Source organism: Anticarsia gemmatalis, chromosome 10 (genome assembly GCF_050436995.1).
Source record: "Anticarsia gemmatalis isolate Benzon Research Colony breed Stoneville strain chromosome 10, ilAntGemm2 primary, whole genome shotgun sequence".
Lineage (NCBI taxonomy): Eukaryota > Metazoa > Arthropoda > Insecta > Lepidoptera > Erebidae > Anticarsia > Anticarsia gemmatalis.
The window spans coordinates 6546709-6664496 of record NC_134754.1 but is presented as its reverse complement, the minus strand read 5'-3'; the positions used below and the strand labels follow the sequence as shown (position 1 = coordinate 6664496).

The following is a 117788-nucleotide window of genomic DNA, read 5'->3' as shown; positions in this document are numbered from 1 at the left end:
AGTACCTAGTTTTTAAATATGCTCATAACAAAAATCATTGGTGTGACTCATTAGTAGCGCCTTGTGTTAGAGTTACGCCTGATATGAAAATAATAAGATATTTCGTACCATTTTTCCTCTATATAGTGATATTTTGTACCGATATCGTGTTTCTTGCAGGTGTTTTATAACTAGCTGATTAAATACATTTATGTTTAAGTATTCATACAAACAAACATAGTATTATTATCACGCCTGTTTTTTGCGAAGGTTTAGACTTGCAGAGTATGAAATACACACCCACATTTCACTATTAACAATGTCAATCCCAAATAATAGGGGGCGAGCCTATTGCCATTTGCCGGGCTCGACACCAAACTCTGAGTTACTCTTGAGAAACATTCTAATAAATATTACAAAAGATTAATAAGTACTTTCGGCACGACCCGGGAATCGATCCCGAGACCTCTTCCCGATTAGCAGTCGGTTACACTACCGACTGCGCCACAGATCCAGTTTAATTACTCGTTATTGTAAAATAGGTTATTCGTAATTTAAGTTCGGACAGTAAATTTATCTTGTGTTGCATGAAAGTTTGCAGTGCAAATATTTAACACAGTGAAACCAAATCCCAAAACAACAATCTGAGGATTAGGTCTGTACATAAATGTTTGTTCCGAGTGAAAACCGAACCTCTTTGCAAATTAGCGGATTGAACTACAGAGAAGCAAACAAACTAAGTTTTAAACTACAATTTGTATTGTGTAGGTATTACATTTCTGTTTAAGATAGAATGTTGTTTACAAATGTGTTCTATAAAAGATTAATGAAAGCAAAAGAGTGAACTCATGAATGAGATTCACGTCACGCACGCAGAGAGCTCTATTCTTCAGGAGTGACGTGCTGTAACTGTCTACAATGTGTTATTTTTCCACACACTGCACAGCACTGACATGTAACATGTATGGGGCAAGACGTTGAGAAAAATAGCTGAAATACAATTTCAAACAGAAAGGAAAGGCAATATGTAGAAAACCATAGAAGAAAAAGAGACAAACGTATATAAATCAGCTCCTTTATAAATCCAAATTTTATCTTTAATTGCCACGGTCAAACTTACGGCTAAAAGTTTGGTAGAATGCCAACTATTTTGGTTGCAACGTCATCGGATTTACTCGATGCAAATTTTTAGTTCGCCCTCACTTCAAAAGGAAAGTAAAAAGATAGAAAAAGATGTACTGTCGGAAACATTGACTAAAACAAAATAGTAACTTTTTGTTACCAGGAAATTGTTTTTCTGACTTTAGACTGAGTTGTTAGTAACCTCAGAAATGATATCAGTTAACAAATAACTTAGATGGTCTTAATAAGAGATGAAAACCTTAATTCACTTCGACAACCTAATCTTATTATACGTTAACTTATCATAAAGGTACTTTACAGGTGCATATGTATTTCATTAAAATTATTTTGCCAAACCGCCATGGAAGGAAAAAGTTGCAGACTTATTGCAAATATAAAGCTTCGTCATTTTAATCCGGTGCATTCAACTGAAAATTGAACTCGCCTTATCTTATTGGTTCCCACATTGATGCAGCTAGCAGCAGAAAGACGAATAAAATGCATATTTTCACAGGAGAAATTCAATAAAGCCGCTTCTTTACTCTCAAAAATACGTACCATCGCTGAAAATATTGAATAAAATATGTATTTTGTGAAGCTACATCAATCTTCCCAGTATTCATTTTACGAAAAAGATTTTCTTTCTTATTAATTGGAAATGTTATGTATTATAATTTTAAAAATAATTCAGGCCTTTCTGCCAACTGGCGAGCGGTGCCATTCGCTCTTTAAAAAGCTAATATTTCGCCTGACCTGGTTAGACCCGTCCAGTAAATCCATCTAACATAATTAATATCATTCACATGTTTTTTTAGAAGCCTTCATATAATTTTGTGACAGTACTTTTTATTAATCAAAGAACTTGTTTAAAAAATGAAAAAAATCTACAAACGATTTCACCAGAAAGCGTTTTAAAAGGTTTCTTACTTTACTCCTTTGTGGGATCTAAAGTCCTTTGAAGAAACATAACAATTGTGAAAGCTCACAATCGTTAAAGCATTAGTAGTAAATGTACCAAATAAAATGAAGAACCACTCGATTTGAGTGTGCTAAAATAAATATTTTTAACAGAAAATTCACAAGTAGGAAGATAAATGGATGTTCATAACGTAAATAATTGTTAACGACATAACATTTAAACACGTCACCGCCATTTTCCCGAAAGACTACTTTAATATTTTTAAAACACTCGCCTCCGAGTCTTGTAATAAATTTCTGCGAAAATATCCCTCGGGGTGCTGTTTTCATGAATTTTTAGATCTCTCAGTTAGAAGTCAATGTGAAGACGTACGTGTGCGCAAACGACTTTAGAATTTCTCGATTCCCCACTAGGATTTGATATAACGAGTATAATGTGAAAATAAGCGTAACTAACTCATCTTCTGTGCTCTATTCCTACTTTATCGTATTTCTGTATCTTTCATATTGTTACATTTTTCGATTCGTCTTTACTCCTATGTGTTTTTCCGGATTGACAGTTACAGTAAGAGATAAATGATCGTTTCTTTGTTCTTGGTTCCTATCACGTTCTGATCTCGTGATATATGGTGGTAAATGATCGTAATAGAACGATTGGGGAGATGGTGCCATCTCCTGAGCTCACTTGAAGGTGTAAAATATATAGAATCGTTTACGCAAGATATATCAGACAGAAAGAAATAAACCACAGGCTTACGTGAAGGACCACTCGATAGATGAGTAAACGGGACTGCTAATATACTAGACAAAGATTCGGATTATTATTCATAAAACCTGGTTGGTATTATTTTGATGATATTTCGCCTTCGTTCCAATGCAATCCGTGCACACAAAAGCTTCCTAGTTCGCATGACGTATTAGGAAACCCCACGTGCATACGATAGCTATATCCTATACCAACACTCCGTATTCACAATTTGCTCCGCTGGATTTTGCCTGAAATTGAAATATTGCCTATATAGATATCGGATTTTAAAGCGATGCATTCATATTTTAAACCACCTCTGTTTTGACCAAAGTTACACACACACAGTTAACACGGTGTAAAAAAATTGTGGCACCGTGTAATTTCGAATTTAAGTTCCAATTTTTTTTTGCTGCGTACTGTTAAATAACTTATTTAATATTTGAGTATGCTGAAATCCTCTTAACATTATAAATGCGAAAGTTTGTAAGTATGTGTATAGATGTATGTTACTCTTTCACGCAAATACTACTGAGCCGAATACGATAAAATTTGGTATGTAGGTAGCTGGTAGCTGAAAACCCAGAATAACACAGGCTACTTTTTTATCCCAGAATTTTCGAAAGTTCGGGATTTACGCGGACGATGTCGCGGACGGCGTCTAGTCTCTTATAATTAAAGCATATGTTTTTTCGATTTTGTGTAGCTTAATGTGAACTGTATCTTTCCTTGGAGAATCATAACAAATAAATAAAATAAGAAATCGTTTATCATCGATTGGTTACATTGGACGAATCGAACAACGATGGATAACATTTCTTTAAGTATATCTCCTGATATACTTATAGAAATGTTATCCAAAACCGTTTAAAAACAGTACCTGGGCTTTCCCATAGCACTTTCACACACGGGGTATTCACGCATCCAAACAAGTTTGATACCCATGGGTACGATTTTCGCATACATAACAGTCGCACAAATCTGTTGCGGGGAAATATTGCTAATTGGGAATGCAGGACACGTCTCTCGGAAGTAAAGCCTCGTGGTAATAATACTATGACAGTGTAATACACTGAAATAAACGCTGTGATAAATTGATAAGGAAAATATTAGTAGTCCACGAAGATAGTGTATCGTTTTTCAATATACTATAGTATTTTTTGCGTCCTCATCTACTATTGCCTAAAGCAGGGTTTGGTATTTCTTGATAAAGGCCGTTTTATTTAAGTTTAGATTTCATTTACATTTACTTACCATTTAAGTTTTTTGCTAACAGGTTATCGTCATGCTTCTACTGTTCTATTGTTAGAGCTGACGTTTTAAACGTGTCTTTACGCTTTCATTAATTAATATTGAGTGGTGCATCTTGAAATATGATAAATTATAAGTAAATCGAAGTCGGTTACGTATGGCATATAAAAAAATATATGTATAAAAGTCGTATAATTATTTTCCATTACCATAGTTTTTTTATTTTGCACAATAGCATAGACACTCGTAATAGACCGATTAAAGAAGTACATATTTCTTTACCGTCGTACTTTTTAACTTAATTCTAATGTGAGCCAATCCCTACACTAAAACTACGAATTCCACATTCATAGAGCGTGTGTAATACGAAATATCAGAGGTGTAAGTGTTTCTGGTTCATTGGACTTCTTATCTGACTCATTAGGAATTCTGTACTACGAGTACCTACAACGTGCGACATTAGTGAGTTCGCTACACCTTCCAATTTAGCCGATGAAAATTGGATAAAATGTACAACAATTACCTTAGGTTTATGTTCCTATTTTATCTGATCGGATTAAAGATCGAAAAGGACAGGTAGAAAGCTTTTAATTTCGATGTATTTTATACTATAATTCCGATTATTTTAAAGTGCAAATGTACCATACATCTACACTACAAAATATATTCGGTGAAACAGATAAAAAAAATATATTTGTCATTGTTTAGTTTTGAGTGTACATTACCAACAAAGTATGAATAATAAAACATTTATTTTTTACATGTTTATTCAGATAAATAAAAATAAATATTGAATAAACACGTATTTCAAATAACCCTTCATAATTTCGATTTATCAGACCGTGATGCGTACATAAGCACATTTAGCGATTCTTAGTAAAATATAATAATGTGTAGCAAGCATGAATAGTTCAAAGAATATTATTGTAGCATTAAAAGGTAACCATGAATAATGATAATAAGAGTTCTTTCGCCAGCTGTCGAAGTTCGTAAGCAAGGGTGTCTCATTTTCCAATTAACTGAGCTAATTTAAAATAAATAGCAAGAGAGGATATATTTTATTTCCACGGGGACATTAAGGACATCTTTAGGGATGTTTTACAGTAAAAGGGTCCGGTTTTTACCATACATATTTTATTGAAGCTCTCAATTTGTTGCCGTAAAAGATATTGAAATAAAGAGTTCAGACATTTATGTGTCGTAAACAGTTTTATATTATTTGAGAGGAGACCAATTAAAATACAAATCAAAATTAAAATACTCTTAAATGTCACTATTTATACTATACAAATATATCGCAATACACTTAATTGTGGGTTTACATTATTATGTTCATGCACATATTTTATTGATGATGACCGATATACATATAATGATGATTGGAGTGGTAAAATTTCATTTCCATTATTGACAAACTTCACTAGTATTTGTATTTTCATTTTATATAGTTTACTACTATACTAGCTCATGATCGCGGCTATGCTTGCTTCTTTTCTTTGTTTTTCTTTATGATTATGGTGATGTAAATGAAGCAAAGGAAGTTTGTGAGGATAACACCGAGTGGCGTTCTTTGATCTCAGCCTACCCCTACGGGAAGAAGGCGTGAATTCATGCAGGTGAGTAGGTAGGTATAATTGCTTAATTTGAGAAATTGTTTGACAAAATGCAGGTATTGATGTGAATGAAGCAAAGGAAGTTTGTAAAGATCTTACCAAATGGTGTTCTCTGGTCTTTGCCTACCCCTATAGGATGAAGGCGTGATTTTATGTATGTATGTATATAGGTATCTAGGTATGAGTTATTGCTTCATTTGTGAAATATTTAAACTATCAACAGCAATAATACTCAAAGCTTTTACATCTCGAATAGCTACGTGTTCCGCATTTTCAATTTATTATTAAAGCTTCCCCGTTACAAATACGTGCCGCTGTCCGATTTGTATATGAACAAAATATTGATATAATGTATCTTCCAGTCGATTTAGTGATTATTTATTATCCATCCCCTGTATAGTTTTTCGTTAAGAACTGCTGTCAAATGCTTTAATTTCGTTTAATGTTTAACTTTAGTCCTTTAATAAGTGCAAATTCTTTTTTTTATACTTTAGGTAGATGGGAACTATTTTATACTAGGTATGAGTTACAATAAGTAGTTTTCATATACTTATTAATAAGTACATCGTTGCTATAAATCAATCATAGTAAAGTTAATAACAAATAGAATTGAATACAAAGTAAACTTAATATCCTTACGTACAGAAAAGTTTTTCACCCTTACAACCACCCTCGCTAACTGTGTTATAACAGGAAATAAAAACATTGTTACGAGCAAAATCAAAATGTAATAAATATGGAATATAATAAAAATGGCACACATAATATAAATTGATATATTCAATTTATCGCAAGAAATTGGTAATAACACGACCCCTGTTTGGGGGAAGATTGAGAAACAAGCAAGATAATTCAATAAATATATGCTTCGTAGGATGGCTTCTTTAGAAGGTTCGGATCAGGTTGTTTGGGGAAATAAGAAAAGCTGAAAAAGTAGTCGTAAGTAGGGACTTTACAGTGGTGCGATTTTCTGCAGTCAGTACTAACTAGAATCGGAAGGAGATCATCCATTTTGGGCCTTTTTTCAAAGTGCCGAGAGAGTGGTCGTTTGCTTTAGATAGTTAATTCTAGCAAAATCAATCATTATTTTATGTTTCACAGCACTTTCAGAAATGAATTAATGTTTGAATATTATGAATCTTCAAACCTGTATAACTCGGTTCAAAGCGATCCTACCGGTTTCGTGCCATACTAACTATTGCTTCAAATGGCTAGCTCTATCGATACATACCACTTTTTTTTGTTGGCCGGCACTTTGAAAAAAGGCCCAAAAATGTATTGAGCGTGGATGATCTCCTTTAATGTTTGAATATACTGCAAAAATAGTTACTACAGCGATCGCCTCTAGCGCTGATTAGATTTTCAACATTTCTTGATAGCTAGCCGGTTGTCGATAGTCGATAGTGGTAGAGAATTACGCGTCAGCTTTTTCAACTTTTCATTGTAAGTATATCAACGTATCCCTTGTCATATTTTTATAAAATATCATAATAAGAGTGTCAGTGACCCGTAAGTGGTAATTTAGAATATTCCAAGTAAATTATGATAAACTACACGTGTTTTGCCTTAAGAGGCACTTAAGAATAGATTGGCAACAGAACAATTTCCTCAAAATGTTTTACAGGTAAGAGTTGTCCGGTAAGTGGCAGTACCAATTAGTCCAATTGGATTCAGTGTCGTTTTTTTGATGATTCCTAAATGCTTTCTTTGGAATTGTGAGTTGGAAATCCGCATCGAATAACAACAGACTTATTTTGAACTTCAATCTTTAGGGTAATCATCCCTTAGTTTTAATATAAGAGTAAAATGTTTTGATAGATATTGTTATTTTTAAATCTCTCATAATACACATATTATCCTAAGTATAAATATCTCTGCTAAGATATTTCAAAATGTTAACTCGCTTCAGATTCTATTGTTATATCTCTTTATTCTGTTTTTAAACTTGAGAAAATACTTAGCAGTTTTAATCCTATTAAGAGAAAAGTTTTCACCCACGGGAGCTAATATAGGAATATTTACTTTGTTTAGGTATACGTTCGTTGTGCAATGGGTTAGCTTGTGCATAGAGTATTTTATAGAAAAACAATTCAGAAGGGCAATAAGATATTCAAATTTTTAACTTCTCAAGTTCCGACTTCAAAAATAAAACCAATTATTTTAATCTCTATCAAAGTTACCTATCGAATAACTAGCCGACCGCAACTTCGCTTGCGTCACATAATAGAGAATGGGTCATAATTTTCCCCATTTTTGTAACATTTTTGCTGTATTGGCTATATTGGTCGTAGCGTGATGTTATATATCCTTAAGCCTTCCTCGATAAATTGTCTATTCAACACGGAAATATTTTTTCAATTCGAACCAGTAGTTCCCGATATTAGCGCGTTCAAACAAACAAACTCTTCAGCTAAATAATATTAGTATATATAGATAATTTTATTCGTACTGTGAATATGAGATTTTGCCTCCATACGTAACAAATGTTGCTATATGGTTCGACAAAGTCTTCGTATTAATTTTCATTAAATATGGTTTAGCAATGAAAACATAATAGACAGGCGCGGTTTTCACATTAATATTATGTATTAGTATGGATTAAAGCTTAGCGATAAAATAAGGCAGATTTTCGCCCGCATACATTTTGAGAGCAAAAAATTAGGCGGGTGAAAATCTTTTTCATAATAAAGTTAATCTTAACAAAAAATACTTGTTTATTCTTTAGAAAATAAGGGATCGAAACAGCTGCTTCTGAAGAAAAAAAGGAATACTATTTTCACAATGAGAAGAGATAAATCAGATTTAAGATACGGATTGTTTTGATTTGTTTATTTACTATATTCTGACAACAAAAAGATTTTCGTAATAGTTTTTTTCAATTACTTATTTGAATGTGATTTTCGGCAAGTAGAAATATTTTTTTTGTATTTGAATGAAATATGGAGACCATAGCCAAATCCTTATATTATATTTATTCGAATAATTGCAATATACTGTACCTTTCGTTAACTAGCAATTTTTTAAACAAATTATATACTTAGTTGAAATTAGTAATAAGAAATGCGAATACGTCTTAGAAATCTAGAGAAATTCGTACAGTCGCAGATAGTCTCTAAGTACAATTAGAACTGTCGTACATCCGACTAGGAATACGAGTAGGAACAGTTCTGACTGCGGCCGTAATCCAATTTCCACGAGTGGGCTTCACAATCATTATGCCAATTACCTAGGAAGTTGATGCGACGCGAATGATTGGCCATCTCGTACACACTCGGTTGAGTGCCACTTGATATCTTGCAGATGTTTTATAGCACGGTATTTTGGGAAAAATCGGGTGAAAGGAATTGCGTTTGTGAGAATTTCTTTCTCTTTTATTAAGAATGAATAGTATTCTGGTATAATACTGTCAGTACTAGATAATATCTCTACGATATGAATATCAAGCAATGTATAATATCTACTTACGTTATACAGGTAGTATAAACTTAGTTGTCTTCAATTTTATAAGAAGTGTTTATGTGATATCGTAATATTTTATTCTTTAAATGTATACCAACAAGTAGGGGATTTACGCAAATCTACGGATTGTAATTGCCTTCAAACCGATTTGAACTAGCCAGAAGAGGCAATTGGTATTGACTTGTAGACTAGACGCAGGCAGGTTCCCCTTTGGTGACTGAAATTCAATCGCTTTACGTAAATAGCGCATTCGCTAACAAACCTACTCAATTGCATTCCCTCAAATAAGACTAGGAGTTAACTGAGCAGTGGGAACTAAGAGCTAACAAATTCAATAATAGGTAACATGTGCTTTTGGAGTTGCTCGGGAATCTAATGATATTTCTATTGATATTGGTTTGTTCAACTAACGGATTGTAAGAGAGATCGTACAATCGAAGTACCAACTTAAATGTGGTCCGTCCTTTCTTTCTGGTTTTGTTGGTAGATATTATTAATTTCAAGAACAGAACGGTTCCATGTTTATCAAAACCAGATTATAACAAAAACTGGGAGATTAAAAACCGATAATATAAATCATAGGATATAAATATGTCTACATTTAATTGGTTTCGTAGCAGCTCTGTATTGGTAACATTTCGGCGAATTCCGTATCTGTATCAAGTAAACGTTTCTCATTGAAAACACAGACACGAGTTGCTCAGGCCTACGGTTTTGAGAACTTTGCCTTATTAATACAGATGACTTTTGCGGAAAACGGAATATCACGGTAACAACAAAATGTCAGAGTATTCACAGTTTTTCAGAATTCGTTTGTGCAGCGCGCTCTCGCGAATGTTAACAACTCTGTTATACAAATAAAGCTATGGGCGATTTTTGTATGGAAACCTGCATAGAGGCTCAAACGTCAAAGGAACTAATTGAGTATGTACATACGTGCTGTTGTAAATGTTTAAACACTACCGAGTGTTGGCAATTTGCGCTGTAGAGACTCGATCTCAAAAGTTCGTGTTCACAATACAGTTTTTGAAAACGGCCAAAGCTACGGAAATATATTTGTAACAGTTTATAGATGGAAAGGGCGATGGAACATTATTCCGATGAATGTATAAAGAACTACATGAATGCGTGTTTTACGATTACCACAGTCTTGACTTGGTTTCCTTTGTACAGAGAATTTGAATAAAATAGTCTAACTTAGACGTAAGGGAAGAAAGGCACGTCAGTCTAGTGTCTACGCTATGTTGCCTTGTTGCTTCGTATTGTTACTGCATTGCTTTGTGGCCCAACAGCTCGGAATCAGGTCGTTGTGTGATTTGACTGGGGTTAGCACAAAAGCCTTCTCGGTGCAGTATTGTTCAGCTTGTTCGGTCATGATATGGCGCCTTTGTTAGAAGGGATTCCCCGAAGACACCGAAATAAGTTTATTTAACTATGTTGATTTCAGATAACAACAACTAAGCCACTATATCTGTTATCTTATCATATAGTCGTAATTCCAAAATAAACAAAGATTGAAAAATATTTTTTTAAACAAAATTTTCTCGTGATTTTACTATTTTCTGAAACGATCATTAAACCTCTCTATAGTATAGAGTGACTAAAACAGACTTGTCGTCCAAATAATGGCACTTATGGCCTCATAATGTAGTCATGAAATAAGTAACTCATATATTTTGTTTAACCCTTCATAAAGCAGGTAAAATCTAAAGTGTAAAAATAGAGCATAAATATAGTTTGCTAAAACAGTTTTACGGAGACTTACCTTGGTCACATGATAAAATATGCACAGTTCACGCTTTATGTTTGAAACGGGTTACCCTAGTTTCAAAGATAACTTTTACGGTCATCAGTCTGTACCTTTAATATATTTATAGAGTAGTTTAGAACTTTCAAAAAACCATCATAAATTACGCCCAGTAACTTGGTTCCGACGTAAAAATATAGGATGCCTTTATAATTGTAGTTCGGCATTAGGCAAGTATAATTTGCAAAGAGATTATATTGACGGCAAAAAAGAAATTATCTTCAAAGGTTGTAGGTACAAATTTTCACTGCTACATAGTATTTATATTGGAAATACTATATAAACATTTAAGAAACTTGGAGCCTGTACTAGGGTAGCCTTGTGTTACAAAATGTTTGAGGTATCGCAGAACTCCAGATTGTAAATTAAATTTTAAAAATCAAGACTACTAAACCTAGGGCCTGATGAAGACACTATGATACAATCTTTCTATCGCTGATTCAAATATTTCCACTGTCCGTTTCTAACAGTGGTTAAAAGACAGAGAATTGACTGCGGATAAATTCCTGTTGACAAAGTAGAATCTTTGAAATGATATCACACTCACGGATATGCCAATTATGGAGGAATTCGATGCGAATGATTGGCAACATCCCACTCAGCTAACACATGCATAACTTATTTATCCTTTCGTGTCTTGAAGCTGAATAATGATAAATATTGAAGAGGACAAACATTTTTTTTATATTTATATTTTTCTTACGCACTTTCCGATATAACCATAGACTAGTTTAAAATGTTTGAACCAAAACCATATTGAATTAAATACATAAATCAAAATGACTATATTACGTATACGTTCGTATACCTACACATTAGGCAAGGAAAATGTATCAATGATGAAAAAAAAACAATTTTCTATAGACTTATAAAAATAACTTCTGAAATCCAGTACGCTAAAAGATTTTTCTTCTTCAATACCTGGGGAAATCGAAAAGTTCTTTTATATAATTTCGCCAGTTTGTTTTCTTATCTATAAGCCTATTGTGTGATGAATTATTTATTTCTATTTTCCGTAGTTGTTAAGAGCTATTTTAGCAGCAGGTTGTAGTCAAAGTAAACGTTCAATTGAATTTCGGAGTTCACGATTCAGTTTGTAGTAGGTATGCAATCTCTAGTTAACTGATTGAAGCACTTAGCTTTATGCAATGATAGGTATAGAATTTATTGTACGAAATGCGAATTACTCAATCGTTCTATACACTGTAACCACCTGTTGCTTTATTTCAAACAGGCCATAGATAGATACGGTTCAATAATGCGGTTTGATATTTTAAATTAAATACGCTACCAACCTCTACTTGGGAAACACATTGGGATATTGGATTTTACACATTTTTACATAGATATTAATATGTAAGTATAAATAAGTAATCATAGGTATGACAAAATTTTACTATTGTTTTTTTAAGAAACCATCATAGCCCGTGGCTTATTATTATGAGACATAACTAAATAAATAAAATAAATAAATATCATTGGACAACTCACACACAGTCATTTGATTCCAAACTAAGCAGAGCTTGTACTATGGTAACCAAATTACTGATAAACATACTTATATACTTTTAAATACATACTTATATAGATAAATTGACAACCAGGCTCAGAACAAATACTCGTGCTCATCACACAAAGATTTGTCCCGGGTAGGATTCGAACCAACTGTGACATAAGTTTGTATGGATTTGTAAAATAAAACATAAAATAATTTGCTTGCTTATATTTCATACATATACATAGTTAAGATTAATAGGAACTCATGAATAGGAGGTAAGCACTAATCATAATAGAGTTTAGCCTTTGTGCACTTTGTCCTTGACTGCCTTATAACCATCGTGGACAGTTCCCGCCGCATTCACAGCGCTTATACCAGTCTTCTGTAAAGAGAACATAGGTTTAATATATTTACTCGTCTTGGGGTCGATGCCCAGGTTGTTCAAAGTGGTATTGGCCTATTGAATTTTTTTTTTTTTTTCATTGGACAACTCACACACGGTCATTTGATTCCAAACTAAGCAGAGCTTGTACTATGGTAACCAAATAACTGATAAACATACTTATATACTTCTAAATACATACTTATATAGATAAATTGACATCCAGGCTCAGAACAAATATTCGTGCTCATCACACAGAGATTTGTCCCGGGTGGGATTCGAACCCACCACACGCGGCGCTACGGTTATTGCGGCGAGGTGACCGCTTAAACCACTGCACCAAACGTGCAGTAATTGATATTTAATTACTCTCAATAGTATCCCGGAATTTGGTAGCGTGTTTTATGGAAATAGGCTCGCCCTCTATTATACTTGTAGGACTAAAATGGTTTGTTTATTTCATATAAACTACACCTTCCTTAAATCCACTTGTTTAGAAAGAACGGGACCTACTGCTAGAAATAACGTGGCAGAGTTAAGTTACTATAAATGTCACACATTTTTTTTACGCAACCACCTTAGAATTCAATGCATAGTTAACATAAAGTTTACGCTATTATTTTATTAGGTTTATTTTCCGAAATAAAGTGTTAAAATGCATTTTAATTTACTAAGTGGTTTTCGTGGTCCGTTTCGTACTAAGGCGGTGTACATTGGTAAAATGTAGCCGACTTTATATAGCGAGATCTGCCAGATATTTGTCAGCGTGTCCGATAGAAGAGCACGTTGGAAGACAAAGGCAAGATCAGTTCATTGTTGAAACACTAGATTAAATCACGACTGGCGGGCGGTACTGGCGTTATAGGAGGAGCTTATGGCTTGATTAGAGCTGCAGGAGACTTGAGATAAGACGGTAAATATTTACAGTCTTACCAATAAACGTTGTGTAAGTTATGATTATTTATGCAGTACTTTGTCTATTTAGCTTAGACAGACTTAAAATTAATTGGATATGACCAAAAAATGCATTACTAGTCAGAGCTTACGAGATTTTCATTAGTAAGATGGTAAAACTTAACAAATTAATATCACACTGCAGGGCTTGAGCCTTTTCTTATCATAAGAAAATGTAAGGCCTAAGTTGTTCGGGTTGAAGATTCTACATGCTTTAAAGAAATTTTAATAAAATGTTGATAAAATTTTGACTAACTGTTCTCAATATTTCTTTATTATTAAATACGTGGATAACGTTGTGAGCTACACATTTGCATAAAAAATATTGTAAATATTAATTATTAAGAAAAGCGTGTAACTGTTTGTTTTCCCTAATTAAATAAATAAAAATAAAGTAAAGATTTACTTACTGCGACTGTGCTTGGCTTAACTTTCGGCGCAGCTGCTGCTGTACCGATCATCATGAATACTGCAGCCAAGATTACCAGGAAGAAACTGAAGAATTTCATATTGAATTTATTTTATTTATTACTTTCAACGCGAATGAAACTATTTGGTAGAGACCAGTAGATCAAGTGATATTGTTGTTTCGAATCTGCTGCTATTTATTCAGATTCAATGTGATTATAGATTTTTAATCATAGGATTCAATATGCACAAATGATGCATTGATTATTGATAAGTAAGACAGAATACATTTTCCCCATTGTTTGTGGGGAAAATCTAAGGAAAATGTATTTCACAGTGTGTGATAAGGTCACATACCTAAATACCTACAGCGGGTTTATTACGTATCTCAGTTGACAACTGGTGTATGTCAAAATGATGATCACATATCAGTACATTGCTGCTTCGATGTAACGTGTTAATCACTATATTCTAAGGGAGAAAACAATGTACAGCAAAGTGGCCTTCAAATAGTTATCAACTGAGATACATGATAGCCCCTCAGGTTCGTGATTCATGTAAACTACACAGAGAACTAGTTGAATTAGCACAAAAGTCAATGGAGATAATAAAAAGTCTTTAGAATTGTAGCGCAATTCTATGCAGTTGGTACTGTCAACTACCGAAAATTTGATATTAAAAATGTACTAAAAATATTTCCTACGTCACCCGCTAGAGGTGTTGATCAGATTTTCATTTAAATTTTTCGATAGCTACCTGATTGCCGATAGTAAATAGTTACATAAAATCGCTGCACTGAAATATGCACATAGAGAGAATATTGCAATATTTATGAGATCCTTACATACAGCTTAGGTAAATAAACTTGAACTTCATCGGCAATTTTGTGGTTTACTTCATTATTTATTTCGTGACTAAACAAGTGGTCATTAACACCACATATTAACAATGCCTATTGTGGGTAATACCGATGCACCTATCCATACAAGTGGCTAATAACTTAATCATTAATTACAAGAATACGAACCATTCTAATACCTGCGATTGCGGTAGGCTGCATGTACGCCATGTACATTTATGGCGTTTTTACTTTTGTGGTAACGACTTCTTTATAACTATTACGCACACAAAATATAACATAATTGTTTGCTACATATATACATACATAATATCACGCCATTTTCCCGTAAGAGTAGGTAGACAATGAATAACATCACTTTCTACGATCCTTACAAACTTCCTTTGCCTTATTCGCATCATCTTTTCATACAGGACCGCCAGTTAAGAGTACTACCCACCTGATCTTTTTCAAGACATCGTTATGTGCTCTGTGTTTTCTAGGGTGCCCCCTCCCGACGTTTCTATTGACGTCCGCACAATAAATTTTATCCTTCTATCAACATATTTTATTCATTGTCTCTACATGCTGCTAAACATGAAAATACGTTTTGTGTGAAAACATGCGATTTGTAATGCTTTTTTATGTAGAATAATATGAAAAAGTTGTCTTGGAGCGGTTTCCATGAGCATGAAATGAGATCAAGTTTTACAAAAGATGCTATTTCGGTTTTGTGATCGTACTTTTGTGTAATCGTTTGTTAAGTTATCAGATGCACACAGTTTCTTACTGTGTCTTATGATTACAGATATCTTTATAACGCTTTCAATAAAAACAATTGGTTTTCTATCAACCTCCTTACGTGCGAATAAATTGACTGAGTAATTTAAACTAAGTTACTAATAATACAGTATTATAATGAATGAATATTTTTACTGCCGTACATGACTTAAGGTCATATATTTCGGATATATAAATAGCGAACGCTAATACACTTAAGAGCAAGCCTGTGTAAACTCTCCAAAAGATTCACATCAAAGGAGTAACTGTGGTCTCTTCTGCGTACAAACTATTTCAATACTTCCCACGGACGTTTGGAAGTAGCGAAGGTACGATGAGATGCATCCGGAATCCGGGCTCTTTCATTGATGTACTCTCTAGGGATTCATCGGTGCAGGTGCGCGGATGTAATAGAAGGAATCAAACACTCTGAAATAGCTTTCTAGCTCAATAACATTAATACTACATGGCCTTTTTATTGTAGATACGACTTTTCTCTTTTAAGGTAAACATATTGCATTTTGTCGGGTTTAAGATCTGTGTCCGTTGTAATAAAGGTATTTAACTAAAGGAAGGTACTTTTTGGTTTTATTTTAAACCACTGTATGAATCAACATGCGTGTAGTTTGAGAATTATAAATTTAGTATTACTTGTTGGATATGAGGTTTTTGCACATTATATTATTTTCGTAACGTTACGGTAAAGCAAGTTTCCTTAAGAGTGTTTCGAGGTTGAACGACGAGATCATTTAAATATTTACAAACGGCTAAATAAACGAAATCAATCCCTCATCGTATTGACTTCCTCAGTCCTACGTATACTGTAATCCTCATTTGTGAGCATATATATACCTACATACAGATGTAGGTATCCTTCGTACAGATACTCTCCTGTATAATTTATCTAAATGTGAAAGGTGACATCGTATCCATGGGGTATAATTTACTGTTGCTCTGAAATTTCACTTCGCTCTGCTGATCTGAAATTGACCATTAATTTTAACTCACAATTCGATGTAAAAATGATTTTAAAGTAGAAATCTTTTTATACAATTTATTGGTACATGTACCCATAAATTGAACAGGAATTCAAAATAAGTTCAGCATTTCCAAAAAAATCGGTTGTTACGATTCTCCATACGGTCATTCAAAATCTGTATCTCTTTATTTATCGTCGGAAAGTTTAATTGTTGGATAAAAAACAATACTGTATTTACAGTTAACATAAAATAACACAGATTTTTTTAAAGTAATAAAAAGTAGAACATTAAGAAAAAAAAGATTTGCTCTGAGTTAAAAAATATATTTAAAAAAAAGATTCAACATTTAACGTGTCTATTATATCTAAGACTGTCAAATGTTATACACAACCGGAACTTTCCGTATCTAAAGATTTATCGACTTTAGATATACATATATAGGACATAATTAACTAGAAAAATCTACCCATCGTATTTACTGGTACAAATGAATGGTATTACGAATACTGTATCACACTCATGTCTCCCGCACAAGACATAAATTATGGACGTGTGAAATACTAGTTTAAAAGGTTCTAGTGAATACAAACACGACGTGCGCTCGATTTGGTTGGCAAACTGCCGACCAGTAACATTGCATGTAATAACTTTGTGCACGAACACCATTCTACAGCATTCGTAGAAATACATTTTATTTATGAAAGTTCTGTTGTTCTGAAAACTCATTTATGCTAGGAGTAAAACTCCCACAGTTAACAAGTCATCATTATCAGCCTAGCTTTTCTTCCAACTATGTTGGAGTCGGCTTTCAGTCTCACTGGATGCAGCTAACAGTATTTTATATGGAGCGACTGCTTATCGGCATTCCACAACCTAGTTACCTGGGTTATAACACGATATCCTTCGGTGAGACTGGCTGTCAAAGATTTTAGAAAATGACAGCCGGACCCATAAGTTAACGTGCCTTCAGAAACGGAGGAATTCAATATGTATAAGATGATCACCCATCCACAGAACAACCTCAGCAAACGTAGCTTATATCTCTGAGATCGATCCGCCTTTTAAAGCCTCAAGCTCCTCTACTCATTAACAAGTATGTTTTGTAAAATAGGAAACTGTAGCGAGCTTCTCTATCTCTATCGACTATCGACTACCGGCCAGTAATCAGTCATATGGATGGATGGAATGGATCAGTGCCTTTTTTAAATGCTAAACTCTTGATACTCGATAGTACTGTAGAGGAACGCGCTACAGAATAGTACCCAATGGAAATACATCTGCCTCTTACGTTGTAAGTGACTACAATAAATTGCTACAATGCTCTTTATCTATAAGCTTTGATTTAATTAAGAAAGACACCAAAAGGGCTTGCTTTCACATTTTCTGTTAACGGTACTTCCATTTATAAGACAAAAATTTAACTTGAGACAAAAAATTACTAATTAAATACTGTTTTGGAATCTTCGATATGTGAAGAAGTTTCAGAAGAATAATTAACATATAGCTTTATAGCTGGCACTGCCGGATGCATACCAGGGAAAAGAGTGAGTGAAATGTGTCATTCTTGTCTTACAAAACACATAAAAAAGTCATTTGATTGACGTCAGCAATAAACCTATTAGAAGTTTAAGGTAAAATTCTAATAAACCACAAAAAACAATAATCCATAATGACAGTTACTTATTAAATGTTTTAGTCAAATATGTGTACTTATATCCAAATAAGGACTTGGCTTTTTCATATAAATACACACAATTAATACAGTATTCGTTAGTCAATTATTGTGTTTAGTGCAAGAAACATAATCAGTTTCAGCAATATGAAGTTTGTAACTTTGCTTCTGGCGACAACGATGATGGTGGTACTCATTACCAACGGTGTTAACTCCGAACCTAAACCCGTCATGAAAACAGTACAAAAAGTTGTCGAAGTTGTTGTTGTAAGTTATTATTATTTATTAGTATATGTATGTAAGTAACTGTTTAGTGTAGTAGTAGTACCTAAACCTATATTTTTTGAAAACTAAAAAGACAACGCTTGAAGGGTTGGAATACTTAGTTATTTGCTCCTCATGGCGCATTATTGGTGTAAGAGTTGTAAGAGTTCTCAAGTTTGAATCCTGAGTTGTGCTAAAAAGTCTTTGCTGTGGTTTTCTGCTTGTTTTTCTGTTATATGTATGTAAGAATTTCTCAGAGATTGTCCGGTGTTAGGGAGTTGAGGTCGTAGACTTCCCTACATCGAAAGCATGGAAAAAGTCGTACCGGTTATACGTACCCCCGAGCTGTGAGAAAGAAGGAATAGAGAAAGTAGTCACGCAACGCGCAGGGATGGACTCTATATAAACAAAGGCCTGCACAGTTGGCTGGTTTCAATGAAACTGGTCGCCGTAGTCGAACATCCACCAGGAGGACATAATTTTTCTACCATATGTTAAAAAAAACTTGCGCTATTTAACTTTAAACATAACTACGTAGTAGTGGCAATTGATCAGTGTTCTAACTTAAGATCGTTTGTTTCAGGATAAGTACACTAAAGTTGCGAGACCGATGATAATCATGTACAAATTATATGACAACGCTAAGAAAAATAAACTCCAGCAAATGATTGCCAATCCTTGTTATGTAAAAAATAATGCAACTCGCACAAAATGTTTCTAAACAAAAACCTTTTATTTGAGTGCTCATGGTGAAGTTGCGTCTTTGTCATATTATTGAATTATAATATTTTGATCAAAGTATATGGTTTTTAATTATTTCTTGCTCGTTTACTGTTTTTAATACTCCTTAATTATTATTCTGAAAATATCTTTATTCCGAAACGATTAACACTACACAACTAAAACTCAGTAGTTAGTTATAAGATGTATTTGATTAACCGTTTTGCGATTTTTATACAAAAATCATAATATTGGATAAGGACTGCATACATGGAGCTGATATCCATACATGTCTATAGATGTATAGATAGCTCTTTAAATATGGCATTTAGGTCCCTAAAACCATCTTCAAAGTCAAACGTTCTATCTACCAGAATAACATATATCTAAAAAAAAATGTGATATAAATTTCCATAAACTCTTTCAAAGAAGATTGGTTTAAACGAGATCTATCTCATTGTATCTAGACAGTCAGCTGTCTTTAAGATAGAGCACTATTTCGGAAACCGCTAATTTAAACATTCATACATTAAGAAAAATATCATAAAACACTAATTTTCATAGTGTTCTTAAATACTGCTACGAAATCTTTCGTGCGCGAGTCCAACTTGCATATGACCGATTTTTTTAATTTCACTTCATAAATTATAACTTTCTTAAATAAATCTTCAAGCTTCAATTTAATTTTTAAATTGAACTTTGACCATTGAAAATTGGACAAGTGACAACCCTACGATTTGGTGAACGTTGATACCTAGATATCGGAAGTTAGGGCAGACAGTGAGCAAATAATTTATTTTCCGGAAAATGTAAACGATCTACTCTGGGGAATAACATAATACACGTAACAAAATAAACATTCGTGGTTCATTAATCAAAGCGTGATTAATATTTACAAATAAATGAGATCATAATTGCAGAGCATGATAAACTGTGGTTTATCTGAAAAGTAATTTTAATAGCCGCCCGATCTACTAAACATGACGCGGTTGTAGAAAAGATACGAGTCTATTATCACGTTCCTATGTGTAGTTTAGACATTTGCAAACAAACGATTTCGGCGAACCTTGAAACAACTGAGGAACCAGTGAAGTCCCGGATAATGATGTCTTATGTCATTATGCTCGTATATAAAGCCAGGTTGAGAAAAAATGTGTTATTATAAAATTAGCATCAACGTGATTTGTGTGTAGAGTAAATTGTTTAAATTATGAAGTTCACAAATCTTTTCTTCGTCGTGATGGCGCTTTGCGCTCTCCTATTACCATCTTCTGAAGCAGCTCCCGGGAAAATTCCAATTAACGCAATTAAAAAAGCAGGAAAAGCAATTGTAAGTACAGGTATTGAATCATTTTAATAACGGGCAATTTAATCTTTTGTTGGTTACATTTTTATTTAAGGAAAATATGTGGAAATATATAAATTATACTTATTCGTGACTTCGCATATAATTTTGATATTCTAACACAAGGAACACAAGAATTTAATAATTTAAGGAAAATGTGAAGTGAATTGTAATATAAGGTTTTGTAAATGTATGTATTCTTGATTTACTTATTGTTTTAGGGCCAGGGTCTCCGAGCTGTGAACATAGCAAGTACAGCGCACGATATCGCCAGTTTATTCAAACCTAAGCGCAAGAGGAAGCACTAGAAAAGTGAAAACGCATTTGAATATTTCTTGCCATATTGAAGAGTAGCATTTAATTTTGTTCTACAAAGATAAACCGTTCCTATTTTAGAATCTATGGCAAAGCATATTAAGTTTCAAGAAACTCAGCATCCTTGATGTTTTATATTGCCTTTTGGTTTAAAATTGAATCATCGTTTCCCTATTGTAAAATAATCTCAACACTGTCTTATGAGTATTTTTGAACTTGTGCCAAACGTATTGTGGTATCCAGTGGGTGAGTTAATGACCCCAATCCTTCATGGCTGTTGAATGGCCAGACATCAATCACATTGTAACTGTGCTTGTACTACGTAATGTATTACTGGGCATAAAAATATGACTGTGCATTATGCATAATATAAATCTAGTTAATATATCGATACGACTGATTTCTATACTCTTTTATATATTATGCCAAACTTAATACTATTTTTGTTACCTATTTTAATTAAATGTACGAGTACCTTATTAGTTAAATGTTCTAGAAACACTGTAATTGTGAGTGCTTTCACCAATGGTTGAACACCAAATGTAAACAATAAAACTTTATCTTATGTAACGAACTATCTTATCTACATGTAAACTATTTGAATTAAAGTTCAGAACACCCTGTAGGTTCGCAATTAAAGTTAACGAGTTAGGTAATCATATGTTTATTTGTTGAAATGTTATTCAGAATTTGTATTGAACAATTCGTTTTGCGGTCAGAAATAAGGTAATTCGTGGTCTTTCATCGTGTTTAGGCACATGATAATATTATTCATAAGAATCTATTGCTTTTAATTTTAAATTGTACGACTGAAAAATATATCGATCTTAATATGCAATACGACTTTTATTTTCTATTAGCTATTTAATTGTAGTAATAAGTAGAGTTCAAGCACCTTGACGAATAAGTTAATTATTTCGTCAAACCATTAAGTGATATAAACAAGAATTAAAAATATTGGCCTACAGTAGCTCAATTCTCTACCACTATCGACTACCGACTGGCTACCTATCGAGAAATTCTTTATAAAAATTAGATCCGATTTTGATAAATTCGCCGAAGGTCCCCTAACCTCTAAGGAGATAAAATAGGGGATGAAAGTTTGTATAAATAATCTTAGATTTTCGATAGATTGAAATGAAATTAACCTAGATTCACACATAGGACACTTTTTACACTTTTTACTACGGGAAACCTTTTCACGCGGAGGCAGCCGCAGGCGGAAGCTAGTTATTTTATAAATGAGTTGGAACAGCCCATGATACATAGCATTTTAAAAATGACTGAGTGAATTATAATTTTCAGGTCTATTTTACCTACATGTTATGCAACTAATAACGCTTTTTTTTAGATGCACGATTTAATATCATTATTTCTTTAATCTGGAAACAATATCAAGATTCACTACAATATAAATATCTGCACTCTTTTCCTGTAAGGCTTTATAAATGTGAAGAAGGTCTTGTTATCAGTTTCATTTTCATTAAATTGTCTCTGTTACAATGAAGTTAGTATCAGTAGCAGTAATCTTTTCCCTAGTAGTGGTTTATTCGCTCGTATGTTTGGTTACGTGCGCCCCTTCTGATGTAGTAACACCCGCATCAGGCGTAACTACAACGACGCCCAAACCTTTGGCAACCAAACTAAAGGACGGATTGGTACGTCGCATTATTTATTTTTAGTATACAATCTACTTGTAAGCTGTAAGTGGTATTGCATATCACACCCATGTTTCATTGTGTATATGAGAGGCTTCCTGTTAAGTACCACGATGCGGTATATGTGTCAAATTTTGACCATCGTAATTGTTCCTATAACGTGCGTTCTCGAAGCTAATTAGTTCCTAGATGGAAAATCGTTATTTTACATTTAGTGCCAGATAGTAAATCTCAGTGTTATAAAACTCATGAATTATTAATTAACAACATATCAACCTGCTAATTCATTACCTTTGAATAATTAACTACCCAATTAACATGACAGCATAATAAGACCCTTGAAATAATATTACATATTAGACTTAATAATTACTCTTGTGTGAGGGATATAATTGCTATAATTTCTGCTAATATTTTCAGGGAAAAATCTTTCATGGGGCCGCAATAGCTGGTGCTGTACGCCATGGCTTACAAAACTCACGTAGCCACAGACATGAGCCTTCATCATTATTGCCTGCGAAACCTAATCAATGAGTTACCTACTACACAACGTATATTATGTTTTAAAACAATTGGAATCGATTTTACCTTGTTTATACGCTCATCACGTACTCAAACAAAATATTTAAACATGACAGAACTGTCAGCTAAGTGTTTACTATGGAAAGTTGACTAAAATAATTAACCGTAATGATGAAATTATCGAATGAAAAACAAAATTAGCACTTCTGATAATAAACAATAGCAGCCTGATTATTATTGTATTTACTTGAAATGTCCTCTTTTGAAACGTGTCCCTATTAAGTATTCTGTACCATTACTGTACAATTTCTACGGCCATTGTGTTTGTGAAGGTATCTTCTGTAGTTGAACAATGATATTGTATCAAGTTCAGACGACATATATCAAAAGTTGTGAAAGACGTGGCAAGCGTCCGGCGTCTGATGAAATAGGAGTCGGTCTACTAACAACTGGACTGTGGCCAACAATGGAACACGCTGGCGACACGAGGTACCGCCTACTGCACTTTGTTACATCTCAATCAATAACACTACTCTTTCTTGTTACAATACTAAGAAAACCTCAAGACATGTTTTTTAAAGGATCAATTTTTGATTTTCAAATACAGGCAAAATTACTTATTTACCGTGTTTTTTAAGTTCCAGACTTCTTAATAAAGTACGGTTGAATACAAATAAAGAGCAAAAGTAAGTCCCCGTGCGCACCAAGTATTAGTGAACAGAAGACATTAACTGTAAAAAACACGTAGGTACTTGCCTAACCTACCTAGTTGTGACGCGATGAACAATTGTGCCTGTTTTAATACCACTAAAACAAATAAAAAGCATAATTGGCAGTATTTTCGCTTGCCGATGTACTATTAAATAGATTAGTTGCCTTAAACAAAAGATTAAGCGTCATCTATACTAATATTATAAAGCTGAAGAGTTTGTTTGTTTGTTTGTTTGAACGCGCTAATCTCAGAAACTACTGGTCCGATTTGAAAAAATTTTTCAGTGTTAGATAGCCCATTTATCGAGGAAGGCTATAGGCTATATATCATCACGCTATGACCAATAGGAGCAGAGTGCCTGAAAAAAATGTTACAAAAACGGGGAACATTTTTGACCCATTCTCTCTTATGTGACGCAAGCGAAGTAGCGCGGGTCAGCTAGTCAAATATAAAAAAAATCTTTCAGAATTCTACTTATTGAGGAAACTAACATTTATTTAGAGGTAGAAAAGTCATAATATTCAACAGAATACCACAATGAATCAATCACAGTTTTGTTATTACGTATTGTCTGTCACAAAACAGATAAATGTGGCAAACTTTACAAATAACCCTCCTTTTGTACGGAAGATAGAAATACAAAAACCTACAAGGGCTTATCAAAATAACGGAACGGTATTTTTCACGATCTACGAGTTTTTGAAGGCTTACATGTATATGTATTGTGTTTGCGGTTTTCACGTTACGCTTGTGATGATTTCTTCCTTTAGATAAAGTTAAATGTACCAAACGTATGGAAAAACGTATATTTTTATACAAATATTTACCCGAAAGTCGTTGGTTTTGATGGGTCTTATCTCACTTACAATGCCGCAAACAATATGCTACAAAAAGTTTGAATCATATAAAATAATGTTTTTGTCCTCAAATGCTACAGTTGAAAATGTAGGATGAAATCGAATGAATCTGGAGAACTTTTCCGATTTCATTAGAAAACTCCGCTAAATAGAAATGAAAGACGAAAACATATTTTGAGTTTTTATTTAACTTAGATACTTTCTTTTGGAAACAATATTTTCTTTTTGAATAACCAAAGTTGGTGGAAAAAAGGCAAGTCTAATTTTTGTTCCGGATGTTTTAATTATATTTGAAGTAGATCGACGTATTCAACTTGGTCTTTTTGTTTAATATTGAATCGCGCTTTTTAATAAGTGCTTGGTATTTTTCGTTAAGTTCTTCTACTTTAGAATCTAAATCCGCTTTGCCCCTAAAAAAGATGGAAACCATTTAAAAATAGCAATTTCTTTCAGCAATGTTCGTGGTAAAATATTTTTTCTAGTAAATCATTATTAAAATCAATTTATGAAAATGTAAGCTTCTGACATTGATGTGAGGAGGTCTTCCGGTATCTCTGGTCGAAGCATGTCAAGTTGCCGTTTTAATTCATCAGCCATACTTTGACGCTTTCCTAATTCATCTTCGAGTCCCGTAATGATTGCGTTGACCTTTTCGGTTTCGATATTGATTTCGTCTTCATTCTGAACAAATAATGTATCGAATATAACGTCTCTCATTTGTGTGCGTAATGTATTGTGAAACTTATTTCTTATACAATACGTAAAAGTTTACGTACGTAAAAGCCTCGCGTTTTTCTAAACCTTTCCGATATTTCTTCTAATGTATCCTCGTATTGACGACTGTAATACAAAATATTATATTTAACGTATAGACATCAAAATATGTATCTTGAAATACGAAAATCTATTCTGGGTACGACGTGTAAAAGCTGTAAAGGGTATGCCTAGTTTGCGTATGTTGAGTAGAACATTGATGTAAACGAAAACCGTGCGTTTCGATACAAGCGAATAAACCATGAGATTGCGTCCAATCTCGATATAATCTAAAACATACGTGTGCTTGTCTCGACACATTGGATATTGTTGATTCAGTTCTGTTTGACATTCACCTCTGACCTATTTTGTCTCAACATAGACACGACTCACAATTGTAATATGTCGACGCAAGCATATCGAGGTACACCTCAATGTTTAAATTAAGAGTAAACAAGATTATGAAAATAAAAGACATGAGCACTAAACATTGGTCATGAGGTATTAAATATAATATTATTTAGAGGCAGTAATAACTACTTTCCATACTACTGATCAATGATACTAAAGATACTTTAAAAGTGATGATATAATGGCTGATAATGAATTCACGCAGCAACGTTAATGTTCGGTAATTAATAATGGGTCTATATGATGTTCAATGCGGCGAGATATCTACAGCTGTACCGTGTCTATATATATTACTAGCTGACCCGCGCAACTTCGTTTGCGTGTATCCCGCTACTTCGACAAATACAGTCAACGCACCAACACATATTGGATACTAATTTTCAATTCACAATAACTTCTCTTTCCCTTAACCGCGTTTAAAATATAAAATGTTTTTTGGTTTCTGTGGCTCTTCTTTGATCGCCCTATACCCTATCAGTTTTTGGAAAAAATATTTAAGAAATGTACAGATTTTTTTTTGTCTTATATGTATAGATCAAAGTCGTAGTACCTACTTTTTAATATTATTTATTTTTTATGTACCGTTTTTTTATATTTTTTGTTTTTTTTTTTTTATGTACTTACCTACTTTTGTTATATACATCTAACTATTATTTTCTTGTTTACTTTTTAAATTATTTACATTCTACATTTTATTACTTTTACTTATTTTTTATTTACATTTATTTTTAGAAGATTAACTTTGTCTACATTTTTTGAAATATAATATAAGGTATACATACATTTTCATTTTAACGATGAGAAAGGTTTCCCATATATTTAAGCTACGTACCGTGCCGCAATACTAATATCGTGATATCTCCTAAACTATATGTCTAAATAACACACTGTAAACTGCAAAAATAATCTAAATTAAATGCTCGTGATGATGAACTTACTTATTTTGATAAGGATATATGTATTATTGGTTATATCACCAGTTAAACATCACCCAACGAATTAAATGTTTTTTTAATACAGAAAAGTAGTTTTTGTGACTTAAATAAAAAAGCTGGATATATGTCATCGCGGACTTTTTTGTAGAACTAATAAAGACCAATGTTTTTGCTATACATTGTTCTTACTTGTATCCAACGGTATAAGCGGCGCTCGCACAAATGCAATCTTCAATTAGATTTTTTTTCTGACTTCTTGGACATAAATCGCTATAACTCAGCTAATATAGTTTCAATGTATTTCAATTATATATAAAAACCTGTCGGAGAAAATACTCTTTCTATTAGTGAAAACCGCATCAAAATCCGTTGCGTAGTTTTAAAGTTTTATGCATACGAAGGGACTACAGACAAAATGGGCGACTTTGTTTTATACTATGTAGTGATTCAAAATGGTACTTATTTCCAACTCAGTAAGTACCTACATAACATATATTTAATGGTTCTTTAATGTCTCTTTGTCAATTTATTCCTAAACTTTATAAACTCACACGAAAAACTTTTTGAATTGCTATTGAAAAGATATTGAAAACTTTTGTAAATAAGTTGTTATACAAATTATGTTATTTATCAAATATCGGTAGACTTGGGTGATAGCTGGAGCTGAAACTTAGTGATATTACTTGAACACGAGCGACAAAAAGGGAAGAACTCATGAAGATCGCGTATCAAAATATAGGCATATCTAATATTTAAATTACTGGCTCTCTACGTCAAATAGTTTTGTTGGAAAATATGTGAAATGTCGAATATGAACCTCCGTAATTTATTTTAATACAGTATACGACGGACATTGAACTAAAGTTTTGTTGCCATTTAATAAGAATAAACATAAGCTTGTGTGTATTTTTATATAATTATTTAATTTCAGTCCGAGCAGAACTGTGTTAAGTAATATCTTCTGCCCTTCCCATGGTCCTTACGATTGGGAAGGGACTGAAACATTATAGTAATTTATATAGTTAACTTTAACTATTAGCCGATGCTATGCACAAAATATAGTTCCAAGGGAAACATTTCTTCAATTAAGTTACAATCAAACTATATTTTGATGAGTAGGACACTAACTATTATGCGCTCTTCGTAAAGTTTTAGCTTATTGTTATGTCTATTAAGAACAGTAACGGGTCTTGTAAAGGGACTGCTATGTACCTATCACTATTAAAGGATCCCGTGTGGTATTTTTACAAGAAAAGGAGGAACAATCAATACATGCCGTTCAAAACCAATTTTGACCTACCTTTTGTTTTTGTATTCTTAGTTTAGATGATTTCTGCAGCGTAGGATACTATAATTTTTCCCTATATAGGACGAGGCCTCTTATATGTTTCGCGTTAATGTATGAGCAGATAAAATGCAACAATAATTATCAGAATATCCATGTCAACGGCTGTGATTTACACTGAACATGAATGAACGTGAACAACAAAAGAGAATTGAATGTAAAATCACTGAACCGGTTCTGGCTACTACACTTGCCATCGAGACTTTTGTTCCGATTTCAGAGAATAGTTCGGAATCAACGCGCACGTAAGTATTATAGCAATTTTCACCTCTTTTGTTAAAAAAGGCACAGACGTTGATATGAGGGGCTGTTACTTTTTATTTAATGTAACTCGGCAGCCCCTTTGATCTCATAATGTTGTTTCCGTACATTATGTTACTGTTGTCAACGTTTTATTTACGGAACAAAATGTTGGACTTGACAGTCGTGTACAGCCTTAGGCATATTATTTGGAGCTCGTATTTTTCCATAGAGGACCAGACGAATGTGTTGTGGGTGATGTGACATAAAAATACTCATATCAAGCCATTTTAGTTCTAAATAGCGTCAGTGAACATTATGATATGATTTTGAGACTTATAAACTAGTCCATAGCGAACGAACGCGCGTGGCTCGATCACGATTCCAAGGTGTCGTGATATATGTACACGTGATCTACAGTGATCTACACGCCAAACATCATGCGTGGCATTAATCTAGTGGCATTAATTGAGAATTTCAACACTTTATAACCAAATAATTTTATGAAAAGGTTACCAGCTAATAGGCCTAAAGCTATTTTGTCACGAGCACTGCTGTACTAGGTGCTACTAAATTATACCAAAACCTCTATAACAACTAAAACTATCTATTACTTGGTGCAACTGACTAAAACTTGTTAGTTTCCGTCGGCATCGAACGTACATTTGGAGCTCAGTTTCCTGTTCTTCTTGCTTCAATAATTCTGTTAGTTCGCTCCGATTCTCACGGGCCCTCTCCAGACTTTTGGTAATATCATCACTTTGCCGCTTTAATTGCATACGTTTTGCTGTTAGTCGCACTAAAACGTAGAATTTAGTTAGCATATAATGTATAATATTAAATTAAAGATTCGCTTTTGAAATATTTTGATAGTTTTAAGTGTAGACAGTGAATCGTCAGAAACGATTTTAATTGCCTGTTCATATGATGATAATAATTATTAGGGTGTAAAGGTAGCCCAAGTACGCACCTACATAATTATACTATATTATATTACATTTAATCTGTACATTTTTAAAAGCTGAATATCAACAATCTTACCCCTAAATAAACCTTTGCTAAAAAGGTACCATACTAGGTCAGGATAAAAATCAGAAATATTATGTACATAATATAATAAGTCATGAGACTCATGAGCCACTATTGAGGCATAGGGTCGCTATCAACGCCAGACAGGCTCATAAATTCTAGTTACTTATTTTATGAGTTATTGAGCATCTACTCATGCGGACATTGTCAAACCAATAATCAGTTTATTCGTCAACTACTTTTTATACTGACTGAAGGGTATCATAACAATGTAACACTTACCGAATATGATAGGTCGCTTGTAGGTACATATTTTTTTTATTGTATTCAATGTACCTAATCAACGCATTTTGAAGAAAGCTTTTTAAATAATCATTTAGAATCAAAATAATCGTAATTAAAATATAAGTACTTGCCTAAATATTTCTAAGGATAAAAAAAACTCATAAGACTACATAATTAAACGTCATATTGAAAGATGTTCATAAAACTCATTAATCCTCAATCAAAAATGAAAGAGATGACTTCGTAGTGATAAGATATCTGTTAATTAATCAAAGAAATTTAGGGCCCTCGTTTTCGAAGTCCAAAATTTACGCCCAAATACACTCAAAGTTATGAGTAAGGAAGTAAAAAAAAAATTGTGTAGGTATATCCTTAGCAAAAAGGTATTAAAAATAGTTCAATCGATTTGTCAGTGTCACATACATGAGTTTGTACGTGCGTAAATCGAATTCATAACCACAATACACGCATGAAGGCCTTACTTTCTATCTTCACCTTCACCCTAAAGTTCAAATAAGATTCAGCAATCTGTTCGTACGAAAATATGATAAAGTTTCATACCATTTTCAAGTTTGAGCCGTTCAATTTCAATGTTCAATGAACGGGTAACTCTCAACGCTGTCATCGTCTCTCTATATTTTTGCTCATTTTCTGCATCCAATGCCGGCAATGCGGACCGCTGAAGTAAATATTAATAAACATTAGATTTGTAATCATAAACTATTAAAATTTAGTGTTTGGTAATTCTTACAAAAATGTGTTGTTACATTCGACAGTAATCAAGTTGATGAATAATTTAAGTTAATTAATTATTTTGGACCTAGGTTTATTGTTTTTAATTATCGGAGCGATACTAAAAAAACATGTGTTCAAGTATCTATTAATTATTAGCAGAGTTATAAAATGTTTCTGTACCTAATAGAAAACAATACGTACTTGTAAAACCAAATCGTTCTCAATTTCTTCCAAATTTGATTTCAGTAAACATATTTCAACCTGCTGTTCCTCTGGCCTAAACATTTTGCTGTAATCACGTTAAAACAAATCTAGTAATGTCGACACAAGTTATCTAACAATACGAAAAGGAAAAATAATTAAAACGTCAGAATCAGAATATTTCCCGCCAATTTTTGTGTTCTTCAATTCTGTCTATGGTTGACCGTGTTCAGCTACATGTAGATTCCATTAAGCATAAAATTTAAAAAAAAGAGAAACTAATAATCGAATTATGAAATAGACGAATAAAAAATACGGAATTTTATTAAAAAAAAAACAATCATACGACAAAAAAAATGGTGACATTCATATTTGAAACATTGTCATTTTATCTATTTCAATTTTTCTAACATTTTATAGGTACGAGGATGAAATTGTTTAATTTTTTTTTATTTCTTTAGGCAAGCATTGTAGTCTTTTTTTATCGATAGTCAGGTATTTTTTTTGGGTAACTTTATTTATAGATTGAATATTGACATCTGAATGAGTAAAAAAATGTTTGTTGATTTTTATTTCATTGCTATAGTTTTGCACTATTTTCTCTAATTTTAATGAGCGTGTGATATGGAGACGCATTATTTTCAAACAATATGACGGTTACATAAATTGCTAACTTACAAACACGTTCATGAGAGATACATTTACAGAAGACTCAAGCAATTTACCTTTTATATAACTGAAAAAGACAGGGCAGAATGATCTCCTTTTGCGCGGTACTCTATTGTCTGGGTTGACATTAAATTATTAAAATACACGACAAGTGAGCTGCGGACCTCAGGTAAGCTCATTTAATCAAAAACCTTTTGTAACATTTCATAAAACGTGCACTTTTTTAATAAACTAAAGAAACGTATAAATACAGTTGCTTTAATAATAAAATTTTTAACTACCTTCAAAGTAATGAGGAACTTGTTACCATCGGTGTAGTTTTTGTATTTAAAACAGTCGCAGTTGTATAAACAACGGGTACTTAATTTAAGCGCATCCAACTACAAGCTTCCATTATGCAATTCAGATTTCACCGCGTCTTAGGAAAGACAATCTTAGCGTATATTTTAATATTCAAAATATTTTATGCGGCTTTTTCTTCTCCAGATGTTACTGCACTAGATCGTGAGGAATTTTAATCTTTTTAAAAAAGGTGTAATATGTTTTTAGTAAAAAGAACGTAGGTACCCTACTCAATTACTCAAATAATAAGTGAAAGTCTTTGTATGCATTTTTTGTTTCGTTTTATTTAAGGCACATTTTATTGAACGTAAATAATAAAGTACGACAGTAGAATTATAATGTTAAATAGCTATATTGTAGTACTTATTGCATATTAAAATTTAATATGCCTATCGCATGCAAAATAGGATGCGACTAAACTTGGCCGGTAAGACCACCGTCAATCGTGTACCGTATTTTAGGTACCTATGTGGAACAAATATTTTTATCTATCCAATCCTCCTTGTTTTGTAGTACCTAATGTAATACTTGGAATGGAAAACTAAACAAAACAATTATACAGTAACAAAATTAAAACCTTATATATAAATTATTCATCGTTCTTATAGTAACACAAATATTTGAAATTCGTTCAAATTCTCAAGAAAATGAAAGTTTCGATTTGGGCTCAAGAACAATTGGAACTGTTCTGACAAACGTTGTCATAACTTTGTTAGCAGTTAATTTAGGCGATTTTCATTTGATTTATGCAATTCACAAAGTTAATAACGAGCGATCAAAACTTTGACATCATCCAGTTGAATCTTAAAATGTTATTCGCAATTAATTTGACGTGAACGAAAATGGCTATTCCACGTTAATTGTGAGGAAATTTTACTAAAGCGAGATTTCAATTTTATTGATGAAAATGATACGGTTTTGGATAATTGGAAGTCTACTTTAACCGTCTTCATTTTTACAACCACCATAAATTGGATTGATTGACGCACAAAAGGATAATAATTGATTGAATTACTGGCAGCCGGCGTCGACATTTTTCAGGTAGTTATTGATGGAAAATAATTGGTAAAAATGGGTTGGGATAATGGACAATGCAGCCTTTTGTAAACATTCCACGATAGAATATCTAGCTGCCTACACAGTTACAATAACAGAACGTGCCAGAGAACACGTGTAGCTGTGAACTATACATGATACGTGTGTTACTTTGGGCTTAGTAACCCAACCCTTTCCTTTAGCCCTCACAGATAATATATAATGTATGTCTTTAACAAAAATCTTCCTTTATTCCAGTATTTTACAGAACACCGTAATTCCATTTAGACCGTTGCATTACGGAAATACGATTAAAAAGTATCGGGCCTAATGTACAAAAACAGAGAGGGAATAAAGAATTCAGAGTGTTTTGTAATTTTAAAATAATAATTGAATTCAATTTGATTTGAGTAGACTTAGAGCTTTAAGCATTGACATTGTATTATGAAGCCAAACGCAACATAGCAAAAAGTATAATTTTTATACCCGTCCAGGAAAAAAATATTCGGGTCTCGATTTTAGTATGTTAAGAGTATTAAAGTATTAACTGTAACGTATTCATTTTTTGGTATTACCGATGAAGTATGGTTATTGGTTATTACGGGCTGTAGGTACTATAAAAAAAATATAGGTATTTGTTACGAATATATCCTTCTTTCAAAAGTTTAATGAACTCGTATTTTCACTCAATAAATTCTTTCCTGCACTAGATTGCTCTTGTGTCGCGGGGACTTGCACAAACATACAAACAACGGACACAAACCACAACTAGACCAGAACAACTTTTTGTTGATAGCACAAATAGTTGTTCCGTGTGGGAATTGAATCCAAGACCTCTCGACGTGCTGGTAGTAGTGTGGCGACCATTTTAACCGCTGCGCCACGGAGGCTGTCGTATTGTTACGAATTACAAGAGACGGTAAATAATATCCTTTGAGAAAGGAAAACCTTTGGTTACTAGAATGTCGATTTGACAATATGGACTAAATCTCAATTCACAGTGAACACGTAGGTATAGATGCTATAGAAAATAATTTTACGACGAATAAAAAAGGCAGTGAGTAAAGCTTAACGGGTCTGGGATATTGTACACACAATCAATTGCTTTTATACAGATTTGTTCATACTCAGGTTTGGTTAGGTTGTAGTATGCCCGAATAAGTACTTAGATTTTGATGAAATAAACTGTTGAGAAGAATGTTCTGTTTAGCTTAGTTCTTTGGTATCTGTCTTCCCCTTGAGGGGAAAAGGCGTGATGCGCGATTACGTATGTATATAACAGTTCCAATTATATATAGTTGGCTCTTGGAACCAAAAAATGTTGGTAAAAAAATCTAAGTACCTACTTATTTTGAATAATTAATTTTAAGGCAATAAGGTTAATCGTAAACACTATAAACAAAGTAATTTCACGATGTTTGTAATTTCTTACTAAAGTAACCACATTGTCTGAACGAAATTGCGGGTTCAATAATTTTATGTGACATAATTTAGTTGAAGTTAATTTACTTACTCAGGCTTTTAGGCGCGAAGTGTTGTAAGACAAGACATATACGTACAGTAATGATTTCTCTCGGGCGCCATTTCACTGTGTAAAAAAGCTGTCAAAAACAAGTGTAATATTCGCAGACTAAATGACTAAAACCAATTTAGAATACGCTGTGAACTTATATTCATCACAAAGAAAGGGCGTGGTCTAGCTAGTCGACTTGTGGCAATAAGTAGACTTCATACTTTTAAATGTACATACATAGATATATGTAGTTGTACAGAGCTTTCAGCAACTAGTGCAATTTCCAACAATGTGTGCTCCAAGCAAGTAACAATTAATCTCAAAACATATTTAGCTTGGAATAGTACGATGTGCAGATTCAAGCTAGCGACAAATCAAATGCTTGTACAGTGGGGTGCTTCACAAATAGCTCAACATTTAACGGAGTAATGGACACAAATAACAATGATGGTAGACACAATTCCTCGAGGACGATCAATCTTCACTGGAGTTCGATCTCTGCACATCCTCTACAACTATCGAAAATCGCTTAGAATCGGAAAATTAGAAATGAAAATATCGTAAGCGCCTCTAGCGGGTGTCGTAGGAACTATGTATTTTGTACTTTTTGAAATGTCAAACTCTCGATACTTGACAGTCCCAACTGCAAGTTTGTAAAATGTATAACAGGTTTACCTTATTTCACCAATTGAAACAAAGAAAAAGCGTAACATGAACGTAAACCTGTCGTTTTATATGGCATTACTCCAAAATCGTGTGGTACTACGACATTTTTCGAACAAAACAATGCAATAACATTGTAAGCCGCATGAAAGGCGAAGGCAATTTCACAGATTATTAAACGATAAAAGGTTGCGCACCTCACTCTTCGGATATTAGCGTCCCTTCCGGCCGTATTAGTTGATAATGTGTACACACTAACAGAAAAATGGACAACAGTTTTCCTTATAAAATTTCGGTATCTACCTAAAGCTTTTTGACCTTCACTATTCCGGATGTTTTCTATTAAAACTACGCAGACTAATTTTAAAAAGAAAATAACTGTAATGATTTCTCGAATAAACAGACTGGAAATTTAAAAATTTCTCTCATGAATATCAATAAGAAGGTACATTTTCAATCGACAAGAATTTAATTCATAGGCTAAGTAGTTCTTTTTTCACACTATAATAATTCTTGGAACAAATCTAAAAGTTATATTTGAGCAGTTACTACGAATGAGCACGGTTTTGAGTAGTCACTTATTACAAATAAGTTAAGTCCTCAACTCACTTACCTCCAAAGTCTATTATGAACTTACTTACCTGAGTGGAGACTATGAAATGAAAACTTTAATAATTGAGTATAATTTTGAAAGCATATCAAAGTTACATTCATTCGAGCAGCAACGACACTTAAAATGGCGGTGAGAGAACGTGTGATTTATAAGATCCTAATCTTATTTGACTAGGTTTAATTTAATCAGGTAGGTATAATATAACATTATAGAGTATCTTAAAAATAAAAATAAAATGTGATAACGTGCGGGTCTCCATTATTATATAAAAAATTATAGGATGTTTTTTATTCTTTATTTTCCTGAGATTAAACGGAAGCAATTAAGTTCTAAGTCAATATTAATACATTGTCCTTAAACATGTAATTATTTTAGAAACAAACCAAAACTGACTGATGGCGAAACAAACTTCAATAAAAATGTAACAAATGGAATCAATGCGAATTGTATCTAAAGTTAAATCTTGAAAAGGGATTTGTTACGTATTATCTCGTGAATAACGAATAAGTGGGTGTCTACAACATAAAAGGATTTCAAAGTTTGAAACAAGCCACTGGAATGTGAGATAAAAGGGTCTATTTGCCTTACTTACATAGAAATATTTGGAAAAGGTGAACTTTACACATTTCATGTTAAAATGCCGTAAATTATTTGGAAATTATTAAGTCTATCGAAAATTATTCAGGGTCTTTATAAATTATAGAAGCCTGTTCATATTCGTTCAAGTGAATCAAGGTGATCTGAAAATGGCCGTAGTAGTAGGTACTCAACAACAATGATTTTCAGGAATAAGTTTACAATAGTTTAGCTGCTTATGATATTTAAAAAAAACGTTATGACTGAATTATGATTATTATATTATGACTATTTGAGAGAAAAAAAACACATCAATCGTTTTATCTTTACTAAGCACCGTATGATATATCGTTGATTTATAGTATCTCAGCCATGCTTAGATAATTATGTAGAATGTTATACATCAGTTAATTACAATTGTTTTTTCCCAATAATGTTATAAATACATACAGAGTAAGCAACACTCAGTTACGAAGTGCAAACCTTACTCAGTAATCGTAGACGATAATGGACGTATCACTGTAAATTCATTTGATTTTGATATGTACGCCCGCCATATCAAGTGTAAAATGAAATTTAATTATAAAGCTTTCTAGTTTTCTAGAGATATGGTTATTTATTTTTTGAGTTTTATGCTAAGAATTATGTTAGCTGAGAAAACAAACAGATTTGTTAAGCATCTATAAAAGTGATATACTTTTCAATATTATTATTATCAACCGAATAAAACTTATAATTGTTGCAAATGGCATAAACCAGTGTTAGATTGAAGCATTTATTTACACACAAATATTTACAATCGTCATAAATTAATATGAATTTCGTACATTTATAGGTACGGTTTGATAGATTGATACTGTTTAAAAATGTTTACTGATTTAGTTATGAATTCAAATAATTAGGTTGGTTATTTAGGAATGTGTTTGGTATTATTCTACTATGTGGTTTCAATAGTTTCATTGAATGGACGATTATTACACCCGGCTGTCCATATAACGTGTAAAAATGTGTTGCTAAGTTCAAAATAAGAAACAATTGACTTATTTGTCTTATTATATTATTTTGGTCATATTTTGTGTAAGGTACGGGGAAAGTTTTTACGAAGAGAAAAGCAATAAAATGAATTAAAAATAGTAAAAAAATACTTACACGAAGAGCGAGAGGCTAGTTGTAAACATAATCGGCAAAATTCATCATCCATTATTAAATTTCTATTGGAAAACAGTTCCGATTTTACACTAGCAGACTATTGAAATTTGCACCGTGACCGGCAGTCACAAACTGGCAGATTTTAATTTTAGATAACGAATACGTTAGTTTAACAAACTGAGCAATATTTTTTTACAAATACGACCCCTTTTTTACGCATTTGTATATTGGTTTTATAATAAATAATCCGTGTGAAGCAGTACCTAGCCCGAGTATTTCACACATTTAGATTTATAACAAAGAAATTATTTCATTTTTGATAATGATGCTATGGATCGGTTAGCGCACAAGTAACAAGTAAAGTGTATTCGATGATTGTACGTTAGGTTTAAGAAGACACTAGACTGACTAACGGCCAACTATTGCAAGGACACTCAATTTAAGTGATGCACAAAGTTATTTTATTTTTGGTCACAACACACAAAACTGACAGCAGAAATGTAAGTTTAAGTATCTATTTGACCATACGACATAGTGGTTGTGGTCTTTTAGAAAAAATAAAAAGTGACATTTTACTTACTAAATCAGGTTATAAAAAATCTTAATTCTAAGTAAGATTTGTACAGCGAAACAGTATTTCAATTCTCAACTACAATACACGAACATTTAATTAAAACTACACAATACGAGATGTTCAACAAAAACAGTTCAATTTATCTTTGTTATCTCTACGGGTTTTTGCTACATTAAAATTATTCTTACATGTACCCAAATATAATATTATATTTCGTTCTGTATATATAAACAATTTGTAAATTTATAAACCATTAAAACCTTTTCAATTTAATCGTTTAACTTGTTTGTGAAAATAAATAAAAAACCTTTTTTACAAAAATAAAAAATGAAGCCTGAAAATATGGATAAAAACTTTATTTAATATTAAAAGAAGTTAAAATATATCAATAAAGTGCCTAAATAATGGATACATGGTAACCAAGAGCGCCGAAGAGTAAGTAAGACACGAACAAAAGAAACTTTAACAAAGGGAAGTAATTATTTATTTTTAAACTTTCTTGTAGCGTATGAAGTTCAGTTATTTTTTTCTAAACTTTTTTTATTGTATCACGTTTTCTTAAAAATCACGTTGCTTTTATATTTTTTGGAAGACGTTGTATAAGAGACCCTAATTTAAAACTTTAATTCGTGGTTCTTTATGGGTAGTAAATTTTGTCAGCTAAACTTGGTCAGTTTGATAGACAAAGTATAACCAAACTCCTCCCAAATTGTAAAGAGTTCCGTACCCGTGCCTCGATTCTCTACTACTATCGGCTACCGACAACCGAACTGTGATCGAGAAATTTTGTACGAAAATCTGGATCAGCGCCTCTAACGGGTGTCGTAGGAAACATTTTGGCAGTACATTCTAAATGTCAAAATTCGATAGCTAGCCGGTTGTCGGTAGTCGACAGTGGTAGAGAATCGAGGTACCGTAGCAGCGTTTCAATGATAGATTCAATAATATTGTCACATTTGCAGGCTCTATCATCAATCCCGCTGCCATCCATGATGGTTATATCAATACTCTGATCGTTCATTGTCATAGTTTATGAGAGAGGCTCGTATTTGCGGATAGATGAATAATGGCTGTTTGGATATACGAGTAAACTAATATGTCGCCTAATGGTAGGACTATAATTAGATGCAGCATTTATTTATGTACATTTACAATTAGTAATGAGTATGTCAATGTTATTAAAAACTATAACGCATATTTTCTTGTTTGCCTTTACATTCAATTAGTACCGACAATACATTGATTGATTCAGTAAATGCCACACGATCACTTCGTTTTGTATCTATAGTTTATACAAAGTTTTGTCATTATTGCCCCAGTCCATAACTTTGCGTTTATCTAGGTCATCTTATATTTATTTGGAAAAGTGAAAATATGATACGTGTTAAATGTTCATGCATGTATAATGTTTTATTATTTTACGTACGGTTTAATTAGAACTTTTATATTACCCTGTCGCTTCTCATCATACCTTTTCTCTCTACTATGTGTCCGGTTTGTTTCTAAGAAGACACAGAGCACAATAACACAAAGTACACAGGCGTTGCTCGTAAAAAGTGTAATTTCCAACAGAATATGTTACGAGTTAGCTTAAGGACATATAAAAAATACGACTGCTCTGGTTGCCTTCGTAAAAAGAATAAAATAGTTTATTTAATTTTTTTGCAAGCAGTTTAGACGCTTAAATATTCATTTACATAGTAAACGAATATGTTACACTCGGTTTTCCATAAAATATGAATTGCAGTTTTAAATAAAAAAATAGTTTGCATTTGTGAAAGCAGTGTATAAAATTGTACGCGATTATTTAGCAATATTATGAAATTGTGTGATAGATTCATCACACGTTTTCAATTGAGTAATCAAGACGCTTGGCGGATTTTCTACACATTTACTGATCGTTTCAGACGGTAGATACAGAATTCATAATGAACGTGTATTTCTACAGTCACCAATAATGTTAGCTACTGGTAATTGTCTGAAAGAAAACAGTATATTTTTAGTTAAAATATTTTTATAGTATGTACGAAACCTCGTTTTAAATTACTTACTAATATTATAAATCTGAAGAGTTTGTTTCTTTGTTTGTTTGAACGCGCTAATCTCAGGAAGTACTGGTCCGATTTGAAAAATTCTTTCAATGTTAGATAGCTCATTTATCGAGAAAGGCTTTAGGCTATATATTATCACGCTACGACCAATAGGAGCAGAGTAGCAATAAAAAATGTTACAAAAACGGGGAAAATTTTGACCCATTCTCTCTTAAGTCACGCAAGCGAAGTTGCGCGGGTCAGCTAGTATTTATTATAAAACACAGTTTCGTACATTATTAGTGTACTCTAAATTCGGTATTAAGTAGATATTTCCACTTCAGTCAATGAAAAAGTTGAAGCATTTCGATCTCCAATCTAGATAGTTGCTTGGCACAAAGAAGTTAGTAAAATTACCAGACACTTTACTGAAAATAAGAAAAATCTGCATGCTTATTCTATGACAGTAATAATACATTTTTGTTACATTGTGCAGATTTTTAATAATGACTGTATATAGTATGAGGGATACTATAGTACATTGTAGGTAACATGCGTTTTAATTAATTTCACGATATACTTCATAAGTGAGTAGGTGGCTCTAATTTACGTTTTGTCAAGTGTAACAATAGAGGTTTCTGCTATGATTAAATGAGCTTTTCCCCGGAGCTCGGGGCGAACTTACTACATATTTTATTAATTTAATGTCAACCAAGGGTATAATGTAACATTCTAAAAGAACAATGAATCTAAATTACCTGGATCCGTTGTCAGCAACAAAGCCTTTTACTATGTTTCAGCGAAAATGCATTTAAGGCTATTTTACAGTTGAAACCGTGGCTGTTGTTTATTTTTCTATTTACGGAATAATTTTTAAGTTTTGTTTGGCTTGCTTAGTAAATACAAACTGAATAATCTTACAATATAAAAGAGTATTGAAATATGCTTGAGAAAACCAGTGAAGCGATTTCATACACTCAGTGTCATCAAGTAGCAAACGCTTGACTACTTGCCCTATTATTTATTCAATATTTTGACATTGAAATGTGAAATGACTTGAGAAAAATATTTTTTGGGAAAACCGCGAGAAGCGCTATACACTTTTCAAAGAAAATTTGTCAATACTTAGCTGATTGTCTGATAGTGGTACAGAATCGCGTTTGAGTATTTTAGCTAGTAGCGCGTTTCTCGACAATCGGTTTAAATGTGCTGCCAAAATAGTTCCTACGTCGCCCGTTAGAGGCGCAGATCACATTTTATGCAAAATTTCTCGATAGCTATACATCTATCGTTAGTTGATCGATAGAGAATCGAGCTGCAGATGTGCCTCCTTTATTCCGCAGGTGTAAACCGCAACAAATATAATATTTCACCACCTGTCATTGCGGGAATGAATTACATGTCGATGTGACACGAATTCGGATCGAAAACTAAGCGTTCATCACAATGTCTGACATTCGATTACGACTATCTAGTGGCTTCATCTAAAAACGAACAAACGCGCGGACTATTAACTTTTTCACCTGTTTTAAGGATCAATAATTCTTCGAAAGCCTTGATTCAGAGAATTCGTTTGAAAGAAGTCCAATTACATTATCATTTTATTTGTTTAAGGAAACTATTGTTTCGTAAATATTCTTGAAGGAAACGTTAGTATGTAAGAAATGGGTAAAGAAAAAATGGTAGGTACACCATCATTATCATGAAGCCTTTTTGAGCGGTTTCTTACAATAGTTTTCAGACAACAAGAGGCGATCGTTTTTACCTAGCTTTGTGTGTCTTTTAGGTTTCAGTCAGTAAATCCTCACATTTTTACTTCAACGTAGCCAGAAATTTCCATTTCGAGGTTGAGACGTAGTGTTTCTTTTCGACCACTTTCATAAGTCGTACTTACGTTATGCGTCTTATGTGTTTATGTTTCAAAGAAGTGTGTAGTTTTTGTTTGTGTGACCGTCTACATAAACACCAAGGCATAAAAAAACAATTGAAATACATACCAAAAATCATTATCCTTTTATTTCTTCTTTTAACGTTACATACATTTATTTTACGCATTTAAAAAACTTCATTAGATTTACATTCATCTATTCACTAATTAGAGACATCGGTATTGCGTTATTTATAATTTAAATCATATAACATCCATATACATTTTTGCTTATACTCTTGAAACATAACTTAAGCTTAGATCACTATACAGTTTGTAAACTTAACCTCTACTACATCTATAATTACATTCAATACTCAATTAGAATAAATTGGAATAGCATTAACTAATACAACTTTTGGACTGATACTTTGGTACTTTCGCTTTCCAAATAACTTTCGGAAACTACTTACAAAGTTTACCTTATGTTATTCGACTACCGAAGATTCTGATAGAATAAGACATCGTCGCTGTTTATTCAATAGCAAAATACATTACACATTCTAAGATGTTTTATTTATTTTCATTGTTTTATTTTAACTGCACGGAATGTATGTGATTCAAATACAGCTGTTGTTTTCCAATTCTACATTAGAACCTTTGATATATTCAAATAGATTCCAAAGAGAAGAAAATATCAACACGCTTGTGTTGTTTTTCGCGTGAACTAAAACAAACCATTGGCTTTTTGAATCCGTGATTTGTTTTATGAGAATTCCATTTCACGTTCCAGCGGGTTCAGTAAAACATAAAATTGATGTGGTAGTTGGAACTCGTGGAAGGTCCACTGTATCAATAGAATTGATGATTGATCGAACATTTATTGCTTTTTTATATACTATAGAGGAAATGGTTTACAAGCGTGGAGGGTAAAATAGAACGCCGTAAATCGCGGTGAGTAACGGAGCAGTGAGATGTGGTGGTGGTGCCGAGCAGTAGGCCCGTGGTTGCTGGTTGCAAGCTGCGACGTCTTGCGCCAGAACCCATGCCATGCGCCGGAGCAACGTGCTTGCAGCTATCGAACACGACCGCCCCGCATTCGCCACGCACGTTATAAAGTCGTCACGTGCACTGTAAATAAAATCTTAATTAAATTTTGCTTCATGAATAAATATTTAAAGTATCTATAACAATTATGCCTAAAACGTTACAATTATTTGAAATTTTGGCTCCACTCGACAAGAAAAATCGAATCATTGAATACTCTTTGATGGACAATAACATTTTATATCAGTTATTGAATCTAAAATGCCTCGGAAAGCTCAACAATAAGTTGCACGCTTTATCGTTATATTCGTTTAATAGCCACTCAATACTGGCGTATTCTTCGAAACTCGTAAAGGAGTTAGTAGTGCATCGTAAAATATCAAATAGCACCTAGAACGACTGCAACAATACATCCGCCCGCCAAAGAGAGCTATTTATTGAACACAAAAATTATATTTCTCTGCCACTTCAAACATTAAGATTTGAATAAAATGCTAAAGACTGAATAAAATTTGAAAGTACTAGCTTCTGCCGGGAACGTTGTCTACGTGAAATGATTTCGCAGGTTAACAGGATTAATCTAGAGTGTTAATCTAGACTATAAACTATCCTCGTCACCATCTCAATCCGTATATATCCGTATATTATTTATTTGTTTTGACGAGATTGAGTAACAAACAATTTATTCAAACTTTTACATAATAATATGATATTGCGGCTATAGTCAAATTTCCAAAGCATTGCCCCCGAATTTTAATATTCACTTATTCCAGTGGAAAACTATGTGATAAAACATTTCTTAAACATATGCAAAATGCCCAACCCGCACATGGCCAGCTGAGTGCTCTCAAGGCACACACTGATTGCGGAATTAACCCAGCAGCGTTACAGTGTAAGATTAAATTAAATTATTTAGAAGGTATTAAGATTATTAAGAATTTACACCCCTTCCTAAAATAAGCACAGGAAAATAAAGTTTCAAATTAACTGTATCAAAGAACTTAGCGAGAGACAAATGACACTTCGCAACATGTTTGGGAGTTTAACTAATTATTCAGACGAGATAAGACATGTCCCATACGGGACAGACGCGTCTGGATATGACACCCTTAGAATTTGAAACTGTAGATAAAGGCCTCACGTACCTAATATTTGAGTGTTAAGAAACGATGGAGGAAGTAAAATTACCCTCACGTATGTTATTAAACGGCAAATGGAATTTGTAACTGTTTTTAGCTTTATTTGACACGAATTGTTTTGTGTAACTGGGAGGGATATTTACAAATATTTGAACAACTTTTTGTAGGAAATATTATGTGTCGATTTACAAAGGAATTATGCTGAAACAAATATTTACAATACGATTGTCGGAATGCTACCTACAATGTTATTTTTTGCTGCGAATAATCTTATAAACGTAGTATTAATTCTTCAGGTACTGCCTTTTAGCCGCGCATGCCTTGGAGGCGGATGATAAGAGCAAGGCATTTATTATTGTTTCATTGATTAAATGTTTTGAAAAAAGGACAGGTGCGTAGTACTCGTAACCGCCGGTCCTGTATGACAAGATGTACGGTTGAGAATGAGGCAAGGAAAGTTTGTAAGGATCATACCAAGTTATTTGGTCTCTACTTTCCAATATAGGAAAAAAACGTGATATGTATCTATGATTAAATTGAAATTTTGAAACAGGTATATAATAGTCTCTTTACGAAGCTCTCCTGCTACTTCAGCTCTTAAGTATCAATGAATCACTTCAAGCGTCCTTTTATTAGGCGAGCTCCCTGTTAGAACACAATAATTACTCCACTGTCTTTGTTGTTTAAGGTTTAATATCACATCATAAATATGAGAACACTGCCATTGAAAACACGCAACAATGGTCCAGAACAATGCGACAACGCGCCTAAGGAATATTACGGGCCTTACAAAAGTGTGTTATGTCCACAGCTGAAGAGAAATCTAAAAGGAGGATTTTGTAGGAACAAATATATCAATCATCTGTAAATACGTCATATTCTAGGTATCAAGTCGAAGTCCCCTTAGATTGTAACGAAAATAAGATAGGATGCCCAATTTTCCTCAAAAAAGACAAATAAGTATAGATTTCAGAAAAGTGAGCAAGAATTTTTGTATAGAAAAAATATTGTATAAGTGCCTCCAGCGTGATTGAAAATAGTGTGTTATTTTCGATTCTTACGCTGGTCACGCAATATTATTCAAAGTTCGGCACTACAATATTTTCTATAAATATTGTAGCGGCGAACTATATTTTACAAAATGAGCTTTGATGTTCAGAAATATCTTATACTAGCTGACCCGCGCAACTTCGCTTGCGTCACATAAGAGGGAATGGGTAATAATTTTCCCCGTTTTTGTAACATTTTTCGTTGCTACTCTGCTCCTAATGGCCGTAGCGTTATGTTATATAGCCTAAAGCCTTCCTCGATAAATGGTCTATTCGACATAAAAATATTTTTTCAATTCGAACCAGTAGTTCCTGAGATTAGCGCGTTCAAACAAACAAACAAACAAACTCTTCAGCTTTATAATATTAAAGTATAGATTAGTATTGACACTAATTCCTTTCAAGATTGAAGTAAGTGGTTTACCGCTCAGACGTTCGTTTATGTGGGCAGGAGAAGTGGATTATTGCATACGTGCACTTGCGTTGACAGAGAAGATAATCAAGTGCAACGAGAATGTGGCGTAGTGACGTCATACCTCGCCGTAATCGACGCTCAAAGGGGATACATTATTATACTTTACTATAGTACAGAGTTTTGTTGTTCGAAGAATTTCTCCTTTAGCACGGTTGTTTTTCTTTAACGCAGCTCTTCCAACGAGTTATAGCGAATGATTCAAAATAATATAATTTCATGTGAATATAGAGAAAAAACCAGCCATATAATTCATTTTCGAGTAAAAGTTCCTTAAGAATGCATAGAGTAACTGCGTCGAAATTGTTAAAAGGCTTTGATAATCTTTCAATATTATCTTCTTGACGACTGTTCACACGTAAAAGACACGATTGCTATGCTGTCAATAACGTGTGCACTCAATTTTGAACAGTATTCCATGTTATTACTTGTTAGAGCGTCATAGATGTTGACTTACAAAGCGAATTGGCAATATGAAGTCTAGATTTCGATGAGAATCTGATATAGAACTGACACACAAGGGAGATCAGAAACATATATCGTTGGTGATTTACAATATACACTTTACATTTAGACCAGTGCCTTTTAAATTAAGGATATAATATTTATAACCAAATCTTATAAATTTCAAAGTCCCTAATTAAAACCAGATCTTTAAATTATTATATCCATATTCTAACTCTTAAGTACGAATTAGAATATCAAAGCACGAAATATAATATTAATTTAGGGTTTCAAATAACAAAGTAGAAATTATTAATTTCTGATTTACAACTCAGGTATCCTTTCAAATTAATGATAAATCTGTCACTAGTCAAAATATCAAATCTTGAAGAATTTGAATCAAAGTTAAGATTTATGATCGTAATTTATTATTTTGCGGAATTTACTAGATTTAATAAGAAAACAGCCGTGAAGTTTGCTTTTAATTATAGGCTTGTATGCTAAGAATTTAATTTTAAAGTTGAGGGAAAGTAATTACCAGCATAATTCGGCATTCTTGTTGAAGTACGTGAGTTGTTGAGCACGATCTGTGTTCTCTCTCACGGCGACTTGTAACTCGTCCACACAGCGCGTCCAGTCGGGCGACACTCGTCCCCAACACGTTGGCTCTTTCAAAAACTCTACACAAACAATTCCAGGTCATTACACACAAAAAGAAATAAAAGCTAAGTTGTAATCACGTTACGTTAGTTTTTATTCAATAGAAGACAAAACCTGTTCCTTTTTGGAAGTCTGATTCACAACATCGAAAATGTTCAAAGCAATAAGAGTAATGGGTGCAAAATCGTCGAATAAAAAGTATTTGTTCATTATAGCCTCGTCCATTAACGGTACAGTTTTTTTGTTTGATATGAGCTTCGGTTCCGAGGGCAAAGTTCAGGCAAAATATAGCCGCATTTATCCGAAACTAATGATGGATCTGCTTTAAATTGCCGGCGCATGTTGAACTTTGCACTCTGAGGTGTCAGTATTAGAGGATGATGGATAATATTTTTTTGTGTAACTAAATACGCCTATCGGTATCATAAATTTAATATCAAAATACAGTTTCCAGTTTGAACCCTCTAAATGATATTGTGGTATATTTCGGTGAGCGGATGGGATTATAATTAAAATTGAGTGTCTCCATCAACACCAGTAATCCCGGTTGATTGCTAATCAAATTATTTTCTTATCATTCAAACACCTGCTCCTTTCAACGACGAGGCCCGTCACTTACTTTACTTTAATAAATTTTCACTGGATTTTCGTAACACAAAATATTTTGAGCGGTTGTCAGAACCTATCAAAACGAAATTACAATTAGGTATCTAATTATTTAAGAAAACATAAACAAAGGATTTAATAACGTTCTATAATTATAATGAAGTATTTAATTAAAGGAATCCGATTCATAATATTTTCACGTCTTCTCAGTTCCCATGGGGATTGATACCCTTTCTGTATGTTTTATTCATGTTAACCTACCTACACAGACGTATAGCGTATTAACGTGAAAGGCACACGGCCACTACATGTGGATTAAACATAAAATATAGTTTCTAAGCGTTACCTCTTCGTAGTGCTGTATCGTTGGTGCATAGGAACCGCATGAGTGCCCGCGCCCCGCCAATCTGCTGTTGCAGCAACTTTTGTCCGTCCGTGGGTAAACACCGCTTGATCCACGCGTCCATACACACCATGCCAGTTTGATAAGCCCTACGACAAAACTACTGTTAACATACAAAGTGATAGATTGAAAATAGAGTAAGGAGCGATTGTTACCACTGACGAGTTTGACACATAGTTTATCAAAAACGTCGTAGTCAGCAGTCGTAAGTGTTACAATTAAATGACAACATAATAATATGTACATTTTACCGTTTTAATGCCGACCGAGACACCATTTAATATACAATATCTCTTGCACTAATCAGTGCTCGTGCAAGTGAAAACTTTACACAGATTTTATTAAATGCAGAAATTTTCCCTAAGAGAAAATATTCTCCGAAATAAATTATTTTCTCAGTGTTCAGCCATTTATGTTAATTATTAAAACAACGGTACGCTACTTGCAGTATATTCGATATTAATATCGAAACCAAAATTGGTTTACCGATATGTTATTTGGTATTTCTCTGAAGCCAATACCTACATAATAATCACAGTATGATACAATAACAGTCTCGTCGACGTAAAATGAAGAAACTTCGCCATTTATTGCCATCTGGGAGGGTTAGATATAATTGGCAAACTTTTTAAGTCTCAATTCGCAATGATATTTTCTGTAAACATTGTTTTGGGATTTTTTTTTTTTTTTTTTTTTTTTTTTTTTTTTTTTTTTTTTTTTTGTTTTGGGAATTTTGACTCGAAGCATATTATATTTCAGAGCAGTGAGATGTATCGTTCTACTTGAAACTACACGTGCGTACTTTCTTTGTTTTTATTACCTAGTCATCGAAACTTATTGTTTAACAAGTCTTAATAAGTTTTCCAAACCTTTTCGCTTTAATGAAACGAATAAAAATATTTACATTAGATTATTTTCTTTTAGAATTATGGTTTTATTTTAAGATTGTAGAGCTATCCTGAAAATAAAAGCAAAAGGACGATTGTTTTCTTGTAGCGATGGTGGTAACTTACACGTAATGTCTTATCAATCAACCAATCATAAGTTGTGATAACATTACAGTGGCGCCTCTAACTTTTTCAGAAAACGCATTGATCCATTGACATATTGAATTGGGTCGAGACCTTAGAAGTACTAACTACACATGTTTACGGCTCGTTACTCGCGACTTAATCCGTAATAGCCCTGCTTACGAGCACTCGTACAGGATTAAACACAGCCGGCTTGCGGCCCAGCCATTAGACACGTTACATGACATTACTCACGACGAATGCGAAACTTTTAACGCCATTCCACGAATCTCGTATTTTCATTTCACTTTGCTACACTTTCAAAATAGATTTAACACGTTACTGTCCTACTATCAAATTTCCTTCCAGAATGAGCGATGGATTAATCCTTGAGTCCATCACGTTGGCCAAATATGCGTTAGAGCAGGGGTTCCCAACCTTTTCTTAGTCAGGGACCACTTTTATATTATTCTTGTTAGTAGGGACCACAATGTAAGTATATTAAAAATACAGTGTATTAATCATCCTGAAAATTTTAAATTTTAAAATCATTCGCGGAGCATACTGTGACCCCGCGGACCACTGGTTGGGAACCACTGCGTTAGAGACTTTGCATGCCTTCAAGAATACAATTCTCAAAGTTATTTAATCTCTCACTGGCGTAGTCCGCGGTTCACCTAATTACATTGTTATTTGAAGGGATAAACAGTCTTTGTTATCTTATACTTGTAAAAACAATGTCTAATATCAAGACAACTACATTTACATTCTCGTTAACCTAAAATATATTTTGATTTGGAACTTTGTTTGGACTGAAATGTCTAACTTTAACCAAAAACTACGTAATGTTGTTAAAACAAAATATGAATGTACAGTCAGCTCCAAAATTCGCCAAGCATTTTAAATTTTTGGAACCTTTGGAAATTTTCTTCATTGAACAAATATGATGCTTCAGAATATATATTCTGAAGCATCATATTTGTTCAATGAAGAAAGAGGATCAGAAATTTGAAGGTGTTAAGCGAACTTTGTAGGTGCCTGTACAAACTCACTTTACGCATAAGTCCAGCGATAAGAAAACCCTTAGCGTACTAGGAACTGAATTTTCTTCGTTAGCAATGGATTGAATTTTATTTATGAAATAAGATGATGATATAAGTAGAAATTCGCTAATCCAGCGAGTTTTTATAATACGGAATGAGTATTTCTAAGAACTTAGTACTAATGACCACTCAACAAAAAGGTTTGACATTAGAAGTCAAACAATTATTGTTCGTGGACAATGGAAGTTGTTCCACGTGTCTAAAATAAGTTCCTTTGTATCTGCCTACTTGAAATATGCGGATCTATTCTCTGCCAAGCTTATTATTTATGTGACTGCCATAAAAATATTGTATTACAGCCGATAAAATTACGACCAAATTAAGTGTGTTGGGTAATAAATATCGAGACGTTTTATCCCACACATATCTGACTACATACATACATATAGTTCAAGACCTCACGAGAAAATTTTTTGACTTGAACTTAATGCTAGAACGTTACGCTTTGCGGAACTCATTGTGGATTTCATTGTTTAAGTTTCAATATGTACCTAGATACATTTTTTATAAGCCTTTTTTATTTATCTTCTTTACAACTATCTGTACAGGTTTGAACCCAATGCGACAGTGCGGCATATTAGGTGTATTACTGCTGAGTAAAAGCCTCCTATCTTTTCTCAGCGATGCTCCGATACGATAAACCCATAAATGCCGTTAAATTATTATGCCACCTGCATCGCAGCCGGCCTAGAGAACGATGTCCATTGTGTTCTAATTTTACTTAAATATATTACATATTAGAACAATCTGCAGCTTAAGTACATATAAATATACATCCGAATTTACGCTATCGTAGCTCGGAGAAAAGCAAAAGATTTCCGTCTTAAAACAAAATTGTAGAGAAGCTGAATCATCTAGTTTATATACTAACTGGCAGTGAGCGTCCAGTTCATGCTTGTTCCTCGGGAGTCCGACAGGTGTCCGTGGAATTAAATCTACACAAAGTTTGAGATCGCCAGCGTCGCAGTTCTCTTCGCCCAGTTGTGCCCCGCCACCACCTGCAAACAAATATTACGTGAGATTACATATATCAAGTAAGCATTTTTATAGAAAAATTATTGTTTATGTTTCAAAGATATAAGTGACTAGCTTAAACTCGGTTTCCTGGAGTAAAAAGTATCATATAATATGTCTTAATTAAAGCTACAAACTCTCGGTGTACCAAATTTCACCACAGTCCGTTCAGTAGTTTTGGCAAGATTGAGTAACCTATCTATCTAAGTTTATCGAAGTTTTGAAATTCAAACTTTTGCCTTATGATATTAGTAAATTTTTCAAAGACACTAGACGAACGTTGATTTGATGTTGCAGTACAGAGGTAAGATATTGTTTCCCTTTCGCAGTCGCTATATTTATCTGTTTCATAAACAATGGAGTTCGGTACCAACAACACAATGAGAGACTCGACTCGACTTGTTTACTTCATACTTGTTCATAAAAATATTACTTCAAGTATACTATAACCATTCAGTTCAACAACAACAACCTGAAGTCCATAAAATATAGATAGCTCTTGGAACAGTTATACAGAATTTTATACAAACTTCTGAGACTTGTACGACGCTCACTAAACTTTGTATGGAAGGTACATATCGTTATAAATATTTAAACGGAAACCTACAAATAACATACGTCGCATCGCAAAGCTATTCGTCACAGCGCGAAATGTGAGAAATCCTTTTTTACCAAACGATTTCACGAGGTAAGACTCGTGAAAACAGTAATACGGATTACTGCCACGGTATTTCCACAGTCTATGCAAAACAAAAGAGGCTTGACGTTGGCTTTGAAACAAGGAAAAAATGAGGCCGGAGTAATTCCTATCTCACGGACAATTTCTAAACAACTGACTACCACAATGTTACGGAAACTTTTTCATAACACTTTATACAAAAGAATTCTTTGATAATCTTCTACACCTGCAAAGTAAAGAAATAAGAGGAAAAATATGTTTTCCTTAATTCTAGCTTTTACGAAAAACCACTGTCCGTCATGATAATAATATAATACTAATGGAAATATTACGTGATACAAAAATAACACTAGAATTCTTCTCACGTATTGCTTGAAACCTCATCCGTCAAAACGTCTCCAGCCTTTCTAGGTTACCTAAAAGAAAGAGTAAGTACACATGTACCGACATATTTCCCTCTGGCTTTAGAGTTGGGTAGAAATAAAAAGATTCCAATGTCAATCTCGGTAACAAGACGAGCTATTACAGTAATTGTTAAGACCTGCGAGTAATGACTGTCTACGTCAACGGATAGCGTTCTTTTACCCTCATTCAGGTTTTTTCAGGTAAAAAATACATAACATTTTTTTATAAAAGCTTAAATATAATGTATCCAATATTTTCACCTCACTTTGAAAGTGAATAATACTGGAATACAACAGAGATGTTTATCCTAGATATTCCAAATATCTTTCAATTTGCTTTGATGTATTTGTAACCGAGAAAATATTTATACGTTTTCATTCATTTTTATATCTTCACTTTATAAAACACTAGATTAGCCCGCGACTTCGTCCGCGTGGTTTGTGACTTAAGGCGGAATTTTCTTACAAACTTTCATCCCCTATTTTATCCCCTTGGGGGAAGAATTGATCAAAGTCCTTTCTTACCGGATGCTTTCGTCATAACATCTACCTGCATGCCAAATATCAGCCTGATCCGTCCAATGGTTTGGGCTGTGCGTTGATAGATCACTATGTCAGTCAGTCAGTCACCTTTGAGTTATACATATTTAGGTTTGCAACTTGACCTTATTAAAGTCTTTTAAACTAATCTTTAACTCACATAATACTGAGCTTACGATAGAGAGCATTATAAAGGTTAACGTGGCTACTATTGTTAAAAGTTTAACTTATATCTACTTCTTGCCGGGAAAATAAGGTGAGAGCTTAAGTGAGAACATGAACACAAGTTTAGATTAATTCATTGCCGATCGTGGATTGGATGACTACACACTTTCAGAAAGAGGGTTACGCACAACGTAACTTACGCACAAGGTTCTATCAATAAGCAAGCGGTCCGATTATCGAAACATAATTTACGTTTACGTCGTTTCTCCTACCAAAGTTAGGCGCGATGTATGTATCACGTCTGTTGTACCCGAAAGTGTAGGCACTTACAATGTTAGTTTCACGTAGTAGGGGGAGAGACTATTGCCACATATAATGAACAAGCTGACCCGTGCAACTCCGCTTGCGTCACAAGAGAATGGGTCAAAATGTTACCCGTCTTTGTAACATTTTTTACTAGTACTCTACTCCTGTTGGTCGTAGCGTGATGATATATAGCCTATAGCCTTCCTCGATAAATGGGCTATTTAACACTGAAAGAATGTTTCAAATCGGACCAGTAGTTCCTGAGATTAGCGCGTTCAAACAAATAAACATACAAACGAACAAACTCTTCAGCTTTATAATATTAGTATAGAAGTATAGATACAAAAAGGAGTGTAACAAGCACAAGCCAAAAAAATCCTGTGTTTTATTTATGTTGTTTTATTCAGTTAATACCTGTAACACCATTAATTCAATAAAACTCACTAAACGATGTCTCCACTTAAATCCTAATAGTTGAAGTTCACGACACTAGATTAGTTTTAAGTGTCAACGAGGAAGAAGTTTTCGTTTTAGAGCTTAGTGTTTAGTCCGTAGCTTCCGATTATGGTCGAACTTAACCTAACTTCTAGTCTTGGATACTGTACCTGGTTAAAAGTTGAAATCTCCTGCGATGCTAATAGGTTATATTTATCAAGCCTTATTTGAATCCTTATACTTTCAATAAAATTTGTTTATTTTGTATATGCAAAACATACGCATATCTGAAGCCCTGATAAGAAACCGCAACATTATTGCTTCAAAATAAAAGTCTGTACGATAAATGTTTTTGCACAAAAGCTAGTTTTTTCTTTCATAAATCTGTAGGTAAATTAAATAGCAAACGTATAATGAGGAAAATTATTTTTCAGTACATATAAAACAAATTATACATACGTAGGTAAGTAGTTAACTAGTTACGTTAAACGTAATAACACTAAGTACCTCGATAATAACGCAGAATTAAATCGCCTCCAATGAGAATAATTTCATGTTAACTCGTTATCGAAATTGCAATAATATTAATGAAAGCGATACGAAAATAACTAGCGACTGATCGTTTTATGACGAACGTAAAATTGAAATCAAACAAAAGAGTATAATACGGAAAACGTTCAGCGAATTATGAGTGTTTGTACATGAAAGTGATTCAGAATGAAACTGCACTATACAAATACTCGTATTTTGTACTGTTTGCATGTTTGAGTTTACATACATTGACATTTATATGATCATTCCGGGCACATTATTCCGGGAATTGATATATGCGGCTTATTAATGTGGGTACAACATCACATTAGTTGGTAGTACTACCCATAAGTGACATTCCAACACATTATCTAAAATGTAGTTTTGTATGATCATCATAGCACCAGAATATCTTTACGTGTGGGTGTATGTGTTGCAAGTTTGTGAAGTCGCATGCATAACGAATAAATTCAGATTTATTACAGCACCGGCACAATGAATAAATCTTGTGACGTGTGGGACTTTACATCGTGAAAAAGTAACACTTTATCTCAAAATTAAAACATGCCATGGACTAGATATTCCTGTAGTTAAATGACTTTGTTTTCCTTCTTCGTATTGATATTATTATGAATGACTTTTTTTTTATTTTTGCTGAAACTTGTACAGCTTAAGAGTCTCTTTTTAAGTAAAATATATACCTGTGTTAGGAGGCTCTTCTCAAATTATTTTCCTAACGTTTGATGCGTTACATTTTTTCGTTTTGATAAAATATACGTAAGTGTGTGCTTGTCACGGGACGCGGCACATGTTTTATGCTCTTGGCTGGACCTATCTGCACATTTTAACGACCGTTGTATAAAGCCTGCATTAAAAAAGAACAAACGTGGATATAATTTGTAACCGGACCGCGCACATAGACCACGCCTAAGCGCGGGGTCAACATTTATTATAGGGTTTCATCTCGTTATTTTTTTAATACTCTCGTGTTGTGTGGCATATTCATCTTCAGGGCGCTTTTATTAGAACAATATCACAACCAAATATGGGTAGATAACAGCTTAAGTATACCTTTTGTTGTTATAAATAATTCATCTGTATCTATTTGAAACTTATAAGAATTTGAATGCTAGGGTGCAAATTAAAAAGATTCTTCTTTATATGTGCTTGAAATAATTACGAACTACACGACTACGACACACCTTACAAATATTGCTGCAGCTTTTTGCTTAAATCTTTACTAAAATGGAGCGACAAGAAACTGATAAATGGCCAGCCTAAATCCTAAAAATGCCGACGTTATTAGTTTATCCAGTCGTATGGTTGGGCAAGAACACGTATCCTCGGCCAATAGCTGGATATTTCCACACTAATTTTAGACGACTGCTCGTCGTTGCCGAAAAAGAGGAAAACCGATCAGTGTCAATAGCAACTGTATTGGTGAACTTTGTGGGGGATTTATAGCCGAGTTTCCCTCAGTTTGCCCAATTCACAGTGTGTTGTGAATGTACACAATTTGTCGGCGTGAAAAGATTGGGTAAGAAACACTCCGGTTACATTTGCCTGGCTTACTTTACTGTTTCTATGTTTTATAATAAAAACATGATAAAAATTCAAAAAAATCTATAATATAAAGGAATTTTATTTCAACCGATCGTTAAACATTTCATTGTAATTTGGTCAATAATTTCAAAAACAGTATAATTAATTTTCAGGTGATTGTTGAAGTGATTTTAATCGCGGATAAAATTTGTTAACGCTCAATGTGATGACAATTTTATTACTACAAAATCTGCGCTTTATAGTTTCAGTGCTCGCTTCAAAACGTTTGTGAGAGTAATAAAATAAACTTGGCGTATTCAAAAAAATATAGTTTATAATAATTTAGATTTTAACTAATAGCGTGTTTCATACACATTCCTGCTTCTAAGTTTGCTTATAGTCTTGATAGTTCGTAATCTGAGAGTCTAAAGAAAATAGCGCTAGAATATAGGCCAGGTACACTCAGGTACAAGCTTCTCATAAGTTGAAGAACATCGGCGATAAAGTTGTGGGATCAATTTTACATACTGGGAGGAATCTATTCAAAAGATTTACGTAATAATATGTTACAAGTGAAGTGGACCAATAGATTTAATTACTTTCTGAACTATGCTATAGTTTCCCATTGGTTCTTGGAACATTTATATTATGTGTAGGTATGTGTTACAAATTACACAAAACTTCGTAGACGTACTACATTTGCCAAGGTTAAACAAGCTTACTATCAACAGTCTATTTGAATATATTCCCAATGCTTTCAACCCTCTAATATGGTAAGGCGTAAGCCTTCGGTTTATCCCCCTGATCTGCCTAAGAGAAATATTGCCTTAGGATGAAGTCAAAAGAATGTTGTATCCGATTTAAGGTTGCGGAAAACATACAAGAGAAACTGTAAATTGAATATACACCTACATTATTTAAAGGTAATTTTCACGGCATTTTCTTTGTTTGTTTATTGTGTTTGCAAACACACGTGTTGGTATATGAAAAGCTATTTCATAGAATAACCTTCGAGTATGCAATTTCATAGAGAAAACTAATCAATCTTCGCGGGATTGAAATTCTCTCGCCCAGATTTGAAAATACTATGGCATGGTTTCAAACTCTGTTTTACGTTTAAAACATTCAGTGTAGTTCATTTCAAAAGAACATTCATTGCTATTGAATGCGGGTTCCCAGAATTTGCATTCTCCTTACAAAGATAAAATGGCAAAACGATGTTTGGTCAATGAAAAGCGTAAGCTTGGATATTTATCTGTTTGCAATTTTGTACACTATGCATACTTAATGCCTTGTGGCTTTGGGATCAGAGTTACAACTGTTTTATAGTTTCTCTAGAACACTCTTATAAATATAATATAAGGATAGAATAAATGGGAAAACTACTCGTATTCTCGTTCACTTTAAGATAGAACTAAAGTTTATATCATTAAACAAAGAGTAGACGGTAAAGTTGTTATGGGTCGTACTCGTTTTAATTAATTAGTGTTGTATACCTACTTATATATATGTGGTGTCAGTGTCAGGCGCCATAAACCACCGGGACATGACATGTAGCTCAGCTCATGAATAAAGACCCTCGTTGGACCCAAAACTAGCCATATTACCCGCGCTATGCGTATACGATTGTAATTAACTAATTAAATAGAACGTGACAAGTGTTGATCTTCCACATGTTCAGTAGTATGTAAATGTTTTAGTAACCCTCTATATGGAATAATATCGAGTAATAATGTTGATATTACAGAGTAATTGTCGTAATACGGATTGAATAAAAGTTTTTTTATATTGTTTCGTCCATTTCAAAGTGTTTCTTTGAAATGAATTGAAAAAGATTTCGATGGAAGCGAATGTTTTTCATCGTAAAAATTATAATTAGGAGAGATTAAATTTCCGTAACTAATTAGGTCACCTTTTCCTTTGATGTTGAAATCATAACAAAAACTCAATATCATATTTTAAAAGTAAAATTGCTTTGACATTGATAGATATTAAGTAGGCCGTTTTCTCCTGTAGGTATCTTCGAGTAATAAATAAAGATTTGGGGAGTTTGGGCCCTAGAGTAGCAATGTTCATTACCTGCCGACGTGACGGAGATAAAGTAATATAAATTACTTAATAATATTATACTTTTTTCTTAAATTATACTTGTAAAACCTAGCACTTAGGAGCAAGCTTCCACTGCCTAAAGACATTTTCGTTTTCTAAATTGCGCTTTTGGATTTTTGGCTGCTATTATGTAAATTTTTACGACTTAAAAGTCTCACCACAGTCTTACTGAAGTAATGAATATCTGTCTGATAAATTAAAGGAGCAATTTCTAAAATTACTAATCCTCTTCAGGCAATTTAGCAGAAATTACCGTCAAACATAATTATAATAATATAGGTACATTCTCTAACATGGTTGCGTTATTTAAAAGATTTATATAATAAGCTTTACATTACATAAATATCAAGGTGAATGAATAAGAAATCTGTTTTATCTGCGTACTGTTTAAGCCGTCGCGAAAACAATTCAACGTAAAAATGTTATTTCCTGTTGTTCATTTAGGATCGGAACAATATTTTAGTTTCAAATGAACTTATTAATGTCAAAACTTGTTGGGCAGTAGCAGTTTTGAAACTTGTCACAGCACATGTGTTTTAGATTCTTCTGAAAGATATTGGCTTTATATGACAAAGCGGTGTTGACTCAATATATACCTCTAGTATTGCCTTTAGTTCGCTCTTCTTTTTCATTTCAAACATTATCGAGCCATTATCGAAATAGCCGTAATACGTGTAATGTATCCAACACCTAACATCAATCAATTGTACCTTTACTCAACATAAAACCTAACTCAAGGAACCCCACTAAGTGCTTTACCTATAGAAACCTGATTATTGTGATCTCGTAGGTAACAACCCACGACGAATATAAACCCAGGCAACGGTTCTCGGTTATAACAAACCAATCTATTTTTCAGCGGGAACGGCTCTCAGGTAACAGCTAAATAAAAATAGCACTGAGCACGGTACGATATCCACAAATCCGAAAGCCATACCATAAACTCTCGAATTCTAGGTGACGACTGCCATTAAAGATTTACACTTTTTCTTTTACGTTTTTATGTAAGAAGCTTTATTGAAATCCAAAACAAGTATCTCTATTTCTTAAAGGTAGCTTTAATAAAAGTAATTTATTTAAAATATACTTTAACGGAAAATTATAGAAATGAAAGATCACCTTGTTATTTTATTCTTTGTTCAGACGAGTATTGTTTACCCACAAGGAATATGATGCCATTAGGGAAATGAAAATATTTTTTGTTAATAAAAGTATAATGCTGGTTTTAGCAGACACATTATATGAGCTTTCACATGTACTCTCCATAAGAATGAAGTTGTAAGGAAGTCTATTGTTAAGCGAATGGGACTCCCTGGCGGCTACTTTATTCAGATTGCGGTCAGAATTTTAAATTAAATCGTTGTTGTGTAACTTGATTTTTGGTGAAGTATCCAATTCAATATGAAATAAACAGAATGAAATGCCCAACAGGAGACTGTTTTGTGTCATACAAAATGTGATTTCAGGGTGAAACGAATTGTTGTGAGTCGCTAGAGACGTTTTTTGTACAAGAATAATAACCAGTTGGGAATATTTTTCTAAAAATTTTTCGTTCTTTCAACAACTAATACTTATCTTTTAGATTCTGGTTTTTATTGTCCGTTGTGAATTTGTAAAAAAATATCTAATTATTATTTTTAACTATATCCCTAAATAAATGTGCACGTATGTATACGGACATCGCAATAAATTTGCAAAAGCATTGAAAATAACTATAATGGTTACAAATATTCTTGAATCATAAATATATTCATCGATATAAATATATTTGCATCATTTAAAAAGTCCAATTACTTTAGCTATAAATAAAATACGCCAGTAATTGTGTAGGCATATAACTATATACGAATGAAGTTAAATACTATTTGACTTACACTACAGCTTCGCTACACGTAATTAATAAATAATTCTCTCTGCAACGAATTTGACGTTGGCATCAAAGGTTTCATATTACAGTTTTGGCTCTAACAATTTATTTAGTTACACCTTTGCAAAAGGTACATAATGTAATACAAAATTTAATTTTAACACTTCATAATACTTATTACATTCGTGCAAGAATAAAGAGAAGTTGTTCTCTTTATTTTTTAAACGGTTCATAAAGTTTAAAGCTTGAGGTGAAACTTTTTGATTAGCCCTGACTGAGCTGGCAGTACTGGCCGAGTAATTTGCCTTTTATTTATATGAATATTTATATCGTGTTATCTACATACCGTTTTGAAACTGGAACTTTACAGCGAGGGAAAGCATAAATAATTCATTACTTCACCTCCTTCTCAATGCCCTTTGCTTCAAGGAATACTTATTATGGATAATATTCTTTCATAACTATGTATAAATCTTCTCCAGAATTTTCTTTATGTATTGTAAGTAAAACGTTTAATTGAAAAAAAAAATGTTATAAAATGTTGCCCACAGAAAATCGTATGCGGAAGTCAGCTTGCTTTTAATTTGGAAAGTTTAGCGGCAAAAAAATGTTAGAGAAGATTTAATTAAAACATTGTATTTACGTTTTAATACTGGTTTTGGGGTTTTGAATTGACTTTACACGAATATTTAATTAACAATTCTGTTCGTAAAGTCACATTTTGAAAGCGTTCGTTTCCGATTGTTTGACAGCGCAAGCTTGATACGTTTTGTTCCACTTAATTACGTGGTTACATTGGACTCTTTGGGACCGTCATGAATACACGAGTGTGCATTTCACAGGTAATATGCAAATGTAATTTGTGACGGAATATTGCGGCGCTTGTCGATCCTAACGTACAAGTTTGCTAATGTTATCACGCATAATGTTTGTGTACATTACTGCGGCAGGTCATACAATATTTAGTAATGTCGAATTAGAATGCATGTTACTGAAAGCTTATATAATCTGACGTCAATTCCAATTTACATGTTTGGTGACAGCGAAATTGTTCGATGATTTGAAAATTGAAATTCCATCATTTTAATCGGTATGATCTATTAATATAATTTCTATAACATTGTTCTGTATTCAAAAACATCATTTGCTGACAGTTTAAAAATGCTCAGCTGAAATTTAACTTCAAGGAAAACATTTTTATTTGTCCTCATTAGAGTATATATATTTAGCTGATTTTAATTTACAAAACCAATACCTGCTATCATGATTGTAGTGCTTATCTGTGTCAATATTATACGAAAATATGTAGTTGTGTAATATCTAAATGTCAAAACTAGAGAGAGGAAATTATAGTTATTTCCTGTATGAGTCTGTCGTACAAAGTTTCGGCGTCCCCGTCGCTCTGAAGTGCGGTTGATAACATACGAACATGCTGCTATAATTGTATTAGTTGGTACATTAATGTTTTAACGGCCGACGCACATTTAACTATTATCTCGTGAGTCCATAAAACAATAGATTGAAAGTTCCAGTAGCTATACTCATACCGGTACACGTTGGAAAAAAAACTTTATCGTTTCAGTAAATATCATGGTCAGCATAACCTTTAAACTCTTGCAATCCATAGTTTTATATCACCAAAGTTTTCGCGAGGTATATACCATTGCTGTCTGAACCTGGCTAAAACGATGTACCGAGGTAAATAATAGGTATAGATATAATCGAATGATGTAGTCACTAAATTCTCCGTATAATATAAGATAATATAATAATTATGTCCTCTTCTTTAGAACTAAACTAAGCATACACATCAAAGCACAAGGATGTTTATTGGTCAGTTTATGGGAGAGCGCGCCCATTCTCTTCAACTAAATACCACAAATAGTCTGAAACGGCCTCTACATACTTCGGGAAAAGGCTGGCCATATAACCGGCATAGATATGCAGATAATTATACGGTCAATTAAATTAATTTACGTTGTGAAGTACAAAGGCACTTACTCAGTTATAAATGTGCATGTCGCCACATACTTTTGATTAACTCTCTGCTTTAATGTTTTAAGAAAAAAAAACGCTGATAGCCGTATAACATGCTATCTCTTTCTCTGTTGTCAGTGGTAAATCTAATGTCAAAGTTGATCGTACCATCATACGGTTTGGCTTTTACGAAACGGTTTGTTTGACTGAATTTTTCAATGCTCGCCTTTCTAAACCCGGAAATGCCTATAGCTCTCCAAGGAGCTAGCCGACTGGGGACTGATATAAACTGATTTTTGTATACAAAAAATATTATTTTCTGTATTTATTTGAGCCACCTTGAGTTAATTTAATTATTCGAAACAATAATCAGCAAATGCAAATGATACAGATGTTCCTGATTATAGTTTTGAACCCAAACTACGACTAAATTGTGGTTTTGACCCCAACACAAACAACAAAACTTTAATTAAAAGAGGTTATTTCGGACGATTGCGTGATCAGTCCACGGGAAAATGGGACAATAAACAATATGGCCGCGATGACTACCGTTATTTAAACTTTATGTCGTATTTAAATGTCTAAGAATTAACATTCAATTACTTTAGGAATTTACGTTTACTGAAAGGCGACGCTACTTGACTGGAATTTTAAATATGGAGACTTGTTATTGGCAACTTGTGAACATAATTGAGTTAATATTATGAAAAATGTTATTTTTAAATATTAAAAAAGAGATTCGTCTAATAACAACTTGTATTTATCGCTAACGTGTATTTGAGATCATGAGATAATGTGCCGTAAAATATATGATTATTGAAGCAAAGTATTTCAGTAGCTTATTCAAAACCAAAAAACTAGAATGTAAATCATATTCGAAAACAAATAGTAACAATAAATCAAAAAGCTGGACTGCTCATCGTTTTTCATTGTCATCTATATATTTTTTGTAATAGTGCATGTCAAATAACTGCTTTCATTTACATAAATTTTAAATAAGTTTGAGTTAGACATTTAAAATTATGAAACTAAAGCTCAGCTGTATTTCATTGGCATTAATTTTGATTATTTTATTTATACAGTTCTTATAATTCGTCAATTTCAGAATTTTGTTAACCCGAATTTTAAATAATCGCTTTGAGCGTACGATGATCTCGCAATACAAGGGTTATTAAAACGATAAAGTTCTCGATATTTTTATATTACGTAATTGATAAATTTAACTGCGTTTCAGCTCAACAATTTCGCATAAATACCAATGCAAATATTTGCAAATGTTGATAGGTATTTAATATAATCGAGTGGTCATCACTAATCGCTCTTTTATGAAGAATCCCGTTTATTAAGTTGTTCTGTTTTCCTCTCACGTACGTTCAGTCCACTTGATTACTTTATCCTCCATTGTATAAGGGTTTTGCCAAGTGAGGCCTATTTATTCAGGATTTTTATTAAATATGGCTTCGCATATTGAACAGTCCTACGAATTCCCACGGCATTTCTTATTATCACTTTTACTGAGTACAAAAAAACCACGTTGATTCTACAGCTACTAAAGAACCATCAAAATAAAGTAAATCGTTGCAAAGATTGAAACAGATTACGTAAAAAATCTTTCATCACGATCCAAAGGAGTCATTTGGCAACAATGTCCTCTTCCATTCAATGTATTTTATTTTTAAAGTGGTCAAGAGGGGCCCCTATTCTACAATCATAGTATACACATACACAGAGACTGTGTGATTGATTGATGATCGTTCAAAGAATTGATGCGATGAGTATGACTTAATACTGATATACATATTGCTTTTCATTCAATTTGAAATTATTCACTTTCTCTATACAATTTATTTATTTAAAGTAGGAGTAGGAGGACGAGGAGTTCGTGCCTGAATATCAACAGCGAGCGCGGTTATACACTCCGAAGCTGTGCTGGCCGAGGTGATTCCCTGGATGGGTGACCATATTACGCACCGAGTTCCTACGCGTTTCGGAAGGCATTTTATGTTGTAGGTCCCGGCTGTTAGTTTTAAAGATCTGAGGATGTCGTTTTCAGCAGTTAGAAGCTTGAAGGTCTGACAGAAAACCAGTCTTACCAACGGGTATCTGACAACCAGTCTTACCCGAGTGACTGGCTTGTGGAGGTGGGGCTGGTACTCAGTAGTATCCAGTGAGACTGGATGCCGACTCCAACATAGTTGTAAGAAACGCTAGGCTGATATATCTATTGAAAGTATATTTTCTTATACCTGTCATAGGATTGTGTTTGATAGTGTGAATATTGAACATTGGTAACATGTAGGTAACATCTTGGACAGGCTTAGTGTTTGATTTAGATAACACTAACATGTGTCATATCCCGCTGCTAGCACTGTCGAACTAGATGCTACATCAACAAACTACAAGAGACAAGTTCTACTATAGTTGTGTACTATGTCTGGTAGTTCCCAGTTCACTCGATTGAACAAACCCGCAGGAATCGATTAAGAAGACCAATGTTCTGTAAGTCATAGTAACTCGATATTTGTTTGCATGTTATTGCAATCGTGATAATTGATTAAATACAAAGTTTTAGCTGCCAGGATTATTTACCAAATTAGAAGGGCAATGTTTGACAGGAACTGATTAAGACAGATTGTCTTTCGTAGAAGTTTTTGCGGATCTACAATTACTCGGAACAGAATAAATATAAGGTAAAAATAAAGTCTCTGTATTCAGGCTAATAAAATATTTTACATTCACATTATGCTATCTTCAAAAGCATATTAAAATAAACATTTTAATATGGCCCATGTTTCCATATAAAGCCTCTTTATAACATTAAGAGCTTGAGTATTAAACTCATGCGAAGCACGTGGTATGAAATGTAGTATTTCCATAAGGAATATAAAAAGTACTTTTATTTTTTTAACAAAAAGTCTTATTTCAAATGAAATTATACGATTCTGAGAAACATTTTTGCTGTAAGTCATAATCAGTTGCATTTACTAACAAACAATGCGGCAAGCAACTGTGCCGCGGCCAGGTATTGGATGGGTGTACCTACAACTGGTAGCGATATTTTATCATCTCCTTTTTTCATATTATGATAGTAGTATTATTCAGTTAACTCTATAGGTAATGTAATGGTGAGTAGTGCAGAATACCTTCCGCATTATTGGATTACAAAACACTCAAGCAAATGGAACAAACATGTGAAGAAAAGTAACTAGTATAAGATGGACGATGGCTGCACTAAATATAACGATAGCTGCAGAGATGTGTCTAGATATAAAAAGCTTCAGGTAAATACAGCTAATTTACAGAATGCAACTTACCTAGGTATAAGTATTAGCGTTTTTGTCTTGTACACATTATATGATAACTAGCGGACCCGACAGACGTTGTCCTGTCTACTCGTCTTTAATTTGAAAATTTTAAACTTTTTTTAATAATCTAAACCATTCTCAGATCCCCTTGAACACACACAAAAAAATTCACAAAAATCGGTCTAGTCGTTTAAGAGAAGTTCAGTGACCGTCTTAAACGTTATTAAACATTTTAGGTTATGAAACCTTATTTCTTTACCCGACGATTCGATCGAATTGCATCGATCATGGTCACGGGCTGACTGTAAGTAATCCGAATAAAAGGTAGAGCAAAGAAATGTAACTTTTCAATTTCCAATTTCATTTGTTTTACTAATACAATCAAAATACAAATAATACAAGTTGGAGAAAGCTGAAAATCGACAAATTGGGTGTTTTTGGTCACAAACGAAACGTCAGGCAATCAAAGGTGTGTTTCTGTTTGACTTCAAAGAGGTTTTTCTATTTATTTTAGTAATTTAAAGTTATATAAACGTTTCAATGTTTTTCGATGTGAATTTTTTCTTGTGTTTGCGTATTTGTCTAATTAATTATGGCTCTAATTTGTCTAGTAAGTGAGTAAATGAAATGAATACGCAAATATAATTATCGAGTAAAGTTTCTTCATCAAACTGAGAGAATGAGAGTGAGAACACATATTGACTGCTAGCAACAGTTCAATTTGAAAGTAGTAACCAAGTTTTAAAGAAGTTAGGAAGAATACAATTAGAGTAGTCTAGAAATCGAGTTGAGGGCATTTCTACGTAGAAGAAAGGCAAAGGTAAAACCAATTCAAACTACACTTGGGTCTCGGAAAACTTAGTACTCTAGTACCTAGTTCAGTTCACTTTACGTAGTACTTAAATAAATATATTTACTGTGAATGTTCCTTAGAAAGTCGAGTTGTACATGTTAATATCTTCTTAATGTATATTTGTATAATATCCTACTGCAGGGTAGGGCTTCTTCAGATAGAGTGTGGTTGGGTTTAAGTTATATAAAGTAAAATAAATTCTTCAAGTTTTCTTCTAAAAGTCTTCTTTTTCAAGAACTGATTTAAGAATTCTCTAGCATGTTACTTTTCTCAAACAATGTTTTTTATTGTTATAGCAAGTAATTAACAGATGAAATTATTCTGCTTTAGCGGCAGAAGAAATAGAGGTAATACCTTTATTTCTTCTTGTTGTGGTCGCATATATGTAGTTTGTATTGTCCAAACAATTTAGGTAATTTAGTGCTTTAACATAATAGTATGCAACATGCAAAGACCTTGCATCGAGTTAATCGGATTACATTCGTAATACTCAAATGAAAGGAAGGCCTTATGTCTCAAGATTTGAACTCACGGTCTCTTACGTGGAACACGATTGTTTGTTTATACCATTCAGGAGCGCGATTCTGTTCAGTACTATGGAGTATCGACAGTTTGTATTATGAAGTGCATACATACATAAAACCGTGCCTTCTTCCCATAGGCGAAAGAGAAAGCTACTTGGTACGATACATACAAAATTCCTTTGCTACATTCACATTGATACATTTTGTCAACCAAACCTTTTCATGCCATTTTCTTTGTCAACTTGTTTTTTTTAATTTTATACGAAATATTTTGAACGGTGTCCGTTAGACTGGTACAGAATCGTCCTACAGTACTCCATGGTTATCAAAGTATCGAGTGGGTGAAATTGAGAACAACACAAACATTGACGACAATAGAAACAAATTAATGACGAACGCTGTTAGTTTTATTGCCAACATTAGTAATAAAAATATCGTTATTAATATATTTTGCGACTGACCATTCACAGTCCACTTGCATGTTACATGATTTATGTATGCATACATACATACGCCCTCTCCCCATTTGGGTAGGCAGAGACCAACAAATAAAATGTAAGAACATGAAGAGGATTTGGGATTGTCATATTCGGAAAATTGAAAACCTACTTCTATATAATAATAAAAAATTAATAATACAAGTTTTAAATATTTGATACTACAGGTAGATACATTAGGTAGATAATATTATGTAAAACATAATCTTTATAAAGGATTTTTAGCTTAACAGAAAAGGAAAGTATTATTCAGAAATTCGTCTCGGAACCTGTTTTAATAAACCACTGTCGCAAGTTTTCTTTCTGCACCGCGATTCTGAATAGCAGCGGAGATAGTTTTTAGTAAAGTTTGAGCAATCAACGAACTTAGCGTTGAAATATTACCGATTCAAAATGACCAAAGTTCTTCATAATTTAGCGAGCGGTGTTATAGTTGTAAAGAGTTTGTTTTCTTCGTATTTTTCCTACAGTTTAAATAAAACGAGGCTACAATAACAGCCGTCCGTTTCACTCGACCTGCATATTTTTCTCTCAGAAGTTGAACTTATTACTCGCAGAAAAATAGGACTGTCAACTTTTCTTCGTTTAAACTCGGTAAAGGAGACAAACAACTGATGAAGCGGGAATATCAACAACCTTGTGGAAATTTATGGAGATTGCTCGCGCCTTTTTATTTTGCAGGTGTGTTGGGTTCATGACCAAATTCCAATCTCGCGTACCTATTATAAGGTGCCAAGTTAATAAGCAGAGCTTACAGTACAAAGTTATTTTGTGGTCTCCCCGGTTTGACGTGTATAATGTACGACACAAATTGAATTTGGTGCGACGCCGTAATTAGGAATCCGATGTCATATTTGGGGTAATTTATTCGTGAAGTTGAAATAGAACTGCCGTTTCAATATTACAATTAAACCGCTTACAGTGGGATGTATTGATGAATATTTGCAATGTGGTTTGCGATCCAAATATTATAAATGTGAAATGTGGATAAATTGTGGGTATTATCAAAACATTGCGATTAGTATTTTTTAATTACATCTGAATGAGTACGGTAACCACCGTTGCGACCTCGTTTTATCTAGCTACTGAAATCTATATGCACGAAAAACTACATGGATGAAAAATGATTTACTTAATTAAGTGTGATAATTGCAACAATGATGACATTATAAACATTATTACGAGAACTCTTCAATTATTCGGTTCGAATATTAATAAATACATTTTTACCACAATTATTCGCGGTGCTGATGGCCGAAACCGCAGCGACAAATTCACTTTTCCTTTAAATGGAATCACTATCATTTAAAAGTTAATTAATTTGAATATTATTATATCAAAAATAATACAATATGTATTTTAATATCTCTGTATTGACTTTGATGGTTTTAATTATGAATGATAATAGATGAACAAGCGTCTTTAATTGTCTGACGGTACAGACGAACGCTTCAGGCAGTGAGAAAGCTAACAATGTTATATTAAGAAGAGATTGTTGCTTTCGAGTTTATCGTATAAGATACACAATTAAAATTTAATCTTAGATTTATCATAATCAAGAATGATAACGAACAACATATTTTATTAATGAAAATGGTTAGGTATATTGCACGAAATGATTTAAGGTAAAATACTTACTGGCGATGAATAAGACACTTAATAGCAACACGATCATTGTTGATTCTTCTATCATAGTCCAAACTTTATTTACTTTAACAACTTTTAAATATAAAACCAGAAAAACAAACTTTTTATTCTTCAAATGTGTTGAACAAAACGACTGCGAAGAATAATATTTAAATTACGAACTTGTTTAGTTTTTAAATTGTCGTGAGTTGAAGAATATTATCGATGTATTTACTATTTGATACGCATTGGGACCGCGTACGTTCGGAACGGGATCTCGCGCCAAACTGAACGGGAGACTGTGATCCTCCGCCGAGAGGAATCCTTTACACCGTTGTTAATGTTGGAGTGAGAGACTGCACACTGCGATAACAGGCCATCGCAGCTAGCTTTGTTCATATTTTTTATATGACAGCTTTTGAAATTTCAATCTAATACTTTCACGCGCAACTTGTCATATTTATTTCGAGTTTCAATTCTCATAAAACAATTGAAGTGCATACCGTAACCAATATAAATAAATCAAGATGAAGTGTCATATTTTCACATTTAAAAAGTTATTTGTTCTTGTGTTATTGACGTTAACATTTATAAATAATATCTTTTCCAATCTTTTGACGATACATATTTCAATATTAGTAAAATAACTGGGGAACCTATGTGTATTTACAGAAGGAGATTAAATGTTTGCACTTGGGCATATTTCTTTCAATAATGATGTGAGATGGGCTTCGACTTTTATGGATATCGGAAATTCGGTGCGCCGTATAAAAGGAGGCATTACGTTACTAACGAACGTAAAAAATGCTACCGTAACGAAAATATTTGATATAGAAACGGGGTCAAGCGGTAATTGTTTACCTATAATGGTTTGTTTGACTTATAATATTAAACGCTAAATTATTTCGCGAAACCGCATTTTCGATTTTCATCATCCGTATTAGAGTTTATTTTCGATTATCCGTCCAAACAAACGGAATAAACGTCCTTTTTCACTTTCAATTACAACACTTGTCTTTTGATATTTTTCGTACAAGAGGTCATTTCGTTAATAGCCTTAGAAAAGTGTTCTTGTTAAAATCGTTCAAATTGTACGTAGAGTTTATAAAACAAGTTTTACCTGTTTAAATATTGACCAATATTATCGTTTTTTTCTGTTACTCGATAGTTATTTAGAGGTCTAAATGTAGTTTATATTTACAATTTAAAGATATAAGTATTTTGATATACAATGTAACAGACGTTTTAAACTCAGATTTTAGTGTTTGAGTTGAGTGCATTCAGACAGTTATTTACTAAAGCCAGGTAGTTTATACGCAATTATATGCACTTCAACTTTTCTGTTGACTTTATACGAGCTTTTTATACTGTGGAAATAACTATAGATGGTATACATATTTATTTATTTTACTTACTAGTGCCTGGCATACAAATTTTTCGAAGAAAAAGAGGGAATAATCTTAGTTAACCATGGTACTTTTTGACTATACTTATGCTTTAAGAACTGATAAAGGCATTAACATTGTTTTACATATTATTAGATGCATATAACATTATAATATAACTTAATATTTTATTATACTTATATTCGAAAGTCTGATAATCGCTTTGTGCTAAATAAAGTTACAAAAAATGTAAGAAAATAAATGTCAAAAATCCATGTTATAATAATAATATATTATAACCTGTCATTAGATCTGTATTTAGGTATTTTGTAGTAAAATGGGTCTTAAACGTTTCAAGTTCAATATAAAATGAAACTATCATGTTAGTATCGATTGTCTCGTTATCTTCTATCCCGTCGTCTGTCTAATATTTGATTCTCGTTACTCACAAAGAACAGAGATTCTCGGTATTCATCTGTTCTTGTAAACCAACTGGTTTAACGAATACCTGAACATAGCTGCTGAAATAATAATGTGTATAGTCTAGGTACAAACGTTTTCATTAAGAGTAATTAACTAGTAAACTTTAAAAGCGGAATAATTTATTTCAGTGTTAGAAATCATCGTTTGGTTATTGGAGTTTACAACAAGAAGTTTTTATTAGTTATTTATTTAGTAAAAGATGTAAGCGAAATACATACATAATTATTTTTATCTGTAAAATCCTCAATAAATATAGAAAGGCCGAGTTCCTACGTTTCTATTTTTGTTATTTCATATTTACGTTTTCAGACAGAGAAAAGTTGAGGACAAATACAACAGTTATCAAATGAAAGTTTCCTGAAAACATTTATTGCAGAATATTCCAAGTAACGGCTGACCATTCAATTGAATTCGAAACATCAATTGTTCAAGCCCACGGAAACACAAAGCCTGTACAAGTTTTTTTGCTCGAAGGGTAATAAAACTATTGCTTTGATGAAATATTTCGAAGGTTTCGCCACTTCATAGAATGTTCATGTATACGTTTGAACACTCCATTCCTTTCACTTTATTACCTATCGTGATAACGCGATGTGACATTAAGACCGTGTAATGAAATTTTATATGTCTTTTTATTACTTCGACGATATGTTGGGCCAAGACATTCGGTGTGTGGATACATTCTATACAATACGTTCATATAATATGAGAGTTATATCATGTTAATGCAATCGTTATATCATGTTCTCTTCCAAAATATCAAGATTGTAGAAATAAAGCACATGCAGCGAAATGCACTTAAATATTCCATAATTTTATTATTTTATTAATTCTTAACCCCGTTAAAATGTGATTTATTCTTAAATGAGAAACGGTTATATTTTAGTTTTATTTTCTCTTCTGTATAAAAGTATGCTCTAAACTTAAATGTTTCTCGTAGCAGATACGTAGCACTTTTGCTACGAACGTTCTACGATTAAGCTGTCGGGCACAGGTGAATAGACTAAAGTCAGGTATGGGCTGACAGTGCCTTTTCTTCTCCGTTACATAACTTGTGTCCTACTTGCATAAACCAGGAAAAAATGTATTTTTTCTAGAAAATATTTTTCCTTCTTGACGTTAAAAAATTTACATTGTTCGAGTAGTAGGTATTAATGATTTGCATCTCACGTAGAAAATCCGTTTTCAAACTCAGAGCACGAATCTCTGACTTTTTGAAGTTGTGTGTATTCAAATTTAATTGTCGCATAATTTGATTGTGAAAGCTAACATTCCGAGGAAACCTTCATGCTTGAGGGATTTTTAAATAGTTCTGGAAACGGTTAGAAACGTACTAGGCCTGCGTGGTAAAGTACTTCTTGTTGACTAATTTATTTCAGACCAAACTTTTTATAGTTAGTATTTCTTTCAATAGAAGCGAATCCTAAATGATCACTTATAAATTCAAAGAGCCTATAGCCATAATAAAAACCAAATAATAAAAGGGGAGTACAATCACCCGTAAAAGGTTGTTTACCTTTTATCTGCTTCCGTGAAAAATGAAGAATGAATGAGTTATAATAATATTATATTAAAGTATGATCCTAAAGCTGCCAGTTTCGTTTTATAAATTCATATTACGGTGCGTGAATGGAAATGTATAATCGTTAATATAGAAAACAATTAATTGTTTCCGCCTGGTTTTATACAGCATACATACACACCTTTTTACTTCATGGAAATCTGCCTGCCCCTATGGGAAAAAGACGTCGTAAAATGTTTGTATGTATTTCACAATAATGTAATTTAGTACGATACTTACAAATATCCCTTGTCTCATTCACATCCATACATCCTGTTATACAGGACCGTTACGAGAACTACGTCTGACCTTTTTATAAAATGTTATTTTTAATTCAATTGTAAAAATATAGCTTCTCGGAATTATTAATGATAAAATATCACGGGACTTCGTCGCACCTGCATAGAATACGGTGCGTTAGAGACGCCCACCGTAAAAATGTTACATACAATAACATATGTTTTTGTAATTTTTGTTACGACTCCTTGCTACTATCACGATATAAAAAAAAAAGTTTCTTTTGTAAAGATGATTTATGTTAAGATCCTTAAATCTACAAACGTTTTGCATTAGGTTTAATTTAATAGGTAAAGTTATTTTATAAATATGTGCGGTGGTAGTAATTGTATCTATCACCAGTATCAACTATATGTTTATTAACGAACAGTGCAAAACTCTTATTGGTAGGTTACATTTAATATTGCTATAGTTTTTATATCGTGTTACAGATTCTAGTGAAACTCTGTTGTTATTTTTAGTTCATGTGACAGCCCAGCGTTTTGTGAATTTAGTTGAAAAAACATAAAACCTTTGGCCAGTGTAAAAATGTTTGCGTACTCTTCATGGTAGTTTAGCAGTTTCTATGAAAATACTACTTTACCAAAGTTTGGAAACACACCAACGTCTCTAAGAGTTCGTGATTGATATCTATCGCCTAATAGCAAACCACTTACTTAATCATTTTATAGTTGTGGCTCCCACCGAAATTACTGTTTGCAAGATTTAATAGTGAGGTCAACCCATAATGCTCTTCGGTTCATTGATTCAGTACATTAAGTGCTATAAACGTACGCCACAACGAACAGTTTAGTTTTAAATCAATTTCAGTGTATGAATATTCATTTGATGGTTTTCAACGTAGTTCATTGCATTAAAACCTTTTAAATCCAATAATAGTTCATCCTATGCGGCAACGAGCTGCGACTGATTGGTGGACTTCTAAAAATAGTACTTATAGGTTTTCTTTAGTAAGAGTATATCATATGTGAATAGAGTGAGGTAGTTGCCGCCAAGGTAAGCCAAGGAGACGTTGTCGGACAACTTTGACACATTTCACTGATTGCGAGAAAACTGGCAGAGATAGAACACGGAAAAGTTCGTGGAAAACTTTGTATGTTCAAATGCAATTGAACGGGTATACTATTGTGTTATTTCAATTCGCGGATGAATAACTTTTATAACATTTAGTTGGAAAAGATTGGATTTATTTTGTAGAAATATAATACTACTAGCGAATATGTTACGGTACAGACTGTATACAAACTTGTAAAAAAAGCGCTGACTCTATAAAAAATGACGAGCAAAATGTGCACTTTGGCCTTAGATACTTGTAACGAAGCAGCATTAAGCTCAAAGCCTTTAAATTGCACAAATCACTAGTACTCCAGGCGATGTACACAAATAAAAAAAACGAAACGGTTAGCGTGCTCTACAAACTAAGTGATGTTTTTATTTCAAAAATGTTCTTGCAGTTGCACTCGGGTCAATAAATGCATGAATGTCAAACGAACTGGTAAATTATGATGCAATAGTATTAGTATCAAGATGATAACACAGCTTGATTGCCTTGAGTTAAACGAGGCTCGTTGTCGGTCATACAAATCGTCCACCCATTATTTCACACAAATCACATTTTTGTAACTATTCAACGTAAGAGAGAAATAAAAAAGTGTTATTAAATTATTATTAAACTTCGTATCCAAACACATCTATCTATCTATCTATCTATCTAATCAGCCCGTATCCACCCACTGTTGAGTATAGGCCTCCCCCTCAGCACGCCACTTTATACGGACACACATACTGTTTGAAAATAAACAGTCTTTGTAAAGTTTACGCTACATTGAGCTCGCAGAAGTTCATGACAGTTAGTATTGGCTTGCGTGCTTTCCCGAGCGCGAAGGTGCGGTTGTCTATTTGTCTGCGATATATAAAATATATCGTGTCAACGTTGGGAAGCGGGCACACCTCACGTACAGTTTAATCCCTTCGAAGGCCTGTTAGCACGGGGTTGTACCCACAATGTATATTCAGAAACTGGCAATATTAGCTCAGTTGTCAATACAGTTTTAGGAAGACGGTTGTTCAAACGATATATAAAACGATAACTTTACACTTGAAACTTTTTCAGTTCATACACTTCGAAATTTTGTTCCATGCGCAAAACTTTGAGTAAATTGTAAAAAATCGCCAATTTTGTCCGCTCGGTCAAGTACAAAAAGTCAGTTATAAGATTTTAAGGTATCAATTCATATCTCCGAATTGGTGAGTCCTAATTTAAATTGAAAGGTACGCTCGTGTCAGCAGCAGGCCAGAACAGTTGCCTATATCTGGACTACCGTCTGCCCAAAACCCAGTATTGCTGTATTAATCTAATATATAAAATTCTCACGTCACAGTTTTCGTTGCCATACGCCTCCGAAACGGCTTGACCGATTCTCATGTGTGAGCATATTGAGTAGGTCTGAGAATCGGCCAACATCTATGTTTCATACTCCTAAGTGACACTTTTTTTTAATGGCACAACAACGTTTGCCGGTTCAGCTAGTGTATAATATGTTTGTCATGAGCGTCACTTGCTGACAAATTGACACCGGTATCTACACATGTGTCTGTATTATGTTAATAAGACGCATACATTACTTACATTGGTGACATTCTAATCCGTAGGGAGCAATTAGTTGCGCGTTCACGTCTCTATCATTAATCTTAACTCTCAAAAGCATGGGTTATATTAAAGTTTATTTTCCTTTGTAATAAGTATGTTGTCGAAAGTTTTACTTGACGTATTTTTGTTAAGTATTTACTATACTACCATGTTGGTCATCATATTATTATTAATAAAAAAATACGATGTTCATTTTACCTAAAATATAAAATTCTCGCGTCACAGTTTTCTTTGTCATACTCCTCCGAAACGACTTGACCGATTCTCATGAAATTTATAAATAAATAAGTAATAAATTTTTTTTTACCCCTAAGTAACACTATTTTTTTATGTTAAGATGGCAAAACAACGTTTGCTGGGTCAGCTAGTAATATATAAATTTTATTCCACGTATTCTTTGTCACAGTTTTAAAGGAGTCTTGCTTATTTATATTGCATTTGTTAAGAATACAATATTCTTTACTCTTAAATTACTAACCAAATAAATTGTATAAACCAAAAACACCTGCATGTCTATTCGAAACAGTACCGCAAATGTTCTATGCTCGATATATTCCAGGTTATTGCTCATATAAACCGTATTACCCTATAACCTCCCTATAAATTTGATTTGATAAAAAGGGTTACTCGGCGGGCTCCTTAAGTGTCGGTTAATATTGTGCAAAAATAATATGAAATATGCTCCGAGTGGGTTTAGAATCTTACACCCTGTACGGCTAGTAGACTTTATTGAAATAAAATGGTATTGCGGTCAAATGTTATACGGAAACGATACGTCACAATTAGTAGGATAATATATTAGATTGGACCGTGTGAAATTTAAGGGAAATTAAAAGAGATTAAAAGGTATCCGAACAGTAGCATGATTCTCTATTTCTATCGAGTATCGACAACTGGCTAACTTTGTGAAAATCGTATCAGCGCCTCTAGTGGGCGGCGTACGAACTATTTTGTCAGTACATTTGAAATGTCAAATTCTCGATACTCGTTAAAACCGATTGGAGAGAATCGCAGTACAGTTGTCCAGCGGTTCTCTACCACAATCGAGTATATACTCCAACTGATCAGCGCCCCTAAGGGGCTTTGGAAGCGAGTGTTGTGGGAGAGAATTGCAGTATAATTGCGCGGTTATCTACCACAGTCGAGTATATACTCTATCTGATCAGCGCCCCTACGAGGCTTTGTAAGAACTATTAAAACAGTACATTTTAAATGTCAAACTCTCATACTCGTTAAATCCGATTGTAGAGAATCGCGGTACAGTTGTCAATGAATGTATTGCGAGTATGAAATGTGCGTGATGTATGGGCTCGTGTTTGAATGACATGTGACGTCTAGCTAAAAGCTAGTATATCTAGGTCAATGACATACTCTGGATAGAGGCAGAACGACAATATCATGAAAATCACGTTTGGCAAATAGTCACCAGCCACTTGTAATGTTTGTTTGTTGAGTGAATTGAATGTATGGGGTTGATATAAGTGTAATACAATACATCAGAGGGGCGATGTTCTACATAAAATAATGTTTTATAAATCTTATAGCCAACAGCACCCGCTAGAGGCGATCTGGCGGGTGCTATAGATGGTAACTCTTCATACATAATATCACATCGTTTTCCCATAGAGGTAGGGAGCGACTAAAGAACGCCACTTGGTACGACTCTTACAAACCTCCATTGTTACACTCACAACCATCCATTGGTACCATGCCGCCGGTATATTCAATCTATAGTAATCTATACTAATATTATCTATACTAATATTATCTATACTAATATTATAAAGCTGAAGAGTTTGTTTGTTTGTTTCATTGTTTGTTTGTTTGTTTGTTTGTTTGTTTGATTGTTTGTTTGTTTGTTTGAACGCGCTAATCTCAAGAACTACTGGTCTGATTTGGAAAAATCTTTCAGTGTTAGATAGCCCATTTATCGAGGAAGGTTATAGGCTATCTATCATCACGCTACGACCAATAGAAGCAGAGTAGCAATAAAAAATGTTACAAAAACGGGGAAAGTTTTGACCCATTTTTTGTAACGCTAGCTAGTACATAATAAATGGCATTACTTTACAGTTTACACGTCATTGTGTATGCACTGACGTATTCCTATTTATATTGTTTATATATATAGCTCATTAATTAAAGAAAAGAATGGTCGAGTGTATTTTAAGTACGTGACAGAGACTATTGCGAATCGGTCTCAAAGATTTTTTCCCTTGTAACAGGATACAAGAAAGGTTTCTTCTTATCTTCAGCTACATACTTTCCGCTCGTTTGAACAAAGCTAAAGCGTAAAGTGGAGTTCGAAGTCCATTGCAGCGATAAGGTTCTAAATGTTGTAAGACTTAACCTGAGGTAAAGAATAAACTTTAAAAATAAACCGCTCAAAAAATATAACGTGTCAACGACAAAAGGTCCGCTTTTGTTTTCTATTTGCGATATTCTTTTGTTCTCTAGTTTATTAACGATTTTTTCTTTTTTATTATAAGCTTATGAAACCTGTTAAGTTTGGCAAAGGCAGTTTAAAAAAATACTTTTCTGAATAATTTACGTTACCTACTCTGAATTTAATTTTATAACGTTCGAAGGTTATAATGACAAGGGCACGTGAACGACCTCGTTAACGTTTCGTATATGATAGTATATTGTTGGTCTAGCCGTAATCGATATCTCACTTAGAAAAAATGGCATCATAACGCATTTTTGAAAGCTTCGACATTTAATATTCTCTGTGTTAGAACGTTAGTAGCTCATCTTCTCGTGTAATCTGTTAAATGGGTTTCTATGCCGCCGTAAACGACAGCTAACTGGTATGTCAATACACTTCGGAACTCTATTATGTAACAGATTTTCCGGCAGGAAATAAAAGTGCCAGTATATGTCACTTAATTTTGAGTAAATAATATAAAAATATCATTTTAAAACAATATTTTTTATACATTGAAAAACAATTTGAAATCTAAACTTTGTTCGGATTATAAACATAATGTTGGGCTTTAAAACAAGTTCGACGGCTACGGAAAACTCTTTTGTTTGTACCGAAACATTATACGCTTGGCAACAATTTTCAAAAAGTTTTTTCATTACGACGGCAAAACACGTAATTTACCTGATCCCAAAACACTAAGTGGTGATCATTAAGTATAAGTTTAAGAAATAAATACATAAATTATGACTCGCGTATTGTTTCTTTTTCATTTCAAACTTTAATGAAACATTGTACCGTAGCTATGTAACTACATTAATTAAGAAGAGAAAAGATTTCTAAGCATAATTAAAACGAATGAGGCGGAAAGTAGGTACTAAATATACATAAATGTGTGACATAAGTTTGTACCTACTTATTCAAACTCACGTGATAGCTGCTCGGTATATTATAAAACCCACATTCACTGAGCACGTTCCGTGGTGTTGAATAAAAACGACCGTGGATGAGTAAAATAGGTGCTTTGCTTTTTTTCTGTGGCGTCACGCAACGGTAGCTTTTATATTCATGATTTACTATAGGGTTTTTAGGGAAATGTTCGCCGTATAGATGATAGGAACATCCTTTCCATACGAGATTATTGCATACGCTCTACACGTGTCGATCGAGTCTCAGATCGAATGATGATACTTTCTCCGTAATACATACAGAAATATAATCAAATTCTGAACACTCATCAAGTAAAAAATATTTTGAGTTATTTTATCTTTAAATTTTACACGAGAATGACGTGAAAATTACGGGAAAATTCTGTTTCGAGTTCGTGTTCGAATTGGGAAAAAATGCATTCTCCGTTCGTCTCGACAATTACGGGAATGAATGTCACATGTTCTACAGTCAAAGGTATATCGTGCAGGCTGCCAAAAAAACTAAAAGAAATTATTTGATAAACGTATATTATTATGTACTAGCTGATCCGCGCAACTTCGCTTGCGCCACATAAGAGAGAATGGGTCAAAATGTTCCCCTTTTTTGTTACATTTTTCACTGGTACTCTGCTCCTATTGGTAGTAGCGTGATGATATATAGCCTATAACCTTCCTCGATAAATGGACTATCTAATACTGAAAGAATTTTTCAAATCGGACCAGTAGTTCCTGAGATTAGCGTGTTCAAACAAACAAACAAACTCTTCAGCTTTATAATATTAGTATAGATTGTGTATAACCAAAGTAACACGCATATATTACAACGTTTAACTTACATTGATTTCTTCTTGTATAACTCCAAATTAAGTGTTAGTTAGCATAGCTTTTGTCCTTATCACTTCTCTATCACCGAGAGGTGTATTTATAATCTGCAATCCAGCAATTTAAACTGAATCAGTTTAGTTATTAAGCCGTGAAACCACAACAGACGTCATCGTTTCTTTTACATTTACGTACAATTTACTGTAACATTTCTGGAAAAATTATGACCACAATATAAAAGTGAGGATTTATAGTATTTGTTAACATTAGTCATACATGTCAAAGTTATTTATTGTTACAATGTAAAAGAACACAGAAACTAAATCCATTCCTATTGTCGCCAAATGCTATTAACCTCTCAAGCGCCCGGCCACCGTGTCACGGTTGAATGTGCTACCCCCGTCAAGCGTCCCGCCACCGTGGTACGGCAAAACGATCTTACATTAAAAAAACGTAGAAATTAAATGCTAAAACTATGTTTATCCCTTTCAAACATATTTGACATTGAAGCTGATGAAACGAGACGACGATCTAATGCACACACTTGAATAAGTGGTTGATATAGGCCAGAGAGCACCTTAAACAACATCTGACCCAACGACATGTTCCTTTATGACCAATATTGTAAATACTTTTTTTAACTAATTTTAAAGATTTGAGTATATTTTACAGTTGGATTTTAATGTCATTATTCATTAACTACACGATAAGACCTTCCGTCATATTATTTTTTATGCCTAAAAATATTTTTTAGACTTTCTTCAAACACATGCCTAAAGCACACAATATTCAGATTAAACCGACTATTGTACCACCACTATCAAATATTATTTGTGGTTTATTTTTTTAATATATAGCAAATTTTGTGTAGATTTCAAATATATAAGGTATGACTAGGGTGTTAGTATCAAAATATGACGGAATCGGCGCTTAAACGCCAACCGCCAATTCAATTTCGCGCGCCATTTTTGGCCTGGACGCTTAACGGTATATTTGAATTTTGACGTGGGGCGCTCGAGAGGTTAATAATTGAATTAATTCCAAGTTATTTATTCGTTACATTCTATTGTGAGTGGAAACAATTTCAATGAATTATTACTTGAAACGAATAACTACTAATACTACTAAACTAATACTATAAATTGAGAATTCAGATACAATCGCACGTGAAGCTTAGATTATAGAATGAGATAATAATATATTAAGCGCGACAACTCAATCAAGTAATATCTCGACAATAAAATTAAATACAAAATTGACTAATTTATTATAATGCTAAATCAAGCCTTATCAATGAATGAATGGAGACTGGCGAATTAAATTTATTGTGCGGATGTAAATAGAAACGCCGGGACCGGACGCCCTAAAAAGACATACACAGATCACATCGACGATATCTTGAAAAAAGGTTAGGTGCGTAGTACTCTAAAGGTTAGATGCTATTGTGAATGAAGCAAGGGAAGTTTGTAAGGATCGTACCAAGTGGCGTTTTTTGGTCTCTGCCTACCCTTATGAGAAAAAGGCGTGATATTATGTTTGTAAATATAGAAGTTTCTAGCGTATTGTATTCTAAATATTAGTTTTATTTACTCAGTTCTGTATTGCATGTGTGGGGACACGTAATACGAGTAGTACAAACAAGACTCACGTTTCATATAGTTTTGGCTGCAGGTGTCTTTGACGTTTATATGCTGTAGTTTTATACAGTTGTCGATGTAATAGTAGTAGGAAATGGCGCCACAGGTCTTGCAAACAATATTAATGAGTTGGGACGACGAGTCCATAACATGACAAAAAAAAATAACTCTTATATGTGCCATTGAGCAAGGGTCACATTTCGGATTGAGGGAGGGGTTAGACTTTGAGTCCACCACGCTGACCAAGTGCGGATTGGGGACCTCATTTACATAACATCTTGCAAAGTTATTTGAGTGAACAAAGCCAAGTCTGTGCTATATAGCTGAAATTTGCTTAACATGCAATATATTTCTAGATATGGAATAAAGGGCAGTGTCTCACCACTATCAGCTATCGTTAACCGAATAGCTATCGAGGGATTTGCGTGTGAAATCCCGATCATTGCCTATAGAGCTATCCATGTAAAGTTTAACCAAGATTGATATGTAAAACCGAATATAGGAAATTGCGGCACCAAACGTCATAAGTCAGTGCACATTCATACACTCTCATTCTAATAGCTTTCAACTTTTTGCAGAGAACAAAAAGCTACATCAGGTAGGTACTTGCAAAATGAATGGGATGCTGGAACTCCGCATTGCACCAGTTGTAATAGCAAACGCCTATTGCCACGAGAAAACCAATGGAATGTATTGTCAACAGGATTTATGACGTTGACAGTTTACACAGGAAGGTTTTTGTTTATATGCATGAGGTTCTAAATTGAATCCTTCGACAGTAAATGAATCTTTTGTGGGCTGTTTTAAATGGCGTGCGTTTTTCTTTGTTATGTGTAAGTAATAGTAGATACAGGCACCAAACTAGATGCACTCAAACAAATACCTATAATTACGGCAACCATTTCGCAATATGGCTTTTTCAAAGAATTTGCAACCTGTAAATTTTTGACCTAGATTTTTTTTTTCTAACAGGGGAATGATGGGGATCTTCTTAACATTGTTTATAATTATGTTTGAACAACTTCACAGAAATTCAGCTTGTTAGGACTTTATGTAACTACACTCTCATTTTTTGGTCTAAATTGACCGGACTATTATCCCACGTTCGACATAGTACGTAGGTAAGTTGGTAGGTAAAACAAAACATCAGAAAATAAGTATTATGACTTTATTAAACGCTCTAAAAATGTCACAAATCGTAAACATACCTACACATTTATAACTCACATATACGAATATGATGTTGAGATGTAGACACATGTTTCAATGTTTAATACATTTCGTATCCAACCCGAAAGCCCGAAAAGTTTTACAATTATAAACTGCCAAATCAAACGGCCACATTTCAATTAAAATATCGCTTAATGTAAAGCAAAACTCATTTTAATGTTTTAGTTTTCAAAAACTATAATTACTTTGGTATGTGTACATTCGTGGGTTTATTTCCTCGTGCCGAATTCAAGTTCATTACGAATATTAAGCATATTTTTTTTTCTTTTCTTTTAAAAAAGACAACTCCCGCACTAAGAATTGCTCTTGTGTCGCGCGGACTTTTACAAACATACAAACAACGGACACAAAGCACAACCAGACCCGAAACAATTATTTGTGGATCGCACAAATAATTGCTCCGTGTGGGAATCGAACCCACGACCTCCCGTTGCAGTGGTATCGGCGTGGCGACCTAAACCACTGCGCCACGGAGGCATATTATATGAAGCATGCGCCTTCCACGTCGAGGGTTCGTTCCCGATTCCACACACCAATGCCTGTTCAAAATTATGTGTGTATGAAAACTAATTGGCCCTTGTCTCAACAGTAAAGGAAAACACCTGATGCAACCTTGCATGCATGAGACCGCATTTGGCCAGCGTGGTGGACTTAAGGGTTGACCCCTCCCTCATTCCGGGTCGAGACACTTGTCCCAAAAACATCATGAAAAAACGCGATGTAGATTTTAAGTATATCAAGATCACACAGGCAGAAAGGCGGATAAACGTGGCAAGTAGAATTATCACTACATAGTATAAAACAAAGTCGCCCATTTTGTCTGTAGTCCCTTCGTATGCATAAAACTTTAAAACTACGCAACGGATTTTGATGCGGTTTTCACTAATAGAAAGAGTATTTTCTCCGACAGGTTTTTATATATAATTGAAATACATTGAAACTATATTAGCTGAGTTATAGCGATTTATGTCCAAGAAGTCAGAAAAAAATCTAATTGAAGATTGCATTTGTGCGTGCGCCGCTTATACCGTTGGATACAAGTAAGAACAATGTATAGCAAAAACATTGGTCTTTATTAGTTCTACAAAAAAGTCCGCGATGACATATATCCAGCTTTTTTATTTAAGTCACAAAAACTACTTTTCTGTATTAAAAAAACATTTAATTCGTTGGGTGATGTTTAACTGGTGATATAACCAATAATACATATATCCTTATCAAAATAAGTAAGTTCATCATCACGAGCATTTAATTTAGATTATTTTTGCAGTTTACAGTGTGTTATTTAGACATATAGTTTAGGAGATATCACGATATTAGTATTGCGGCACGGTACGGGCCGGCCGCGGCGGCGGGGGCAGCGTCCCTTATATCTACCTACAGGTAGTTTTTAATTGTAGATAGTCTTTAATTTTAAATATATGGGAAACCTTTCTCATCGTTAAAATGAAAATGTATGTATACCTTATATTATATTTCAAAAAATGTAGACAAAGTTAATCTTCTAAAAATAAATGTAAATAAAAAATAAGTAAAAGTAATAAAATGTAGAATGTAAATAATTTAAAAAGTAAACAAGAAAATAATAGTTAGATGTATATAACAAAAGTAGGTAAGTACATAAAAAAAAAAAACAAAAAATATAAAAAAACGGTACATCAAAAATAAATAATATAAAAAAGTAGGTACTACGACTTTGATCTATACATATAAGACAAAAAAAAATCTGTACATTACTTAAATATTTTTTCCAAAAACTGATAGGGGGGGCGATCAAAGAAGAGTCACAGAAACCAAAAAACATTTTAATATTTTAAACGCGGTTGAGGGAAAGAGAAGTTATTGTGAATTGAAAATTAGTATCCAATATGAATGTGTTGGTGCGTTGACTGTATTTGTCGAAGTAGCGGGATACACGCAAACGAAGTTGCGCGGGTCAGCTAGTTTATTAATATATTACATAGTGATGTCTTATTATCCTTTCCAGTCGACAGTTATATGCTGATATTTTATTCTAAAGATACAATTATGATTTCTGCGAATAATTTAATGATCGCCCGTTCTTTATTTGTCAACGTCCATTTATTTCCGTCGTCTCATAATAAGAGAAAAAGCGGGATTTAATCCGAACAAAGCAGTTGCACTGCTTACCAATCTCCTTGTAAAAAATATTTCATTATGCAAAGCTCTTATTTTCTTGTTCTAATTTATTTATTTCTATTATTTGCGCAAGTAAAAAATAAACGCTTATTTAAAAAATCCTCTTATTTGTACAGAAAACAATTAATTCAATACTTGACTATTTTTGGATAAAATAAATTGTATAATTATTCATATTTTAGTGAAACACAAAACAGAATTTTTATTTTAATGCAACTCAAAAACAAAGTTTTGTTCTATTAAATATAATTTTGTAACTAAATACCTGTAACATAAATAAGTACTTAGTACTAAATACAAATTCTATCATTATTTATATTTACACACTCAAAATTCACAGAAACAAATATGATAATGAATATCTCTATTAATATAATCTTAATTTTAATAAAATGGAATAGTTTTGCTGTACGTAATTTAAGCGGTTTATTTGTTGAATAATGTAATACAGTGAAAATATATTAAGTTTCATTTATAAATATAAAAGTTATTGAAACTTAGGATTATGACGCATTGTTAGAAACTAGGTTTTACATTTATATTGTAGTAATAAAGATAGAAACTAGTATATCAGTCTATTATAGTCATAGGAACATTTACCTTTTGTTTTTCTTGTATTTTGAATTGAAAATAATCAGACAGCAATCACTACCTAATCATCAAAAAATAAGAAAATAAAATAAAGTGAATAAAAACATTTTAACTTATAAATCCTCAACGACAACACGTAACGAGTACACTAGCTAAACCTCCAACTACGTTTAAATGTAAACACATTAAACAAATACCACATAATTGCATTACGTATGCAAATGGCTTTTTAGGACCCGAAACAAATGTTGTGTATCCGCACCCAACAGCCATAGGGCAATACTTTCACCCCTACATTAATCCCTGACTGCTGACTGTTAAGCCCTTTATACCGTTACTTTAGAAAATCTACTAATATTATAAATGCAAAAGTTTGTTAGAATGTATGTATGTATGTACGTTACTCTTTCAAACAAATACTCCTGAACTGATTCCGCTGAAATTTGGTATATAGGAAGCTGAAGAACCAGAATAACACATAGGCTTATTTTTATCCCGGAGTTCCCGAGGGATCGGGATTTACACGGGAAGGGTTTCCACGCGAGCGAACTCGCGGGCGGCTTCTAGTACCTAATAATAGTCGGCGTGGCCTTAGTCTGATTACTGTGATTGCCGGGCTATAGTGAAAGGATTAGTATTACCATATATTTTTGTATAAATATTCCGTGAATAATTTAGATTGGTCAATGCCTACCCCTTTGAGAATAAGACGCTATTTGATGTAAGCATTGAGTCCATATTTATGTTAAGTTTGTAAAACGGAACCGCTCAAGGAATCATAATTTAAATAGAGTTATTGTTATTCATAGAAATTTCTGCTTGACTCGGTAAAATCAGCATAGTTCTTCTTCCAATCTATTAGAATATTCTTAAGATTTTTAAAACACTCTGAATATTTTAAATCATATTACCTAACTACCTAAAGCAAAATACAATATGCGGACTTGAAGTAACTAAATAATGAATGACAAATTCAAACGAGGTTCAGCTGCAAATTCTGTTGCAAGACTATTTTCAGTTACCAAGTAATTAATTCGATAGGAAAATTAAATTTGCAAACTAATAGTGGCGCTCTAACTTAGCGTCGCATAGAAGATAACTTTTTGAATGCAAGCCAACGGAACTGAGGTTGTGCGGGAAAAGGCGATAACTATGACATTACTTAAAGTAATTTAAAAACTTGTTGTATTAAACGACTAGTGTAAACGAATTTGCTGTCTATTTTATAGGCAAGAGAATGTTTTATTTATTAATCAATATATTAAGTCGGGGAAAAAGTGTTGTCGCATTATAGTATGTATGAACTTGTAATTTAATCTCTTTGGCTTCAAGAATCAAAATGAGTTCACAGTTAATTAGGTTTCTTATAGTGAGCTCGTGAGGTACCCAAATATCGAGCTTCTTTGTGTAGAGAAAAGATTTTATTACAAGTTCATACATACTATAATGCGAAAAGACTTTTTCCCCGACCTAATACATCAAGTGATTTATTTCACGATATGCTTAATTATAATTATCTGCAAAACTAAATACGTTTCTTACTATTTGCTTATTTCAAAGATGTTCAAGCAATGGCGCAGTACGGTTTAAATGAAATCAATTTCAGCCTGGGGAACACGTGCTTGCGTAACCTTTGAGTAACATGAGATCCCTCAATCTTACCCCCTATCTCGGAGTTATGTACTCTCCGCATCTCGTGTTTGTATTAAAGATACGAATGAGGAAGAGGTTGAAGGTTCATAGGGTTCACACACTATCTCGTTGCCAATTTATAAAGCTAGGACTAAAGTGCAAAAACGTTTCAACTATGATAAAGTTTTGAATTGCCTGCGGTCACATCCGTCTGAAAATTTTACAGGCGGTGGGAATTTCAATAAGGTATTTCATGGCATATTCAGTACCTGCGCTCTCAAAGTTTATCGAGGCGGGCGTTGCCTGGAATACGTAAGTGTTACTAATAACCTCAGAACTGCACCACACGTTATTATATCAATAATGCATTCAAATGGAATTCCGTACATTCAAGCCTTGTTCGAGTAAAATTATCAGGCAGACAGTAAATCAGTTCATCATTAATTAACCAATGAATTCACAAACACGCAAAGAAACATGTCCTAATTTTACGAACAAAAACCCTCATGAATTCTATTTATTTGGAAGCTTTCGACAAAAGTACGTAATAAAACAATATTTAAACAACGCTCGCCGACCCTTCCGATGTGTAATGAGATGCAGTTTTGTTTCTCTTGCCCTTTGATGGCGGTCCTATAAAATCCGTACGCGAAGGAAAAGTTGAACTGTTTACGCAAATCTTTGTATAGCCACGTAATAATATGGGACTTTGGTAGGACTCTGAACGGATATATGCCGTCAGCCTTGTACAAAATGGGAGAATAAAATGTTGTGCTGAAAATGTGCGATGCTTTATAAAGCTGTTTGCGCGCGTTCTATTACGAAAATTTGTCTACGAATGCGTAAAAAGGATTTAAATATTTAAAAAGCGCTGTTCTATTCGGAGAGGAAAATGTTTGTCTAGGAAAACCGTCTATTATATAAAGTGGTTGTTATCGCACTTTGCGCTTTGAAATATATTTAAGAGTGCTTAAGATTCTACTGTAAGATTGCAGGTGAGTGCTTCTCTGACAGCTAGACTAACTCTGCTCTAATAAAAACTGATGGCTCCTAAATCGCTCTTTTATTAAACCTTGGATTTTTAAGTATAATTTTACGCAATTTTTTCAGATAACTTTAGACGTCACCTTTCATTAATGATTAACAAATTGATATATACTAATGGGAATACGATCAACTCAGGCACTATACACAGATATTATTAGTTAAGTGTATAAAATTACAAGTACAACGCACAAGTTTTAGGGGTTTCAAATGATAATGGCTAAATTAACACGTAATTTATCATACAATCCAGCAATAACTTTTACCCAATTTGGCACTAGTCTGTTATACCCTTTATCGAACAATCGGGAATAACAATATTATATTTTTAACGTTACTGCCAATTTTACAAAGTATAAACGGGACAAAATATTTTATACAAATCCACAGTTTAATAGTTTAATGTTTACCCATTTGCGTCACTTCTATTTTTGTGAAATGTTTTCATTGTTCTTTCAGAGTGATTTTTATGGAAACCACATTAAATAATACGATAAAATTAAAAATACCAGTATTTTTATTACACGATTTTACGGGACTTACTTTACTGATTGATAATAAATATTTTCGATATAATCGTACAATGACTGTACAAATTTTAGCCATGTTTTAGAGTTATAAATTGCATTATTAAAATACAGCTTTACTGCAATCTGTGTTAATGCCATACAATTTCTTATAACGTATGCGTATCTAAGTTGCTCCTTCACGTATGTCGTTTGGCCTCTTAATATAAGCGTTTTCCATTTCACGCTTATACGAGCTCTCATAAAACTCATTGAAATTTTGTTCAAGCTATTTCACATTCATGAAAACTCTAGTCACGTTGCTATTCTATTACAATTTTAAAAGATTGGTGGCGTCTGAATGTGTAGGTACTCTCTTAAATTACGAGCGTAGAAGCCAATAAAATAACGTTTGATGCGACTGAATTTAGCAAACCCGTACATCAATGTCAGCGTTTTCATTTACTTCCACCTACTTCTATAGTATTCAATTCAACTAGATCATGAAAGTATGGTCCCCAGTCGACGATTACAAACGTTATTGCAATCGGTTAAGTTGAATTGTATAAAGTAAATAAAAAGATACCTCTACGCAAAAGGCGTAAAAGCTCGCAACAAACACGTATTGTGTCCCAAGACTTTTTTTTAAAATAAAACTGGTCAAATTTAATCTATAGAGACTTTCAATTTAAACAAGCTACCCGAATTCTTAGTCAAACCAAGCGCCTATTTCAAGTAAAAGGATATTCTCTAGATTATCAAAAGAGCAAACAGCGGCGTAATTTTTAAGAAATTACCTTTTCTTTGGATAAAGCTCGGCTAATCCGAGTGCCGGTTACGCGCTCAAGGCTCTAGAAAAAAGCATTACTAAAATTTTGTATCAACAGCAAAATGTACTTACTTATTACAATTTTTAAAAAGTGCAATGCTCAATATTAGCTGTAGACTTCGATTAAAGCAAATGTTATTCCAAGAACTTTTATCACGAACGTTTGTAAAAAGAAATGGAGTTATGTACCGATAAAATCCGTTTCGACATTCGCCCGGTTTATCATATAGATACTTCGGGTATTTTCTTTCCAAGATCTGACAAATTGGGTCTATCCCACTAGTCCCGTTGAGTTGTCCCGTGACGGGACAACTGGCACTATTTTGTCCCAGTTGTCCCGTGGCGGGACAAGTGACACTGTTTTGGTGCCAGTTGTCCCGTTGCAGAAAAATCACGGGACTAATGGGACAGACGGAAGGGTCAAAACAACTGGTTCCATTGAGTTGTTGTGTGAGAACAGGTGCTTGGTACTTTGATAAGATAGCAGACGTTATACGTTGTGTTGTAGTACATTTTTACTTAATTTCTGGTAGATAAGTTGAAATTACATTAGGTACATGCTGAATTGACTTGAGTGTTTAAGCTGCTCCAGGGGCCTGTTAACAATATATTTTTAGTTTCCTTACATTATGTTTTTATATAATTCCGGATAAACATTTTACATTCTACTCTTGTCAATTTAATTATAAAGTGAAAAGCCCAAATAGTAAAAAAAAACTTGTGAATTTAAAGTTTACATAGAGTAGCGTACAAATACAATTCATCATCTGCTATCTTACCAAAGTACCAAGTACCTGTTGTGACACAACAACTCAATGAAACCAGTTGTTTTGACCCTTCCGTCTGTCCCATTAGTCCCGTGATTTATCTGCAACGGGACAAATGGCACCAAAACAGTGTCACTTGTCCCGCCACGGGACAACTGGGACAAAATAGTGCCAGTTGTCCCGTCACGGGACAACTCAACGGGACTAGTGGGACAGACCCGACAAATTTACAGGCAAATAGTTCTGATACTCACAATTTTCACCCAAATAAGTTCAATCTAGGATTTGGGTCACTGTAGTGCCTATAGCAAAAGTGTTCTTTGTTAATGCTATGAATACGATTAAAAGCAATAACATATGCCCTGATTTCTTGACCATGAATACTGACAGATCATTTAGAAACACAGCCAAATGGGTCGCACCATCCTTTCAGAATACATTGCTGGAGAAAGATTTATCGACTCCGGATTCCTTTATCCTAGATAGACGCTGCGTGCTAAATTGAACTAAATGGCATGGAAGAGAATGAAAGTGCATTTTATTAAAATCTCAATGTATTATCAGATAGTTGGTAACTTAATAAAAGTAGAAGGTATTTAAATAAGCTTTAAATGGGCATCAATATTCTGTGAAGTTGACGTTGAGTCATTGTATAATTCAGGAATGACTACAGGTGGCAGATTGAAGCGGCAGTCATCATCATCAATTCATCGTAATATCACGCTTAATGGCAGTTGGCGTCAGTTTGCTATGCCTGTTAGTGTTGCAATACTAGTGAAACGCCTCCACGCAGTAACTTTACACTATCCATTTTATACGAGTATTTATGACCACACATGTGATACGTATTTCTAAAAACTACTCTTGTTTCGCACAGAACATTCATTTTACATTTTTGTGCTACTCGAGAATTTATTCGATAGATTCGATTTAGTCGAGAGGATCATTGGTGGCTTTGTAATTATTTAAAATGAAGCGAGTGGCTGGTAAAACCGCTTACACGCAATTAAAAGCGAAATGCGGTTCGTAAAATCGTTGGATTTGGTCTAAAATAATTATCGCTTTGTATTTATGCATGTAGGTATTATTAGTTACGAGAATAGTTAGTTGCATTGCAAGGTAATAATATATTATCGTAGTAGCAATTATATTCATTGCACACGACTACGTCAACGTCTCGACCCGTTGGTTGTGCCAGGAACTAACGATCATCTCCTACGGTTAATATGCTTTCGATTAAAATACTTTATTAACAATTTATCAAAATTTATTACATACGTATAGATGATTTATTACCCATATGTATAGATACGAGTAGTGCTGCACAAACAAAGTTAAATACAACCGATTATTTTTCAAAATACAAATTACCTACTTTTATCACCTAAAAGAATTAGGATTGATGAACATTTCATGAATGTTGAAACTAAATTATTCACTAACACAATTTATGTATTTCAGTTGTGATTGTAAATACAACTATGGTTGTGGTCTAGACTAGTGCAGAGTTTAGACCACAGCCCACAACATATATTTACATTAACAGTTTGGTAAATAATTTCATGTCGCTACATTCCTAATCTACGTTTCAATGTAAATTATCTATTGTGTGGAGATACAATTTATGTGAGCAATTTATACGGTTTAATTGAAACGAAACCCTCGTAAATGGTAAAGTGACTTTAAATATTAAAGAGAGAACGTTATTGCTTTTTATGTAGACATGTTTTTAGATAAAAATTGTATTATTTTACATTTATAACAACGAATTGAAAGTTATACGCCAATTACCTAACAAGTCTATTCGTGCTAATTTTCACATAAAGAAAAGGGTTTTTTATTGTTATCTAGAAGTTACTGTTATTTTTTGTTTTGATCTGTTACAAAAAATCGAATTTATATCAAGTCACACTAAAAAGTTAATTCTTAAATCATTTTGAATGTTAAATACTACTGTATGTGAAGGCCATGCTTTACCTGACGTTGAAATTCTATCTTCCTAACTTCCTCTGAGAGAATTATTCTCTGTGTAAGCTCGCCTAATTGCGTTGCAACAAAGTTTGGTATAATATAGCAAGCACCATTTCAAGTTAAGAGGCGTCTTCCAATCATTAGTACATCAAATACAAAATAATATTATTTTACACTTCTATCTGTCTTTTATCTGTATATTTTTATCTGTCTAAAAGACAACTCCCGCACTAACAATTGCTCTTGTGTAGCGGGGGCTTTTACAAACATACAAACAACGAACACAAATTACAACCAGAGCCAAAACAATTATTTGTTGATCGCACAAATAACTGTTCTGTGGGGGAATCGAACCCACGACCTTCTGACGGTAGCGGCGTGGCGACCTAAACTACTGCGCCACGGAGGCAGTCTAAAGCCCTTTCTTTTAATCACCGAATGGATGCCATTACGGAACAACAATCAGTAAATAGTAAGGTGTAAATAAAACGAGGCTATTCGTCTCGTAAATGGGCTGTTTCCTTCGAGAGACGTAAACGACTGTAGTCGTTACGGGAAGACATGTTCCCTGCAAGGATTCCTCGCTCTCATTGCATTTATCAAAGCGCTAATTTTCTGTTACATTATGCGTCAACATTTAAATTGTTTTTTGGTACTTGTTCAGTATACGTAAACATTTAAGTGCGATTAATTTTTATTTAAAACGAATTATAGGTACGTAAGCTGAATTAAAATATTCATGTAGTGATCTCTAGTAAATTAAAAAAACTTTTGATAATTTCTTAGGTGAAAGGTTAGGAAATTAATTCGTATCGATTGTAAAATTCCCGGGGAAAATAAATAAAAAGTGTTTAAATAACTGTGATTGTAACGTACAGTGCAAGAACATAGCAATTAAGTTTATAATATACATTTTAGTCTAAAATGAACACTCTTCTAAAAGTTTCCTATTTCCTCGAAAAGGTTAACATCAGCGTTCAATTAAAAATCCACTTTCCTGAAAATTGCCGTCATTCTGTATGCAAGCACTGGTTTGTAACATTTTGATGTAAAGACGACGTAGCATTCTCTAGGAGCTCGTTACGTCACACCTACGAACTAACTATTACGTCGCCTATATTCTATCGTTTCGTTAACACAGTTAATACGCATCACTTCGTATGACTGACTTGTTCTGTGATAGAGAATGCAGTTTGATCCGCATTCGACGAGTCTGATCCAATTAAAAATTTGTGACTGACTGATTGAATTTCACAAATTGTTAGACGAAAACCAGTAGGAGTAGATTTTCAATACCTGATAAGTTTAGGAAAATATAACTTAATAATTTGTAATTTGTTTTACTTTATAATATAACCGTACTATTTCTTTTATATTAAAGAAGCAATTATGGATCATATCATGACTAAAATTACAATTATAAAATTATTTCTGAAAAAATAAAAGGCATTTCTTTCTACTTGTTTACATAATTACGGGTGAATGTACAGGTCATATTTTCATGAAATACCTAACTCGGGATGTTTACGGTCCCTAAATATTTGGTTGTAGTCCCGCAGGGTCCTTGTTTCATAATAATGTCCCTCATTAAACATAAGGTAGGTAGTCGCGCTTTTACTTTGTCAGATGATGTAATTAATTGAGGCCACTCGGGTTAATACTCTCTGAGGATGGAAACTGGTTTGATTGCTCTGTCCCTTAGAAAGTAAACAAGATTAAAGTCCATCCTGTGCCTATACAATTGTGATCTTATCTATCTATACTAATATACTAATACTATAATATTATAAAGCTGAAGAGTTTGTTTGTTTGTTTGTTTGAACGCGCTAATCTCAGGAACTACTGGTCTGATTTGAACAATTCTTTCAGTGTTACATAGTCCATTTATCGAGGAAGGCTATAGGCTATATTATTATATCATCACGCTACGACCAATATCAGCAGAGTACCAGTAAAAAATGTTTCAAACGAGGAAATTTTCTAACTCATTCTCTTAAGTGACGCAAGCGAAGTTGCGTGAGTCAGCTAGTTTATATATAAATAGTGTATATACTTCGGCTAGTGTTGACATCCGGCTCGCGAGGTCCGGATGTATCAACGCTTCCTTCACAGTACACAGTTAGGATTTCAATAGATTATATACAACTAATATAATATATTGTTGCCGATATGGTATATAATGTACATAAATATTCTGTGAAGGACGAATGAATAGATATGCTATCAGTAAAGATAGATTTTTCGAGAAGAATGTTCCTTAATTATGTAATACAAATACGAAAGTTTCGTGAAAGGCATATTGATATATTATTTCCTCTTGTTATTACGTACTTCAACACCTGTTTCCGTGCCATCTAGCAACACTAATTGGAAGTGTTATGGAAGTTCGAACGGCACTTGCAAATCTGTTCGAGATAAGTTGGACACAATGCCGCACACAAATCACTTACCTTCTGTTGCCGGAAAACGAAGTTACTTTGTATACAATACTGGATCATACGAATCCATACGAATCCTAACAATTTATGGCTTACTTCGACGCATTATTGGATAGGATTTACGATCGAACCTTCTGTACAAAGACCACCTGATATTATTTGTTAAAAGGGCCTACCTTTTGTATCCAACGGATTATATAATTCAAGTTTTATATCCAATTCATTCGAGAGTATAATACTTCGGTAACAATATAATCAAAACAATTTAAATTGCCTCGTGAAATCGAAACTAGAATTGAACCATTAATAAAGGGAGCAAAAATTTCCACGTCGAGGAGCAAACATTATAAAATGTTACGGTACATGTACGGTAACGAACATGGAAAGTTTTACTATTATCTTCCTTTAAAAATGTAATTACCATCAGATATTAATAGGCTACCCGTGGATAGATTTGCTTATCTTCAATTGATTCTGACAAACGTTTTGAATGAAAGATATGTCAAAATTCAACTATAGGTAATCAAATATATCCATGGTTAGCATATAAATATCAGTTGTTACTTTATCACTTTGGTCCCCTACCGTCATGCCTAGCTAGTGATCAGTATCAGGAACAAAAACAGACGATCTCTGTCTACAAACGGTAGTTACGCTTCACCAAACGAAGATTCAAAGAAACTTTGGACCGCTGCGCTGAAACTTAAAGATTTATCGATGCAGCGAATATGAGTACAGTAGCGGTGCGAAGTAAAGGAATTTATAACAATTAAGTTTGCTTTAGTTTGCGGTTTCACACTGAGCGTATTATCGGCTCATATTGAAATTATCTTTGCATACAAGTATATATGCGATTTCTCGCTCATATCAAGTTATTTATATTAAGTATGATAGAGTATAAGACAATGAGTTTTAGCTGTGGCACTTGCCTTTACCCAGAAATTGTAGACTCGATTAAGAACTATGTAGATTACGGCCACGGTTTCAACATTTGCAAACCTCATCTGTCTTTCTTTAAAAACAACTACAAACAACTACTAGATCAGATGCAAATGTCTGTAGGTCATACGACTGTTTTATTCAAGAAGAGTTTACTAAACGTGAGTTGTGGTGTTGTCTGTCGTAAGTACTCAGGACAACTGTCGTAAATGTTGGCTCAACGACAGGGACCGATTTAACCTGTTTTCTGAGGTTCTGGGCCCGACATTGAAACCGTCGTAACCTCTCCTGGGGCTAATATAATCCCAGCTCCAATAAACATATAGGCCGTACAATTTTCTCAATAACCTTTTCCCCAATCCGGATTTTTACAATTTATTATATTGACTCACAGGTAATTGTTTCGAACCTGACTGTGATTTGTGCTATTCGGGGATTATTTTTAAAGTTTATTCACTTTTTAATCATTTTCATTTCCCAGTTTATTCTTACAAATTGTCCGAGAAAAAACTGCTACAAATACTGCTGCTGTAAATCGTTGTTTTGTTTGGCAAGAGAACAAAAGAACTTAGCATTTCTTTTTACTTAGTTTTTAGGTTTAAAACAAAACCTTGATAAGCAAAGTGCGAGTGTTCTCTAGTTTTATTTTACATTTAGCATAGATCAACTGCATTTGGCTCACAGCCAGTCTGGCCAGTATTTTACGATGAAAGTTCTATGAGCAAAAAGGACACTCGTAATGATTATTCGCCTGAACGACCATAAGCCATCGCTTATCTTCAGCTGGTAAAATTATGTAAAATAAAGAAGAACAAAGGCCACAGACCAACGGTACGTATGAAGTGGTTCGGCGGAATTTTATATTCCTGAAATCCTTCTAAAATAAAAAGAAGAAAACATGAAGTAGCCCAAAATTTCTTTAGTGCAGCCAACATCTCGAATTATGTGTTCTGTGGGAAGTGCATAAGCCATATTGGTGATATTGAAGATATTGGTGACAATAATGTCAAAATATGTTTGAATATAAAAAAAAGTTTTTGTTATCGCCGCGCGCCGCCGTTCTTCTGCTATTACGTAACGTATTTTTTTACTAAGATTTAAAATCAAGTTCAATTCTATAAGTGAATTGAACGAACGCATCGATAATAGTTTAATCTATCTAAAACATCGATTCTAACAAGAAAGGTTTTCTTACTTTAAAGACTTACAAAGGATTTCTGTGAAAGCTTCGTTGATTTGCCACACCATCTCGGTTTAATCCCCACAAGGGATTACCTTCAGATGTACAAAACAAGAACAAACGAAGTATTTCCAAGTACTGCTTATTGAATAAAGGAATTCTAAGATTAACTTAATGTAAAAGTAATTTGCTGTCTGGCGAGCATTCTAAGTGAGAGAGCATTAAATAATGATGTACCTCAATATTAAATAAAACGTGTTGGAGGTTTAATCTTTATTTGATTTAACATTTCATTTAACGCCACTTAATACATTGAAAATGTATTAGACTTTTTATTTTTCCCGCGACTATTGCTAAAAGAAAAATATTTTTACAAAGAAAGACACATTTCAGTTAAGTGATATAATCTAAGCATTTTTATTACTATCTTCTAATGAAAACACAAAATATCTGAAATATCATTATTTATTCTTAAACAGAGACTGCCGTTGATATTATGATGCACTAAGAACAGCGTCCTTGTACACGTACGTAACCCATTAAGTAATATAATGCAGGTAGTGTAAATAGGTAAATACCTGCTCTCTTTGACATAGTCTGAAAGTTTAAGCCTTGGAACACATGATTTACCTACATTATAATTAACAATGCTATATATTTCCAAAATGAATTAGTTGTATCAGACAGACTACGATCAACTGCATAAAAGTACGGGTCGAAGATGCCATAAATTCTGTGATTTCTTTACCACCGTCAGCCTTGAACCTTGTCCACAAGCCTCTCTACTAAGTTGTGAGACTATAGTTTGTTGTTGAGAAGTTGTCCGTACCACTAGGAATGCTCTACACAACACTCAACTTCAAGTTCGCTTCGAGTAGCGAAATGAAGAGGTACACAATTAGTTGAATGTACACAATCCTGTAACAATTAACTTTAATTGTCATTTGATATTCAGACCATTATTATACTCGTGGTAGGTGTAATTAAATTGTAAAATTATGTGTAAATATTTATCTCGCTGTGTGTTTTGAAGTGAAGTTGACTTCAAACTTCAAAGGCTAGCGATCAGTCAATAAATTCAGTGATGTAATAAGATAGATAAGCACCGTAATTGTTTAACAAAAAATAGTCAAGCCAAATCAAAAGTCATGAAATGGTTTAAAAAACACATACCTACATTGAAAAAAACTTAAAATAAATTAAGTAACATGCGTTAACACGTTCGCTGACCCCGACGCGTATGTGCGTTTCGTAAAACGCACATACGCGTCGGGGGCAGCGAGCGTGTTAAAGAAAAGCAAGAAAATTAACGTTTGAACAAAAAGCCGGACGCGAACATCAATCGCGAACCCTGACTAATCACTGTACGTAACAAAAAGTACTGTCGGCATACAATGTTCTAGTCCACCCTTTTGCCCAACGGCGTGTTCGTACCCGCTGTACCAGGGCTATAGGAATTATTGCTTTATGTAAGTGTCTGTGGGCGGCATCCTCACTCCTCACCTACTATTGATGACTGCTCGGGGCAGGTCGGTATACAACCTATTTTTAGGCATACGGAAATAATAAAGATTCGATTGGTCATTATTTTCTGATAGTGGTTTTGGCATGTTTGTTATTTTCCGCGTAATCGGTTTGTGCAAAATACCAAACCGAACAATATAAGTAGTAGTATGATTTATTTTTAGTCGCCTATTTTGTTACTGCTTAAAAGCTGTTTTAAGTAATTTAGAATTAATTAGCATTGATCAGCTAGAATTAAATAAACAGTGTAAAAAAATAGTAACTCTAAGTGCATAACGATCTCAAAATCTAAATTCAAGAATGCTCTTAGTCAATTAAGTACAATAATACTCTGAAAAATCTGAAAAGTGAAATTTTCAACTCGTTCAAACAGACTTTATGCACTGCTAATGCTAAATCAATATGACTTTTTAAACAAATCGTGAAATTACTTTTAGATATTAGATTTCGTATCGCATTCCAATTCTATTGAGTCCGTTCTTAATCTTTGTAAAAGGGGATCTGCATTACAATAAGAAAAAAAGATTAAGTAACTTTCTTAATTCGACTAGAAGCTTTGTTTGGTTATTGAAACTTGTTCGAGCATCGGCTTTATGAATCTTTGATTGTATTGCTATAGTCAATAATAGATTGCGTTTCAACTTAATTTTGGTGATCATTGAATTACACGGGGACTAATACGATCAACAACATAGGCTTAAGCTTTAACTTAGAGTAAGTTATATTGGTTGAAACGTCAAGCTATCCACTGACAGCTTAGCTGACCACCACGAGGAAAAATCAATGAAGCTACAATCAAATCGACTACCTAAATTGAAATCCAATTCAAAATATTTATTTGTTATTTCTCTATTGTGTGATCACCTTATTATTATATTTTAATAAAGTTTGATGTCTAAGACCCCTAATGTAATAAAGTGTGATTTTATGTAGGTACATAGACCAAAGAACGCCACTTGGTACGACTATTACAAACTTTTCTTCTTTTTTAATTTTACTGGAGGATTCTAGTAATTTTAGCTATTATTCGTACTTTAATTTGGAAAAACAAATAAATTCTGATGATTTTATTTACTCCGATAAGTAAATAACTGAATGCTGCAGGAATAAGCTGGGTTAATGTTTTTTAGATCCCCGGGTTGATCTCTAAATCGGACATAAAGCCATAAGTACCTTTAAGCTTGGGACTGTAGCAGTATTGAGTAAATGACAAGCTAGCTTCATATTGAGTCGGCTGTTGATCGTATACGAAGGGTTCGTTCTCCTGTAATTTCATAGTATTGTACGATACAATACTGCATTAGATGCTGATTTTATTATGATCAGACGTATATTGTTATGGATTTATTGTCAATATGATTTGAGAGTACATATACATATATCTTCTAAGGTATGGTACACGCGATCTAACATAAGGTGTAGGTGCGATTCCCGACTTGGATTTACTCGTATAGCTTCTGAGGATTTCTTTTTTTATCTGTTTCTTTCTCATAAATTACAGTGTTATTAAATAACTTCGCCAATTTTTGATGTTTAATGCATTGCGAAATATGCATTTGAATACCGGAATAAGATTAGTGATGTTACATAAAAGTCTAGAACTATTAGTATACCGCCACATCTTTGCTGACACCAGCTGTCAAATGGTGTGAAGTTTCAGAAATACATAATGCATTGCAAATGACAATACCCATAACACAAAGGTATTTACGTAAAGACGCACGATCCACGATTGCATAAAGTTATGACAGCACATTTGCAGGTACAGGGGCGAGTGGGGCGATACTGGTGACATAAATCAACCCACATTTTAGAATACGTAACCGGACTTCGTATACACAGAGGTATTAGCATTGCTCTCGATTCATGTGATTTATATGAAAACTTGTTTACACTACACATCGCTCCTTCAATGCAAAAGGGCCACAACTCAAAAAAAAATGAAAATCGTTTTATTGCAAAAATGACACCTGAACCGACTATATTTTATAGTAAAAAAAAAACCCCCATCATTTTTGCTTATATTATGGCTGCACTGACTTACTGCCCTTTTTGCATTAGCTCACTTTGACAGGTAATGTCAGTGCAAAACAGCCACTTTGCGAGTTACGCCCGGAGATTCAACGCAAATGCTCGTCAGTTGCATGAAAAAGTGCCACAATCCAAAATATGTTTGTGTTGGGTGCAAAATTTCAAGTTAATGTGATTATATTTTACAATAAAAAACTGCCATATTTTGGAAAACGTCCTTTTTGCATTCTAACTATAGTATTTGTTACCATATTTTGTAATACAAATGTGCCATATTTCTGAAAACGACCGTTTTGCGTTCAAACACTAGTATTTGTTATTATATTTTGTAATATAACAGTAGCATATTTTGAAATACGTCCCTTTTGCATTAAATTATTGTGGAATAATTAATCATTTTAAGCGTGCTAGAATGGGAAGGCCAGAAATATGACCGTTCGGTATGATAATAATTTTAGATTTCGTTACAATTTTAAAAATAAAATAATACATTTTGATGCAGGCAAAGTAAAGAGGCACCCTTTCCTTTCAAATTCCTCTTTCAGGGGCAAGATCCGACCAGTTCTTTTCAAATGCGTCTAGGTCATCCCGCCATCTCCATTTAAGTCTCCCGCGTCTGCTATGACCATCTTCTGGCATCCAGTTGGTAGATATGGATAATGTGGCCGGCTCAGTTCCATTTCAGGCAGGCGGTCTTCTCCCTTACATCGGCTATGCGAGTTTGGGAGCGCAGTATATAATTTCGGACGTGATCTGTTCTTTTGATGCATAATATACTATGCTCCATCGCTCTCTGGCTCTTTCTGGTTTTCCGTAAGGGACCATGTTTGGGCAGCGTAGGTAAGGACGGGTAGTAGGTATAAACATGTCGACGAGCTTTCACTTCAGTGACAGTGGAAGGTTACCCTTCATTAGCTCTTTCCTGGACCAGGATCTCTTTCAGGCACTTGTGACACGTTTGTCCAACTCTTTGTCCCGTCGGTTGTTAAAAGAGGTTATCTGGCTCAAGTAAGTGTACTCGTCGACATAGTCGATGACGTGCCCGTCTACCTCGACCCTACGTTTTGTGTTGTTGGTCATAACCTGGGTTTTTGTACGGTTCTTACTCAGTCCAATCTGAAGGTTTGCCGTGCTCAGATCTTTGAGCATTGATTCGAGTTACGATGCCGAAAAAGAGAAGAGGACTATGTCATCTACAAAACAATGGTTTGTTAACTGTTTACCACTTACAACTATGCTTTTGATTGCCATAACACCGCCAGGCTCCTGAAAATTTCTCTGAGGGTGCTGGTATTGTTGTGTATTGCTTTGATGAGTTTGATGTATGAAGGTTCGATTCTACATAGTATCTTTAAGTAGGACTTGGATGGAGTGATGATTCTATGGCGGAATGAGTAATGCTATCAAAAGCTTTGGAATAATCCACGAATGCTAAATATAAAGGCTTATAAAACTCTAAAACCTTTTCTATTATCTTATTTCTTTAATACTCCTGCTGCACTCAGTCTACTCGTCACGTTACCCATTGATTGATGATGATGATTGATGTTTAATTTTACTAAATAATGAAAGTTACGCACAAAGTTGATCTCAATAATTTTACTTACTTAATAAAAAGTTAAGATTTTTTCATTTAGATTGTTTAATACAATGTTTTCCTGGCCTATTTAGTTATGGTTTTACTTAGTAATTATTATTAAACTTTTTGATATGGTTTTTTTACCAAAAAAGTACAATTAGCCATTTTTATTTGTAAAACTGTGTTTAATTTTTGACATATTTCTCATAATATTGGTTCAAATTTTGAATGCAAAAGGGACTTATATGCTTTTTTCTCTTAATATGTAACAGCTATTACAAAGTTTATTTTGTAGAAAGATAGAGCTAAAAAATACGCATCTAATGATATATTAACATCTTATATTTAATAAATAAATATATGAAATGTTATAAAAAAACAGTTTCAAAAATTTGTTTTGGCTCTCCTGTAAAATTTATAGATTTCGATTTGTGGCCCTTTTGTATTCAAGGAGCGACATGTTGTGATATAATACCACCTGTGCAAGGAACAGGCTGTAATTGTGATATAGTACCTTCGCTAATTGGTTATGACAATATGAGTAATTGAGTATACCTATCTCGAATTATAATTCAAAAATTAAGATAAATGAGAAGGTAGCTTTGTCAGTTACGGTTTATCCATAACAGAAATAAAAATTTAATTAGATCTTTTTATAAAAGGCTAGAACGGGAAAAGGAAACTAGTAAGTATGCCATAAGAATACAATGCATCTAAAGGTCGAGCCATATATCATAACATAGAGAAATTCCACTCGCGTATAGCCGCAGGCAAGAGTCAACGATGAATACAATGTTGTCGTCTTGGGAATCGAGCAATTTATCATAATTTAGCCAACTTATCGCGGTCATAATGTATACAATATACATGTACTGCCCTTAACCTGTATTTTCCAAACTGTAATAACTTAAGTTAGGTAAGTTGTCTCGCATACTAACTTTCCAAGCGCTGCACGCCGTATCTTTAGTTTAAATTGGTCAAGCGGAACGCTCGTACGCCTTTCTCAACCAAAGAGCTTTTAAACAAAATAAGGGGTTGCATCGAGGAGTTTCCATCAGGTTTAAAAGCACTTTTCCTGTATTCAGTGGGCGTGACTACACGAGCTAGTAGGTCCATTATATTTAAACTTTTGTACTTCAATACTTGTTGTTGCGAAAATTCTTTTTTTATTTACTAGCGGAAAAAGCTGTTGTTTCGAGTTTTATTTTATTCGAAACAGGTTTTAGCGAGTTGTTGTTCTCTCGTTGCAATGAACAGAGTTTTATCCGGGCGAAAGGATTACAGTTTTGATTGCGTTAACTTAGCTGTTTAAATGCACTGTTGAATCTTAGTACACTGCTGTTCACAATGTTACTACTGGTTGAAACTATCGTTGTCATCTGAAAACTTTTTGGTTCTTTGATGAAACTACAAATTAGAAGTTTAGTTTTATAAAAAGAGAGGATACGGACGTGAAAAAAATTAATTGAATTGTTGATTTTGAGTAAAAGTGAATTTGGAAAAATACTTCTACTAAAACGTTCAATCATTCATTATTTACCCAGAAACTGGATTGACAGGTTTTTAAAAATCCTTATTATTTTCGACATGTATTAAAAGTTGAAAGTCAAAACAATTTTTATAGCTGAAAGCTATACAAAGCTGCGATATGCATTAATCAAATTAACAATTACAGTCTACAAATAAAACCTACAAACAAGCTTTGATCCGCTGCTCCATATGCCGAATTCAGTTTTAAAACTGCCATTCCAGTGAGAAGAATGTATTATTCTGTAGCAGAAAGTTGATGTTGCTGTCTGTCCCACATACCGGCCAACACTCGGCCGCGTTAAAATTAGTTCAATGGCTTCAACTCTACGAGTCACAGACACACTAAGCTTACACGTTTTTACCTAAGCACCGTTTTAAAACAAAAAAGTTTCTGCAGGTTACCCCACTAAAGGACTTTTGTTTTTGAAAGCATTTTTTTATTTTTATACCTTAGTAAAATTATATACTTATTATCTTCTAAAAGTTTTTAAAAACCAAGTGGCAATCTCTGATATTTACCTACCCCTATGGGAAAATTCATGTGTTTGTATGTAAAATATTAGCAACTTCAGCAAAATAATATAAGATTTGCAAGACTTTTGCACACCTTGCATATTCAATTCCCCACCCAGACCAAAATCCGAAGGATTCTTTACTACTATGCTCTCACGAATGGGTTATACATTACTGATTGTATTGCATATTGAAATGACTTCCTATCGGAGACGGATTCACATGGAGAATAGGTTTTGATACGTTGAGTATGTACCCCAAACCACCAGATTTGGAAACCTCAGCAGTAGGACACTCCCAAAAACTATGGCTTTTTTATAAGAAGACAACACCCGCACTAAAAATTGCTCTTGTGTCATGGAGACTTTAACAAACATACAAACAACGGTCATAAAGTACAAGCAGACCCGATACAATTATATGTGGATTGCACAAATAATTGTTCCATGTGGGAATCGAACTCAAGACCATCCAACACAACGGTAGCGATGTAGCGACCTGAACCACTGCGAGACGAGGCTGTAAGAGCAAAGCTAAGACAGGCTTTAAATTCCAATCGTAAACAATAAACAAATAAATATTGTGTATTCATATTTCAAACAATTAAATCAATGATCCTTGTTGGGTAACTGCCCTATAAATAGCGCCCCCAATAACTAGGGAGAGCGTGATGCCGTCATTCACGGCGCTAGCGGCTGTCATCATCAATTATGGTATCCGATATGGGAAATATCTATGAAAGGCAACGGGTTTATTACACAACGTAACAATATTCATAGAATCATTGAGAATAGTATACGATAAACTAATGCTCTATCTAATCTATACTAATATTTTAAAACTGAAGAGTTTGTCTGTTTGTTTGTTTGAACGCGCTAATCTCAGGAACTACTGGTCCGATTTGAAAAATTATTTCAGTGTCACACAGCCCATTTATCGCGGAAGGCTATAGGCTATATATCATATATCATCACGCTACGATCAATACGAGCAGAGTACCAGTAAAAAATGTTACAAAAACGAGGAAAATTATGACCCATTCTCTTATGTGACGCAAGCGAAGTTGCGCGAGTCAGCTAGTCGTAACATATTTCTGCGAAACTGTTTAATCATATTTGATCTGGATTCCAATAATGCAATATGATTAGCACTTTACGTTTTCATAATGAAGGGATCATTTGGTTTTTCTTCGTATTCAGTCGACTTAGCTTTGAACTGAAATTAACACCAAAGCCATGAACTAGAGTACGTGTAAAAATATTTCATTAATATAGTTTTGAAATCATTTTACAGTGAACATAATTATATTCACATATTTTTTATCTCATAAAGCTTAAAAACGTTATTACGAATATCATCCTTTGAAAGTGTAGAGTATTTCAAATGAAATATTTTATACACAGTAAAATATTAAAAAACACGCTTATTAAGATTCCAAGCACCAATTCGTAATTGTACTTTAATGGGATAAAATAATGCAAACAGCGAATTGTTTGATCAATTTATTGAATTTACTCAAAGCCCAATCGTCTATCAAAGGCAACATTGACTTGACCGATGTAACTTAGACTTGTATAAATCAACTAGCTGACCCGCGCAACTTCGCTTGCGTCGCATAAGAGAGAATGGGTCAAAATTTTCTCCGTTCTCGTAACATTTTTTACTGGTTCTCTGCTCCTATTGGTGGTAGCGTGATGATATATACCCTATAGCCTTTCTCGATAAATGGGCTATCTAACACTGAAATATTTTTTTAAATCGGACCAATAGTTCCTAAGATAAGCGCGTTCAAACAAACAAACTCTTCAGCATTATAATATTAGTATAGATATCTCTATATTACAAGTTAGAGAACGGTTAAGCAAGTTTATAGACCTGTCCAGTCAGACACTAGGTAAATATTAGCGTTCACTGAATTTCGACGGAATCTGCCCTGTAGGCCAAAGTTAGTTCAGAACTATCTGGTGAAGCTTTCATCCTCCTTGATGTGGGTTAAATAGTCTGATTGTTTAAATTTTATGACAGCCATTAGTACCACAAAAGTGGTATTATTGTGGGACATAATAATTATCATAATTTTCATCGCAACATACATTTAAGTTGTAGAATATATCCGTAAACCTTTGTCGTGCAAATGCTTCTAAAAAAGTATTCATCAAAAAACCTCAAGAAGCATCGTGATGGACTTTTATTAAGCCCCTAAGGAATTACATTTAAATCCAGGCAAACAATTTACATAAAAATAATCGTATGCTAACAAATTTGGCATTGTTGATTTCTGAGAAAGAAGATAAAATCACAATATAATAAATTCACTGGGCTGTCGTACTTTCCCGGAAACTGTTTCAAAATTAATGTCTCCACAAAATAAAATATCAATCGCATTTGCATGATTGTGGCTTATTTAGCACTAGCTGACCCGCGCAACTTCGCTTGCGTTACATAAGTGTTAAAAATTTTCCCCGTTTTTGTAACATTTTTCACTGGCACTCTGCTCCTATTGGTAGTAGCGTGATAATATATAGCCTATAACCTTCCTCGATAAATGGACTATCTAACACTGAAATATTTTTTCAAATCGGACCAGTAGTTCCTGAGATTAGCGCGTTCAAACAAACAAACAAACAAACAAACAATCAAACAAACAAACAAACTCTTCAGCTTTATAATATTAGTATAGATAAAAATTATTGAACCAGAAATCATTTGTGTTGGTATAGAAGTAATACAATAGGTACAATTTCACGTCCGTTAAACACTTGTTCAGTGAAAATGTTAATAATTTTTAAGCGCACAGGTACTTGACAATAACTGTCAACTAAACGAAATTTATTATTGCCGTTTGTAACCCCTTTCCTGAAACGCAACCACTATTGTTGTATGATTTAATTTGAATGAAATATTTTACTGCATTTTCATTTGAGAGCTTTCAGGTGTTAAATGTGCCTTCCAAAGGATTCTTTGTTAAGACATGAAAGAACATGGGTTCGTATCTTAATTCTATTATTTTTTACATTGATAATTTTATCTCATTTCAAATTATACAGTGGAAAGTTAGTAAAGAGCAGATATTATATGTGGCCAGTCAGATATACTGCACAATACTAATCTCCATAGACTCTTTTTGTGAATGAGAACGGAGAAATTGTTTTTACAACATTGAAATACGGGTCGTCACAGAAATCTATTTCTTAAAGAGGATTTGTCCAATTAACTAATAAGCATAAGTATCTTATCAAGAGTGAGTAAGTCACAAGGTAAATGTGTCATGACCCTTCTCTCTCCCTCTTTGACGTCTAAGTAATTAGGGCACACATAAGTTGGCATATCAACTTGTACTGACCCGGGTTAATTAGCAATACTAGACGAAGCTAGAAATTATGTAAATCAAGTAGAAATATGACTTTTCTATGTTATTTCACCATTAATTATTTAAATATGACTTAAATTTAAATACGTTTTAGAATAGAATCGGGATGCGCAATTGCACGTCTCCCTTAAATTAAATAAATAAATACCATTGGACAACTCGAACACGGTCATAATGATTCCAAACCAAACAGAACTTGTACCTATTATAACCAAATAACTAATAAAATAACTTTTATCATCGTTTTATTTCGGATAATTTATTTTATATGAGTTTTATAACCAAAACGAGAACCAAACGGATTTCCTGATTGCATTAAACACAAAATAAACAAGGCTATTGGAATTTAATTATGACAGCATTGATAACTTTATTTACACCGAGTAAATGAACATCACATCAGCTAACCCTTTAGTTCAATTACCATATTTTGAAAACGAGCAAAATTACGGCATCACGTGTATTGTGACAGGTTGTTTAATTTCATCATATGGAGTAGTTACAGCCTATAGTTGTTTGAAAAACGTTTATGTGTTAAATCGACGACATTAAGGAATATTTCCTTGAATACCAAGTTCATATAATACCAAGTTACACTTTTTATTTTAATAAACGCATAGATAATGTTGTTGTATTTGTGAGCATAATTATATTCTTATTTTACTTATAACTTTCCACTATGAAGAATGAAATAGTTCTGAAACTGTGAAACTAAATTTATTTGCAATCAAAACAACAAACCGATTGCTCAGAGCAAGGGTAAGGCGCGTTCGGTTAAAGCTCATTAATAACAGTATGAAACTTATGTAATATCTAAAGTGAAAGCAGAAGAATTCGATCAGTCAATGGAGATAGAGATAAGTTATCAATTGTCCAGAGAGAAAATGGAAACTGCAAGGCCACTCCCCGATCATTATTCGCAAATAGTTTCCGTAGACCTTTCACGCCGAAATGCGCCTTTTGTCGTTGATTAATTATTTAGGCCCCTTTCTTGAACCAGAACCATTTTTTGTAGCCGGTGGAGGTGTTGACTTATAAATCTATTGTATTTATTGTACCGTATAATTTATTTTATACTTTATTTTGTGCAGGTTTTTATTGAATTCGTGTTTATTCTTTTAACGGGTCATTCCGAAAGTTGCTCGGTAGATGTTTTAAAATATAATTCTAAATGTAGGTAAAGGGAATGATAGCTTTTGGAGCAAGTTTCTTCGAATCTAGATGACTGATCAGCAAACGCATTTCCAGCGTCTGGAAAATCACTGCTAAATCCAATTTCAAATCCAAGAGTAGTCACGGTGCCAATCAAAGTGAATACGTGCTGCTAAAATACAGCCTCCCGTCCTAGAGCCTTCGAATCGGGACTAGCATCCACCTCTTCGGTAGACTAACTATGTAGTCGAATCGATAAATCCCTGAAAAAGTATTCGTGACACAAAATAAATAAAACAAACTTACGCTAGCTGTTTAAGAACTCAACAGGTAATAAGTGTACAATATTTTTTTCGAAAAATAACCTTGTATATTTTTAGGTATAATGGATTTAGAGAAAGTAAGAAAATATTGAGCTGATATAAATAGTTCAATATGGATAAGTACTTACGTAAAACAGAATGAGATTTGTTACCAAGAAATATCTTGAATATATTTGCTGGCTATACTTTGAACTATAAATAAAAATGTACACACTGTTGAGAGGTTTCAACCTTCAGAGAGCACTTGTTTGATAACAGTTATAACGTTATCCAAATCGTGACTAACACGAAACGAGTGATGTGTGGGCACTATGTATTTGTATCGACTGCTTTTATAACCCTCTAAGTTTTATTCTAAGAAGTTGAAAGGTATTTTTAAGCATCAACAAAAACGCTAAATTGATATTAGAACAGATTTTATTATTTTTTATTGACCAAGTTATTAACATATGTGACAGCTTATTTTCTACTTGCTGAAAACACATGTGTATTAAAACGAGTTCAAATTAATGCTTTCTGTTGAAAATTACTGCTGATGTTATTACGAATCGAAAGGCAGTGACACTGTATGTACTTTTTCTAAAGAAATGCACACTAGTAGCCTAAAAAGGGTCAAGAAATAAAAACCAAAAATAGTAAAACAGTACAGACAAGAACAGCGTGTCTATGGCATATGTAAAACATCATAGTGAAGTTAATAACAATTCAATAAAGTTGATCCATTATTATCCCACTGCTAGGATAGCGTCTCCTCCCGTTATAAGGGCGGGCTTAGACCTTGAGACTACCACACTGGCTACACAGCAGTTAAAATTACAAAGTTGTAACAACTTACTCGTTATAGTCACACAAAAATGAGTTTTACTTATTTATTAAAGGACTAGACAAGTTCTTTGTGTAAATATCTCCAAGCAATTCTTAAAGATTAATAATATATGCCTAGCGGGTAAATACATTATTAGTATAGCTTACTTAAAGCCTTCGCAGAATAGTAATCATTCTCAGTAAAACCATACATTACTTATTGTAGATTCGTAAACTGAGATAAAACATATCTGTATGTTATTGTTTTATTATTTAATTTATCGCGAGACATAAATATAATTAAACAGAAATATATGAACTTTTAAAATGTTTACAAAAACCACATTTTATACAATAATGGTAAACATTCATGCAAGAAAATACCAGAAAATGTTGTTTTATTTATCATATATACATACATACATTATTTAAATATTAAGTCTGGTCTCTGCCTACCCCTATGGGCAGAAAGCGTGTATTTAAGTTTGGATGACAATGTATGTATTTAAATACTGAATAATTTTACAAAACAAAAACTGAATACGTTTTATAACAAACATACAAATCTATACTAATCTATACTAATATTATAAAGCTGAAGAGTTTGTTTGTTTGTTTGTTTGTTTGAACGCGCTAATCTCAGGAACTACTAGTCCGATTTGAAAAATTATTTCACTGTTAGGTAGCCCATTTATCGAGGAAGGCTATAGGCTATATTTCATTACGGTACGACCAATAGGAGCAGAGTACGAGTAAAAAATGTTACAAAAACGGGGAAAATTTTGACACATTCTCTCTTATGTGACGCAAGCGAAGATGCGCGGGTCAGCTAGTCTATACTAATATAATAAAGCTGAAGAGTTTGTTTGTTTGTTTGTTTGTTTGAACGCGCTAATCTCAGGAACTACGGGTCCGATTTGAAAAATTCTTTCAGTGTTAGATAGCTCATTTATCGAGGAAGGCTATAGGCTATATAACATCACGCTACGGTCATTAGGAGCGGAGTAGCAACGAAAAATGATACAAAAACGGGGAAAATTTTGACCCATTCTCTTAGGTGACGCAAGCGAAGTTGCGCGGGTCAGCTAGTACTGAATAATTTCACAACATAAAAAGTGTACACGTTTTATAACAAACATACAAATAACGAAATAAAAAATAGAATATTTTACGAGTGGGTGGTATGTTTATGCAAAACGCACGTAAATCCATGTTCATAAACATTTTTCTTATCGCGGTGTCGCAGTGCGAAACGTCAATGTCTGTTTTCCCTCTGTGTTTGTTGAAACGAGTTTTTGCGAAAATCCTGGCTATCCATGAAGTCACGACATTAAATTATTTCACAGTATTTTATTAAAACAGAGGACTTTACTCATGCACGCAATGTACCTAGTTATTCGGCTATTTAATTAATTTCTACTATATTATAAGAGTACACAAAAATACTCTTTGATCTCTGCCTACCTCTATGAAAAGGCGTGCTTAAAAATAAAAACGGATTACGTTAATACTAAAACTACTAAAATGGATATTATAGTTTTATAAATTGGCTGAAAAGTATCCCAGCGATGAAAAAAACTATTTAGATTTGTGTTAGTGAACCAATTTTATAAAAGTTCAAGTTAAGGCTAAAATTGCCTCCTAGCAATAAATAAAGTTTGCCTTTACAAATTGATAGTTTGAGTCATAGAACTTCTTTATTAAGTAGATTATTGAATGAAGCGCACTAGCACTTAGTTCAAAATCGTTTGCCGCTGTTCGTGAACTCCAACTTAATAAACCTAAAAACTAGCGCTGTACAGTCACGAGTAAAATTATATGCCAACCGTAACATTTTTAATCGTACATATTAGTATCAAATATATATTATGTATTTTTTATGGCTATAAGTCAACGAACAATACATAATAATTGTAAAATTACTTACTTAGAAGTTAATAATGTGGAGTCATTTTACTATTTTCAGAGAAAAAATTCTAAGTACTGAAAAATATTTCTGACTAGAGGTTGGTTAACACAAGTAAACCGCTAAGAATCTTAGGGCAATGCCCAGTGGCTGTAAGCAAAAGATCTATTCATTAATCAACTAACAAGTTCAAAGTTTAATTTAAAACTGCATAAAAACTAAACAGATGCTGCTGAGCTTAATAATAAAAGTAAATGAAGAAAGCTCTTGTTAACACAACAAACTTACTTCGTAAATGTATTTTGTTAGAACAACGAACATTTAATCTAAGTACTTAGCGCTAGAAAAAGAGATTTACTTGGTTTAATTAATGCAACCTTAGATACATTTTAAGATATTAAAATTCTTACTTTATGACTGAACTTGTTAGTTTTTTTTAGTTAGATTAAATTCTTACTTGTTAGTTAGATTAAAAGTTAAATCAAGTACCTATTATAAATTTAACCCATTACTGTCCCACTGCTGGGCAAGGGTCTCCTCCCGTAATGAGGGAGGGGTTAGGCCTTGAGTCCACCACGCTGGCCAAGTGCGGGTTGGGGACTTTGCATGCCCTCAATAAATGTATTAAACAAATTTTAGGCATGCAAGGTTTCCTCACGATGTTTTCCTTCACCGTTAGAGCAAGTGATAATTATTTCTAATACACACATAACTTCGAAAAGTCATTGGTGTGTTGCCTCTGATTCGAACCTGCGACCACTTGCGTGGGAGGTGCCAACTTAAACCACTCGGCTATCACTGCTGCTGATGCAGATGTTTTTTAGTTAGATTAAATTCTTACTTGTTAGTTAGATTAAAAGTTAAATCAAGTATTATTTTAATAAAACTTAAAACAAATAACCAGCTGAAAGGAGTTTCGTTCGAATTTATTTCTATGTACGCTTTCGTTTATACATTTTTGTTTATAGAGGCGAATTCGAGCGTTTCTCGTAACCCAATTGCAACATTTTAACCACAGTTATACGTAAATAGGCAATGAGGTAGTAGTAAAAACGGAATACTATCTGAGAATTTTAAATCACATTATATCCTGGTAAGTGGTAAGCTACACCGTAAACAACTGTATACATCAACGTAGGTATATAAACAACCTTTAAAGCTAACCTCTACATTTTCTTTCCTTAAAATCTTGATAGCAAAAAGATAAAGGTTGTATACAGCTTCTACGAAAACGCAATATACTCGTTATGTCAAAAAACAATCAAGAAAGACAAAACTGAAGAATTTGTTTGTTTGAACGCGCTTATCTCAGAAACTACTGGTTCGAATGAAAAATTCTTTAGTGTTGAATGGACCATGTATCGAGGAAGGCTTTAGGCTATAATATCACCTAGCCACCTAGCCTATAGCCTTCCTCCATAAATGGGCTATCTAACACTGAAAGAATTTTTCAAATCAGACCAGTAGTTCCTGAGATTAGCGCGTTCAAACAAACTCTTCAGCTTTATAATATTAGTATAGATTGCTGTTGATAAACGTAAATATTGCATGCTTAACTTCCTCAAATAATACATTCATTTCAGCATTTTAATCATTGAATAACTATCTCTTGTACTGAGTAGTGACAAAATCAGATATGTAAATGTATGCAATACACAAACCTAGCTCATAGAAACATCAATATTCATTAGACTCAAGAGTAGATCGAACTATAATGTGTTTCTAGCTGTCTAGCTAGTTAACAATTTGCCTTTATGTTACCAAGGAATGTACTGCTATATCATTTTAATACATGGTAACAGGATGACAAATTAATTAATAAAATTGTATTACGTTTGTTTTTTTACGCTTGTGCTCAGGAATCTTCTCAATCAGGAATATTCTCATGTAAATTACAAAAGAACAATTGTAAAGAACGTAAATAATAGAACTGGCCCGAGAATCAAACCCGAAACCTCATGATCAGCAATCGGTTACAATACCGATCGCGCCACAGAGGCAAAACAAATTTAAAAAACTAAAAGACGTTTCAGCGATTATCATGAACGGCATAGATTGGTTTTTTCTTACTACCATTTTTTGTGCGTATAGAAGCGTAAGCACTTATAAATATAAATAGAAGTTTACAAATATTCGGTTTCTATAAAAGGATAAGCGCCTAAATTTTGTAAATAAAACGTCGTTCTTTCCCGAATAGCAATTACATTCAATAAATCATGGAGAAGTGCAATGGTCTATGAGGTATTGCAACCAAAAAGATAGGCATGCGGTTTTGCGAAAGCACTTCGCTATTATCTGTGCACTAATTCTCTTCCATTGACATAGATTGCTTAGCTCAGTGATCTCTATACATGTCGCATGCTCTTATGTAAACCACTTCAAACATACCTTCCTAACTTCTGAGAAAATCCATATTAATATATGTTGAAAAACATTAATAGCAGCTCTTTTCAAGTCATTATAGACACTATGTGTAAGTGCTTTTGGTACTCAGTTAAACTACCCCTTTGGGATGTGAATTAATCTACGGTGCAGCCCATCAAAAGCTATTCCCAGGATTTCCTTTAGCTTGTGTAGGCAACCTCTAAGAAATGCTTTGTATTAAACGTCGGATACCTGAAATGCACCCAGTTATGGTCGGTTGCACATCTTGTTAACTCTACTAGTGAAACAAACGCTTATTTTATGACCTCAATCCACTATAAGTAAAATGTAGATTTGGTTTATTCTAGAATAATTTTACCTCTCAAAAGTGATGAGCAAAAAAATTCATCCAATGTAAACACAAGTGACATTTTGTAAGTAATCCTTCTAAATTAAACAATTTCTATGAGATTGTAGTTCATGCAAATTACTCCAAAGCTCCTTTATATTTGGAAATTGCCTCAAAACTTTTATTCAATTTGTGTTGCTAAGGCGAAGGTAAGGCGATGAAGACATTGTACAATTTCCATAATAAATTTTACAACGATGAAGATAAATGACTGAAACGCTGTAACTAGAACATTCGTATAATATATTAAAATTGCGTCCTAGCTCTTAACTCGCGGTTGTAAAATATGACCTACATAAAAATGCACTTTCCACGTCACCACTTATGACTAACTAGATGACCTAAGTTTTATTACGAAAGTATAATAAAAAATAAGAGAATAATAAAAGTTAAGTCGTTTGAATTCATCCAAAATGAGGAGTTTGTAGTGATTTGCATTCAACAATAAAAACTCTATTTGGTTATATTCAACTTCGCTTCCGGCGGCAAGCATTTTGGTAAATATTACATACATATTTTGGTAACCAAATAACGCTAGATGTCTGTCGAAAGGATTCAATAGTTCAAAATTAAAGTTTTCGCCATCCAAATATCAACATTGTTCTTGAGTACATCGATTGCCCGCCAAAGTAGACCAAATAGTAGTTATTACCTCAATATGGTGGCCGGTCACATAGTCCAGTCATTATAGTAAGTTCACCTCGGAATTCGAGATACCCAGCTGTAAGTCTGTAAATACTTGTATATTGACACCCTAAAAGTTGTCTCAAAACCTACATATGGTAGGGTGTACGCAACTATAAAATTTCAAGGTCCAAAGTCCCAAAAACCGGTTTTTTGACCTTTTTTTTGTAAATATCTCATTTCCTATGGAATTTTTGCATTCGTATTCATTACCAATATTGTACAGTATAAAATTCTCTACAAATTTTGTTTGAATTTTTTTTTTACGGTGAACCGTTTTCGAGATAGAGGGGGGAGAGCGCGCGGTCACAGGATCATTTCAAGTCAACCGGTGCCTCCGGTCGAAGATGCGCCATATATAGTTGATGAACTATCGATAAATCAATGATTATAATAATAAATAAATTTAACCCATTACTGTCCCACTGCTGAGCAAGGGTCTTCTCCCGTAATGAGGGAGGGGTTACGCCTTGAGTCCACCACGCTGGCCAAGTGCGGGTTGGGGACTTTGCATGCCCTCAATAAATGTATTTAACAAATTTTATTCATGCAAGGTTTCTTCACAACGCGGCGACGTTTTCCTTCACCGTTGGAGCATGTGACAATTATTTCTAATACACACATAACTTCGAAAAGTCATTGGTGTCATCATTTTCTTCATAATTATATTAAATCTATATCTTTTCAATAATACTGATTTATTTGTTTTTTTTTTCATCATGTAAGAAGTTATTAATATTAATTAGGTTAAAATTCAAATATAGTGCCTATATTTTCATGAAAAATTCTGCAATTACATGGGCAGGTAAGTGTTGATAAGTTAATTAATACTGAATAAAAAGTGGATAGGTTATGAAAAAAATGATAAAAAATAATGTAATAGTTAATAGAAATTGACAAATATTTATTAATCATTGATTTATCGATAGTTCATCAACTATACATATATGTCGCATCTTCGACCGGAGGCACCGGTTGACTTGAAATGATCCTGTGACCGCGCGCTCTCCCCCCTCTATCTCGAAAACGGTTCACCGTAAAAAAAAAATTCAAACAAAATTTGTAAAGAATTTTATACTGTACAATATTGGTAATGAATACGAATGCAAAAATTCCATAGGAAATGAGATATTTACAAAAAAAGGTCAAAAAACCGGTTTTTGGGACTTTGGACCTTGAAATTTTATAGTTGCGTACACCCTACCATATGTAGGTTTTGAGACAACTTTTAGGGTGTCAATATACAAGTATTTACAGACTTACAGCTGGGTATCTCGAATTCCGAGATTCTTACCTAATTTAAGCTTAATTGACTGCACTAACAAGATTTTTGAAACGACTGAATAATAATATATTATGTAGCAAAATCGTTATAAGAGAAATTCTGCTACATATTGTACAGTCACATTTTTAAGGCACGAATTGAAACGTTATAATCTAAAGAACTGTTCGTAGAGGCCAAACGTTAATTAGTTAGAGAGATACTCAGCAATACGCCAGTGCATACAAAGGAGAGTAAAAGCCATTTTAGTTGCAATTAGTGCAGCTATTGATTTCATCTTAGACTTACTGATAATGCAATTAGGAACTTCGAAAGAGCCACTTGAATTATCATAATTGCGTTTAAAGATTTTTATAGGCAGAGTAACTGCATTGTTCGAAACAGGCACCTTTTACTTGAATTGTGACCAGAGTGAGATATCCCGCGTTTATCGTTTACGTGACTTTCAAAAACGACGAGCACTTCAAAACATGTTGTGTTGGAAACAAAGTATAAGATTAAAACAGTTTACAGGTAAAATAATAATCTTGTTAGCAACGTATGTAAATAACGATGTAATCAAGGTCTCTGGAAACTTCGTGTACAAAATGTTAACATGTAGAATACAGTATTAACTAAGGCGTAGAACGTTAACGCCGACCTACAATATTAAATTTTGTAAGTGCGCCGCCGGATTGGCCTGCCGCACGGCTAATAAATTATTCCAAGTTTCTACTACACCAGGATATTGTGAAACTTGAAGATTTAACTGGCTAAAACACGAATACTGCAAGAAAATGTTAAACTACTGAAGCCATTTTCAACCAGCGAGCACTTTGTGTTCCGCCCAGAACTCTTGTATAAAATATGTTCCTTACAGATTCATAATTGAGTCGTCAAAATGATTGATTAAACACTTCAACACACTGTTGAAGAATTGTTGTTATTAAAAGAAAAGAAAATATTGCTTTTATTCCTTTAACTATGTAATAACCGTACAGCTGTTGTATGAAACATGGACCCTCTGCGTAACTCATATGTTTTATTTATTTTATAGACAGGTTTTTGCGAAAAGGGTTTGTACCCGAGGATCTTGGAAACGGATCCCGAATAGACATTGTGATGGATGATGTTTACAGTACCGGCGTTTTTTGTAAGAAGGTGTCCCGCTGATCGAACAATTTATTGCCTAATTATGCTTTACATTTATCGCTTACAACTTATAACGTCTAGTCATGAAGACCGCAGTGATTAGGTACCAGACTAATTCGAATATCTTTACAATTTATTTCGTCCACGTTTCACTATTTCTTACTGAACATGCTGTCAACGTTCAGAACTTGCGAAATACTTTCGTTACAAGGATATGATTAATGGTTAGTTTTATTCGTCTGAAGGGCGTTACTTAGATAAATTATGATGTCTTTGGAAGCAAGGGAAGTCCTAACGGGCGTGTACTTTCCATTCTCGGTCCCAAAAGAATACGTGACTTATAAAAGCAAAAGAATGTAAGACTGTTGAAACTCGAAGAAAAGTTTATGAAAGGAAAAAATTATGAGCCGGCCATGAGAAAGATTTAATTCACGGGATTTAGTTAAAAGAATTGTTTTAATATTTCAGCATTAAAATTATACTAGCTCCGTGCTCTGATGGGATGAAAAAGAAAAATAGAGCTTAATCGTTTCACGCCTGAATTCCTGTTTGAAAATGTTAAGTTTTTATAATATTAACATTCATAAATCATTTTGAAATGTTCTTGTTCTTTGATACTCATGACCGAACTGGGTTCTAAAAATAAATCTTTCTGGAATAAACCGTCTTAAGCTGTGTGAAGCTCAACCAAAAAACAATAACTAATGAAACAAATAACAGAAGGTTAAGAAAATCTTAAATAATGAACAAAATAAAATGTTCGATATAGCCGTGCTTACTGCAGCTTTAATATAAATAAAATGAAGACAAATAGGGCAGCATAGCTTCAAACTCAAGGTTACAAAATTACGATGTTTTTACGAGTACAAGTAACTGGCGCCATTACGTCGATACGGTTCACTGTTTGTTTACACAAACGAAACGTTAATGACAATTCGATAGACGTGACAAGTGGCCACACTTTTTGAATTAAAGCCTTTTGCTATGATAAATTCCCTTCCATGTATTGTTTATCTAAAACAAAATGCGAAAACAATAAAAAATGCTTTATTTTCACATAGTGTGTGCCGTTACAATAGTTTTTATTAAGAAAAACATTTTCGCCGGAATGACAACAATATTAAGAACCTACGAACCGTTCAACATTTTATTTCATGCCGAAGGAAAAACATTTTGGCCTAAAACAACAATAATATTAAAGAATCACAATTCACAGAAAATATAGACCAGTCTTTCATTCTTTAGCTGTATTTTTCATTGCGTGGAAATATTTCGTGGCTGTATAGTTTAATTAAATCTTGCGATAACTTTCTTGGCGCTGCTCCCTTAAACCTTCCCCGATATTTATCCAGTCGGAATTGGGGTTTCACAGATTTATTGGTTTATAGCTCATAGAACTGTAAAATAAAAGGTATTTTGAAAGTAGTAATGGTTAACCGAGTTATTTATTATAAAGACTTTATTATTTTATTACGTAAGGGAAATAGGAACGTATTTATAACAATACAGTGAGTTTGAAGTGAAGTCACGTTCACCGATAAAACACTGCAGCAATTCTTATAATTGTAGGTGGTGTACTAATACAATAACTGACTATTACATAAGAGGAAACTGCAACGCTACAATGTATTATCTTGGT

General features: G+C 33.5%; 3 protein-coding genes across 3 annotated transcripts; 1 reads left to right on the top strand and 2 right to left on the bottom strand.

Moving 5' to 3' along the window:
- Positions 1-20387: 20387 nt before the first annotated feature.
- On the top strand, positions 20388-21882 carry LOC142976056 (virescein-like). Its single transcript, XM_076119257.1, has 2 exons — positions 20388-20720; positions 20957-21882. The coding sequence occupies exons 1-2, from the start codon at positions 20601-20603 to the stop codon at positions 21041-21043; spliced, it is 207 nt and encodes a 68-aa protein (XP_075975372.1). The 5' UTR covers positions 20388-20600; the 3' UTR covers positions 21044-21882.
- Positions 21883-25064: 3182 nt separating this feature from the next.
- On the bottom strand, positions 25065-30903 carry LOC142976319 (uncharacterized). The gene is made up of 6 exons (XM_076119606.1): positions 30734-30903; positions 30359-30476; positions 29147-29282; positions 25576-25639; positions 25326-25480; positions 25065-25209 (listed from the first exon to the last, which is right to left on the bottom strand). The coding sequence occupies exons 1-6, from the start codon at positions 30815-30817 to the stop codon at positions 25080-25082; spliced, it is 687 nt and encodes a 228-aa protein (XP_075975721.1). The 5' UTR covers positions 30818-30903; the 3' UTR covers positions 25065-25079.
- An 11049-nt stretch (positions 30904-41952) lies between these two features.
- LOC142976038 (uncharacterized) lies at positions 41953-68374 on the bottom strand. Its single transcript, XM_076119236.1, has 5 exons — positions 68084-68374; positions 50569-50695; positions 47528-47673; positions 46454-46595; positions 41953-42895 (listed from the first exon to the last, which is right to left on the bottom strand). The coding sequence occupies exons 1-5, from the start codon at positions 68136-68138 to the stop codon at positions 42679-42681; spliced, it is 687 nt and encodes a 228-aa protein (XP_075975351.1). The 5' UTR covers positions 68139-68374; the 3' UTR covers positions 41953-42678.
- Positions 68375-117788: the final 49414 nt, after the last annotated feature.

Coding starts and splice junctions, on each gene's coding strand:
- LOC142976056 (XM_076119257.1), top strand. CDS start 20,601: ATGAAGTTCACAAATCTTTTCTTCGTCGTGATGGCGCTTTGCGCTCTC. Junction 20,721..20,956: donor AAAAAGCAGGAAAAGCAATT/GTAAGTACAGGT, acceptor TTATTGTTTTAG/GGCCAGGGTCTCCGAGCTGT.
- LOC142976319 (XM_076119606.1), bottom strand. CDS start 30,817: ATGTTTAGGCCAGAGGAACAGCAGGTTGAAATATGTTTACTGAAATCA. Junction 29,283..30,358: donor ACGGCTCAAACTTGAAAATG/GTATGAAACTTT, acceptor TCTACGTTTTAG/TGCGACTAACAGCAAAACGT. Junction 25,640..29,146: donor CAGGAAACTGAGCTCCAAAT/GTACGTTCGATG, acceptor TTTGTATTACAG/TCGTCAATACGAGGATACAT.
- LOC142976038 (XM_076119236.1), bottom strand. CDS start 68,138: ATGATAGAAGAATCAACAATGATCGTGTTGCTATTAAGTGTCTTATTC. Junction 47,674..50,568: donor GAACTGGACGCTCACTGCCA/GTTAGTATATAA, acceptor GTTTTGTCGTAG/GGCTTATCAAACTGGCATGG. Junction 42,896..46,453: donor AAGAATGCCGAATTATGCTG/GTAATTACTTTC, acceptor TTTTATTTACAG/TGCACGTGACGACTTTATAA.